This window comes from Antedon bifida, chromosome 2 (genome assembly GCF_963402885.1).
Source record: "Antedon bifida chromosome 2, ecAntBifi1.1, whole genome shotgun sequence".
NCBI lineage: Eukaryota > Metazoa > Echinodermata > Crinoidea > Comatulida > Antedonidae > Antedon > Antedon bifida.
The window spans coordinates 30,272,900-30,394,795 of record NC_136227.1 but is presented as its reverse complement, the minus strand read 5'-3'; the positions used below and the strand labels follow the sequence as shown (position 1 = coordinate 30,394,795).

The window sequence follows — 121,896 nt, the reverse complement described above, 5'->3', positions numbered from 1 at the left end:
TTTTAACAACAACAACGAAAATGAAATTTGATCTTTGCGTATTATTTAAGTATTTGAATTATTTTTATAATTTTTCATTTGGATGATTGAGGGTAATGAGTATGGATGAGAAATTGAGAAATGTGTATTACGACCCTAAACACCCCGGTAGTTTTGGTGGTGTGGATCGACTTTATCAAAATGTAAAAGACGATTTAAATATTACCAAGAAACAAGTTCAGGAATGGCTGAGCAATCAAGATACATATACTTTACACAGATCTATTCAACGTAATTTCCAACGAAACCGAGTACTTGTAACGACAATTGATGAACAATGGGAAATGGATTTGGTTGACTTGACTTCATTAAAACGTTACAATAAGCAAAATACATTTCTTATAACATGCATAGATGTCTTATCTAAATATGCGTGGGTTATACCGATAAAGAACAAGTCTTCAGATACCATATTAAAAGCTATGAAAAAACTGTTATCAGGTAAAAGAAAACCGATTAAAATTCATACAGATAAAGGTACAGAATTTATAAATAAAAAAGTACAAACGTATCTGAAATCTAAAGATATACATTTCTTTACGACAAACAACGAAACGAAGGCAAGCATAGTTGAGCGATTCAATAGAACTTTAAAAACGAGAATGTGGAAATTGTTTACAGCAAACGGTAATAAAAAATATATCGACGCACTTCCTAAATTAGTTTCCAGTTACAATAATTCAAAACATAGATCTATAGGAACTGCACCGATTCTCGTTACAAGCGACAACGAGCACGAAGTGTGGCAGAAATTGTATGGTGAAAGAAAGCATCCTGTAAAACGTTTTAAGTTTAAAGTCGGTGATCAAGTGCGTATCAGTAGATATAAGATGATTTTTGAAAAAGGTTATTTAGCAAACTGGACAGAAGAGATATTCACTGTATTTAAACGTAAAGGAACATCAATGCCAACGTATCAAGTAAAGGACTGGAACAATGATATAATCGAAGGAAATTTCTACGAAAAAGAATTACAAAAAGTTTCAAAATCTGATAAAGATGTATATCGCGTCGAAAAAGTAATTAAAAGGCGAAAGCGTGATGGAAAGACAGAATATTTCGTTAAGTGGTTAGGGTACCCTGCTAAATTCAACAGTTGGGTTCAGAATCTAGTCAGATAAACACGAGCATCATGTCATCTCAGTTTCACGTCTCACTACCGAGCAATAGTTCATTGAATTATTTTCCTGAAAATACACTTACAAGTTACACTACAAAATTAGCCGAGTCGATACGATTAAAAGGCGAGTGGGAAGTTGGTTTAACTGAAATACAGTACCCACATACGTGGTACAATGTAGACGATACAAACAATAAAATTTGGGTACGATTAAACGTTTCTCAAATAGAAACAGCAACGATGGAATACAAAATCGAAATTACAAGCGGATATTATAGTTCAGGTTCGAAACTGATTGATACGATAAACTCTGCTTTAAGAAAAAAGAAGTTGGATGATAACATAAGGTTTAAATTCAATTCTGTATCGGAAAAAGTTAATATTTCAACCGATATTCTGACATCTATAACGTCGTTAGGAGGTATGCAAACGTTATTGGGATTCGACATATCTTCGATTCTATTAAATTCAAATGTTACAGGAAATCATCCGATTAATCTTCATCATCGTGTACCTGGTTTATACGTTTATACAGACGTGGTCGAACATCAACGAGTTGGAGATGTAAGCGTTCCTTTATTGAGAATTGTACAAACCAAGGAGAGTCAAATGAGAAACGTTACTTCTCACGAATACATGATGCCTCACTACAAGCGTTTAATAAAAAAAGAAATTGATACCATTTCGATAGATATAAGGAGTGACACTGGTGAGAAAGTATCATTTCAACGTGGGAAGGTTTTAGTGAAGCTTCATTTTCGACAGAGTAGATCATCGCATCTCATTTAATCATGCCTAACGCGTATGAGGATTACTACGTAGGTCAAGCTGGCGGTTTAAGCCTACCTGTATTTCATGGATCATCTAATCAGAGAGGGTACGGATTAGGTGGAATGTTGTCTGGTTTGTTTAAAAAAGCTGTACCGCTTTTAAAAAAAGGTGCCAAAACTCTAGGAAAACAAGCGTTACGAACAGGAGCCGAAATAATGGAGGATGCTATAAGTGGACAAAATATCAAACAAGCTGTAAAACGTAGAATTACGCAAGCCGGTAAACGAATTGTTTCTCAGAATGGTAACGGAAAAGTGAATAAAAAGAGAAAGCGAAAAAGCAATGAAGTCAGTCGAAGAAGAACTAAGAGAGCGAGAAGATCCTCCGATATATTTGATTAATAATTACTATGGCGTACGTACACAAACAATCTTGCGAATGTTTAAAGTCAGAATTGGATTTGTTTTCTGTTCCACCGACTCAAACAAGTATAACGAAGGGACAATGGGTTCAGTATCATCCTTTCAATAGTATTACCGATACAGGACCGGTTCAATTTAACATTCAAGGTTCCACCGAAGAATACGTAGATTTATCACAGACTATGTTACGAGTTAAGGTTAAAATTACAAGAGGCGATGGAACAGATTTGCATGCTGACGATCCTGTCGGACCAACTAATTTACTACTACAGTCCTTATTCAATGAAGTTGACGTTTCTTTGAATGAGAGATTAATTACTCCATCGAATAACACTTATTCGTACAGAGCGATGATTGAAACCTTGTTAACGTACGGTGCTGACGCGAAGGAAACTCACCTTACAGGTGGATTGTTTTATAAAGATACAGCGGGTAGAATGGATGTAGCAAATCCAACTTTAGACGATGCTGCTGCGAATCAAGGACTTAACAAACGATCTCAGTACATACGAGGAAGTCGATTGGTTGATTTGATAGGACCTATTCATTGCGATATATTCTTTCAAGATCGTATGATGCTTAATGGAGTTGACATTAAATTAAAATTGCATCGAAGTAAAAACGCATTCTGTTTGATGTCATCCGATGCGCAAGCTGGTTATAAGTTACAGTTAGAAGATGCATCTATTTACGTACGAAAAGTGAAACTAAATCCATCTATAGCGCTGGCTCATGCAAAAGCGCTGGAGCGCGGGTCAGCTAAATACCCTCTTCGTCGAGTCGAGGTTAAAACGCTGTCGATACCGCGGGGGAACCTTTCCTTTACCCGAGAGTCGCTGTACAACGGGAATCTACCGAAACGCTTAGTGGTAGGATTAGTAGGAACCGACGCTTTCAACGGTGATTATAGCAAAAATCCATTTAATTTTCAACACTTTAACACCAATTTTATATCCTTATATTTGGACGGTGAGCAAATACCTTGGAAACCATTAAAGCCTAATTTTGAAGCAAACGGTGAAGGAAGTTATATTTTAGCCTATCAAAGTTTATTCTCCGGATTAAATACATTATTCGACGACACGGGAAATCAAATATCCAGAGAAGACTACGCCAGAGGATACACGTTGTTTGCATTCGACCTTACACCCGATTTATCAAGCAGTGGACATTTCAATTTAATTAAACACGGCAATATACGTCTTGAAATTCAATTTGCTACCGCTTTGGTTGAAACAATTAACGTTATAGTTTATTCAGAATTTGATTCATTAATAGAAATCGATAAGTCTCGTAACGTAATTTTAGACTTTTAAAAAAATCATGGATACTGTGCAACTTTTAAAATTAGTTAAATCTGATCCATTAACTCAAAGATACTTTCGAGGTGTATATCCTTCAGATTTGTTACCTAAAAGATTAAAAAGTTACCCTAGTGCTTACATAGCAAATGTTGATGATAGTAGTCAAAACGGTTCGCATTGGGTCGCTTTTTTTCTAAACAATATTAACGAAGGTGAATTTTTTGATTCATTCGGACATTCGCCTCAATATTACAGTAATCATTTTGTAAATTTTCTAAATCGTACGGTAAACACGTGGACTTTTAATGATACGGGTTTACAGGCTCCATTGTCGACCGTCTGTGGTCAATATTGTATTTTTTATATTGTTCATAAATGTAGAGGTATTGACACCTCAAATATAGTTAATATGTTCACTAAAGATAAGAATACTAACGATGCACATGTTAATGATTTTGTAGAACGTAGATACGATGTTAACCTACCGGTGTATGATAAGGAGTATATAAAAATACAATTTGTCAAAATGTTAACTAACATATTTTAATTAAGTATTGTCTTTTTCATATTGGTATTAAAATTTAAATGTTGAAAAAAAAAAAATATGTATATGTATCTTTATTACGCGTTGGTTAGTAAATAATGAAAGAAAGAAAACAACAAACAACGAAATAAATTTGAATAATGAATACATTTAATAACTGAAAAAAAACATTTTATAAAATTGATTAGAATCCAAGCCATTTCGGTTTAGTTTTAGTACGTTTCTTTTTAGTAATAGTATATTTTTTATCTTCATCGTCATCGTCGTCATCAAATCTTTCAAGTCGTTTAGATTTTGTAGATGTGGTTTTTGAAAGAGGGCTTATTTCACCAGATTTTAGACGTTGCAACATGTTGCGTCGTGTAGCATTTCCAATCAAACTTTCTGGCGTGTTCAACTTAGCCAACAACGATATAAATTCTTTCCACCCCACTGGTTCAAATCCTCGCCTTTCTTGTATCATATCTTTGGTTAAATCAAATAAATTACTCCCCTTTAGCAATTCTCCTTCGATGATCATTTCACCGTATTTTGTCCAATCTAAAATACCCATATTTCTGTATCGGTCTATTCGATCTAAAAATGTCTTAGTTTTTGATTTTAACGATATAGGCATGCTTTGCAATACTTCTTTTGTCATCGAATCATCCTTGATTGCTTCTGTCGATTCATCATTCTTGTCTTCGTCATTAAGAGGTCCATGCATATTTATGTTCATAGGTGAAGGGTTGTTAACGGGCTTCTCTTTATTTAAAAAACGCTGAAGTACTTGATTGTACATTGTGATTTTATCGTGATCGCTAATATCCTGTCTATTAAGAATAGTCTGCATAGAGTCATCTAATCCGTTAGTTATTGTTTTGTGCTTTTGTTCATAGTGCTTGCTATGTAGCAATGTATTTGCCAATTCTTGAGGAACTACAATCAATTTTTTTGTGTGCTCCATTTTATTCCAAAAGTAATCCGCCCAGAGTCTGTAATATAGGTTTCAAAATAAGACCAAGAAATCCTCCCTTTTGAAGTAGTATACGCTTACGTCGAAGCGTAGGTATAGCTTTATTGGAAATATCACGCAAGTGTTTCCTATGCTTCGCCAACTTCTTCTTATGAGCACTAGACACCGGTACACTACCTTTTAAGATGTTCTTTGCACACTCACAGATTGCTGTTACTAATTGACTGTCGGCATTCTCAAGCAGGGCCTTTCTTTGTTTAGGCGTACATTTAGCTAAAAACTTTAAAGTTTCTGCGTTCTTTTTGATACGTTTTGACATGTTGCGAGTTTGTATTGGAATGAATAGAATAATTTCAAATCACATGTGTTATACTTTTGGTACGTAAGCGTAATGTTTATCTACTGAAAAGATATTTGTTCGTATTCTCATTTCTTCCGACGTATATGGTTTGAGATCAATGAATAAGTATCCGTACGATTCACGCGTAGCGTCATTAAATGCCTCTTGTAAGAACCGACCTTTGCCAGGATACATTTGTTTCGATAAATTCAATATTTGCGTTTTATCCCGTGGATTTTTAAAAAGTACGATATAATGAGCATTCAAAGTAATGGTACGGATTTCTTTGGAACCGTAGAAGAAATTTTGCATTATAAATATCACTGAAATGTTTCTATGATGAGATCCTTTGGTAAACAAATTAACGACTCTTTTATCGCTACTGCATTCTGTCATCAAATCATCTATAATTACTAAATGATTTTTACTCGAATCAAACGCATCTAATGTTTCGATAGGTATACCTTCCATAAAACTTATATTTGATACAGCTGTACTTAATTCCGAAAATAAATTCTGATATTCACCATAGCACCATGTAATATCGTCAAAGGGTTTATTGAAATAATTATTTTCAATCAATTTCCTTACAAAGACGGATTTACCCGAAGATGTCGGACCGCTAATAACTGCGGTGAAAGGTGTTATCAAAGGACTCGCCATTACAATTATGATGGTAATTTAGTTAATTAATTGCGTTTTATAACATCTTATTTGACACGAATTAAACAATATAACTGAATCAATGTTTAAAACGTAAATCTAAATCTTTATTCATATTAACACTAATGCGTATTTGTTTTTTTACATTATGTACAGTAAATTAATCAAAGAAATTATTATTGTACAATTAATATAAAATAGATATTTAGAAAGTTATTGCACAAACCGATTACATAAAATTTTACAAAATTATTTGAATTTAAATATAAAAAAATATATATATATAAAACAAAGAATAAACTAATTACTTAAAAATGAGTACTAATAGATAAGTTCAACGTTCAAGTGATCATCTTACTTAAAAAAATATAAATAAAAATAATGATAACTTAAACGCAAAAAGAGAAACGGTATCGACATAAGAAAATCAAGCGGAAAAATATTTAAAAATATATTTACTTAACCCCCGCAAAAATTCGACTTTAAAAAACGGGTATAAAAATTATTTATATTAAAACAGGTAAAAAAATATTTACATTAAAACTACAAATATATTTTGTTCAAACTAAAAAAAAAAAGAAAAAAAAAGAGAGAGTACGGTAAAGAATGTATAAAGAGTAACAAATAATTATCTATAACAAAGTATGTTTACAATTTTAAAAAGAAATTTATGGCCGTGATTCACCAAACATACCCGTAAGGAACTGTACGATAATTTTCGATAACAATTCTTTTGTCGTACACGATTCGATAGTCTTTAGTCGATGTTTCGTTGACTATCTTTCGTGTTTTTGGCTTGCGCGTTATGCGATTCTTCTCAGCCGTCTTAATTGTATCGGGGCCAACACCCCTTACCATATTGGAGACGGTGTCAAAATTAATTTTCTGAGCGTTTGTAAAGTTAAGGGTAAAACCCTTAACTTTACAAACGGTCTTCCCCGTATCCAATTTATAGGCGTAGTTCTTAGGCCCCCCAGAAACGAAGGACTCGATGAATTTACCATCTTTAGGATCGACCTCGGTCGTTAACTGACCCAAATAGTCGCCCAGGGGAGGGTCCCAATCCCCGGGTTTTGATACGAAGATTACGCTGTCGGTATCGTAATACAGGACGCGCTCCTGCAATTGTTCCAACAGCTCGTACAATTTTAAACGCGCTAACGCTGTGGTAAATGCGGCAATGACAACGTTAACCTTTCGGTTAACTGCAACAAATTGTTCCTCGTCCTCGTATTTTACCTCCGCCAAATTATCATTAACAAAATTTATGTCATGAACGGTTATCCCAGGGTTCGATAAAATATCGTAAACCTCGCTAGGATCTTGCGTATATTTAATTCTCGTGAGATTTTCACGCTGACCAAATTTACCCCAAAAACTATTTAGCATTAATTTGGCCAGAGATCGAAGCCCAGGATTGTACGCAATGTCGTCATGATTCAAGTCGATACCTTCTACGGTTCGATAGTCCGAAATGTATTTTTGTTTATCTTCGGGCGTTTTACACCATTCAGGCCAACCCGAAGCTTCTTGTTTCAATTTTAAAAAGGTGTTAATGTAAGAGGCAAATAGGCCGGACGAGGGAGAATCTGCAGAGTACGCGCTTTTATTTTTAAAGTGCCATACTACGTGAACTTTACGTATCTCGTACCCAACTTCCACGGCTTTAGCGACTTCGATCGTTGCCCAAGAACCCGTAAATTCTCTATCTGTACCGGAATGATTGCAAGCGGTTTGTTGTTGGGAATCGGCGCATGTTCTACAGAGAGCAAACATTAATTTACCGTTTGATCTATAAGGTAAGACCGGATGGAATAATTTTTTAGGCGCTTCGATTGTACACTTTATCAAGCCAAAATAATCGTTGATATCCGTGGACATGTCGTTGCGATCATTGATTTCAGGATGCCCTACGGGGTAGGTACCGTATTTATTTACATAAGGGTACAATGAAGTATAATCTATGTAATTAATTTCTTCACCCGGTTTTACCTTATAGAACAAACAACTGGCATTAGTCCTTCCACCGAAAAACGCGTCTCTTGGATTCAAAGTTTGCCTAATTAAAGGAACTTTGGAGACGATAGATTTAATGTTTGGGGCCAACGATTGTTTGATCCGTTTCCATTCGTGCTCCCAAATTTCGACGTACTCGAAATCTGGAAATTGTTCCTTCAGAAACCGTGTTTTCTTGCTTGTCTTGACAAAGCATTCCAACATGGTCTCGTTATTGAAGGGATTAATGGAATCGGATCTATAACAATCTTGGCACCCGTGGAAAAAACAACCCATAAATTCGAAAATTATTTTGTTTTCTAAACATGCGCCGTCGACGGAGTAAGGCCCAAACATTTTTTCCCCTCCATTTCTGGCATGATGGATAAAGACCCCCCTTTTATGCGACTCGTAGCACAGCCATTCCATGCTAGAGTGAGAATGGTTAACGGTTGTTAGATACCCTGATGATGGAAATAGAGCGATGGTGGATGGTTTTAAAAAATTTCTAGAAAATACGTGGTTACACGCTGAGGCAATTGTCATTAAATTATTTGAAAAGGGGTCAACACCGCCGAGTAGAGGGTTTTTCGGCGATATAGTTACTTTCAAAAAAAGATGTCTAAAAGTAAGACAACACTTTCTGAGAATATCTACATCGCTGATACAATACTCGACGAGTTCTTTTTTAAGATCAAATACTTGATTACTTTCAATTTTCTGGTTGTACCATTTAAAGAAAGATTCTCGACCTGAAGTAGTCATTTTATCGGGGGAATAATTTGAAGAATCGGGGTAAGGACCTACGTAATTTTGGTTTTCTAAAGAATTAAAATAATGAGGAAAGTAACCCTTTTTAAGTTCGGAGATGCCAAAAGTTTTGGGCAATTTGGATAGAGGCATGGGCAGAAATGAAAGGGAATCGATGAATCGAATGCTCGTTTCTTTAGTCCTAATCGAAATAAGTTTACGACCGCGAGCAATTACATCCGGTACAATGGAGTTTTCGTACAGGTAGTTGAGCACGAAGTAGCTATCATAACCCTGGAAGTTGTGAGCGATACACGTAATATTTTCGTTAAATTTGTAATCTTTGAATACGTAATTGCAGAAATCTTCGCATGCAGACCCCCCGTGAAAAACCACTGTTTTATCCCCACACACGTCACAATCGGCGGAATCATTAGCACCGTCGAGACAATTAAGACAAGTTTTTTGAAGAACGCATAAATTTGGTTTGTGTTCGCCTGTATCTTGCGTGCATTCGAAATCAAAAAAGAAATATTTGGTGACAGCTCTGTTACGGGCCTCCTGATTCATAAACTTTTTTTCAGTATGCTTAGGGGCTACAACCGGTTCCATGTAGCATTGATGATCGTATGAAACGAAAGTCCTACAAATTCTACAAAAGCGGTTTTGACAATTGTGATCTTTTTGAACGATCCTATTACAAGTTGAACAATTTTTAATTTTGTCACATACTGAAACTTTAGAATCAGGAGATATTTTATGATTGGTGAAACATTGCTTATCCTTAAAAAATCTATTACATTCTTTACATTCAATTCTACTCTCTCTATTTTCAAAAGAATTAGAAGAGGAGCAGTCGTTGTGCTTGCACAGCACGCACGTAAATTGACAATTGTGTTGGTACTTGTGAATATACCCCTTATGGCATCTATCGCAAAAATAGTCAATTTTTAGAAAACCTGTCATTGTTGTTATTAGATCGTAATGATTAGAATGATGATAAAGATATATCTGCTTCTTTCTATAATCACCGCTAAAAATGACAGAATTTAAATTGTCTTTTGAAATGACAATAATTTGGTAATTTGGTAATTTTGATTGCATCTTTTTTATTTCCTCGATACCGCATGTCTGCTCCCTAACCCCCGAATCTCTAAGTAAATGAAGGGCGGCTATTTTTTGCTGACCACGACCTTGCCTAATGTTATTCCATCTAGTTACGTTGTTAATTTTGTCTTCGAGCATAGAAATACCCGTAACAATAGCGCGTGCGCAGCAGATAGTTTCGTTATCATCATTCTTAATCTTAATTATACATTTAGCATTTAACAATATGTCGATACCGTTTCTTCTATAACCCCCACCCCTAGGCATTCTCATGTGAAGAACGTTAAATTTAAATTTGTTATTAATAAAAATATCCGTTTTGGACTGAAGGACCTTCATAATGGCTGCAAAAATAACGTCAGCCGTAAGATGGCCCCTCCGTCCAAAAGGGATAGAGATAGGTGAATCTAACCCCTCAGCCTGTATGACTATTCGAAGCATGTCGTCGACATGCACGTTAACGCAGAGATTATCGACGACATGCTCAAAAATTCGGTACAGTGTGGGCAGAAACACCTCTAAACTTATATGATCAATATTAAAAAAATTTACTAAAAAATCGCTAATAGTCGCGTTAAAACGTTGATTATACCTATCAGCTACTTGAACGATTCTACAGAAGTGATTCAACTCTACCTCATCAAGGTTAAGGTCCTCGTCTTCAACAGTATCAATGTCGGCAAAGTCTTCTTCTTCTTCTTCTTCCCCGTCTTCGATTCTGAGCCTCTTTCTATTAACGCCCCTTCCGTACTGTATGGGTACAGGCTGAAAACAAAAAGAGAAAAACGGTAAAGAAAAAGAAATAAAAGACGTTGTACGACAACAGACACAACAACAACAGTAGTAAAGAAAATAAAACAATAGTTACCTCAATAATCGAAGACTCCGTTGAATCATTAATCTCGACATTTCCTCTCAAACTCAAACATTTGGTGTGAGCACCAACACCGTACTATACAGAAATAAAAATAATTAGATAAATTAGAAAGGAAAACGTATATAAACCGAAAACGCGGAAACACTTTGTAAATTATACACGGTAAAATAAATATTACGTAAAAAATAAAATAAAACAAACACTTACTTCTATGTCATCAATACGCAAATTAGCCGAAAGTTCCTGCACTATCTCAATAGCGTTATTACAAATATCCGAAAGTGAGAGGCTATCGGCTTCAGAAACACTCTGGCTAACATCTAAATCAAGATCCTGGTCATTAAATACGAAATCTTCTAGTAGTCCAACATCGGGGATAACATCGTCGGTATCGATATTTTCGATATTGTTTCGCGATAAACTAACGATAGCTTCTACTGCTCTCTGGCATTCGATAAACAAGCTATCGTTAGAATCGGTAGATGATGATGAGGATTCGTAATGAGCCATTGTAAAATAAAATTCTCTTAATCAAGAATGTGGAAGTGAGTTCACTGTAACTTTACCCATATATTTATACACACTAAAATAATTTATACATGATGTCAGTAGCGTCCCTCTTTACCCACCTTTTGTTTTATTTTAAAAGGAAACAAAGAAATCTTTTCGTAAACGTAACCAATTTAAATGAAAATAAAACTAAACATTGGAAAACAAAAATCATCAAAAATAGTGAAGCTAACATCATGACGTCACACATTAAACTTTAGTATGTCAAATACCCTGTGTTTCTTCCCTTTGTTAACAAATCCGGAAGATGGTTAATTACCTGTCGGTATAGTTCAATCAAGACATACTTATTATTTAACTTCATTCATTCTAGTCTTTTTGTTTTAGTCATTGTTATAATATCCGGATCAAATAACTTATGTCTTTGGATTATGTCGGCAATTTTCTAGTGAAATGATATACTCTATTGTCTTATAATATCCCCATTGTTAACCATTGTTATAATCACGACTGACTATACCGTGCTCATGATATTGTATGTGAACCTGCATGTCGGCATACATCAATCAAAACCCTCAATTAACTAGTTTTAATTAACCAGGTGCATCTTTACTGACTCTATGACTAATTCAAATCTTACAAAAACTATATTGTCTCACTTCCATCTATATAACAATTCTAGTGAAATGATATACTCTATTGTCTTATAATATCCCCATTGTTAACCATTGTTATAATCACGACTGACTATACTGTGCTCATGATATTGTATGTGAACCTGCTGGACCAGCGGAAACGACCTTCATTAGAAACACCTGGCGGATATTACGTAATCAGGAAAATTCATTTTGGGCTGAAGTACCTCTTCTTCTACTTACAGCGCGACCATTACGTAAGGGGAATTCCCCACACGAGTAATGGCCCGTGTTTGGATCAATACATTTTGGAAGGGATGAGGTTTTATACAATTATAAATAAATAAAATATATAGATAAATAAATATAGATAATAATTTAACAATTTAATTAATTGTGTATCGAAATTCGATTATAGTAGAATAAAATCATTCCAGAGCGTGTTGCTTTGTATGACACGCGCTTCTACAAAACACAACTTCATTCAATTTCAAAATTAAAAGCACAAACCAACAAATATCTGAATTCAAACATGAGTTTTATTTTATCACAAAGTTTGACAAAAATACGTATAGATTGAGCTACATTAACGTGTCTTGCATATCGAGGGGAGGAGGGGGGTGGGGGGAGAGGTATGGAGCTAATTGAGTCATATCCACTCATCAATTCCCCCATGGGCTTCAAAGTAATCTACACGTAAGGTTTCTGATTTATATAGGTATCTATAGTATTGTCACAGTCAATGATATCTCTCGTACCAGCCATGCTTTCACGTTCGCACAAACGTCATAACAGTGATTTAGGACAATTATTAAACTGTTACGGTAGCATAGTATACTTTCGATAACATATAAATCATGGTATTTTATTTGGACATCAGAGTGTATGTACACTTTAGAAGTCCTTTATAGGCACTCCAAGCTATGAGTAAGCCTTTTATCAGGGGCGGATCCAAGGCGAGGCCCAGCCGCACTCCCCTCCCAACCCCGCCCCTAAATTTCGCAAATTGTAATGCAAAAGGATATAGGACATCAAATTAAGCTCATCCCTAATTCATTTCACCATTTTCATAGCCTTGCCCCCTCCCTCTCCCCCCACCCCCAATTTCAAAATCCTGGATCCGCCACTGAGTTATGATTGATTCATTAGATCATTATCAAGAATTGTCTATAAAGTAAATAAATCAAATTGCGTCACCAAAAGATCGCATAAATTTGCCGTAAACAATTAAAGTCGTCAGGGAATGGGTGTGTGCACTTTTGGTTGAACCAATCCGGGTGTTGAATGAAATGAATATTTTTATTAAGTCACAGAGTGCAGAAGAAAAACAAATTAATCTTTACGTAAGTAATAACATTGACCCTAACATGAACCAGGAACATTAATAATGTCAAAACTTCCGAAGATTAAGTTACAATAATAAAACATACTTTCTTGATGAAAACACACCTGCAATGAGTCAACAGAACGATTAATTATTACATGATATGTCCCACAAGATATCTATTGAATCACTAACTTGGCTTGTTTACTTTGAGAAGTCGAGTAAAGAATGCCTTATTATGACGTAGATGTACCAATCGGAATGTCTGTATGACGTAATGTGACGTCATAGCTAGATTATTTTTGATCGTTTTTTATATCAAAAAACAGAGTTCATGGATAAAAATAGATCGATGGTTTAGTGATTATAAAAAAAATATTTACAACTTTCCACGTTTGCCGCCAAATTACACTAAAACCTTCGTCCACTTTAGATGAGATTTGTTTACATTCTTTCATGATCTAAATATAGAATTAGAAGATAAATCTCGTTTTATTGTATTATTTTATTATTAAGCCTAGTAACATTAAATCATAGTAATGGTCTATCTTTATGGAAGTGTGCCTTTTGCAACCTTCTGAGCATTTGGAGCCGAGTAACACATCCTACCATCAAGCAATGAGCAAGAAATCGTTCAGATCTTCCCCCGTTCTTATATTCGTCCAAGAACTTATCAAGGGTTGAAAATAAGTTGGAAGTTTGGGAAGTCATGTATTTTTAGTCGCGACTCTACAGCTCACTATGTCGGTCGGTCGGTTGGTCGGTCAGTAAACACTAACTCAAATTTGAGCACGCCACTGCACTGCAGCCATATATGGCCTTGTTTATTGGGTAACACGGGCCCTGGGATGGCTCTATTGTTTTCCAGTGGTGGTATTCTACCTGAAGTGTATCCACCCCAAAAATCAGAGCATGCATATTGGTTCAGTTCATTGACGCACCTTTATATGACATACAGATAATAGATTGAGATTGTATTTCTTCAAATTAAGAAAATTGAAATTTGTATGACCTGTTTGACGAGATTTTTCAAACTGATTTTCCAATATCTTGTTTTGTTTAGTCCTTATAACGTCATTGTCCGTCTTATATTTCCAAAGAAAGATTAAGTAAAAAGATGGTCAAAACATGTCAAGAAAAACGGCTGGTTCGTCCATAGTATAACAACACAAGTTGAAAACACATTAAAAATAAACATTTATTATGACATTATGACGCATGGCTTTGTTTTGTTAGTGCAGTCATAAGACACAACCTTATACGGTATGTGTGAAGTTAATTAAACACCGTGATTTCATGTGTTTACTTCATTTAAGTTCTAATACAACTGCGGCTATTTTTATGTTGTTTGCGCTCTGTTTAGTTCAGGTGTTGCTATTGGTAATTTTCTAATTCCGGTTAATTTCGAACGCATTCAATCAATGTGAAAATGTAATGGGAAAATACATAATGTTATTAATAATGTGTTCTATATTCGCAGTTCGGAAATGTTTTTATATTACGGTAAACAGCAACATTTTCCTGTATGTATTCCTGTTTTGTTCTGTAGTTAGGTACGCCAATGTTTGTTTTGTTTGCGGCTTTTTTGACAACCTAATTGTTTTTCAATGAACTAACATCGATGCTTTAAAAAGATCTATTGTCCTCCAAAACATGAACAATACAAATGAATATAATCACATTTTGAATAGCCTGTTTTGTAGTTTTAATCAAGTCAAACACTTTCGGTGAAAACATTTATTTTTAAAGTAATATTTAATAGATTTCCGCTCCCAGTTGACCGAATTTAAATTACGTTTAATAGGTAAATCTTTTTCGATCCAATTTTTGGTAAATACGAATTATTACTATTCAACCAAATTTCCTTTTTACAATATTTTATCAGGACAATACAGTATATCTTTCAATTGCCCATTTACAACGATCGACGATAAATATGAATTTTTCATACAAAAAACAATAGACATCATAGAATTCATACTAAAACTATACGATAACTATCTATGCTTACTTTGATGAAAACGATATTTTCACACGTCCAATCAAATGCAATAATATCGTCACAATACAACGATATTTTTGTTTTTATTTATCATGGCGTCCTTTGATTGAATTATTTTTATCAAAGACAGCATGAATGATTATCCCACAGTTCTAGAACAAAAACCTTTCTAATTTCTTTTGTTTTATGTACGAAAAATGCATGTTTATCTATTTATCGTCGATCATTATCTTCGATCATTATCGTCCTAGTGTAAATGGGCCTTAATTGAATTTCTACCATGTAGGAACAATTTTGAATATTCATGAAATGCGACACAACTGTACTCGCATATACATATTTATAATTTGTCTATGATGCAACTATTTTCATTGTTTAATGAATAGGATCTGTGATGGACATAACAAAATATATGTTAATACGAATTTCTCCCATCATTAGTCCGTATTAGATCTCTATACACTCGAACTGGCAGATATAGAAAGTCATTTATTCCGAACTCCATAACTTTATATAACAGTAAAACATCTAGACAAGATTAGTATTACTATACCGTATTGTAAGCATCATGACAGTTATTGGAATCTCTCTGTATGCTCTTTGTATCTTTTGATGTGTTTTTTCATTATCGTGTTTTTTTATGCTTTTTTATAATTTTAAGAGCCTTGTCTGTGTACAAACTTCACAAATTTTATATATTTGACAATAAATGCTGTGCAAGCAGCGAATTCAAATACGAAAGTACATCATTGTTTACAAAAATAGATTTATTTATAGATTTATTATTCACTAATAGTGAAAACGATCACATAAATATTTACATTTGTTTTCAAAAGGATGAATCCATTATTCATTGCTAGTGTTTAATCATCAATTTACTAAATCAAACTTATTTAAAAATACAGTACGTACATAAACTTAATATTGTAGTAACATTTTGGCTTGAAGAACATTTTTCATTTTGATATATATAACATTTGTCTTAATATTTCAGTTAAAAAATTACATTTTTGGTTTCAGTTAAAATTAAATTTGTGGTGCTTGAAAACAGTTTAGAATGCAGTTAAGACACACGAACACAATCTGAATGGTCCTTTACACGGTACAAGATGATTATTCGCCAAATTCCCGTTTGTAAACATTTTCCACAAATCCTTCAGTCATACTGCCGATTTCGTCCGATACACCGTCCAATAACTCGTCCACAATTTCATCAGCCACCCTTAATAAAAAAAAAGATGAAAATTAAATGTGACAAAAAATGTGATGTGCTCATATATGGACATGATGATGTCATATCACTACAATATTTAGGCACATCACACTTTTTTTGTTAAACAAGTGTGATAGTGTAGACAGTGCTTTACTCGACATCAACGTTCATATATAAAATGTATCTATTTTATGTTTATTAATCAGAAATGAATGTGTACTTACTCTTCCACAAGTTTCCAAGGGTTGAATGCGCCATATGTATGGTGACTTGTTTTCTTCAAATATTGCTCGAAACGATTTTTACACTCTTCAATTTTTTTACGATTCTCGGTTGGAATGGATAAGGTTGTGCAAGGCTTAACAAGAGCTACAAATCCTTCTACCGTGTCCACATCCCTGCTTTGTTTAGAATGATAATGTTTACTAGGTTCAGGTTTATTTTGCTCAGATGAAATTCCTGTCAATGTCCTGAAAACATGTTTATCTTGAGAATGAAAATCTGTTTTTAAATGTCCAGTTCTGTACGAGTACTTTTCTGAATCTGAGGTGCCGTCTTCTTCCGAGGAGTTATTAGGTAATCTGAACTGAATTTTGGGCGTGTGAATTTTGGTGTCTTTTTTGTTCTTTGTGAATTGTAGAGATGTGTGTTCTACGGGTACATCAACAGACATTCTGAAGAAAAAATGTATGATCTGTTAATCTTGAGTTAAGCATTAAAGTCTGGAAATGAAAGTTTACAGAGATACCGCACAAAAATAGGAGAGGTGCTGACGAGACTCATATCATGTACTTCCCTATTGTTTATCTGAACCTTACATTATAAATTACACAATCAATTAACATTAACTACATAATGCCATAGTATAGATTTAAAAATAGTTAAAAGTTTTAGTTTTGTTTAATTATTTGACAAGCATATCAATGCATTAAACATACTGTACACTATTATATAAATGAAGCTGGGAGAGAAAATTGCTATAACACAAATGAAACAGCTATTTTATTTATTTTGTTTATTAAACCTTAATTAAAGAGGGTAACCCTAAATGTATGCTGACAATCAAGGGGCTCTCATAACAACATTAGCTATGCCTATTATTAAATATATATAAACTAAAAGGCAAATTACTATCAGTGGCTGGATCTCAGTGGAGATACAAATAAAATAAGCAAAAAGCTAAAACAAAAAAGTAAAACAGCCAGAAAAAATTGCATATACATAAATACATTTAATAATAAAATTATATTAAACTTACCTTTCAAGCTGACTACCTTCTAATGGTGTTCCTTTGAGATCCAACAAATCACTTTCTTCATATTTTTTCTCTTTATGTTTAACACTATCATCATCAAAACTGCTGTAGGTAATTTTTTGTAATCGGCGCCTGATAACATCTTCCTCGGTCTTCATAATGAAATAGTAAAACAATATTGAAGTTAGATCATATACATTATATATGTAGCACTCTTTATATAAATGACACAGACTGTTTGTTGTTTGTCACAGAGTGATTGTTGTAGCCATCAGTTCAAGATATTTCCAAATTGTCAATGTGTTAATTACAGAATTTACATGACTATTTAAGGAACAGTCCAGAGAGGTGACCCTACTTTTCTCCTCCCAAGAGCTGGTATATCCATTAAGGTCCACCCCAAGTAATTATTAGATACCAATTCCATTAAAGAAGGCAATAAATTATTAGGAGTTGCAAAGCGGGTTACTGTTACTGTTCTTGTAGCCGTCTTCTTCTGAAGACACATGGCCGCCATTTTGGATGCCATATTCAATCCTAGGTGGCAGATTCCAGGACCATTTTCATAAACTTGATACCTTATGTGCATCTATGCATGCAATAGCAAATAGTTGTACGAATTCTCTCTCAAAATATTCTAACCTGTAACTACCTCTCCATATTGCTCTTACCTCCATTTCTTCCAACCGTTGTAGGAGCTTTTCTAGTGTTGGTTCTTCTTGCATATCCAACGCTCTTTCCTCCATTACAATCTCGTCCTCAATTCTCTTCAGCTTCTCTGTTTCGTTTACCAATGCATCATCTGTTTCGCTATCAAAATTGAGTTTTTCTTCACGCTGAGATAAGTAAATATTATAGAAGCTTAGTAAACAAATGCTACAATTGATAAGAAAAAAAAACAGCCACAGATAATGTAATAAAAAAAATCAGGGGAAAAGGAAATGTTATACAAATTTTGAATGTTGCATCTTTTGAAGGTTGGACCATAGCAATTTGTATAAGCGGGTTACTGTTCTCGTAGCCATCTTCTTCTGATGACACATGGCCGTCATTGACAGATACTTAGTATCAGTTGATTTCACTGCTGGTGTACTCGAGATCTACGTTTATATCATGATATACACTTTTATTTTTGATTTATATATAACACTAAGAATAAGAGCTACGTTATTAATTAAAATATTTATATTGAACGATTAGATAATCAACCTGCCCATAACCCAGGGTGAGACCCTTATGGGTACTCTCCTCTCAGGTCAGGGGATCTCAGAACGCATCAGGGGCAGGGACGCTCAAATCCCTGAATGGGCCATCCACAGTCATTTGACAATATTCAACCAATGCATACAGTAACATTTTCAGCTGCAACAGCAAATGAACTTGATTATAATGAACTCATTAGCAGAATGTTAACAATACCTGTTGGGCGGGATGTTCTATGAGTGGTTGTACTTTCTTTCGGACAGCTTCCTCTGCTTCTTTAATTACCTTAGCTGTTAGCATATCAATTTCTTTAGATCTTAATGTGTCAATCTCTGATGTCTATAAAATACAACACAGAATAGTTATTTAATTATTTGACTAACCTCATAAAACATTCGTTCATATTTAAATAATTGAATGCTAACTTTATTTTCTAAATCTAAATCTATTGTTGATGCACACATGCCTTTTGTGCCCAGATGATCAACACCTTAGCATTCCATCAGAAGGATGAGAGTAACGTTTGCCTGAGATGGGGATACATACAAGACAACATTAAGCTCTGTCTACACTATCAAACTTTATGTGACAACAAAATGTGATGTGCCTATATATGGACATGATGTCATAGCACTACCATATTTGGCCATATCACTACCATATTTGGGCACATCACACATCATTTGTCATTGTTTGATAGTGTAGACAGAGCTTTAGATACAATGTAATTCAACAACCTTCTTTTCTGCTACTTTGTCCAACCAGGCTTGTCTAGCCACTTCTTTTTCCACAAAACCAGACATCAAATGATTTAATTCCCCATTAGACTCTTCTTCAAAATGTACTTTTCGTCTCGCATTTCCTCGTCTAGGTGATTGCTTTGGAGACAGCCTGGGCGGGGTCCTTGGTGACACTTTTGGTGAGTTTAGTGGAGAGATATCTGAGACACTGCCTTCAAGGTTAGCATCTATAATCCTTGGGACACCACCTGGTGACCAGGGAGGTAGAGGGTTACTTGGTGGTTTAACAGCTTCTCTTTTCTTCAGGTTAGATGCGATAGTGGAGTTGGTGAAGTGTACATCATCAACTGTCTGCTTCTGCTGTTCAACTACGTTCTTTTTTAATCGTTTTGACTATTAAACAACAGAAAGTCAGTAAGTAGTTAGTGGATAATTGATACTTTACATTTACAAAGTGGCATGTATTTTATATATACTGTACTATGTGTGTTCACCTTCATCATAACACACATTTATGTATTTAAATTTACAATTTCCACAATTTTGAAGATTTATTCTTCTTGCAAATACTGTAGCTATATACCAACATATCATATATTGAGTTATCTCTATCTTAAAAACATATGTCGAAATCTTAAATACCATACCCTCTCTCGCTCTCAGAATTGTGCTTACCTTGTGTGGTAATAGTACACCAGTTTTCCTGGTTGTTTTATTTGATTTGTATGCTCTTGGTCGGTTACTGGTCCTAGCATGTCTTGCTGCAGTTTGTTTCTGTATATCTTTAGCTTTTATAAGTGCATTAAGTCGTGCTCTTAAGGCATAATCTCTCTCAGATACCAAAGAAAAATCTATAATTTAATTAATATTGAATTATTATTACAACTTATAATTTCCATATTCGTCCATATCATAGTAAGTGTTGTTGAATTGTTTAAATTTGGTCAATGACTACTACCAACATGTATAAAAATCTTCATTCAAGATTACTTTAGTTTATTTACCATGGTCTTCTTGTAACCTATTCTCATGAGCATATTCATTGTCACCTCTGATTACTGATGTTTCTTCCGATTTTCTTGTAGATTCTATGTCTCTTACTGGCAATTCCTTATTTATATATGGGCTTGATTTTGTTACTAAATAATAAATGTGTTTTATTATTAAATATATATTCACACAGTATTAAAAGTACTGAGCTAGATACGAGATGGAAAAGGATAACTGGATTTGAACAACCATCTCAGCAACTGTCTGTGGACAGAGGGTTGAGTACCATTTGGTGGAAGGGACACAGATTCTTCAACAGTTTACATAAATAATATTACATTTACATTATAACTACTGTTCCTACCCCTTTTCTTTCTGGTAACAGCATTATTCTGTATTTGACTTGTTTTCTTTTTGTAGTAAGACTTCTGAGAGTTAGAATGTAAAGGTACTTTAGGCTTTATTTCTTCAGCATTATTTTGAAATTCCTGTAAAAAAAGCAAATAATGGCAATAAGGGAAAAGATTATACCAGACACTATTAATGGAAATCATGATACAGAAACCAAGGAGAGTAAATGGGAGAACACTGTACTGTAAGCTCCTTGATTAAGCATTATAAACCTTTACCTACATTGTACAATATATATTTAAAATAGGTTAGTGTGCGTGTGGTGCAGTGTGTTGGACTACTACTACCTTAGGCAAGATACTTTAGTTGACATTTGCCTCTCTCCACCCAGGTGTACAAATGGGTCCCTGGTAAGGTTAAGACACAACTGCGCTAAGGCTGCATTATGGGAGTATGTTTCCATTCGTGTTTGGTCCAAAAATAATCGGGGTAATAATGTGAAGTGCTTAGAGGAATTTTGCATAAAGTGCTATATGAATGACATATCATTATTAATTTTCAAGTCAGTTGACATACCACAGCCTCTTGGAGAATATCAAGTATATCATCAGGGACTCCATTGCCTCCAATTTCCATTTGACTACAACACAATGATAGCTGTTGAATCAACAGGGCTAGCTCTTGGTACATTGGAGGCTGGCTACTAGGGGCAGTTTCTCCTTGGCTTGGTAGTTGTTGAATGAACGTTTGAAGTGCTCGCACAGCCCCACGATGGGCAGCTGCCAATCTGTTAAGTGCTCGACTCTGAAATGATAAATTAAAGTAGGTAGTAAATTGTCTATGTTTCACATCCATACATGCATTTATATCTGTATTTACTATTCATTGCAGAGGACATTAGCAATAGCCAGTAAATAGTATGTATACTAGTATATATAAAAAATGTAAACATACTGAAAAACATTACCTTTTTTGTGTGACGAATTTGACTTGGTCCTATTCGATCCAAATCATCTTTAATTTCCCTAACCTATAATAAGAACAATTAAATAAATAAGGAAAATAAGACAAACACCACTTTATCATTTAAGACAATCATTTGCAAAAGCCTGATATAGAGAGAATAATTATAAAATGTTTTAAGTAATTTATATCAGCTGCTGCTTTTACAGATTTTTTCGAGAGCTTTTCCAATAATGTCAATTTTATAATAAAATCAGTAAAAAAAGCAGCAGCTGATATAAATTATTTTAAAAATTGCACAACGCTCGACAATTTTTTTACGAAATGAATTATAAAATTTATTGAAACCTGTTGTTGTAAGGAATACAAAAGTCTTGCGGATCGACTTGCTTGTTCCGCTGCTCTTGATTGTTTTCGACGTGCTTCTACTTCATCTAGTTCCTGGTGATCTATTCCATGCGAGTCCTTGACAGAAGAAGGACCTGAACACAAGAACCAACAACATATTATATAGAATATTTGTGCATGTTTTTTTAAAGAGTTTTGTGTTATCTGAGAAAAAAGTTGTTGATTTAAGATGGAAATTCATCTTACTTGGAATAATTAAGACAATAACATTACAAAAAAATTGCATTAAATGGTCAATGTTAAAATACTGTTAAAATGATTAAAATTCAAAACAAATAAAAATACAATGTAAAAACATTTTTGTATGCTTAAATTAAAATGTTCCCACCTTTTCTGGATAATGACTCAATCTTGTGTATATAATGACTTAATTCTTTTCGTAGACGTCTTATCTCCTGTGACTGCCTGTTATCTTGGTCTCTTGCTACTGATTCAGGACTAGACCTCTCTATTGTTCTAGGCCGTGGTCCTTCTCTATCCGGCCTCTCTCTTACAATATTTTTAGTATTCCGATTAGTATCAAGAATGTAACCTTTTGTCCCTGCTGCGTGTGACCTACTTGTAAACACAGCAGGATTTTGTTTGAAGCTATTTTTTGATTCTCCTTTTCCATCAGTCCTGTCTGTTGTCATTTTTGTCTTTGTTGTTACTTTCTTCTTTGTTTTCATCACTGACTTTTTAGGGCTTTCCTGCCAGTTTTCTAACTCGTAATCTTTGGAAAATCTTCTTTGCCCAATATCACGCTTGGCAAGCTGAACTGCGATTGATAACTGTTCCTGGGACACTGCGCTCATCTTTATGGGTTGAGGTTGATCATTCTTTGGCCTATCCTGTTTTTCTGGTTGGTTATCTGTTAATTTCTCAACAATAATTGGTCCTGGTTTATTGAATTTTATAGATGCATTTTTAGTGTTGATTGGTTGGTTCAGGTTGAAAAACAGTTGGTTGTACTGTGAGGACATTCCCCTTGTAGAACCCTGCATCTTCTTTATAATACTATTCCTTAAAAGTATAAAACAATTTAGTTTACAATTTACATAAACTACAAAATCAAAGCTATATAATACATATATGAACTTAAAATATCGACAGTAAATCTATATAAATAGTGAAAATATATTTAAATTGCTGGTAAACAGAATGAATGCAGTTATGTGACTTTTGTTTGGTTTTGGTAGCTTTTAGGATCACTAATCATTTTCTTAAATTTCCTAATTTAAAAATAAATACATCTTATTATTAATATTGATTGATCCATAATAGTTGTTTGGTTTTTATTTTCAGTTATCTGCAAAGTGAATTGTTGTCTATAGATAACCATCAGTTTGTATATTACAAAAACATGATGAAACAAAGGCCTATTCTCTAGCCTAGGCCTACCTCTAGGCCCTAGCTAGTGCGCACTCCACTGTACAAAAATTTGCTTTAATTATCGATATCGCAACAAAAAATAAAATAAAACACGACCAACATCATCGTTGTTAAATCAAACCTGTTGTTGTTTGAATTCGCAAGTGGATAAATTATAGAAAAGGTATGTATCATAAGCTTGGGCCTAGGCCTGTAAATTGAACCAATCTCTAAGAAAGGAACGGGCCATAATCGTGGTTTTGGCCGCTACGGAAGCCATTCCTCTACGAACCTTTATTAGGCCTAGCACATAAATGTTAATAAAACCACAAGTACTATTTAAAAAACAAAAGTACAAAATCCTATATTGAAGTATATTTATATTAAAACATTTAAAACGGTAATGTAATTAAATAAACATGCCATACCACAATAAAAGGTGAATATTCATTCGTTGTTTTATATTTATCAATTTAAATTGTCCGCCATCATTTTAACATTGAATAATTGTAGTTTTGCAGAATTCAAAAATGAATTAAAGTAACGTCTAAAATTTCCAGAATTGGTATCTAAATAATATTTTTATGTGAATTTAAATATTATTACACTCAAATATTATTTTTACAAAATAATAAAGACATCTTTTACACAAATTTAGCGAAGAGTTTATGAAAAAGGTAACAGTGTCGTAACCACCATCATAGCAACAACTCATTAACATAAATGATGTCTCTGAATAAACAGCAGGCAACAACGCAGTAAGTAGTGTTTTTGTGACAAAGTATAAGTAAGTATTTTTGATGCAATATATTGGTAGTTTTAAAGTAGTATTTTTTTTTTATTTATGAAGTAATATATGAAGTTGTAGGCGATGTATGTAACCTACAAATATCAGGCTACAGTAGGTCTAGTTAATAGAGTATTTAACTGAGCACACACACTACACAGACAGAGAGACTCATGGATGGTGGTGCTGAGATTGCTCTGCTGAGCAGAGCCTCTCAAAAGTAGGCATGGGAATAGGATAGTAGTAAGAAATAAAAGTGCACAGATATCCTGTCAGACACACTCTGTAGTAGGCCTAGCCTAGCCCTTTTTGTATTGGGATTTCATAGAATTAAACGTGTAAGACTACTGTGAGAGTGTAAGTTACTCTGTATGTAAATGAAAGATTTAATTTATATGTTGGCTAAAATAAAATGTAAATAACTGTGACTGGTGTGCCATTATTATCTCAAAAAGATGTTTGTAATAGCCTATCGCAGTTATCACTGATTTTTTACATATATTTCATACAAGCTAACAATTATCTGATTACAGATTTCTATTTTATTGACCCTTGAAGTTTGATACTGTATGTTTGTTGGCATTCATTATAGATATACACATGTAACGTTCACATTCAAAGCTCGAAATCTGCTGAAATCCAACTTTTTGTAGAAGTTATTTTCAATAATTACAATGAACCTACAAAGTCAAATTGGTAATTCGGAACTACACTACCATCACAAATCATATGCCTGCAGTATTCCAGATACTGTAGGCAGGCAGTATTCCACTGAACATTTTCATAAAACAATTTTACACTAAAGGTGTCACTCCAAGTGGGGAAACAGTACAAGGTTCAAAGGCACCCGACGTTACAGTATTGCCTTTTTTAACTAAACTACTTACTGTAACTAATGATTTTTTTTCAGACTTTTACTTGTGCAGATGAGCAGTTAAATTTATTGAGATGTTGAGGATCAAACTAATGATGACCAATCAAATTTGAGTTTGAATTAAATTATTTAAAACTGAAGGATACAGCAGCTGTTTTGCAACAGAGTTTTAATAATCCAAGAACTATCATGTCAATGTCATCCTCAAGCCTACCAAGGTTACAAAACCTGCCGCAATGGCCTAGGCTTAGCTCTATGGACAAATCACGGTATCCTAAGCCATTTCTACGTGATCAGCTACAAGTGCTGCCTCCGCCTACTAAGGCTAGAGAATTACGGGACAATTTTGATCTAGATAGCTCAGTGTCCGATATGGATCAAACAGCTAGATTGCATCACCTTGAGAAGAGTATTGACTTTTTAAAACATCAACACGAAGAGATACTTAGAAGTTTACATGAAGAAATTGGAAAATTGAAATTGGAAAATAAAGGTAAAGTTTTACAACTACATTAAATTCTCATAGAGAAGTCTATAGTAGTAAAGCTTGGTTCTCACTTGAGCGCAAAGAGATATTTACACCGCAGGTAATTTGACCAATCACAATATGATAGCTCACCTGAATTATCACTTGTGATTGGCCAACTCACTTGCGTTACAGCTACATTGTTGCATTGTGCCCTTACTGTAATTGAGAACCAGCAGCATGTAACTGTAAGTAGGTAAAGAAAGATTATACAGCACTAGGCTAAAATATGATGACCTAGTAAAAATTATGGAAATCACAGAAAAACACTTGTACACATCCCATTATGGCAACCTGAATATTGTTGTCTGATTATACCATAGACTAGTGCTTCATTAAATACTCAATAAATTAATGAATAGCAATTCAGACTAATTAAAAACAGTGATTTGTTAACCATTATGATATTCAACTGAATATTCCATTTTAAAACATGATAAACAATCTTTAACTTGATTTGAACCTACTGTCCTTTTGCAGGACAATCATTTTTATCAACTAATCAACGCCCAGATTACTTTTACGATTGAAAACATTTTAAAACTTTATATAAATTTTCTTGCAGATTTACATTTTAAAGTAATAATGGCAAGAGGAAATAGCCCACCTGGTACAGGTAATTTGACAGAATTCAAAGCCACATTTCAAAAATATTATTGAATGTTATGTAAAATATCTGAAGGCCAGCTATTTGTAGTAATAATTAATTAACCTCTAGAAATAGTGTGTTGTGTTATGCAATGACAATACAGTAGTCTAAATACTGTACATAGACATTCTAACTTTAGCTTTCATGCAACCATAAGCGATTTATGCAGGTGTTGATTTATATAAGTGGCATTGATCATTTTACAAAATTCTTTCTGGTTCTAATATTAGAAGATACAGTATGATCGATCAATTTACATTTGAAATGAATGTTTTCTGTCTTAGATAATAGTAATGAATCAAGTAGAAAATCATTAACAAGTGCAGAAGAAAATGTTCCTGTTATTGCACAAGGTAGATTTCTAAAACTTGGTATATAGTCAAGAACACCATCATCATGACATCATCATCTTTATGACAATGATCAATAATAGGATACAAATCATGGCAATATTTAATATACATCATCCTAATTCATCATCATAATCATCATTCATCCTCTTTTTTATCATACTCATCATAATCATCATCATCAACTTGTGAATCAATAATCTATGTATATCTTTCTTTTTTTTAGCTGTTTCATTGGACGAATTTAAGTCGCGCTTCCTAGAAGGAGAACAGCGCGAGTTACGATACGCCCTACAAGAAGCGCGCAATAGAAACTTATATCTGCAACAAATGTTGGAGCAAGCTATCAACAGAAGGTGTGTGTAACATTCTTACATTGTCAACAGTAAAATGGTGCAGTGTCAAATGGCATTTACATCTATATAATTATACATATTCTCTTTTTTTAAAATGTAACAAAATATCAGCAAATATGTTTATAGATATGCCATATTGAGAACTAGCAAAGATACCCACACCAGTGTTTCAAATGTAGCTAAAAACCATTCAAACATTCTGATATCCTGCTTGCAGTACCAAAAAATGTGGAAATGTACAAATATTCTCTCTCATTGGATGGATAGAAATAAATATATAAGAAACAACTCAATTTTACAACAAATTCAAATTTTACATTGTAGGACACCAAATATTGAAACAGGTCAACAAACGACCCCACCACATCGAGGTATGTCCCACCCAGATCCCCCTATGCCTGTGTCAACTAGGCCGCTCAAAATCCAACGACCCACTGATTCCTCGCCACGCTCTCCAACTCTGGACGAATGTGAAATTATTATACGTCATCTACAAGAGTCTAATGAACGACAAAATTATGAGGTATGTGTAGCCCACACCTGTTTTTTGTGATTCCATCACAATTAAGTGAGATATTTCCTTTCACTTAAGTCATATATTTACAGCCACAGTCTCTTGGTAATTGTGTCTTTTTTTCATTTATTAATAAGGAATAATTACCGTATATCCTCTGGTATACCTGTAATCCCACCCATAAAATTGGGCCGACTTTAGTGGTGGGACTATACCCGAGGAAACCCTAGTTCAGGAAAGAAGATTGGTATTAAGCATTTCTTGTAAAAACTCATCTAAACTGGCTAGAGACCAAAAGTCAATACTGGGACTATTACCCGTGGATATGTTTGTTATGTGTGGGATTAAACCTGAAGTGGGACTATACCGGAGGATATATGGTAATCAATATACAGTGATAGTACTCACAATGTTGTACTTTTTTTGCAGCTTACAAGGTTAAAAGCAGATCTAAAAGATGTTTTATACTCGCATAAGTGGACTCCAGATGCATATTTATTAGCCAAAGCATATATAGCAGAGGAAGATGGTGACACCAATGCAGAGTAAGAACTTATGATATACAGTAGTTAGAACCCTATAAAGCTCTGTAAAAAAGTGTAATGTGCCAAAATGTGGTGGTGATATGCCTATTTATGTTAGTAATATGGCCAAATATGTTACTGATACTGACATCATCATGTCCATATATGGGCACATCACATTTTTTTGCCACATAAAGTTTGATAGTGTAGACGGCTTTAAAGTAATACCTTTAAGACACAACAAAGTGTCCCCTTAATAGATGTGTCATCTGAATAGGGGTTGGCTGTTAAAACATACATTACCCTTTTTTTTGGAGAATCAAACTACAATATTTGTTGTTACTGTTAATGCAGATTTGTGTGAAATATGTTTTCTTTGTCTATTTCTTTTTACTACTAAGTATGACGTTTGACCAGGGAAGAGTGAAATTACAATTTGACCAGGCAACTCCTTCTCTTCTTCCCATCCCCCCCCCCCCCCCCCACACAATGGGATGCTAAGTCACTGTTCAGTCATGTTACAATTGTAATAACATGCTTTATTTTGTTCTTTCAGGGGTGAAGGAAAATCCCCTCGTGTTGCCTTGAAGAATCACTCAAGGAAAATGTAAGGCATTTCTTGATATAAAATTTAATAACTAGTTACTCCCTTAATATTATGTTATTTAGAATTTAATTTTGTTGATCTATTTGATCATTATCTAGATTCTTTTGAGACTATTTGTGAATTTTATAAAACTTATTCTTCTAAAGCTCTGTCTACACTATCAAAATGTGCCCATATATGGACATGATGATGTCATATCACTACCATATTATGGTATATCACTACCATATTTGGGCACCTCAAACTTTTTTTGTCATACTAGTTTGATTGTGTTTACAGAGCTTTATTTAACTTGTTCATGGCTACATAGATTTTGTTTTATTGTGATGTTGATTTTTCTTGTTTTCAGACCCGATTCAGCTTTTCAAAAAGACACGATATCGCTACCTCCGCTCCCTCAGACTCACGGCAACAAAGTAGCAGAGCGACAGAGACGAGTTGAAGCCATTAAAAGACAAAAACACACACAAGTTTCATTCTAAATTAGTACTTTTTAATCAGCTGATTAAAGTAATTAAACTTGGAAAAAAAAATATCATGCTTTCTTTTACTAATCTTTTAATCTAGCCTTTAAATCAATTTTTAATGCATCATGTACTAAATTTGAATGTATATGGTTAGCTATTTCTATAATTTCTACAGCATCATAGGCAAATTCTGTGATACAGTATCACATATATATCACATATCACACCTGTGTTATAGGTAATAACCTTAACATAATACATGCACCACTTGTGATACATAAGTGACACTGTATCATAGATACTGGACATAATATTTCATGAGTGGAGAGATAGTACAGGAAATTTAGTGATGTAATTTTGCTGTGATGTCATCAGTTCATAATGATGTCGTCAGTCATGATGATGTCGTCAGTCATGATGATGTCATCAATCACGGTGATGTCATATTCTGTGTACAATTTAAGATAATCAACTCTGTGAAATGAAGATTTTGAATGAAAATTCTACATTGTTGGCATTGATTTTGTATTATAAATTGTCTCTAACTGCAAGAACCACAGCCCCTTTCCAAAATGAAATGTTGATGAGTGACCATATTTCCTCCCAAACTCAAATTGCAGTGAAATCCAACATGGAATTCCTGTCTTTCTGTATTAACAAAGTTGACTGAAATTATATTACCAGTGTTTGACAACTCTATTAGACACATTTTAAAATAAATTCTGGACATTTTAAATATTTTTGTATATTTCAGTAGAGAAAAAGCAGTTTATGTAAATACTTTATTTGTGAATTTGTAGAAATATTGCAGTGAAATAGGAAGCTTTTAACCTAAAACACAGAATATTAAATGCCTTAATTTCATGCTGGTATCAACCAGTGTTGTAAAGTAAAAAATAAATATACAAAGATTCAGATTTTGTATAAATGTTTTTATTAATTTAAACTTTCTGCCATATATAAAAAGACAGCAGCACATTGGTTATTTTACATTACTTATACTGTACATGCTTTTGCAGGAATACATATTTATTTTTACACTTATTCCTTATAAGGTACACCTAATGCTTGGTTCCCACTAGGATGCAATGCAAGTACGTAAGCACACCGCAAGTAATTTTACCAATCACTAGTAATGGATTATTCGAACTGTTGCTTGTGATTTGTCAACTCATTGCATCAATCAATCGTTCGATTTATATATTCCAACAGTCATTGCTCATGGCGCTGCCAAAAATATCAGAAAATGCGAGTTTTGAGTAGTGACTTAAAGGTGCTCAATAATGATGTTTGTTTAATCCTAGTGGGAACCAAGATTTACCAAAGTTAGCTGTATTACTTTAAGAAACTACTGCTGTAAATTGGAAACACTGTGATTGCAATTCTGCTGCCTCAGTTTTAAGTTGCTTCATTTATCTTATCATAGAAAAATAATTAAATTTACCTCATAATTTATATATGGCAACGAAAATGTTTTATGCAATAATGGCACCATATTAAAAATGAGTATTGTGGTGGCACTGCAATATGGCAGATTTGAAGTACAGTATGTACACTATAGATATACAGTAATAGGCCAACAGTAACAATTTCGCCAATACATCAACACTATCCAAATGAATAATTGTGCACTGAACCCCTACTTTGTTTAATTTACAGCGTTTGCCTTTATTTTACATGAAAAATAATTGCATGTACTGTATTATGAAGGTTGGTGCTTTTGCAACATAATTTAATTTCAACAAATGTGTGGACGATTAAACTATAGCAGAATGCCAAAAAAATGATTTCATTTGTGATATTTGTTGAGCACTGCATCATGTATGTTGTACAGATTCCCTCTGAAATATTTTTATCCAAAAATTAAAGTGTCCAGTTATAGAATCTGGTATCAGTCGGTCATACAGAGTATACAACAACTAGATTTCGAACTATAGTCACAAGAAGCTCATTCCCTGTCCATAAATTATGAAATGGTACTGTGGAAATCTGGGTAGCCAATCAGTGAAGGGGTTATATAAGACTTGAGGCCTACTACAAGTAGCCAATCACCATCCACTGAAGTTTGTCAGACTGTGGGATGATTTAACTTTCTTCTTTCTACTAGAACTGATCGTGGTTGTTTCATCTGATTCTCTCTTGTTGCTGGAAAAGACAACGAAATATTATAATTAAATTACTTCTTGAATAAAGACTGCACCACCAGAAAATACAATGGCCGCTACAACCCCTTCTTTGGGACACCCATATTCATAAATGAGGAAATATTTTAACACTGCCAACTGCTATTCATGGAAGCGTGGTTCCCACAAGCGACGCACCCTACACAAGATAAGAAATTGTGTTTGTCCCACCTGTGTGAAATCACACCTGCTTAGTTCCACGTCAACATTAGTTGCCATAGACTTTTGACTTGGTATTTGGCTACGTACTGTACTATGTTTTCCAGTGTTCTTGCCTTCCGTTGTTGCGTGAAATCAAACTGTTTTGATTTCCCGTAGCTATGTTTGCAGCACTGTTGTGTCATTGGTTCCCACTTGTGTGTACACAATACAGTACTTTGCATCAATATGTCGCTGCGTCACTTATAGAGGAAACTTTGTTGGGGCCCGACGGTGTCTCCTTAATAGGGATTCGAATGTATCTAAAGTTCTGTCTACACTATCAAACTAGTTTGGAAAAAAAAGTGTGATATTCCCAAATATGGTAGTGGTAGTGGTAGTGGCACATCACATTTTGTCACATGAAGTTTGATAGTGTAGACAGATCTTACGACAGCTTCTTATATTTAGATTTTATGGGTGCATGAATATACTTGAATACCTTGATGGACTACTTGAACTTGCTATGTATTTTCCAACACCTGATCGAAATACTACTGGTTTATCTGATGTCTTACTAACAGGTTTGGAAGGTCCTGCCGCCATTTTGGCAGCTTCTTCGTCTTTTACTCTTTGCCTGTCATTTGCCAACTGTGAATATAATGTTTGGCTTCACAATTATTATCAATATCAGCAGACACAAAAACGATTACATTTTTTAAATTAAAATATACAGGGCCTGTTTCTATTGAGCAAGAGAATACGGAATTAAATACCGTACATTCAAAGAACAGTATTTTCTTGCCAACATGTTCACGTAAAAAGATTTTTTAATACGGTTTTATAAACACCAATTCATTCTGGTCTCGATCATCAAATTCCGCTTTTTAAAAAGATGTTTGTGGAGCAATTTTAGCTGCAATGCAACATTTTTTTAATTGAACTGTTCGTTTGGGATTTTAATAGAAACAGGAGAATTGTCTTTTAAACCCCCATAATATAAACAAAATATATGCCAAAAACTAACTCATCCAAGCCTAAAGCTCTGTCTATACTATCAAACTTTATGTGACAAAAAAATGTGATGTGCCCATACATGGACACGATGACATATCACTACCATATTTGGGTACATCACACTTTTTGATAGTGTAAACAGAACTTAACACAATATGTTGTAATGGGCTACTTACTTGTTCATCAGCCTCTTCATAAGGATTCACAAATACAGAAGCTTTCACTATCTTAATTTCTTCTTTAGGCCTGTCGGTTTTATCTGTTTCAATTTTCTCCATAGAAGTTAGCGTATCCAAGCCGCCAACCACTCGACCAAACACAGTGTGTTTTCCATCAAGATGCCGGCATGATCGGTATGTTAAGAAACTATGTTAAGAATTATATACTGTATCAATAAAGGATAGAGTTATCATCTATGTTCTGGTGGTGTGTAAGAAGCCTGAAAACCTTTGAATAGGACATGATATAAACACAAATCTGGTTCTGGTGGTATGAGTCTTCCCGTATAAGGACTATAAACCGTAGGTCCAGTGTGCACATCTAGCTCATGTGCACTTTAAAGAACCCAGTACATCTTTCGAGACGAGTTACCACGGTGTACTAGTACACATACAGCCAATGATCATAACTGGGCCCTCTGGGAGACCAGTCTTGGACTGAAGAGGTTGCCCAGTATAAATAAATATTTCAATCAATGCCGGCATGATCGGTATGTTAAGAATACACTGTATCAATAAAGGATAATCTGATCCAATTAAGATCATCTATTTTCTAGTAAGAAGTGTAACCACAAGTCAATTGGGTCCATTGCATGGCTAAAACTTTGGCAAGTCTCTAGAACACTACCCTAAGTACCAACTGAATTCCGCTGAGAAAAGATATTAAAAAAATAAAGATATTGCAATCAAACTTACAATTGCGATTTGTTAGTATCTACTCCCGAGTTAGCCATGCTTAATACTCCACGGCCTGTGTGAGTTAAGTTTGGTTTAAAATCATCTCCAAATGCTCCTCCCCATATAGACTCTCCACCTTCACAAGAAAAAAAAAATCATACACTTTAGGCAAAAGAAATCGATGAAAACAATTTCATATATTGTGATGTACATAAACAATGATACAACAAAGTTGCCTCAACCAAACACGCTTATAGATTTTGTCATCTTTAGCCTTCCATATTTTTAATTCTTATTTGTGGCTAGTTTTATATGAATGTTTGGACAAATAATTTACCTTTGCCAGTTGCTGTTGGATCACCCCCTTGAATCTGTAATAGAATAAATTGTATTATATTATATGTATTAAGCTCTGTTTACACTATCAAATTAACTAGTTTGACAAAAAAAAGTGTGATGTGCCCAAATATGGTAGTGATATGGTCAAATATGGTAGTGATATGGTCAAATATGGTAGTGATATGACATCATCATGTTCATATATGGGTACATCACATTTTGTTTGTCACATAACGTTTGATAGTGTAGACAAGGATTTAGAAAAAATTGTAGAAAATTTGATGCCGATCAGATATCTATTTAGGCATTTAGATATATCTAATCTAAAGGACTGCTCACACTATTCCACCTCCCTACCCACCTACATGGAAGATAGCCTTCTACCTTTATCCCTATTTACAAACTTACCATAAAGTTTTTTATAGACCTGTGGAACACTGTGTTGTTGTAATACCCATTACTGCAATGCTTCATAAAATTCTCACATGTTTTTGGTACCTAAAAAAACAAAATAGATAGAGAAGTACAGTAGAAGTCCTAATAACAGACATCTTTGGAAACACATCAAAGTGTCCTCTTAATAGAGCTCCATTGATTAATACCTTGTAACTTATTCCGGAAATTAATGTTTAAAAAAAACGTTAGAACTTGCCGATGAATAAAAAAGGGGATGCATACAAAGAGGCTGTTTCCAAAGGGTTTCTAGTTTTTTACAAAATATATAAAAAATGCTTAGGATAAATAAATAAATAAATCAAAGACAACAAAATAGAGGGAAATGGTGAACCGTGATGACGTTTCTAAATATTGGGAGTTTGGTATAGATTGTCAACAAACGGATCTCTCTATGTTGTGGTATGCGGTAATTAAAAAGGTGACCTTTCAATATTGACCTGCAATCAGAAATTTACCATTTCACAGTGCAGTTCAATATTCAATGTGCCTTTGTTTGTTGTTAACCTAACATATCCCTTCTTCTTTACTCTCTCGTATCGGATAATGTCTTCGTCAATCACCGCTGAAATACACAATTTTCAACTTTTTTAAAAATCCAAATACACAAGACAATAAATTGTTATTGTGATTGTTATTCAATAGTTCAATATGCTTTTTTATGTTTTTTTTTTAATGAAAATTAACAAAATATATATATCAGTATTAGTCTGGTTTACTACTAAACAAAAATGTTGACAATTTTTTTCGTTTTGTGAATAATATTAAATTTTTATAAAGTTTTTAATAATTTTTTAGAAAACATGCTTTTTCTTACCAGCTTCATGCTTTGTCTCAATATCTATAGCAGTCGATGTGAAGCCAGCAGCAACCTTGCCAGTACTGTAATGGGCCTGCAAAGTATTAAAATGTCATTAAAAGTATGGATTATCCATCCTGTAATCACACTTTTTTGTTAAACTAGTTTGATAGTGTAGACAGAGCTTAAGACTAAATATAAATAGATACGTACGGCATTGAATGAATCTGCATGTTTGACAACTTCTTCCTTTTTCTCCTACAAGATAAAAACAATCTAATATATAATATAAAAAACATATTATACAAACAGTTATAAATAGCCTGAATTACAGGTTGATTTTTTAACGCAGTCCAGTCAACTACCTCACGTTTATCAAAAGCTGAACGTTTAAAGATGTATTGTCCCCAAAAAACTGAAGAAAAATGAAGATTAATTAAATCAGACTTTGAATAGGTTATTTTTTAGCTTTAATTAAGTTAATCACTTCTGCACAAAAATAATGTTTTCACTTATAAAATGACAAAACAAATGGTTAAATTCAACAACAAAAAAATTTTAATTGGCTGGCAGCCAATTTTACTATTTTTTTTTCTCTTTAAATTACAGTATTTTCAGGTAAATAAATTTGATCCAATTTTGAGTCAAAGTGGTTAACTATTATATGACATTAAAATGGCATATTAAAAAACAAATTTTAAGAATTAAATTTTTCAGAGGTACAATACATCTTTAATAGTGCTGTTCATCATTCATTAGTACAAAATAATGAATGACACATGATGCGTAATTAACCAATCAAATGGCAAGGATGTACTTACAGGTGCTTTGTAGTCCCGATATAATTCTGATAAGATATCATCTGTTTCTGCATTTGTCTTGTTCAAATAATATTTTGATCCTCCTTTAGCTTTTCTTTCCTCTATAAAATTATGAACATTCAAAAATTAATATTAGGGAAATTTCGATTTGCGAGGAGCGAGGAGTGACAACCAACCCAGGTCATGGCCAATCGATGTATGTCGGTCGTCTTCTGGACCTAGAAACCATGAGGTGAGGAGCGAGGATACATACAAGGGTAAATAAAGTAGAACCCCATTTGCAACAAGGGGACACTCTATTCAGGGGACACCCCATCAGAAGGCTCTCTAATCAGGGGACACCCTATTCAGGGGACACCCTATTCAGGAGACACCCCATTCAGAAGGCTCTCTAATCAGGGGACACCCTATTCAGGGGACACCCCATTCAGAAGGCTCTCTAATCAGGGGACACCCTATTCAGGGGACACCCTATTCAGGGGATACCCTATTCAGGGGACACCCTTTTCAGGAGACACCCCATGCAGAAGGCTCTCTAATCAGGGGACACCACCTATTCAGGGGACACCCTATTCAGAAGGCTCTCTAATCAGGGGACACCACCTACTCAGGGGACATTCTATTCAGAAGGCTGTCTAATCAGGGGACACCACCTATTCAGGGGACACCCTATTCAGGAGACACCCCATTCAGAAGGCTCTCTAATCAGGAGACACCCTATTCAGGGGACACCCTATTCAGGGGATACCCTATTCAGGGGACACCCTTTTCAGGAGACACCCCATGCAGAAGGCTCTCTAATCAGGGGACACCACCTATTCAGGGGACACCCTATTCAGAAGGCTCTCTAATCAGGGGACACTTTCCTGTTAAAAGAAAGGCAATAAATGTTTTAACACTACGGTCAAGGATACAACATTTGAGTCCTGTATAACTTACCTTCTGTTTCTGTTTTAATGTTGTTCTTTACATGATGAAATGCACTAATGTTAAATTTCTGTAAATCGTTTGGATCTTGTAACGTTATGATGTCTTTGCGAGTGAATGGTTCATCATTTAAAAGATCTTTCCAATTCTTTGTTTTTATGTTTAATTGATCAACTGCCTACAAAAAATAAAGTTGTTTAAGTCACTTTAATGGTGCCATAGATATAATATTGGCTAGAGAGCCAACTAGGTACAAGCAAAGTGATGCTAATAGGTTACGAGGCATTTTTTAGCCTAAACACATGCTTCTCACAGGCTAGGCAATATATCTTACCATTATGCTATATTGCTCACTTTATTGAGCACAAGTATTTTAATAATTTAGGGGAATTTTTTTTAAAGTAAGTTAGGGGGTATTTTTTAAATAAGTTAGGGGGAATTTTTTTTAATAAGTTAGGGTGCATTTTTTAGCCTTTTTATCAAACTGTATTTTTAAATATTATAATTCAACCAAACTTACTTCTTGTGCGTACACATTGCCAGTGGTTTTGATAGCCACAATAGTAGAGTTGTCTGTGAAAATCTTGAATGTAACTGGACAATGATACTTTCCTATGAATGATTAAGAAAACACTAATATTAACAAATAATTGAGTATAACCACACTTACCACTCATATGTCGTTTAAGCCCTACATGAGATAATTTACTGAATGATTGGAAAAAGCAAAATGGCGCTGAGCTTGGCCAACTATTGTTTCTGAGATAGTCATCCATTAATATGATTTTTGTACTAAGCAAACTTCACTACTCCACACTTAATTCACCTCTCTCACTTCTCTACTCATCCACAATCCAAACACATAATTTCACATGACACCCTATTAAGGGGACAATTTCTGGTTAGATGAGGGGAAATATATGACAACAACAATACCCTTAATTTAGGGAGGGTGCCAAAAATATTCTTCTGTATACAGCTATGCACAATTGTATGACCCACAATTCGATCCACAGGAGAGGTGTGTCATTTGTCCGATGTGTGTCATACCTTAATACCATGACACACCCCTGCATCAAAAAGTGACTTACCTTTAGGTAACCATGAGACACCCATTTTGAAGAACAAATAACCATGGTTTTTTTTTATTATATGATGGGTAGTAAAGTGAAGGACATTGACACACCATTGTTCATTGATGTGTTTCAACATTTACGTTTTATTGACACATCCCTGTACCAATAATTATTTGTAAATGATGCACCAATGACTCACCTCTACCAGGGGTCGTATAGTGGGTCATACAATTGACAAAATACATTAACTAAACTTACCATTAGAATTCTTGTGAATAGCCAACTTTACCAAGGCCTTTGTGTCCATTGGCTGAAATGCAAAAAGTTTCAAAAAGGTTAAAAACGTATTGTTACCAATAACATTCTAGAGACACCAGTGTTAACAATAGGAATAGAGTTTGACACAAAAGAATTTCTAAAACGACATCACATATTACGTGGTGGACAAAGTCTAATACCAGACCTATTTTGGTTATAACAACAATGTAATGGATGCGTCGAGTCGATCATTCATAAATTTTTGTATTTCGAGCGCAACACGTCTTTCGTAGATTTGAAAAAGTGGTGTGATATTACATTTATTGATACGCTCAACAATTTTTCTTGACCAATCATTTTTTTTCTTATCGTCACATGTTAAAGTTCCAAAATTACATAATTTCAAAAGATGTTTACAATAATTATAATTAAATTGCCACACTAGTCACAACCTAAAAAAGTTGTAAAATAAGAATACAATTTATAACAATCAAGGTTACCTCTCCTGTAATAGGATTAATTCCATAACGTTTCAGAAACGGAAGAATATTTGTAAGGTCAAATATCACACCCTCCTTCGTACAATAAGGATGTTCAAATGGCTGGAGAGAAAGGCTAGGAGGGAGAAAAAGAGAAAATGGAAGATTAACTGGTGCTGACAAACAAATTACTTTATCTATTGCTTTTTGTACAACTTACAGAAAATTCTTGACAATTACAGATTCGTACCAAGACAGAAATAAATATAATTTATACTGTAGGCAAAAATAAATAAAAAGTTATTTGTTAAATTTGTTCTTTAATTTTAGTTCATTTACTTACCTACAATGATCAAATGGTAATCGCTTGAAGTCTGACTTTCCACTTTTTCCTATATGTAAATAGAAATTTTTTTTAAATATAATAAAGGTAAAATATTATACTGTACCTATTTTGTGATAACCAAGTTGTAATCATAGGTACGCTTTCATAAGGAATTTTTAAATATCATTTTAAGGGTCAACCTTAAAAGTTTACAATTAAACATTTTATTGATAAACTGTATTATATTAAAAATGATATTCAATACATACTATAGTTTTAAAATGAGTTTATGAATATTTCAAAGCGTGAGTATGCATGTCCTATTTTTTAGGACTTTTCATAGCAGACAAAATTTGATCAAATAAAATGCATAATAAAACCTTTTTAGAAAACAGTTAGATGTACTAACCTGCCTTTTTTCCTCCAAATAAGTTTGTCCATTCTTTGGACGTAATATACCTGAAAATGGATTAACCAAATACTGTAGTAAAGACAAATAACAAACAAACAAAATGCTTTGTGGCTATATTATATAAATAAATAAATAAATAATATAAATATAAATTTACTAAGTAAATATAAACATACATTTTGAAAAATGGAAGGTGGTTGATGGTAGCAGGACGTTTCGGACCTGAGTCTGAGAAGTTTAGGTCACATAAAATTATTAATTAATTTAATAATAATAATTAATATTTATGTGAAGTTTCTAAATTCTGTGACAATTTTTTCTTCATCCAATACTTATGCTCAGTGGCTGTCTACAACATACTACAAACATAAAATGACACACTAACCCTACTTTCTACTACTAGGCCTAGCCTAGGTCATGCTATGGTATGACCAACAGACAGCAGATCGCACCACTTCAACTCAGTCAGCTGCTGGTATGCCATCTGAGAAAAGTAGCCTGTCTGTTGGGCCTAGCCTACGATATTTATATTAATATTATCGACGTCCAGTCCCGGTTAATACGGCAAAAATTAAATAAAACACCTTACATTTTATCTGATTGATGTTGTCGTTTCCCCATATTGCTTGTTTGTTTGTGGAAAACCCAAAAAGTAGGACTAGGCTAAACAAGAAATAATACAATTTGCAATTATTATTTCGTATTCGTTTGTTGGTAGTTTATGTTTATGTACGTTGTGTTGTGATAGAGGGGGCTATGTCCTTTTTTTAAAATGACAATTCCGATTTCCATTACTTTATTACTATTTTTTAAACTAAGTATTTATTATTACCATGTGATTAATATGGTATTTATTATTATAGAGGTCTATTAGCAAGGTAATTACTGTATTGTGAAAACGGGCCATTCCCAAAATAATTGTGACTGACATGATATTGCCTAAAAATTCTGCAGAATAACAAGTTTACAATATCAAATATTTAATACAGTACTGCATGGAAACGCATTACACAACATAATATCATGGTACTTAACTATTATTATACAATACAAAATAAAATACTACTAATTTAACATTTCTAGATACTGGCCGATTTGATAATAGTGATAATATTAGGTATTGAAATTGCCTTATTAGTGGTAACAACTTTTGAGAAGTAAAGCTGTGCTTTGTGGGGCCCGAGCCTTTGTGACAAAATGTTGATGATTCAAAGAACTGCAATAAGTAGATTAATAGAATTAGTAAATCAGTGTAGACGCCCATAATCCTATATCATTCGCCATCATCGAGGGAGTCACACACCCACTCATTAAATCCGCTGACGTGACAGTTTGTCCTTTAGTTTGTTTTAGTGTGACCATTCCTTTTTTTTCTGTAAAATTACGTCGTATTCATTTTGTAATTAAATTAATTATTGATTGATTTATAACTTAACAATGACGACGTGACGTCTCACTCCTTAATAACTACGTATGATACATTTCATTATAGGCCTAATACAAGAAATATGAGCAGAAATGACTGTTATACTCATAGCTGTTTGAGGAGGAGTATATCCCTGAGCAAACGCTGTACACACGTAAATGTTTTTTTTATACTTTTTATTCTTTGGAAATTGAGTACCGAATACGGTACTACTAATAATATGAAGAAGAATGAACAAATAATAACAATAATATTCACAATAAAGTGCAGGGGAATTCCTTTTATATACCCTTTAAGTATTCGTTTAGCCAATATAGGCCTATTGAAGGATTTCTCTTTTCAATTTTGTTTAAGATTGGAGAATTGTTAAAGTTCAAAGGGTCAGAGTCTACCGTATCCTGGTGTGAATAGTGATTACGGCCACTGGACAATTACTTATTGTCAGTTAGTAGGCTAACTTAGTAGTGTAAGTCTTCTTTTGTATTATATTTTAAGTGCCAGTCAAGACATTTGTCATTACTTTTTTTTCTCCAGAACAATAAAACATTCAAGAATAGTTTAACTTTTATATACAGAGCATCAACTTATTTAAATTCAGTTGAACCCTATTAAGAGAACATTCTGGACCAAAAAAAGAGAGTCCCCTTACTCTTATTCAGGAGACAACATCAAAATTGACCCCTTAATAATTATACCAAAAAGAATAATAATGGATCTGGACTCAGGAATTTTAGAAGAATTGAGAATGTAACAGCCAACAATTTAACCAGTAGAAACTCTCAAACCAGAGAAAGTATCATCAGTATTATCATATTTATTATGATATCCATTTTTGTATTAATAACGATATAAATGAATATAATTATTTAGTTCTTTTTTTTTTTGGTTAATTTGAATCAACTATTTGACATTCAAAGGTGTTCCTGTCTTCAAAATAGTGGTGTCCCCTGAGTAAGAGTTGGCTCTAAGTTTTAAAACATTTCGCAGGAAAGTGTCTCCTTAATAGGGGTTTCTCCCAAACCATACTTAAAATGTTCAATTTTTAAAAATTTGAAATAATAAAAGGAATTATTTCTGTGCAATAATTTAATGTTGTATCCATATTGGATCGTTTTTGTTTAGGTAAAGTAAGGTAGGTAAAGTCGAAACCTAAGCTAATGCCAACGGCCGTGGTGCTCATCTCCATTTCCTTAGCGTTTGGGCCAGACTCCACTAAGTGTGTATGTTTGTGGGGGGTACGCCACTCCTCCCGCACAAACGAGTCTGATTTACCTTCCCAGTACTTTTTACATACCGGTACCCATTTCTATCACCTGGGTGGGGAGGGGAGGAACAATGTGGATAAAGAATATTGCTCAAGGACTGAACACTGCAGTGACCGGGCCGGGCTTGAACCGGCAACCTCTTGATTGCAAGTCCAATGCTCTAACCACTGCGTCACAGTGCTGTTTTTGTTTATTAATCCCTTAAGTATTTCTATCATGTTTGTGATTTTTGTGTTTCTATATCTTGTAAGTTGTGAGTTCCCCTGTCAATTACACTGTATGTAATATTCTGTTTTGGGTCACCCTCGTCAAACATAAAAAAAAACCAATAATTGCATTGATAGATTGGTAGACATTTCTACAGTTTCTCTAATAAGTCTGAGCCTAAGTTGGGCCTACTAAATCAAGTTTAGTTTGAATATTCGCATTACCCTCTCTCCCACCAACAGAGACCCAGACTTTTCTAAAATAACTTATAAAGTACTTACTACTACTTATAATACTATATTATACTAGTATACTACTAGGTCTATATAGATTTATAAAGCGCTTTAAAAAAAAAAAAAGATAAAAGCGCTGTACATTAATTAGAGCAGTGGCCTATATAAGGACAAATTGAACATCAACATTATTTACATAGATATATGAGATACCGATAAGTACTGTAATATTAAAGTTTTGTTTTATTTTATATCTGTGAAATATTTGGTTAAGATGTGTGGAAAGACAATAACCACAAACAAAGTCAATCAACAAAGTTGATAACAAGAGCTGCATGATATAAAGCTTGGTCCAACTGAGACGCAGCGCAATGACGTCTATAGACACAGCACAAGCAAGTTGACCAATGACAACCCACAGTTCGAATAATCCAATACCCGTGATTGGTCAAATCACTTGCGTTGCGCTTACGTGCCCTTTTGATGCGTCTTTAGTTGGAATCAAGCATTGCACAGATTATTCAGGTCAATGATTCTTCACAAGAGTTTGTATATAGTGATTTATAACAGATATTAAAACAGAGATAAATGCCCAAATTCCAAAAAATAAACAAACGTTTCTGAATCCAAACATTCCCATTAAAATCGGTGACAAAATTGACGTTGTAAGAGCACAAATGTCTTCAGATAGAGAGATGAGCGCCTGCACCCGGCTAAACACATGACGATACTTTTCTCGACCTCTTTCCGATAAAATCACAAACATCCAATATCGGATCATTGAAAAAAGCAGTTGTGAAATGCCATAACATGCTCCAACCATTGGTAGTGTTTCAGAAAACGGTAATAATATTGTTGATACGCCTATGGTTGCAAAACATATTGACGTCCATAGGAATTGGTTCGTTTTTATATTATACGCAACTGTTATTCCAACTGTTTGTAGAATATATGCAGGGGCATACACAAGAGGGGTCCAGGATGAGTGAAATTTATCGTTTAACCATAAAGCAATCACAGGCATAAGTGCACTTCTTGTTAAACTAGAACACGTGTAAACGGACAACGCGGATGACATAGAGATATCCTTGATTATGGGTAAAAAACTTTTAATGAGTTGGTTATGTTCTGTTTCATGTTTTGTAGTTGGTTCCAATTCCAATCCTTCATCTATCGATTGATATTCACATTTTATTATAGGCTCTGTAACATGAATTTGATCAGTTTCATGTACGCATAGCAAATATAATATTATATTGATAAAAACTAGTGTTGCTATTGGTAAAAATGTCCACGTTTGGCCCAGTTCCTTATACACGAACCCAGCATAACTAGGCCCTAACAATTTAACACTGTATAATATTTGAAGAATTGCAATACACTGCATTCGAACTGTGGAATCTGCAAAAGGGCTCAATATAGAAGAAATGCCTGATACTGTCAAACAACATAGCGATATTCCTAAAAAGATATCACCGATAATATACCATGATAATTCTCTCGAGAAAGCAAAAATTATAGTCTGCATGAAAAGCGACAACATACCAACGAACAGTGGTTTCTCGGCGCCGAAAACATCAGTTATGTACGCAAGTGCCGGAGTTAAAGACATAGATACAATTGTCGGTGTTGCAAAAAGAAGTGCGGTACTTTCAGTTGTTTCAATTGTGAGCTGATGACCCAAAGTGGTATTTTGAACGTAGTAGATTCCATGAACTGAAAAATGTAACATTTCGGGTACGATCGGTACTATAGCCGACATCACAGCAAACTGAGTAGCAATAGCTAGAAATATGAACATTACTTTAAAATAAAGTAACTTAAATTTCATTCGTTTATTACTGATCGCGTCCACCATGATAAACGTGCCGATTGACCGGTGTCTGACAGGCTTACTGTAAGATTATTGTTAGTACTTCACTTTCACTTTACTCAGTCAGTTTAAACGAAATAACAATGAATCGGTTACATTGTATTCACACGTTAAATCTTTAATTCTGTAATCACTAAGTTTCTATAGTTTGACAAAAAGGTGGGGGATTTCGTTAATAATATGCATATGCACAATACGTAACCAACGATCGACGCTCAGAAATAAAAACAACCAAAATCCAGTAAAAGTTATTATGGTCATTCTAGGCAGGGAATAGTGAAATTGTACTCAGTAGTCTATGTTTTTGGCTGAGGTAATAGGAACATATTTGGATGGATGGGCCTGGTTTCTGGGAATCATGTATACTGGGTTCAAAAGTTGCGCATACCCACTGTGGGCAATGGACCTATGACTTTTTTGTTTGTTATCGCAAACAAGTCCAAATGCTACTTACCTGAATTAGGCTTTCACTCTTATTTCATATGATATCAATATTCATTATTTTTACTCCTACTCGCAAAAAAAAAATGCATATGTCCTAGGTAGGTAAGTTCAAAGGAATGTTACGAATTTCTATCATAGGCCTAATGGCTCGCTGGGCGTACGAATCTTCCTAAATGTGGCATCAAATTACCATTTCAAATTATCAAGAATACGGATAACTTCCGAGCCATTTTCAACCAAAATTTATTACATTAATTGAAAATTAATGAAATTAACCTGCGCCGCTTTTTAGCAAAATTTCAAGAAGTTTTCGTAGGCTTCATATTATTTAAATATACGCTGACGTATGAATTTAACACAAAATATAGCGCCACCAACGACTTTGGCGGGAGCTGCAAAAAGAAGGGACTGCATGCAAACAACATGTGTGGTGTATGTATTGTATGTGTAGTATGCGCGCAGTGTTTAAATTTCCACACACGCATTATTATACGTTATACCCTTTAATATATAGTTAAAGTGTAAGTAAGGATCGAGTAAGTAATTTAATAAAAAGAATCCGAAAAGCCTAGCTAACTATATAAAGATTGGATCCAGCTCGGCCCTAGCTAGGCATTTCCTATCTATAATAGGCTAGCTATCATCAAGGTTTGTAGGAGGAGGAGGTGGTTCCTACCTACCAACCTCATTCCTAATCTAGCTAGGCCTAGAGCTAGATATTAGGCCTGCTGGGCTAGCCTCTACTAGTCTAGGGCTAGAATAGAACCCATGTGTTAAAGTTAAGTTAGGCCCAGACTAGATCCCAAGCCTTATTAATGCTGAGTCAACCAGATTTTAATGGTAAGGCCTATTTTTATGATTTTGAAAATGGGTAGAAATAAACATTGTATTGTAAACACCAACAAGTCGTCTCCTTTTTCAAGAAACGGAAACTTCAATCAATCAATGGCAAGCAATGCTGTGCTGCTGAGAAATAACAGTGTTTTCAGGGGATTTCAAATCGTAATTCCTGAACGGAGGGTCGTATGCAAACAAAAGTTTCTGTAGAAAGAAAAATTGGATCTGGATCTTTATACTCCAATAAAGCAGGAAAACTGCATCACACTAGAGTTTATGACCCGACCTTTAGTTGTTGTTATGACTGGGTTGATTGTGGGTTGCGATGTTTTTGTTGTCCGTTATGCCGAAGTGTAATTCCTGGGAATAGTCATTTTTACATAATCTCGCTGCATATCTATTGTGTTGATCAGCTAAAATCCAATGGAAAAAAAGATACAGTGTTAAAGCATAGGCACACTATTCACACTGTTTTATCATGGTGCAGTTGCGGTGCCTAAACTTGTACACTAAATTTAGTTAGTAAATTACAGTTTTTTCAATTGATTTTTTGTTAATTCACTTTTTGAAAAAGTGAATAAATATTATTCTACATTAAAATGGTATATTTCAGGGACAATAATATATCCTTTCAGTTTCTTTTGAAAGGCTATGAGGTTACATAAGACCAATAATTCATTTTATAAGTCTGCAAAATTGACAAAAACACAATGAATGCATATTAAATATGTCTGGCTTTTAGAAACAATACAAAAGAATATACCTTGACCTCTGATTCGTCGTTTTTATGTAGATTTGTGAATATTCAATACAATGTGTGAGGTGTTGAAGTCTAATTTTGATGAAATTTATCCAGAAATTGAAGATGCAATCAAAAAAAGTTCATTTATAGGTACAGTATGATAATCTATTAATTTTTTTAATTAATAAGTATTTATTTTTTTTTACCATTTTAATGAGGGTGATCCATCCAGCAATTGCTGATCATTAGGCACCCTCAGAGGTTCACAAGACAAACATATACACAAGATGCTTTACATAAACAAAGTCTTATTACAAGTCTTTGGGAGTGGAGTTGTAATTTTGTCCTTAGAAAAAATCCAGACATGTGACAGAACCCAGGACCCTTCGAGTGGTAGCCAAGCATCATTACCAAGTCTCACTAATTATTATTTATCCCATAATTCAGAAATGAGATAAATTTAATTAATATGTATAATATAACGCCATTTAACCAGTTTTCACTTTACAAAATAAGCTGCAACAAAAAAATAAAGAGCTATTTGATTAAGTATTCTTATCTTGAGTAAACTAACTGTATCATCTTGAATGTTTAATCACCTTGAACATTGCATTTTTTATAAATCTATCGTGCAAAGTAGAATGACTTTTTGTTTGGCGTGTTTTTACAATTCCTTCAGAGAAAGCTTTCATAGAATCACTAACCAAGACAGTAAGATTATAGGCAATCCAGTCCACACCACTGGATTGTTAAAAAAACGACTTTATTTTAAATAAGATTAGAATTTTCATGAGGGATAAAACTCATCCTCTTTCCAATACTTTCTTTCTGTGTTAGTCCTCAAAGCTGCATGAGAAAAATAAATACTGAGCGCTATAATAAATCATTTATTCCTACTGCAGTTGGATCCTACAATGGTACTCCAAGAAGATAGTACTGTGCAATATTAACCTAATTTTATTTGTGTGCTATTTGTTTCTCTCTGTGTTTTGTTAAAATTTGTTAGATTTTTACTATTGTTGTGCTTGCCTTTTTATGTTTTTTTTAAACGTTTTATGAATCTTTGTATACCACAACCAAATAAATTTGGGGTTTGGGATAATAAAGTTTTATTGAATTATGATTACTGGGTCAACTAAACATTCTTTACACTTGTAAATAGTGACTTAGTTCCGCTCATGCATGCCTCAGAAGATTTTTTAATACAATGGGATTAAAAGAAATCAAGCTAGTCCTAGTCATTATCCCAGATTGACTTAAACTAATCCAATGCACCTACTTCTTCATAATTATGTACAATAGAGGAATATATGGGGAACAGGGATGATGTCACTAAAATCTGGCTATAAAGGTTTTGGTAGAAAGACAGATCTCCCTATCTTTTTTGTGTGTGGTAATAATAATAATAGTCCATTCTTATATAGCACATATAAGCAAGCTCTCAATGCGCTGTACATAAATTAAAATAGGTAGGATTAAAAAAAAAAGTAGAACAAATGTGTAAAAACCATAAATAAATAGCCTCTTACAATCCTAATGTATTGATTATTCTGAAGACATTAAATTAAATGCTTAGTTTTACTGAAAAAGTAAATACTATTAATGGGATCTCTTCACCTTGAGGCTGGTTGGCATGAAATCGCTGACTTTTTATTCTAAAAATGTAATATTAGAATACACAAGTACTCTTTTTGCATGAAAATTTGCAAATTTTTTATACTGAGGAATTTCTGAAAATCACAATTCAGGCATATGATTAGCCAGATATAACAATGTTTATTTTATTTGACTGATTTTGTCATGACAAATACTGTAGAAACAGTGTGTCAATGACAAAAGAGGTCAACAAAAGTTGTCGCTAATTACGCATGTCATTCCAACAAAAAAACAATACAACAGAAGAAAACTACTATTACTAATAAAGTATTTAAACAAATTTTTTTACCTTTTTCACAGACATGATTAACGTTTATAATACTGCCCTTTCGACCCATACCTTCTAACTCCCCAATGTCTCTAATTCCCCATAAGCTCTGTCTACACTATCAAACTTTATGTGTCAAGAAAATGTGATGTGCCCATATATGGCAGTGCTATGCTTAAATATGGTAGTGCTATGCTTAAATATGGTAGTGATATGCTTAAATATGGTAGTGGTATGACATCATCATGTCCAACCATATACTGTATGGGCACATCACATTTTCTGGAGACATAAAGTTTGATAGTGTAGGCAGAGCTTTAGTAAGCAAATACTTTCCTTTGTACTAAACCTGTGTTGTCAGAATTTTGGTTAAATGTAACCATTTAAAAAAAGTAAAGATTCTGCTTATAAAAAAGAAAAAATATATTATATATATTATAAGCAAAATCTTTATTTTTGGTTTTTTTTATGGAAGTGAATAACTTTTATTATAAACTACAAAATATTCAAAGTAATTTTTTATTTGTCATGCTTTGGGGACAATAAAAAAAATATTAATGTTCTATTTTTAGCAATTGATTTAGAATTCACCGGTTTGCACATTCAAGATAGTTGTAATAACATGATGTTTGATGGAGGAGCTGAACGGTACCTGAAACTGAAAAAGAATTGTCAGAGTTTTACAATAAGTCAGATAGGTATGCTATTGGTACATGTATTTACAGTAGAACCTTCATTTTTTCATACAGTATGGTACGGGACCAAAAGGCATACGTAAAACATAGGATTTGTCAAATCCAGGTTGACCTTAAATTGACTCCAAGATACGTAGGTCGTAGCTAAAAAGGCTGTCGTGACTCACGCAGTGGTCACTAGCATATCCTAGACAAATCCTAGCTAGATGTGAGGCCTAGCTGTGAGGCCTAACTAGAAAAGTATATGCAGGCTGTGCGATGTTTAAATAAAGTATTATAAATAAAAAATCAATGTTCTTGTATTTTCTATTAATAAAAGCAGTCGCTGCTGTAGGGGTAATACACGTGTGTGTGTGGCTTGTCTCACAGCTCAGGCACAGCCTTGGCTTTGTGGTTTGTTGTTAAATTGCGCCCTCAATGTAAGAAAATAACACTATTTACTAAAAATGATGACGTCATCGGTCATTTTATGCGTACGGAAAATCCAGGGAACGTAAAATCGGGGTACGTAAAACTACTGTATTAATAGGTAGAAAGTGTGTTTTAGTCCCTCAATAAAAAGTTAAGTTAAGCATACTAATATCACAACTTCTTTTACCTTCGCCACTAATCAGCTTCAGAATTACCTCTTCTTCTTGATCTCCAACTTCTTTCTTCCTAAAGCCACCTGAACACACCCTGTTTGACCTCTACACCATGCCGGCAAATTCACACAAATACATTTCTATTTAATTTCTATTTTCAGGTTTGGCAGCTTTTACTCACAATCCAACCAATAATTGGTGAGGAATATTTTTAAATGCTTTATTTTATTTAATTAAGGCCTAAGGGTTCTTTGTAGAAAAAAGATAAAGAAAGAAATGAATAACATTTTACAAGTTAAGTTAACAATTTACATTATTCTTGAAATCTATATATTTTTAAACCAAATACTGAATGTGTATCTTATTATATAATATTTATTTTTGTTTAGTTACACTGCTCATGTCTTTAATGTGTATGTATTCCCACAAAGCTGTACAGCCATTGATGAAAGATTCTCCTGTCAGGTAAATTTAATGAAATTACTGTAAACCTCCATTAACGGGACACATTTGGGACAAAACAAGTCCCCCTTAAAAGGGGTGTTCACTGAATAGGCATAGTGTCAAAAACCATACATAAAGTTGTTTAATCAGGGTGTCCCTTTAATAAGAATGTTCCTTTAAAATGGGTGTTCCTATAATGTTGGTGTCCCTTTAATAATCTACTGTACTAGAAATAGTAATTTGTTGGTTGGTGTTGAAAGAAGTTCATATAAATATTTTTAATTTTTGCAGGCATCTTCACTGAAATTTCTCTGTCAATATGAATTTGATTTTAATAAGGTATGGATATTTACATTAAAATGCAGTCAATTATATTATATAAAAAGGGTGGGGTGGAAGAGAGGGGTTGTTTTCCAGAAAGGCTGGTGTATTGTATTATTATGAAAGTAAATATAATATTTTGGATCACAAAAATTGGTAACAATTGTACAAATGCATTAGAGTTTAGACTAGAACCCGGGAGACCATCAGCATCCAAGAAAGTGTCCCCTTAATAGGGGTGTCCACTAATAGGTTGGCTGTAGTGTTAAACATTTCCCAGAAAAGAGTCCCCTTAATAGAGGTGTCCTCTAATAGGTTGGCTGTAGTGTTAAACATTTCCCAGAAAAGAGTCCCCTTAATAGAGGTGTCCTCTAATAGGTTGGCTGTAGTGTTAAACATTTCCCAGAAAAGAGTCCCCTTAATAGAGGTGTCCTCTAATAGGTTGGCTGTAGTGTTAAACATTTCCCAGAAAAGAGTCTCCTTAATAGGGGTGTCCACTAATTGGTTGACTGCAGTGTAGTTGTAAGGTAAATGAGCAACAGAGTATTATTGTTGAATAGAGGGAGCTCTTTCAATTTTCTAAACAATATTCTGTGATTGCTAGTAGCTTAGACTGAACCCTGCCTAGACCTTTCATGTTGTAGAGAGGTTGTTGGGGAGGGAAGTATGGAGGTCCTGAATAAAAAAGGCATTGCCAAAAAATGTGGTCGATAGACTAGGTCACCTCTCGGTCCTACCCAAGAATGTTTTAATAGAATAAGGCACACACTTTACAGCATTCAAAACAAAGTTTTTGCTTTATTGAAACTTTTGATTTATGTGTTGTGTTAATATTGAAATTATATTTGTTAGTTCATTTACGAAGGAGTTCCGTTTCTCACTCATGAGCAAGAAGAACGATTGTGGACATTAAGTAATCAAGATGAAGTCATTAGGTATTGACATCTATTAAGTTATTACATTGATAATTTTGTTAATTGATTTAAAATGTTAAACAGAACTTATGCATTATTTGTTTGTAAATGTTTTATAATATAGTATATGAGAATGTTACATTTAAACGTGTGATGATGTTTTTAATGTATTCATTTTTGTAATGCTGTGGATTTAAATTATATTTATACGAGATTTAAAATGTTTTTTTTATAGTGACCTAAATGAATCCTACTTCGCTCCAATATTTACAAAGATATCAGATTGGTTGAGGCAGGCTGACAATGAAGATGAAATGACAATACCAACTAATAGAGGTTAATATAACATTTTAACATTGAAATCTTGATTTTACTAAAATAGTTCAAATTAGCGAGATAGCAACTAGCAAAAAACACCTATTTTAAAAATGTGTGTCGTCAGAACTCTCGTCAAGCAAAAATGATACATGAATTCATATCTGTAACTCGTCAATTTCCTTCCCAAGCTTCAGGAAAATCACAAGGAGTTATCCGTCAAGGTGCGGATAACCAATTAAAGGGTGAATGACATTAGAAACGATTGTTACATACTTCTAAGACTCTTAATAATAAATTTTCGGTTTCACATGATTAATATTAGCATTATTGCTACCTGGGTGGTTTACAGTTTCTCTTGCGATTGAAACTATTTACAAATCATACAGATAATAAAGTATTTTATGGGAACCATTAATGATCCCACATCCTTAAGTATAATGTGAAATGTAAACAAACAAGTTGATTCTCTTTGAGGAAATGAAATGGGAGATTCCTCAAATTATACAATGAACAGGTTTATTCTGCTAGTTTGAGGAAATAAATATAATATAGAAATCAAGAACGGCAAATTAAGCAAGTACTGAGTTATTAATATATTATAAGATGTAACTAATCTACTAAATAAAAAAAATAATATTGTATTTTGTCTTGACAAAATATAGCCTTTGATTTCTTTTGGTCGATGTTTTTAATGGCTAAGGATTACCTACCACTATATATATACTATATACCTACCTATGTATACTAGATAAGTGTTTAATTTATGTATCATTTTTAATACCAGTTGGAGGCAATTTAGTCTGGCATATCTTACTGGAAAAAACCTGCTTCGGGGAACACTTTAAATGATTCTTTTGCTTTGTTTATTTTTACAGTAAATTATTGTAATGTAAACTAAACTGTCTTGTTTTTCATACAACTGTACATGTCTGACTAATATTACTATTATTTTTGTTAAATGATTTTCATTTTGTTTATTTGATCTATTTTGCATGCTACTTTGAATGAATTAATTTTTGTTTTATAGGCGTTAGTGTTTTAATGCTACAGGCTAAAATTTGTTTCATGTTCAAAGAAGTATGGACAAAACTATCAAGCAAAAATGAAGTAAGAAATAACATGCCGTCTCAATTGTTATAAAAACGAACATCAATTAATTGATTGGATATATGGTCATTATAAATGCTTTTATTATTTATTTTATTTATTTATCATGTCAAAATGATTCTAACTGCAGTAACTACATTTTTACTGCAGTAAAAATTTGATTTTAGTTTGTGAAGTTTATGATAAACAGAAACAAAAGCTCGCTCAATATTGTTCATAAACAGGTTTTTAAACAGTAAACAAAAGGTAGTTAACTGCAGTAGAATAATTTTCACATGTTCCCTTAGGTTAACAAATGTTACCGTGTACATGTGTACATTCCTATCTAGTTCCATTTTTAAATATGGTTTGTTAATATTTTGAATTTAATGATCTGATCTCTACTATTAATTTAAATAAAGGTTGTTGTAATCAAAGTCAGCAGAGAAAAAAGAGAGCAATTTGAAGCTGAATCATCATCATGGAACGAAAGGTAAAGAGAAAAATAAATTATATTTTTTTTTAAAGAATGATATTGCATTAGAAATTTTGCTACTTCTTTAATGTGTCTGCACTCCTCATATTTCCTGCTGGTGTCTGTAATTTGATATTTTTATGGGCAACATAAATATGTTATTACATTCACCTTCTATGCTGAAGGTGAATAAGAAAAAGTATATTAAAAAAAGAAGGAATATGGATTAAGTGAAAACTTATTTCATTTAAGCTTAAGTTAAAGACCCCTTCCCTGCAATTTTGGACGTTTTTTGGAAAATAATACATATGTATCACTTTAAAAACATTAAACCATGTCATTTCTTGTCTTAAATGTATGTTTTATGGTAAATTATGATAAAAAGTGAGAAACAATGCACTACCTAAGTAGCTCGCGGCGATCGACCTCTTGTGGACGGTCTTAGGCCTAGCCTAGCTAGGCTTAGTTTTGTAGGCCTAGCTGGTAAACATCGGTAACGTACGAACATCGTACGCTAGCTATATACCTAGCCTGACGTTGTATAGTTGCTGCATTAATTGTCTTTCTATTTTTGCCAGACTCCGTTGATAAAAATTGGGGAAAACCCGGTAGTTTCGCTGAAAAGTTAGGAGTCTTCCATTTGTTTTGGCCTCACGATCGATCGAAAAGTGGGCGAATTACAGGTGAAAAACAAAAATATCAATCCGCGCGCAATGCATTTTGGGATTTATAGCGGGCCGCTATAATTATTAGAATCGACTTATTTTTCACATTTTTAACAGTTTAAAGACGAAAAAAGTTATCGCAATAGGACCATATAGTATTATTTTTACATTAAATATAGTTTGTGATCTTAAATTAGATCTAAAAAACGTAGGGAAGGGGGCTTTAAACTTATTTTACTTAATGTATGATTAATCATTGTAGAAAGACAGAAGAAAATTTCTGATTAAAAGGTTAATAGTGTAACTTTTAATAGATACAGGAGAAGATTAAAAGCTGGTGCACACTAACACGCACACAAGAAGCGACATGTGTCAAATCGTAGCTAGTTGCGAAGCTTGAAAAAAGTTTCCAATGAAGCAACTCAAGCAGATTTGCAGAGACTTTGCAAGTTCCAAATTCACTGTGTTGAAGTTAAAAATCAACTGACACCTACGCTTCAAAATTACGCTTCGATTTGGCAGGTGTTGCTTTGTGTGTGTTGTTGAGTGTCTTAAATAACTTGGTGGAAAATATAAAAGGGAAATGGAATGAGTGTCAGTAACCCTATGTAAGAAAAAAATAATAATTTGAAAGAATAATATTACAGCATATTAATAATGTTAAATCTTATTTTATACTGTTGGATGTGAAGTAAAATAAAATAAACAATTTTGTTGCAGAATTATAGAAAGTCTTGTTGGATTCTCAAAAGTGTTTAGACTTATCACAGACTCTAAAAAGGTAATGAACAATACCTCTATTTTGTTTTACCAATATCCCTTTATAAAATAATGTATGACAATAGGATTTTTATAAATTACAATTTGTTTCACTTTAGCCTGTAATTGGGCATAATATGTTGATGGATCTGCTACTAATGTATGACAAGTTTCACAATAAATTACCAAGTAAGTTGTAAACAATGCTTCGATAATAATAATGATATTTATAAATTTATAAAGTGCCTCGAATGCATGTCAAAATGTAATAAATAACCAAGGAAGTTTACAAACAATTATTGATTTAAGCAGTGTGATGAAAGATGGTTTATTAGTGTTCTACATTTGCTTCTATGATATGAGGTTTTTGTATGTGCACCCTGTTTCATAAAAGAGACCACTGCCTGACTTTATGATATATAGCATAAACTAAATACATCTTACTTACACAATATTAGAGTTTTCAGTGCATTAAATTGGTCTACAAACTGGAAGAAATGTATGCCCACTCCTGAATGCCAAAATGTAAAGCTCAATCTACACTATCAAAATGTTATGTGCCCATATATGGACATGATGTCATATCACTACAATATTTGGGCACATCACACTTTTTTGTCAAACTAGTTTGATAGTGTAGACAGAGCTTTGATGTAAACAACATTAATATGCCACTATTTTTACTAGCAATTATTCTTTGTTTTAATAGAATCTTGGTCGGATTTCAAAACAGAACTGCATCGTATATTACCAAATATTTATGATACTAAGCACTTAGCTAGCAAATGTAAAAAGGTATGTTTATTACAACACATGCGATGAACCTGTATTCGTTACTAATTTCTTCGATATAATAGTATTGAGAGTGGCCAAGTGAGTATAGACTGCCAGTGTACAAACTCTGGGCTTTGCGTCCCAATTTGTGTCACCACTCCATCAAATTTATTACACTACAAACGAGACCTTTCATTTTCCTTGATTCACCACTCATCTATCCACCTGTCTAGTCGAAAAGTCTTTCTGTGCACGCTCATAATGACTTTTGGATTCAATAGGTGACTAATCGAGTGGTAACATTTTTAACATGATTGTACTAAAAAATGTTTAGTAGTTAATTGTTTTTATCACTGATATGACAGCATTATTTTGATTTTATATTGTGTTTATTAAATGAATTATTATTATGATATTTTGTCTCATAAGCTTCTTGAAGATCACAACCTTGTCCATCAGACAAACATACAAGATTTATTTCAAATTCTTCAAAGGTAGGAAGACAAATGTATTTTCGCTTTCAATTCAACTGTGTAAAACACTAATAATGGGCTCAATAAAAAAAATATAAATCGGGCAAAGAACAAAATGTGCAAAAAATGTTCACATGTTCTTGTAATGAAAATTATATTGATAATGATTTTGATGGTGATGAGGGTAATAATGATAATAACAATAATGGTAATAAGTTTGTCCTATTAAATGAGTGAGTGAGTGGTCAAGCGGTTAAGACAGTGGAACCGTAATTACGTAGCCTAACATTGGCAAGGGTTCGAGGCTCACTCGCTCCATAGTTCTGGTGGTAGAATGAGTCTTCTCGGATAAGGACTATAAACCGTAGGTCCAGTGTACACATCTAGCTCATGTGCACTTTAAAGAACCTAGTACATCTTTCAAGACGAGTAGGGGGTTACCCCGGTGTACTAGTATATCACAGCTCTGATCATAACTGGGCCCTCTGGGAGACCAGTCTTTGACTGAAGAGGTCGCCCAGTATAAATAAAATATTTCAATTCAAAGTTTTTTTTATTTTAAGTGAAAAAGCAAGATTTGCAGCCTTTAACTCACCAACAATAGGTCTGGATTCAAGGGCCCATAGATATGGTATGTGCAGTTGTGGGAAAGTATGCCATTCTATTTAAAATACAATAAAACCCCTAATTTGGGAGGCCCTTATTAGGAGTACACAAATAGATATTGATAATAATAAACTTATTTATTTATTATCATCTTTAATGAGGGTAGCCTATCCAGTTCCCTTTATATTTATTAGGATGCTATTTATAACCACAGAGAACTAAACGTAGAATGTTAAATATTGTTTATTTTTATTTGATATATTTCGGCGTTCACAGATGAGAAAGAATACAACCATGAAGCGGGCTATGATGCTTATATATGTGGATATGGTGAGTAGATATTATTACCTTATTGTTTGTTATTACATACCTTTTCATGTATTATATATTTGTATTGTCGAGGCCCTCACAAGACCAGATTCGCTTCTAGTGAGGGCCCTCATGTAACTGTATAAATGTGAGACGTATTATTATTACATTTCAATGCAATTATAGTATATTACTTATTTTTTTATGTGTGTTAGTATGTTTGTATGATACTGTCCACAATTTCTTGAATTTTTTTCTTCAAATGTATATTTATATATACAAACAGACCGAAACATTGTACAGTCATCACAAAAGCATATTCAAATCTTAGGGTTATCTGTATCTTCAATAAGGGCCGAAAAATGGAATAGCATGCCCTCTGCATTTTGCCAAGTAATTGGATGAATGTATTTTTCGTAAAAGTGCCTAGGCAAAATGTACCTCATCAAGTGAAAAATATTACGATTGATTGATATTTAGTTCTTAAGATTAATGTACTAATGGTTAACTTTTACAAATAAACAGAAATGTCTCACACACAGAGAAATGCTTGTCTATTTTTGAAATAAAACATTCCTTTACAAATACAATGTAATAAAACACTAATTTAAAAAACGTATTTTATTAATGACAAAAATTAATCAAAAATAAAGAGGTAGTCTTTTTATTAACAAAATTATGAGTTATATAAACTATAATTACATTGTTGTTATTTATAATAAAACTACAGTATTTTGAAATAATGCTTTTGTATGACAAGTCATAATATTGACAAAAGCATCTAATAATATATATGTTGAATTGCATTTATGATTCAGCAATATTATAGTATTGTCAACAGGATACAAGAAAAAAAAATTATTTGGAACTTTGTTATTTATAATACTGAATTGATTGACTGATACAATGTTTGTATTGTAGTCCCAGGTCAAGAGAGGATCCAGTATTTTTTAAACAGGGAAGTGCTAACGTATAATGTTAATAGTCTCAAGAATAGATATCACAAAGTATTTAATAATGTCATTTTAGATGACAAAATGCGGAGTATGTAACTCAAGCGCTACCCCTGGATCTGTCCCTACCCCTGGATCTGTCCCTACCCCTGGATCTGTCCCTACCCCCAGCTTGAATGAAAGGAGATTTATGACTAAAAATATGTAACTACCATGAATTGTTATGACACGTTACTTGACCTTTAAATGTTAAGTTCACATATTTGAATCTTGGTATTTTTCGTGGAACAGAGTCTGATGAGCTAAGCGCAACATAATTATGACGACATCATAAACTATTTCTGTATTTCTTGTAATAGTTACGTAAATAAGTTTACCAACAACAATGTACAAAATAATTCTTCAGAACTGCTTGTATAACTTCCTGTATTCTTAACAAAATATGCTTATAATCAATTGCCAATCTCTATTTAGTCCCTCTAAAGCATTGTCTACACTATCAAGTTTTTATCATATTGATTCAATTTTCTCTACTACTACATTTGCGAAGTGTAGTTGTTTTGGGCTTCTGAGCCTCCCACACTTTTTTTACTTAATTAGTTTTACTATGTGTGCATCTTATTTACAGTTGATATTTTTTGTATTTAAAAGAAAAGTCTGGTCGAGCAGCAAAATACATTTTCTTTTTTCGGCCTAATGTAAATATCAACTTTCAAACAATATCAAGCATGTATTCGCACCATTTTCACTTTAAGAGCAGGTCATTGTGGTTTCAACTTTAAAACAGCAAAACGAAATATAAACTCAGCACTCCTAAATCGTTGTTCACTTCCCTATAATAAAGGAGTGTTATCATTATTATTATTTAATTATTTATAGATATCCCACCAAAGTCATTACAACATCAGTTCTCAGAAACCTTCTTCAATTCAAAATCCTTCAGGATATTTGCATTTTGTTAAGGAATGAGCAATAATCTTTATAGATTTATAATGGTACAAAAATCCTGAATTGTCAGGAAGTTCTTGGTCTGATCTTGGGGAAAAAATAAACCAATTGTTCTCTTATAATATAACTTGACCTTTGTGAAAGGTCGGTTAATTGGCAGTTTCAATGATTTCAAAATTAGAAAGCTTTCGCTTTCCAACGACCTTTTACTTTGCAGTGACCTAGGAGCTACTTACGTCACGTTAACTCATTCTGCGTATACCGGGACATTGGGACGTCGCTTGATTCCAAAGTTTTTGAGAATTGTAGATCCAGACATGTACCCACGTCACAATAATACGTATATCATAGGTCGTTCAATATCAAAAGCTTCCTAATTGCTAGTTTTGAGGTCCTCAGTAAACGAAGCAGTTTAAGTTTTGGTCGGGCAAAAGCAAAAAGCTGTTAAAGATACATTTAGTTTTCATAATTGTATTTTAAGTACTTACTATAATTATAATCCAAATTAATCATTAATAATTTAGAGTAGTTTAATTAATAGAAAGGTTTTTGATTTATCTCAAAGTAACTGACAATTAAGTTATTCATTTTCTTGCCATTAAAAAGGCATTGCAACATATTGATTTTAAATTGTAAACTGTAAATTTACTCAAATGACTGATTTAGAGCTGCATGCTGATTAAATCAAGTATGTCACTTTTAACTCCATATTTTATTCGTACTTTTAGTATTAAAAGGAAATTCAGGAAACATTTCATCCAGGGGATTGTTGTCCAGGGATGTTGTTATGTTGTTGTGCAGGGAGATAGTTGTCTAAGGATGTTGTTGTACAGGGGGATTGTTGTCCAGGATGTTGTTGTGAAGGGAGGTAGTTGTCAAGGGATTATGTTGTCCAGGGTGGTTGTTGTCCAGGGAGGTTGTTGTAGAGGGAAGTTGTTGTCCAGGGATGTTGTTGTACTGGGGGATTGTTGTACAGGGATGTTGTCGTCCAGGGATGTTGTTGTACAGGGATGTTGTTGTACAGGGAGGTAGTTATACAGGGAGGTAGTTATACAGGGATGTTGTTGTCCAGTGAGATTTAAGAAAATCCACCTACAAGGTGAGATGACCAAGTAAATGCCCGTTTTAAATATGTAATTGTAAAAATAAAATAACAAAATTACGAATACGAATTACAGATTTCAACAGTTTCATTCATTTTATTAACACTTCTAAAACTTTAACAAAAATTATGATTAAAAATTCATGCGTAATATTTAAATGTATAAACAATTTTCATTAACTTTACTATAATATTTGTTGAATTTGAAAGGCATAATTTTCACTGCAATAATGTACGATTTTAGATTGTTCAATGTAGAAATTTATGAGCCAGTCACTGCTATTAACAATGGGTATGATTACCCAGAAAAAGCCTGCTAAATAATTGCATAAATATGTTAAAATGGTGTTAAAATATGTAGTTACGTAGTTATAGAATAAGTAGTTATGTAGAATCATTTTGACATGGTCTCTTAAGGAGTAACAAAATCCATGATTTAAGCCTTGTTTACACTATTTTTTATTTATTTATTTATTTATTTATTAAGGTATAAAAACATCAAATTCCAACCAGCAGCAAGAGCTGAAAAGGTTGGATTACAATCATAAACTGATTATTAAACTGTATGTGACAAAAAATGTGATGTGCACATATATGGACATGATGATCATATCACTACCATATTTGGACACATCACACTTTTTTTGTCACACCAGTTTGACAGCTTTACACTGTTGATGAATCATTGTTCTTAGAGGTTGATGTTGAAGCTTCTTCCTTCGACCTCCCGAAAAAGTGCCGGCAAGTAATGATCCGTTTGTATGCGTTGCGAAAATGACGATTCCTCCAAGCATATATAAATGGATTGACGCTAGAGTTGGCCAATGATAATAAAGCAAATGCGTGAACAAGCACACTAGGAGCCGAGTGGTTTCTATCAAAAACAACTTGCAGAACAGCTGGTGTCCAACAAATCATAAACGTTATGAGAATAATGAAAGATGTTTTTGCTACTTTGATTTCCCGATTTTGTTTTGTTATGTATTTTGATAAGTTTCTTTGTAGTTTATGGAGCGTTCTGACCGAGCTAGCAACACTCACCTGGCTGGTTGTACTGCTTTTACGTCGTCTACTTCGTTTAGAGCTCATCTGGACCTCTTTACAAATTTTATAGTAACAGAAAAAAAAAGTTGTCATAGAAAATGCAAAAATTATTATCATAGTAATAATTTGGTATATCCATGCTTCATTGGTAGATTTAATACCACATGCCACAAGGTTTTCATTGTATCCAAAAACATCAATGGCACTGCCTGCAGGCAATATTAAGATGAAACTTCCAACCCATATCATGACGCAGTAAAATATTGAACGGCGTGTTGTGTAAAGAGTTGCATAACGTTGGTTCTGTACTATACAAAAGTAGCGATTTACCGCAATGGCTAAAAGATTCATCACTGATGATGTTAATGCTACAATTGCTATTGCAGACAATATGGCACAAAATGTGTTTGAGGAGAACGGCCATCTGCCACTAATCAAAGTTAACAAGTAAAACGGCTCGATAATCGCGCAGACAATTATATCAGCTAGAGCTAAATTCACGAGGAAATAATTAGCTGTAATTCGTAGTTTGTTTGTACGAACGATCGCAGCGATTGTCAACAAGTTACCAAAAAGTCCAACGACACAGAGAATGATTAAAAGGATACTTTCTACAATTAATAGCACTTGCGTTTCTTGTGGCTCTTCGGTAGTATTATCCGACCCATTCATCTTGTTATTATCTAGACTACTCATCGTGGTGTTATCATGACTGTTCATTTCGTGATGTGATTATCTGGGCTGCTCGTGTGATTTTTGGACTGCTCGTTTCAACTTTGTGCTGTGAAATTGTATTGTTTTTAAAAATTGTATTTTATTCAGGAACCATCTCACTGAACAATCGCCTTTGTTTTACCTGTACACTATTCAACCAATGAGAATGCTCTATCATCAAACTATTCTTGGCTATTTTCAATTTATACATCAATCACTTTATTCATATGTAAACATTCCAGGAAGATTTCAACCACTATGATTGATACAAACTAAGGTTGTTTTGTCTTTCTATTTCCTTATTATTGTATCTGAGTATGAGATGAATGAATGAGTATGAGTACGAAATCCCATTCCCTATGTTTCAGAACTATATGGATGTGGTGTACCGCAAACTATATGTCAGCATATTGATTTCGCCAAACATTCAAACAATATATTGTATGATATTATTATACAATACAATAAAATATACATATATCTCTTTTGGAACATCCCTATTCATCATATTGCTATCAGAACAGCTCATTTCAACATGTGTCAAAATTGATTTGTATTTTATAGAAACATGGTGAAAATGTATTATGTATGCCTACTTTGATCACTTCATGTTATTGAAAAGTATGATGATGTCTGTATGATTGTTGTGCATTTATGCCACAACTATCGACCAGATACAGTAACCAATGAAAAAGTCATCTTGTGAATTTAAAACACATGTTATAATTAATTACAAGAAGTAGTCTATTTTAAGATTTGACTTTTTAAGATCAATTATTATGATTAGTTTTGATTAAATTACCAATGATACTTAGAATCCTTGAACAACTTTAATATATTAATAATAAATATGCTCTATGTTAACGTAATGAAAGTGGTATTATCAGGATATGGAATATTGAAGGTTTTTTGGAAAGCAGAACATTCATTTCCCTAAGATTTTGCGTGCCCCAATCTAGCATCCATATTTTTCTAAGAGCAATGAACTATAGTGATATTATATAATAATGTGAATGATACTAGCATGTGATAGGCATGGTTTCGAGCCTATGTACCATACTGATTGCATCATTGGGCAAGATGCTTTACTCTCATTGCCTCGTCCTTCAAATGGGATGTAAAGCTGTCCCATGTAGTGCACGTTAAAGAACTTGGTATACTATTCGAGCCCGGTGTGCTGATCTGGTAGACGCTGCACTGCTGGCTGCCATGGGTCCGTGGAGGGCCTAATCCAAATTTCCTCAGTTTCCAGTTAACTTTGAGGACGAATAAATGCATTCAACATTTAACATTTATATTTGCTGTTATATATACTCCATAACCTTTTGTCATATATTGACTGTACTTGTACTTGAACAGCATTGAACCAGGACTTTAGGTTTAAAGACCAGAGTGCCACTCATAGAGATGACATTTGTAATAATATATGCTATTAAAAACATTTGTTTAAGAAATGTATGTAATAAAGCGGTTTTACGAAGATTTTGACTTATTTTCTGGAACTACCGATTTTATTGTTATTATCAAAGATTTTTATTACTATCTTGTGACCTGCTTAAGGATACATAGCTCTTATATATTTAGCATTTACAGTATTATGATTTTTGATATCTGCACATTGCACTTAAAGTACAAGTCATTAGTAGAATACAGATTTCTTGGAAATTATATTAATAGCTTTTTTAAAGCAACATTTCTTTGAGATTGAAAACATTTTATTTTTTGTTTTGTAATATTAAAGATGTATTGTCCCCGAAAAACATGAAAAATGAAGATTAATTAAATCAGACTTTGAATAGGCCATTTGTAGATTTAATAATGGTAATCACTTCCATAGAAAAAAAAACGAAAGCAAATAATGTTTTCACTTATAAAATGACAAAATAAATGGTTAAATTCAACCAAAAACCCATTGGCTGGCAGCCAATTTGACTAGTTTTTGCTTTAAATTTAGGTAAATACATTTTGTTTCAATCAAATTTTTGGTCAAAGTGAATAACTATCTATATATAAATTTACGTAAGGGCAAAATTCGGTAATTCGCGCGTTACTTCTAGAATGTTTACTCGATGGTATATCAAGTTGGTTCGTACTTTCGGTACTGATTTTAACCACCTGATGTAACCCTGTTTAGTAATTAAATTGAGTTAGATAATTAGTTATTAACAATTAAAACGAATTTAGGTTTAACGATTTGCCCCAAATAGGGGTGTTTTCCGATCGTGGTATACACTGTCCAATGCATGTCTATCTTGAAAAATACCCGCGTACAATAATACGAGGATGCTTCGCATTTTCCTATCTCCTCCTACGATAATTGTTTTTAATGGCTGAAAACCGGTTGAACAGCTCGAGTACAGCATCATAATGTTGAAGACAGACCTATTTATTTAAAAACATACTATTTTGATAGATTTAATATACGTTTATACAAATGTATTGATTTCCGATATATAACTCTTTGCTTTAACACAAGTACCACCAGCTGTAGGTAAATTTATTGGCTCTTGGGGAATTAACCTAAAACCTATATAGATATAGTATTGCAATACTTGGACATTACTGTAAATACGTATTCAACATTTTTGGTCGCCATTGAATTTACTGTGAGTGTGGGTACTGTTAGATGTATAACACATGTACAAATAAACGTATTACTGTGAGTGTGAGTAGGCCCTACTGTTATATAAAAGGTACAATATACAAATAAACTGTACTACTGACAGTTGCTTCTCAGCGTTTGTATTAATTAATAATTACAAAGAATATAAACGTTGTAGTGGTACGTATATCGTTACATGCACTATGCTATTTCAATCGACTATGACAGTGACAGTTTTAACAAAGTATTAATAAATTGCAAATGTGTTACTGTATCAAGTGGTATATTATTTATAGGCCTATCAAACATGAAAAACATATTTCGTTACTGAGTAGATAAAGAATATATTTAAAAATTGTTCTTCTTTGTACCCATATCCTCTTCCCCATCCCTCAACCCCAATGTTACACACAAAACACAAATTGGGTTTGTTTAAATGAGTCTAAATTTCGGAAGTAATTCCCAGTGTGCTAATTTTAGTTTAATACATAAATCATCGTGTGTATTTATTCGTTACTGTAAATGACAATAACTATTATAGTCCTGCAGTACGTACATTTAAAAAAAAGCATTTTTTAATGCTGAAATTACTGTGTATTTGAGAACCATCTGTGGGCACGACCTAGATGGTACGCGAGCGAAGCAATATACAAATAAACTGTACTACTGACAGTTGCTTCTCAACGTTTGTATTAATTAATAATAATTACAAAGAATATAAACGTTGTAGTGGTACGTATATCGTTACATGTACTATGCTATTTCAATCGACTATGACAGTGACAGTTTTAACAAAGTATTAAATCGCAAATGTGTTGCTGTATCAAGTGGTATATTATTTTATAGGCCTATCAAACATGAAAAACATTACGTTACGTTACTGAGTAGATAAAGAATATATTTAAAAATTGTTCTTCTTTGTACCCATATCCTCTTCCCCATCCCTCAACCCTAATGTTACACACAAAACACAAATTGGGTTTGTTTAAATGAGTCCAAATAACAAAAAATATTCGTTTCTGTAAACCACAATAACTATTATAGTCCTGCAGTACGTACTGTGTATTCGAGAACCATCTATGGGCACGACGACCATTTAGTTATATTAAAATGGAATATTATTTTTTCATGGGACAATTATACATATAAATACTGTTATTAAAACACAATTTGTTTTTGAAAGGTTAAAAAAAAGATTTTTTTTGCTTTTAAATACAAATTGGTTAGGTTCTACTATTTTGTGCCATTTATTCCTGTCGTGGGCCAGATATGTGGGTCAGTGTAATTTAATATCAAGTCATATTATATTATTATTATTTTTCCTTTATATTTTTAATAATGGCGGCCAGTATATATTCATGTCCTGATTCTTAGTTCATTGTCATATAGTTAGCCAGTAGCCATCTAGTATTATAAACTCTTTTATATACTTTTATCCCCTTTGAAGACAATAAAAGTATTTATTATTTGGATTGTCAAGGTCCCCGGATATACTTTATGCCACTAAAACCAAATAACTTTATGAGGACATAATATTGTTTTTTGCTTTTATTCCTGATCAGTTTTTGTGGATTAAATATGGATCTGAATAAATTTTATTGTACCAATTAAATTATAAATAATTGATTAATAATCCAAAGTCTTATGGAAGGCCATATAGATTTGTTGGTTCGTTGAATTTGATTTGATTCTAGTCATTAAAATACTTCTATGAATTACTGTATGTAGCAATAAATCGTAAAACATTTAAAATGCAGCAAAAGCAATGTCTTCAGTATTATGATAAAAAAGTCACAATTAAAAACATTTATAGTATAAATGACGTACAAAAAAGTGTACTGGTATTTGACAGCATTGAACCAGGACTTTGGGTTTATTGTCTTTTACTCAGAATAAAAAAGCTATTTTACTTGGAATGTTTATTGTACGATACGTAAACTTCCTTGTATCTTTAAGGTCAACCTGACGTAGTGAACGGATTTGTGAGTTTATATTCCAAATGGAGTTTATATTCCAAATGGAGTTTATATTTGCCAGTTTCCTTCTAAACTCATTTACATTGTAGCTGGATTTGTACTAAAGCTAAACAAGTTTTTTTTCCAGTTTTTGTAGAATTATTAATTATTAACCACAACATAGTTCATATCATAGGCAAACGTGCAAATGGGTTGAGGTTATGTTAGTTTTTTAATGTTGCATCATTGAAATTACCTAAACTTGGCTTGAAGTCAGTTAATACTAGAATTGAGGCCAAAATCACCCCAGTTTCAAAACATTTAATTTAGAGGTTTTTTAGAAATTATTAAAGTCTTTTTTTACCTTTATTTATTTTTTTTACTTATTTCTATAAAAATTGAGTCTTAAATAATATGCCTTTCTTTCATGATAATGAAACTAATATATGAACACGAACACGATGTGTTATGGTGCTTAGTTGCTGATGTGACTAAATAAATAAAATGAGAATTATTCACATAAACTATGCATAGGTTATTGTTTGCCAATGTTATTTTTATTAATAAATTTGAATGTTAAACATACATATTAGTGTCCAATTAGCAAAGTAATGTTTTTTAAAAGTAACTTTTACTATTATACAGTATTTCCTTTACACAATCATTTATTGCTAATTCAATATCATGTCGTTGGTGAAAATATTACTTTACTTTATAACATTCAAATTGTATTAGTAATGGAGGATTTAATGAAAAGATTTATATAGGAATTATAGTTACTATCTAGTTTCTGAACAAATATTTAAATTTGTTTATATTAAATTATATAATTATGAAATTCAGTAATCCCTGAAATAAGGATGTCCCAAAGGAGGGTTCTAGTCCGAAATACTACAATACTTTCTTCCAAGATTCTGCAAAGGTTCTTGTATCAGAACAAGTACTTAACGAACCAAGATATCAAAATCTGTTAAAAACAACTGATGCAGATGTTAAAAGTGTATTTACAGTACTCAAAGGTTATGTGTTTAATTTTATTGTTATTAAAACTAAGAAGTTGCCTATTATATATTATGTATTTGATATATTTTCAAAAATAATGCTTACATAGACATTTTTAAAAATTGAAAAAGCAAGCTTTATATTAAATATGATTTACAACTCCATCTTCTAGTCCATATCATGTTACATTGTATGCCATGTTTATAGTAATCATTGGATGTCCTCCTAATAGTTCAAATTGTTTCTACTTTTTACGAAGCAAAATATTGCGCAACCAATAAGAGCTCAGGAAATGAGCCATGACGCTCTCATGAGCACTCATGCGAATCGAAAAGCTCAGCTGCGAGGAACATGAACGTCACAGCTATTCGCTCATTTAGTGGAAAGAGAGTAGCGCGATTGTTTTTCTCTTCGAAACATTGGATTCACGCGAACAAATTCACCTAGTAGAAAATCGGCTTTACCAAACCTCTAAATTCTACGATCTTCATATGTCATATTAAACTCCACCTCAAAACAGCTTTCATCAGATTCATGAGTTACTGTATGTTATTTCCTCTTTCTTATCATCTCAAAGTGCCATATTTTTTCATTAAATTCCACATTTTGTCTGATAGACAATTTGTAGATCCATTAAGCCTAGTGTTATTCTGAACATTCTGCCGTATAGATTTGGTCAACTTATTGTTCAACTTAGTTCTTCCAAATGGACCCACTTCTCTCACTGCTATGCATGAATTAAGAATTAAGACAAAATTCCTACTTTATAACTCGGTTGTCGAATCATCAGTCCTTCGTCTTGATGAAACGTCTTTAACTGACTTCTCAAAAAAGTGCCGGCAGGTAATGATCCGTTTGTACGCGTTGCGAAATTGTTGATTCTTCCAAGCATATATAAATGGATTGATGCTAGAGTTGGCTAATGCCAATAATACAAACATGGAAGCAAGAACACTAGGAGCCACATGTTTTTTATGAAGAACAACTAGCAGGACAAACGGTGTCCAACAAATTATAAATGCAGAGAGCACAATGAAAGATGTTTTTGCTACTTGGATTTCTCGTGTTTGTTGGTTAAGTTTGCTTTTTGATAGATGTTTCTGTAGTTTATTGAGGGTTCCGACAGAGCTAGAAAGACATACCTGACTGGTTGTGCTGCTGCTACGTTGTCTAATTCTTGTAGAGCTCGTGTGGGCTTCTTTCCAAATTTTATAGTAACAGAAGACAAAGGTAATGATTGAAAATGTAAATAGTATAACCGTATTAATAATTTGGAATATCCATGATTCATCACTATCTATATATCCGCATGCTAGATAGTATTCATTGAATCCAAGTATGCCAAATCCTGCAGGAATGATTACAATTGAACTTCCAACCCATATCATGACGCAGTAAAATACTGTACGGCGTGTTGTGTAAAGAGTTGCATAACGTTGGTTCTGTACTATACAAAAGTAGCGATTTACAGCAATGGCTAAAAGGTTCAACACTGATGATGATAGTGTTATTATTGATATTCCAGCCAATATGACACAAAAATTGTTTGAGGAAAACGGCCATCTGCCACTGAACAAAGTTAACAAGTAAAACGGCTCGACAATCACGCAAACAATTATATCAGCTAGAGCTAAATTCACAAGGAAATAATTTGCCGTAATTCGTAGTTTATTTGTACGAACGATCGCAATGATTGTCAACACGTTACCAAAAAGTCCAACAACACAGAGAATGATTAAAATGATACTTTCAACAATTGCTATCACTTGCTCTTCTTGTGGCTCTGTGTTGGTAACATTATCCGACCCATTCATCATGTTATTATTTAGACTACTCATCATGGTGTTATCAGGACTGGTATGGTTTTGTTATTCAGGAACCATTGCTATGTCACTGTTTTGAACAATCACCTTTGTTTTTAACCTTTACAACTGTATATTCAACCAATTAGAATGCTTTATCATCAAACAGTGTTTTACAGGATATTATACAATACAATAAAATATTTTCTCATTATCTTTCGTTTTTTTTTTGTATTTTCTCATCTAATATTTTTATTTATAGTGATGATCTCTGGAAATACAGGTCCGATTTTAAAATCAGAGAGATCTTAAGGAATCTAAATATAGCATTGTATGTGCTTTGGTGTACTCATGAGTTGGATAAATATATATATTTTAACCTTGAAAATTAGAATGTTTTACGCTATTAGCTTCCCAGCTTAAAATAGATTGATTCGTATGCATGATTTTTTATTACAAGAACCTTTCATCATCATCAGGCATCCTTCAGTCAAGATTGACTATGGAGACAACATTGGAGAGAATTTCATCCGTTTTCCAGTGAGTCTGTGTGAGTTCCAGTGGCTGATCTAGATTTTCTTTTCAGATACCTCTCTTCATTTTCCATACGATACAAGAACCTTTAGCACATAAAGAATAAAGCTATTTTTTCTTTTTTCTATATTGCGGGTTAATTCCTTTTATTTAATTCCTTATTATTCATTTTTTAAAACCACAAGCCGATTTCAATCAGTGTTCTACACGATATAAAGTCAGGGTTTTTTTTCGTCTTTGTATTTCCTTATTATCATATGAGAGTATAATCATTTTTGACGCCTCCCCCTTTCCTCATGGGACAATTCTAGCTTATACAATGCAATAAAATATTTTCTCTTTTTTGTTTCGTTTTTTTTTTTTGTCTTTGTATTTCCTTATTATCTAATATATTAATTTATAGCAGTAAAGCCAACATTTAAAATTTTGACTTTAATCGAAACAAATGGTTTTCGAGATATCGCAATTAAAATTTTTCGAGAATTGTGAGAATGCCCAGGGTTATAAATTTATGGTGTTTTACGCTATATAGCTTCCTAAAATAGATTGATTCGTATATGATTAATTAATTGCAAGAAACTTTAACAAATAAATAATATATTTTCTTTTGTCTATTGTTGGGTTAATTCCACTTTTATTTCTTCATTTGTTATAACATAATATACATAATTTTATGTAACATAAATATTGAAATCAATTATAAGCATATACATTGCCACATACACATGGCATGTATATATTTCTTTACTTACAGTATATTTACCATTTATTATAAAATAAATTGGGCGAAAAAATAGTTATTGTGCAATATCGTTCACTATTTAAACAATCATACTGTATATGAGTTTTGTTTAAACTTTAAAATGTTGCAATTTTTCACTAATTACCATACTGACACAGGTGTAAGCCCACCATCTGGTACGGTCCACTCCCTCCATTTTTGTGCAAAACGGGACACTCTGGTATAAGTCCACCATTAATTTTGAGATCTAAGGCATAGAACACTGTTTTATCCTTATAGCTACAGTACAGTAGTTATGGGGAATTTGCTAATATTTCTTCCAAAATCTACTGTATGTTGCCTATTAGTATTTTATATGAACAAAAATATAAAACACCTTGGAGTTTCTTAACCTTTTGATTTAATTAAATTTTTTGTATGATAACTTTATGGCCACCATTGAGATGAACAAGTGTTACTGTGATTAAATCAAGTTTTATTATTATAATGATCTAGCCTAGAACATTAGCTGAAATGTAAGAAAGAACAGTAATTAGCTGTCTTCAGCTATCATTAAACATACTAGAAAGTATCTGCAAATGAGCAATGTTTTTTTTTTCATTTTCTTCCTCTTCAGATTACATGATTATCTACTTTATGTCTTGTGCCTCTATTTCCTCCAATCTGATTTTCAACTATCTTTTGATGTCATCTCTTATCATTACTTACTGTTCTACCAAACTCTAAAATTACAAGCACTTTTCAGTACATCATTTTCATGTCCCATTAATTTCATACTATGCCTCATAACAACTTCTTTCTTTCAGTTCTATTTTTTTTTGTTTTTTTTTTCATCAGTTAATTAGTTATACCACTCCTTTAATCATTTTGGTTCTTCTCAAAATTACCTCTTTTCTGTATGTTCCACATTTTGGCACAATACATCAATTTACACAGACTTACTGCCATACAGATATGACCAACTCATTTACGTTGGGTCGATCCCAATGAACCAACTTCTCATACAGCTAATTTCTTCATGCTATTGTTGAATTATTGTTCCTAGTGTGCGAAACATCTTCAACTGCCCTTCCAAAAAAGTGCCGGCAAGTAATGATCCGTTTGTACGCGTTGCGAAAATGACGATTCCTCCAAGCATAAATAAATGGATTAACGCTAGAATTGGCCAATGACAATAAAGCAAACATCTGAACAAGTACATTAGGAATTTTGTATTTCTTATCGAAGATAACTTGCAGTACAATCGGTGTCCAACATATCATAAACGTTATGAGAACAATGAAAGATGTTTTTGCTACTTGTATTTCTCGTGATTGTGGGTTAAGTTTGTTTATTGATAAATGTTTCTGTAGTTTATTTAGGGTTTTGACAGAACCAGCAAGACTTACCTGACTGGTCGTGCTACTTTTGCGTCGTCTACTTCGTCTAGAGCTCATATGGGCCTCTTTACAAATTTTATAGTAACAGAAGACAAAAGTTATCATAGAAAAAGCAAACATTATTGCCATAGTAACAATTTGACACAGCCATGATTCTTCACTTACTTTATATGCGCAAATTAGAAGGTGTTCGTTGAATCCAAACTCGCCAAAACCAAAACTTGCAGGCATTATTAAGATAAAACTTCCAACCCATATCATGACACAGTAAAATATTGTACGGTTTGTTGTAAAAAGAGTTGCATAACGTTGGTTCTGTACTATACAAAAATAGCGATTGACTGCAATTGCAACAAGATTCAACACTGATGATGATAATGTTATAATTGATATTCCGGAAATTGTAGCACAAAACATATCGGTCAGTGGCCATTCGCGGTAAAACAAGCCCAGCAAATAAAACGGCTCGACAATCACGCAGACAATTATATCCGCCAGAGCTAAATTCACGAGGAAATAATTTGCCGTAATTCGTAGTTTATTTGTACGAACAATCGCAACGATTGTCAACAAGTTACCAAAAAATCCAACGACACAGAGAATGATTAAAATGATACTTTCAACAATTGCTATCACTTGCTCTTCTTGTGACTTTGTGATGTTAGAATTATCCGACCCATTCATCATGTTATTATCTAGACTATTCATTGTGTTTTTATCTGGACTGATGCTCATTTCGAAACGTATTCTGTGAAATTATATTCCCTTTTTGCTGAGCAATGATGAAAAACAATAGCAAATGGAATGATATCTATTCAGGAACTCTTTATGTATCACTGTTTTATTTATTTTTACCTTTGCTTCAGTCGACCAATGAGAATGCGTTGTCATATTAAATTCAATCAGGGTATTTTGTGCTATAACAGCTTCCTGTCCTTACAAATAGATTGATCACCTTACAAAGTGTGATTGCTTTATAGTGTGATTTGCTGAAATTACAAGGAACTTATCGGCTTAACTAACAATAAAGCTCATTTTGTTCAGAAAAGAAAATACTTTTCTTTTCTAAATTGTGTTTGTTTACTTTAAAATTGTTTTTGTGGCAAAATCCCCATTCAGAGTACACTGTCAGGGCCTAATAAAGTGTCCTCTGAATGAATTTGATGTAAAAAAATGTAACATAATAGAATCCACTTTGACCAAAAATTTGATCGAAAAAAAATGTATTTACCTGTAAAAATATAATTCAAAGAAAAAAAAAGATTTTGGGTTGAATTTAACCATTTAATTTGTCATTTTATAAGTGAAAACATTTTTTTTATTTTTTTTTCTATGGAAGTGATTAACTTTATTAAAACTACAAAATAACATATTCAAAGTCTGATTTTATTAATCTTCATTTTTCATGTTTTTGGGGGACAATACATCTTTAATAGGGATGTCCTTTGAATATTGCTTTCCATTGAATAGGACTGTCCTTTGAATAGGGCTGTTCCACATGAGCGTTATAGTGTAGGAAGATAATGTAAAGATATGTAAAGTGGCATATATTGTAATATGTAATTGGAACGTTGAGAGGACACTAGTCACATTTGTTCTTTCCGCCTGGAAAAAGAATATGTCATGTATGTAGCCAGATGTAATACAGATTTGTATCTAAATTTATTCATTCTATAATTACAGTATATTCAATTTCTGAGTATACTCCATTTAGACGTAGAATTATCAACCTAATTATTCCAAGAAATTATTCATGAAGTTCAGGAAAGATTTAATACTTACTAAATGTTAAGACAAACATAATAATTATTAATTATTTATAATATTCTATCATCCCACTTAAATGGTGGGTGTACTCAGTTCCGTTCCTGTCTATGGCCTGTTATTGAATGAACATACTCGGTCTGTTCCATTCATAGCCACTCATTAAATATACTGTGTGTTCAGCCACTTGAGTGTGTTGGTAACTTTACTGAACACACTCACTGTGTGTTCAATAAATTTTGTTTTTCTAAATTTGAATGTACAGTGCTATAGAGGTTTCACAACATTGACCGCTTTATAAATCCAGGATATTATTATAGCCAACCAGTAGCGACTTATTGAATATACCCAATGTGTTTAATAACCTGTTCCCAACCAGTAGAGACTTATTGAATATACCCAATGTGTTTAATAACTTGTTCCCAACCAGTAAGACTTATTGAATGTACCTAATGTGTTTAATAACCTGTTCCCAACCAGTAGAGACTTATTGAATATACCCAATGTGTTTAATAACTTGTTCCCAACCAGTAAGACTTATTGAATATACCCAATGTGTTTAATAACCTGTTCCCATCCAGTAGAGACTTATTGAATATACCCAATGTGTTTAATAACTTGTTCCCAACCAGTAAGACCTATTGAATGTACCTAATGTGTTTAATAACCTGTTCCCAACCAGTAGAGACTTATTGAATGTACCCAATCTGTTTAATAACCTGTTCCCATCCAGTAGTGATTTATTGAATATACCCAATGTGTTTAATAACCTGTTCCCATCCAGTAAGGCTTATTGAATGTATCCAATGTGTTTAATAACCTGTTCCCAACCAGCAGCGACTTATTGAATGTACCCAATGTGTTTAATAACCTGTTCCCAACCAGTAAGACTTATTGAATGTACCCAATGTGTTTAATAACCTGTTTCCAACCAGTAAGACTTATTGAATGTACCCAATGTGTTTAATAACCTGTTCCCAACCAGTAAGACTTATTGAATGTACCCAATGTGTTTAATAACCCGATCCCAACCAGTAGTGACATATTCAATATACCCAATGTGTTAATAACCCATTTCCATCCATAGCCAATACTTAACTTAATAACCTAACTAATTAAAGGGTGGGTTTCTGGGGTACCAAATATTTGTTTAACCATAACCATTTTTTGTTTGGCTGTCATAATGAAAGTATTTAAGTCGCATTTAAAGCTGGTGTATGCGTAATTGTAAGTATTGTTATCACATTTTAACGTCATTATACTGGCTTTGCTGATGGAGTACATTAAGTTGTATTGTTTACTAATTTATACCTGTATAATTATTACAAGTATGACATTTGATATGTGCCCACGTATTTATTATGCTTTATAAACTATTTATAACACATACGTCAGTAAATGCAGTACTTTATGCGTCTGTTATTTATGCAACAAGGATATTTTGTGAGTTCAAATTATTGTACTATTTTTGGTGACCGATATAAAGAAATCCTTTTCAGTTTCAATGAATTTCTTTATTGTGCCTATGTCATCTAGAGCTGCTACTACAATAAGACGAAAATAAAGCATATACACAGTATTAAATGAAATTAGTATTCAAATGGTTGAGAATAATCTCATCCCTAAAGGGTCTTTCACGCAAATCCAATCGAACGTAAATGGTTTGTTTTTACGCGGTTACGCGCATATCGATTGGCGCATAGCCTCGTGGAGCATCGCGAAAACGAAACATTGGCGTTCAATTCGTCGGACCGGAACTGTGTCGGAACAGGTGTGAAAGACCCTTTATTTTGGATAAATCTAGGCACAATTATTTGGTAAATTCAGATTATGATTTCAACCAATGTTGGCCCACTGCAGCGTGAAGGCCTCCCTAACCTCAGCCCATCCTTTTCTGTCCTCTTCAGCTCTAATTCAAGACATTCCAGCAAATTCTGCAGTCTGATCATCCCTCCATCTGGTTTTTGGTCTTCCTCAGCATCATATGTCTGTCCTTGGCGTCCATTCTGTTGTCGTTCTGGTGAGGTGTCTAGCACATCTCCATTTTTACTGGTTGCGGGATGTGTCATGAACTTCTAATCCACTTTTAGTTTTTTCTGTCCAATTACATCATTGTAGTACATTTCATTTCAATATCTTTGAAACAGCTTTTTTGTTTCTTTCCTTTTTTGTTTTTTGGTTCAGAGTGATTCTGCTTCGTAAAAAATATTAAGTATATTTTTTTTCTGAATTTATTACAAAATTAACATTTTCCAAATTTTCTTGATACAAAGTTTCTAATGAATTTATTATTGTTTGGTGCCCTCTATAGGTGAGCATAGATTTCGATTTCATGGAAAATTACGTTAATATTTAAATTGTGTTTTCTTTTTGTCTGGTCTCAATTATATATTATTAGTAATACGTCTTGGTGGTTTTAGTGTTCTTAAATTATTGCATACTATGAGAATAATTATTATAATAACTTTATTAATAAATTTAATAGCAACACCTTTGACTTGTCTGCGAAGATTAAAACCTCAACCAAAAACCCAAAGCAATTATAGAGGGCAGGAGACAGCAATTTGAATAGAACATTACATTTTACTAAAACTCATGAAAAAGTATTATTACAGTATTTCACTCATTTATTTCAATTCAAATAATTTATTTACAGAAACCATAATAAATTTATACAGATTTTAAAAAAAATGATAATAATTTACATTTATATATCTTAAGATTAATATTATTACAAAATTAATTGTACATGATATGCAGGTATAAACAAATTTAAATTATAATTTTACATTTTAAGTTATTTTTAGTTAGTAAAACTACATTTGCTGTAAATATTAACAGAATTGCATTATATAACATAGTTCAATGTGGTGTTATATGTTTTTTTAATGGTTTATAGTTCTAATGTCAACTTAATTAATGGTGTTTAAATTGGTGTTTCTAGAGGCCTATAGCATACAAAAACTGAAGAGCTACCAACACGAATTCTACTGCATCTTCAAGCCGGACTATTTACGCATGGCAAACATTTGTACTAAAAATGTTATTTTGCTAAATGAAACTGTTTATCAGAAGTCTGATTTTAAAATTCTAGAGGATTTGATTATTTGGTTTATAAATTATTAATTTAGTGCCGGAATAAATGATATTATTTCTAAATTATTCAAAAATAATTTGCGATTTTATAAGAAAAGTATAGCACCATAACTTCCCTAGAATATTGTCACTGTCGAGTACAATATGCATAGCATTTCCATCAAATAAATCAAACACCTTTATTTTAAATATCCCACAAGAATGGGAAGGAAGTTCGCTTATTTTTGGGTTATATATTTCACATTTTGTTGGTTGTACTGTCCATTTTCGACACGTCGTGGTCATCCTCTCCAGGTCTCAACCAGTGGCGGCATTTGATAATTCTAATGTAAGCCAATCGGAAGCCACGATTTCGCCAAGCATAGATGAAAGGGTTAACGCTGGAATTGGTTAATGCGAGTATTGCGGTTATTTGTCGAAGTAGATCCGGTGCTTTGTAGTATTTGTCAAATACGGTTAGCAAGACAGATGGAGTCCAACATATAACAAATGTTAGAAGCACAATAAGCAACGTCTTCGCTACTCGCAAATCTCGTTTTTTCGGAAGCATCGTCATATTTGATGATTTATGACTTTTCATTCGAGAAAATGTTGATTTTTTTTCCTCAACGCAATTAATATTACTGTTTGATTCGCTGGTGGTGCTTGTAATACGCTGTGTTCGACGAGAACTATCTTGCATGCGCTTGTAAATGTTGTAGTAACAGTAAACAATAACGCACGTTGAAGCTACGAACATGATGACCATTGAGACAATTTGGTAAACGTATGATGCATGCGTGGCTGGATAACCGCATATCATAAGGTGTTCGTTAAAACCGAAATCACCAATACCAGCAGATGGTAACACTATCGACAGAAAGGATATTGCCCAAATTACCAAGCAATATATAATGGTACGATTGCTGCTGAACACCATGGCGTACAGTTTATTCTTCACGATACAATAATAACGGTTCACCGAAATTGCCAATAGATTTATAACCGAAGCTGCTAAACTCAAACAAGTTAACGCACCAATTGTTTTGCAGAATCCTGTGGACATTGGCCAACCACGATATATCAGAGATACGATGTAAAATGGTTCGATGATCACACACGCAAGAATATCCGCAATCGCTAAGTTGATTAGGAAATAGTTTGTTGTGATGCGTAAGCTCTTCGTGCGGAAAATGGCGATAATTGTAAGAGTGTTACCGAATAATCCAACCATACTAATAATAATTAAGAATATAACTTGTAAACAGATGGCAACTTGATATCCAGTGGACAATAAATCAAACGACATTCTGCTTGGCGCGACATCATCAGTGCTAAAAGTGACATCATCATTAGGGACTGTAGTTGTAGTAACTTCATCCATATTGCCGCGATGCTACTCTTCAATAGGATGATCAAACTTTCTTGTTATCTGTAAGAGAAAATGTAAATATTATATCACTATAAATAAACTTACTTGAATAAAGAAACACCACAGGCAGCAATATACGATAAAGTATAACCTTGTCTGTGGTCTAATTGCATATAGATATAGTTCGTTTCCCTCATGTATGGAAAACACTTCTTTTTAAATTATTGTACTGTATACATAATGACGCAAAGTAATACTATGGATTGCATTAAGTAAAAATTAATCTGATTCAAAATGCACTACACTAAGTGAATAACACAGCCCGTCTATAGGTGACACTACTTGTAATTGAATTGCTGTTCTGGTTACCGCATTACTGACACTGCCGTTAATGTCTTGCCCATCAACACTACTGTCAGTACTTTACTTACTGTAGTTAACTATCACAATTCACGAGGTATCATGTCAAACATGATTTCACACCACTTAAGCAGGCCTGTTTATGACGCGCCGGACAAATTTACTTTGGCACTATAGGCGGATTCAATTTTAAGCTGTTTGTTTTTGTGAGATAAAAGGATAGAGGTTTGAGGTAGTAGAACATATTTAAAAATGATGGTGCGATTGCTTTTCAATAATAAACATAAACAATTGGTTGTTTTCATTCATGGGATGATGTCATAGAAAAGCAGAGTTTATTTTGATATTCACAACACGGTGATCAAGACATTTTTTGTGTCCTATAATGAAATATGTGAGTTTACTGTCTAAATATCTTAGAATCTAAAATGTCACGTATGTCTGCAGAAATTTCAGTTTTCTCGGAATCTTTCTTGCTTCTAGACATGGAATTTACTATAAACAGTTTCATCATGATGTAATGAAATAAAGAAAATCAAACAATACAGTAGAATACTTTATTTGCACTTCAAAATAGAGGTTAGGTGGTGTGAGACAGGTTGTGAAATGTCTAAAATGATGTGCTTAACTTTAACCTAATGTATTTCTGTACATTCTAAATTTAGAGGGCTTGGGCCAACTGGGCTTACCCCTTAGGATCTGCTAATGATTATTAAGATGTACATGCTTGGTATTTAAATGATATTATCTAAAAAACAAACAAATTATATTATTTTTACAACTTAGTATGTGAGCATAGTTTAAAAGGTTAACTGAAGGTTTCACTCAATGCCTTTGTAAGTAAGAGCAATTTTGAATCAAGAAAAACAAACACATTAGTATGGGAATCCAATCATTAACTAAAATTAAGATATTAACAGCAGGGTTTTATGTCTCAAACTCTGTGAATTAACTTTGAACCAGAAAAACAAACATTTTGGTATGAGAATCCAATCATTAACTGTAAAATTAAGATTAACAGCAGGGTTTTATGTCTCAAGTAACTCTGTGAATGTTGTACATTAACTTTGACCCAGAAACAACAAACACATTGGTATGAGAATCCAATCATTATTACTGAATTTAAGATATTAACAGCGATGTTTTATGTCTCAAACTCTGTGAATGTTGTACATTAATGGGCCAAAACATTCCTATAAAAGTGCATTAACTAATATTGCCTCAAAATTCCTTTTGAGTAAAGAACATTCAGGCACTTTTAGGATTAAAGAAAAACATGAATTAAGCTCTGTCTACACTATCAAACTTTATGTGAAAACAATATGTGATGTGCCCATATATGGACATGATGATGTCATATCACTACCATACTTGGGTATATCACTACCATATTTGGGCACATCACATTTTTTGTCAAACTTGTTTGATAGTGTAGACAGAGCTTTATAGCATAACATTTGTGCATAATAATAATGTGGGTATTAGCGTCAAATTTGGCATTTATGGGCTATATCCAAGGACAAAATTATGGAGCATTCATAAATAATACTAATATTAATAATAATATTTATTATAATATTACTTATTTAATTTTACTGTACTATAAGAATTTATTTATTATTCAGAATTGAATAGATCCAGTGTACAGTTTATAAGAATTTGTTAAATTGTTCATTACATAGAGGAGGGGCGTATAAAGGACCTAGATCTTTGTATGACCTAGTTTTGGTTGGGGGAGCGGGGAAAGGACATGAGGTGTGGAGGATGTTTAATTTTGTGCCCTTGTTTTTGGTTGGAGAAGAGGAGGGGCACATGATAATCTTAGATCTGTGTATGTTTTGGTTGGGTAGTGGGGAAGGGGTATTGAGGCACACACGATGTTTAACCGTTTGTGCCCTTGTTTTTGGTTGGTGGGCGTATGATGATCTTAGATCTGTGTATGTTTTGGTTGTGAGTGGGGAAAGGAATACAAAGGATGTAAGATGTATGTGCCCTTGGTTTGGGAGGGGTGTGCATAAGATGCACTCTGCATATATAATGTTGCATGAATACAATTGATAAGGAATGGGATTATGCCCAAGGGTGGAATTAAGAGGCAAATTGGAATAAGGAACTCATTACGGTATTTATTTAATTAAGTTGCTCAGTTCCGGGATCTAAATTACCTTCATAATTTTGCTTCAACACGTTTAATCAAAGTACAAAATATAACACTTTGATTCCATTACAGTTAGTGGAAAAAATCAGCACTCTGGCCGTGTTACAAGAGTTGTCAAAACAATATAGGTTATTTTTTAAGTAGTTTATATCATCTTCTGCTTTTACAGATTTTTTTTAGATCACTTTTCCAACTTAAGTCCTTGATTGACACCGAAATGATGTCGTGAAAAAAACTGATAAAACTCCTAGAAAGTAGGGGTTGGTTTCTTTAAAAATTGTATTATATTAATCATTGAATTCTTAAATTACCTTAAAAATTGTATTTTATGTATTTAATTTATATTAGTATTTGTGTAGTTTTTCAACAGTCTGTTAAAGATGACAAATTCCAAAAAAAATAAAAAATAACAGATTTCGAAAAAAGGTGGGTCATTTTGAAGTATCATAATAGTTATTAACTATCACCAAAAATTTGTTGAAAAAAAAATCATTTAAGACATTTTTTGTTAAAAAAATAACTCTGACTTCCAGTCAAAGTTTTCGATCAAAACATACCCCATAATGAAACGCGCTTGTTTGGCTACTCTGTATGCATAATCATAAAACTTCATCACGATCTCTGTGAAAATACCTTCTCAATCGTGATGAGTTGTAAACAATCCTAATTAGCATATGCATAATGCGTACTCATGGTTTGAAATCTTTGTTTACTTTTGCTTGCGACGATTTTCCAGACGAAATGTAATCAAACTAATTTACCTGTTAATTACGTAAACTTGTTGCTTTCGGCTCGAATTTTCGACTTAAAGTGAATAACTTTAATATTACTTTGATATGGCCAATTTAGATTTAGAAAATTTTGACCTTCATTTTTTTGTGTTTCAAGGGACAATACATCTTTAATAAATAGCTAGATGGGAGGCGATGCCTTTATTCCTGTGCCAGAGTTCTATGTTTATCCACATCAAATTCACATGTATTATGTATTCAGGAATGCTATCTTAGTATATTAAGTATTCCATTGCTATCTCTTTCAAATGACATTGCCAGTAGACTTTATGTTTTTATGTTAACAACACAACATATACATGTTTAAGAGCTCTTTTCACATTGATTTTTCTTTAAATCACGTTTTTCACAAAAATACACATACGTGTTAAATTACCTTATGTTAGAAGGTGCACACTAAATGCTATGTAGCGGATATACCCGCTAGCGTGTGCGTAATACAGCTGTGTTTTCAGTTAAATTTTGTGATCTTTCAGGAAGCATAACATTGTATATGTCCTTGAGTCAAACAATTTATCTTTATTTCTTTTACACCCACCTGAAAAGGATGTATTTTACATTTATTGTAGACAACAGAAATTGTTTGAAATGGAATGTAATTAGGTCATGTTTTGCTTTCACTGTTCAGTTTCTCTTTTGGGTTTAAAATAAGAAAGAAGAGACAATATTATTTTAAATGTTATGTTAGAAAATATGAAAAATAGAAGTTATGTTTGTATTAAAAATATCATAAAAGGTGTTGATGCATTAAAAACATTAAATAAAGCATGTACAGTAATACAGTGAATAGGGTACTTAAATATACAACACATAACAATGAAGCATCATACTAAACAGTGTCACAATGTGATTTAGTATAATGGTATAGGATTGGGAATCAAACTCTCAAAATGGCTCACTCGCATTGCCTTGCTGTTGGTCCCATGTACAAAGAGATTTAAACATTTATCAAAGAGGTACCTAAAAAAGTACAATTTTTGCAACTAAGTGGCTCTAATAAAAATACACAGTAACATGTTATAATAAAAAAACTAAAAATGTATAAAATTACTAAACTAAAAAAACAGTATGTTGAATTAAATGTACTTTATAAGCTAAATTAAAATATTAATGATACTAGCAACCAAAGACACAGTAACATGTTAGAATAAACAAACTAAAAATGTATAAAATTACTAAACTTAAAAAACAGTATGTTAAATTAAATGTACTTTATTTATGCTAAATTAAAATATTAATGATACTAGCAACCAAAAGGTAACATTTAAAAAGTAACTCACAACACAACACTTCTACCAGACAACAACAAGTTGGAGAAAAGAGTTTGCAAGAATGCAAATATGTTGTTTAGGAGGGCGATATAAACTTGCGAATGATAACGATAACACTGCAAAATAAATTTACATCAATCTTTTAACTAAGAGGTCACGAGTTTAAACCCTACGCTGTCCAGTTGTCCTTGGTAAATACAATTTATCTACCTACCTGTCTACCTAGCAGGACATTATTCATACCGTTTCCTTGTAGATTTCCGCCTGTATGTTTATTATTTGTTGCGGGAGCTAGTTACATATACATATTCCGACTCCAGATGTATAACCAATTTATAGTGTGTACATGTACATAAACACTTCCCACAAGTAGGAAGTTCTATCTAGCCATTCCACTGCAATCAAACACATGTTTTACCAAACATGATCAAACTTATTGGACAATAAAATACATGACAAAGTCTACAGCCGTGAATCCGCAATTCAGCAGCTCTATAAAAAAAACCTTATATGCCAGCAATTACAGAACAGCCTTAAGTTATATAACATGTCTTTTTTTGACAGTTTGATAGGATTGATTTAAAGATATATTTGAAAAAATTGTTTAATATGCCATTTAATTGGATTGGATACAAATTATTAAAGTTTGATGGAATTAATTTAGGATATATTGCTGAAAAAAATAATTCGAAAAAAATTGTTTAATATTACATTTAATTGGATTGGATAAAAATGATTAAAGTTTGATGTAATTAATTAAAGACATATTGCTGAAAAAATATTTAGAAAAAAAAATGTTAAATATGACATTTACTTGGATAAAAATTATTAAAGTTTGATGTAATTAATTTAAGATATATTGCTGAAAAAATATTTAGAAAAAAAAATGTTTAATATGACATTTACTTGGATAAAAATTATGAAAGTTTGATGGAATTAATTTAAAGATATATTGTTGAAAAAATAATTAGAGAAAAAAAATTGTTTAATATGACATTTACTTGGATTGGATAAAAATGATTTGCCTGAAAACCGTAATTGAAAAGAGAAAAAAAAGTCAATCAGAAGCCCAATCAATGTGTTTTTGGTTTAATTTAAATATTTTATCTTTTTTATAAGTAAAATTATTATTTATTTTTTTTTAATAACTTTTTTACTACAAATTTATTTTCTGTAGAAACCATCTATAAGCACTACGCTTCTATCTCTCCTTGTGACACCTCTGTTCATTAGACACAATCCAGTGAAACAAATTCAATCTCGCACGATTTTTATTATTCATACTGTCTGACTCTTAATTGAAAGATAGACAAATATCTGTTGTTTCTTGGCATGGGCACTGCAGGCATGTATATCAGCTTAATTAGTTCAAAGTAACAAGCAAGTTAAAATAAAGAAAGTTTTTACAGATTCTATAATATAGGTACTTTTATGTAATAATAATAATAATAATTGTCTTTTATATAGCGCTTAACCAAAATAAATTTTCTCTAAAGCGCTACGACCACAAGGCTCGACTCGAAACAAGGTGGAAATTACGTCATTTCATATGTAAAGGATTATTTAAGGTATAAAAACTGAAATGAGAGGAAGTTTTGAAAGAAAAAGAAAAAATGTAATATACTTTTTACCCCAAATTTTGGAATTGTATACAGTAGAACTTTGAGACACCCCTATTTGACGGACACCCCATTTGGCGGACATCCCTATTTGGCGGAAATCCCTATTTGATGTACATTCATATTAAGGGTACACCCCTACAGTATTTGACAGACACCCATATTAAGGGGACACCTCTTTATAGAGACATTTTCCTGTAAAACAAACAAGGAACAATACCTGTGTGTTTTAACACTATTACCAAACCATGTTCAGGAGACACCTCTACTAAAGGGACACTTTGTTGGGCCATGAAAGTTTCTTCTTAATAGGGATTCTAATGTTTTATTATACTCAGAACAAGAATAGGAGATTTACTTTAGAGGTCAAAGAGCGACGTCATAATTTAAAGATTTGTTTGATATCCATTTGCGTCTTAATGAACATCATTATTCTATAATTTGCTTTGAATTTGATTCAATATTTTATCAGTTGTCGCCGTGGTAATTTACAATTACTGTTCATAAAAGTTATTGTATTAGGAATACTTGGCTATGTTAGAATGAATCAATTATCCACCAAATAATGTTCTATGCTATGAATAATGTATTGATGGTAAATATCAATACGTTAATAAATTCAGTCTCTTCCCAGGAGAACTAGTTGATGGATTCAATGGTAAGGGTGGAATATACTATAACGAAGCCCTTAGGAAAGGAACATTAAAATGAAATCAGTTTAAGCTTCTGTGGCGTAGATCCTCATTAGCGATTTACCTAATGACCTAATTTGTTTTAACGGTATTGTCCCCTGAAAATAGGAAAATATTCATAATGATTTTATCCTAATTTAAATTGCTAATGTTAACTAGTTAGCTAGTTATACAACTTGAGAATTGGCATAATAGTATTAGTGCTTATTGTTTAAATCGTAACACGCATGAGAAATAAGTAAATGTCATAAATCAAGCGTAAAGTGACCGTCAACTCATGAATAACTGTTCACATGTCTTGCTTAACTCCCTGACGCAAAGCTACTTTGCAGTGGTTACATCATCATCATGTTGCAGTACCTGCTGCTTTCTGGTGTTCGAATCTAACCCTAGCTCAAGCTTGGTGGTTTAGTGGTATGAATGCCCGTCTTGTGATCTGGGGGTACAGTAGGTTCGAGTCGCACTTGAGTATGAATTGTGATTTTTTTTTTTTCGCAAGGTGTTCTCAATGTACTGAACATTCAGTACAACGAGATCACAGAGCATTCAGTACAACTACTGTATGTGAGTATAGGACAAAACTAGTTTATTTTTCACATGTTGTTATCACTCAGATGGTGATTCATTTGTAATGAGAGTGAGAAAAACAAAATATATTTGATGTTTGCTCCCAAAGAATTATTGTATTGTTTATTATTTAGTATTTTATGCATACAGATTGCCCCATATTAGGACAGCGATTAAATCTATGGTATTAGGTCAAAAATAGATAATAAAATTTGTAAATATAAATGAATGCGCTATTAATTGACCAAATTGATCCTTATAGTGTGGTTTTGATCTAATTGCAGAAACTAATTTCCTAGGTCTCTCCAAAGCCTAACAAATCAGCGGTATAATTTGCATGAAATAGTACTTAAATCTTTGGTTGCACTACAGTATTAGTATTACATTTATTTATAGTGCAAAATAATATTACATTTATAACGAAAAACAAGAAAGCTTGATAATAATTTAAAAGCAGTAAATTCCCTATTAAAGATGTTCCCAAAAAACATGAAAAATGAAGATTAATTAAATCAGACTTTGAATAGGTTATTTTGTAGTTTTAATAAAGTTAATCACTTCCGTAGAAAAAAATGGGAAAAAAAATGTTTTCACTTAAAATAACATAATAAATGGTTAAATTCAACCAAAAATCCATTGGCTGGCAGGCAGCCAATTTGACCATTTTTTTGCTTTAAATTACAGTTTTTTTAGGTAAATAAATTTTGTTTAGATCCAATTTTTGGTCAAAGTGGATAACTATTATGTGACATTAAAATGGCATATTCAACAAAAAAAAATGTAAAAATTATTTTTCAGGGGGACAATACATCTTTAAGGGAACAATTTAGGACACAACAATGTATGTCCCCTGAATAGGGGTTGGTTTTAGTGTTCATTTCATGGGGCGTTAATAGAGGCGTTCCCTAATATGGATGACCTTTTCCTCAAAGGAAGGATTCTAAGGTAATTTTTAAATGATAGAAATGAACACAAGTTCAATCAATCTCGCCTTGAACTTGTCAGATATAATATTTAACATTTAAGTCTTTAAATTTAGTCTCAGTTTATCTGTTTTTTAACACTAATCCTTCTACCATCAATTAGAACCAGGTCAAAGAAAATTGTGTGCAAGTGAAATATTTAAAGAGAGAGTTTTCCGACAATAAGTAATGCTGAAAATTAATCAAATAAACGGTACAGATGAGAAAATATTTGACAGTGAAAGGTTGGCCTATAACTAATAGTCTGATTCTAAATTTCCAGTTACACACTTTTAAATATCAAACACCCTATATTAAAATGCTAATTGTATGAATTTGTTGATATAAAAATTTGATATAAAGTTTACCGTACCTAAAGAGCCAACAACATCGCCAAGGGTTCGAGGCCGACTCGCTCCTAGTTCAGGTGGTGGAACAAGTTTTCTCGGGATAAGGACTATAAACCGTAGGTCCAGTGTACCCCGGTGAACTGGTTCACAAAATAGCCCCTGTATCAGGGGGATTACCACCTATCTGATAGGACAGTGATTAATTTACTATTGGTAGTCCTTGGCCACATTGCCTAAAGACATAAAATAAAATAAATAATTATTATAATAGTTAAATAATTCAATTTATTTAGTCAAACACATATGGTTTGAAATTTGCATAACAAATTGTAAAAACATCACATGATTAATAATAATATCATACAATGTGTATAATATTGACATACTGTATACAGTATTGCATCACAAAAAAAAAAGATAACAAGAATATTAATAATAATATCATACAATGTGTATAATATTGACATACTGTATACAGTATTGCATCACAAAAAAAAAAGATAACAAGAATACAAATGTAACATTCAACATAATCATTTAATAAAAAAAATGTCCTATTTCCCACATACAGACAAATTTTGCTTAAGCTATCTAACAGTTTTCATTTTATGTTATATTGAGTCTATGAGAAAAATCAAGAGACACAAAACCACATGGATAAAAATTATAGAGAATGACAAAAGAAAAAAAAGTCTATGTATGCACACATTGGACAATAATCACTCTGATTGGAGTCTTGTCAAGTGTGTTATGTCGCAAGATGTTCAGCGTTCGTGATGATGATATGTTGTATTGATATTTATGCTGGTCAAATAAAAACAACATTTTATTAACCATTTTATAACCCTATGCAGTTGTTCAGTACAAAACAACTGATAATTAACGTGTCCATTAGGTATATAGATTGGGTTGACATTGCCAATAATTAGAAAACAAATTAATACTTTATTCCTTTTTGTGGTATTAAATTAAACTTATTATTCCACATACATGTTTCAATCATTACTGTAAATTAATAGTGAAGTTTAATATGTATCAAGTTAAATCGTTTTACCCATCAATAGTGATTTAATTCTTTTGTAATTGCATTGTGATTGTCACGTTTTATGACTCTTTACACTAATATCAATTTATGAGTCCCAGAAGAGTGTCCTCAATTTAATCAAGTTACATCAATGGATTTAAAATGAAATATGTTAATATCTTATAACATAATGGTAACAAGAATGTTGAGAGTGAAAAGAGTTGTTGAACAATTGGACATTAACATACAATGAACTAACAAGGGCAATGATATTGATAGCGGTCTAAGATCAACATACGATGATACTCACTCTAGAGCAGTTACCTAGTAAAATAATTATTGTATAATATAAATCATATTGTAATTGTAAATAAGTTATTAGTTTCATATTTAAAATTTGACAACAAATAATTTTTGGTCATTAAAATCACATTTTTAAACAAATATAAAATTCATTCATTAGGTTATATGCATGATATGCATATAACCTCTTGATTCTGTCAGGATCTTTATTTATTTATTCTTTCCTTAGCACTATTTTGTCCGTGAATTATCTTGATATCAGTTTCATCTAGCTAAGTCAATTTTTCAGAGTATATTCCTTATGGCCAGGAATCGATGTGGTTATGTTTTCACGGTGCGCAATCATAAATTACGCGGTCTACGCGCGATTTAACGAAATCACGTTTGTAATCATATCTTCACAAGCATGAATCACTTTTAAACAAAATTTGGTACTCATACATTTCAGGTCATATTTCATCAATGGCAATATAATTACGTGCGTAGCACATATAACGCATGCGTACGCGCGCTTAAAAGTTTTAAAATTGTCAAAATTTATTTTCGATGAAATTAGAGTACGTTTCAGGCAATTTTAAGCGTTTAAAAAATTGCCACGAGTGTGCAGAATTGTGCACGCGCACTGCGCGTTAAACGTTAATGCGCACTCTTTTTGCCCGATTTCTGTTTTACAACCTTTCTTTAATAATATCATCATATTTGATTCACTTTTCAACTCGAAATTGCATTATACAAGCACGTCAAAAGTGACAGGCTACGCACGTATAAGTTAACAAAATAGTGAAAATATGCTAATTTTTAAAATTAATATATATCGTCAGAATGCTGGGGAACACCTATTTTTTATTTCATTTTCTTGAAGTGTATGTATCATATGTATGATTTATTATCAAATTAAGAGAACAAAAGTTGATTAAGTCATCATTAATTGCATATTGAATTAAAAAAAATTAATTTCGACAATCAAACAAATTTTGACATTTTCTTAGGCCGAAATAACAAACTTAACATTAACTTTCTTTCTTAAGAAGTTCATATATTAAAGTTAAAAGTATATAGTTTGACAGTGCATCATTTTTAAAAATTTTTAAAGATGTCATCATAGTAAAAAATTATAATTCATTGCGGTATGTAATAATCTATCTGCACCAAAGTGGTTACTGCATAGTAAATACACGGGGGAATCTTTCTACATCTTTTAGTCAGTTGTGTATAGCTCGGTGGTCTGTGCTCGTGTCTATAGCTGTCAAGGTACCGAGTTCGAGTCTCACCTTGGGAAACGAAACGATATAAGATTTTTTTTATTATCCGTATTGTTTGTTCAATTTTATTTCTTAGTGTATAGATTATACACATGATTTATAATGAAATCAAGATAGAAAGTAACTTATGTCTTTATTATGTAACAAATGTGATTTATGACATTATACGCAGAGGGATCTTTGATCTTATTGTGATACCGGCTATTGTATTTACATTAGCTAGATCCTATCATATATTATAAATAATTAAAGATTCTGAGAAAATCAATCAGTCAATATATCTTTTAAAAATCAATTATCTTTATTTAAATCAATGCATATAACCTATAATTCGTCATAGTGACGAATTAAATCTAGTTTTATAATGTTTTTTTACATCCAGTTTATGCTGTAAATTACTGTTTTTGATATCAGCTTTTTTTTTCAGGAACCCAATTATTGTGTTCTAGATTCAAACTTCATATCTTTATTATAATTACAATTTATAAAATAAAAAATAGCATCTGTTTTCTTTGGAAAGTTGCACAAACAATAAATATTAAATTTCAAATATTTTAGGTTATTACCTACTTTCTTTAAACCTATATAAAATATTTTTTTATATCAAATATGAGTTATTATGTCTTTCACATTCAAAATGTTATAAGGAAGTAAATGTATCGTTGGTTTTGTTTTTAATAACTAGTATTTCGTACTTAACTTTATGAAGAAAAAAAATTCATGAAGTGTGGCAGATCTTTTTTTTTTCTGTTTCCGATGAAGAATAGCATTTAAATTCAAATTCCAAATTAATATTTATTTACTTCCTTTTAAGATTTAAACAATAATGGAATAAATAAGAAATAACATGGACAAATAATAATAAATCTGGAGAATAGGAAGAAGGCAGGATCCCAGAAAGATACAGGATTTTGAGTCGGGTCTGCCTCGGATACAAAACGAAGGGGCAAATACAAGCAGGACAGCATGGGCATGTCCTTGTATAGCATTTGCTTAATTCTTGATCAATTTATCTTTTTTAATTTACTGTACAGAATGTACCTTGTAGTATGCAGTCATGTGTCTGTGTCAATCTGTGTCAATCTGATAATTCCACACAAAAAAAAGTTTTTCTTTTTCTGTAGTTTGACCCAAAATATTGAATAATCTCTCCAATGACATTTTAAAATTAACTACACCAGTCAGTTTTAAATGACAATTGAAAACTTTTATTTCAAGTCAGTGTTATTGAAGAGCTACTGTACTGATTATCATTGTATGATAAAAATGTAATGTTATTTGTAATGTTAATAAGTACAATTTTGTATCTATGTAGATACTGCATAGATAGAATCTACTATATATCTCAATTTATATGTAAATATGATTAATTAGGCTCCATGTATGATCTTCCCACAGGACATCACGTCGGTAATTACAAGGCATTATTCTGGTCAATTATCACAGCCGCTATATAAAAAATCTGTTGACATTTTTTTAATGTGCTAGGCAAATTGACTAAATGTGTCTAAGTACCCACTTAAAATCCCCAATAGGGTAAAGGTGCAAATCCCCTTCAACCACTGTCATAGTGCATCCTACATTTAATGATACAGAATCCTATGTTCTACTTTCTTATACATGTGCTAGGACTGACCCCAGCTCTTTCTGTACTAACCAGGCTAGTTTGTAAACTTAACCAACTTCCAATTAAAAGGGACTACATACAATATTCTTTATGCAATATCCATTGGCGTAACGTACAGGGCAAAGGCCCCTGATTTTGCACTCCTAATGGGCCCTACAAAGCTGGGTAGTTGCATTGGACTGCTCATGCTCTAGGGCCCTTTGAGTTCTGGGGCCCCTGGGTTTAACCAGTGAGCGCTCATAACCGTTACGCCACTGGCAATATCCAATCTTTAGTATCAATTTTGTTAAAAATTACACTATGTTATTACAATTGTGTTTTACCCGTAGTACTGAAAGTTGATCAGAAATAAATTAAATTTGGTTGCGTCCATGAAAGAGCAAGTTTGTGTTTTCACTACAATAGTCAATATACTGCCGACGCAGCTTTTTACAAAATTGTTTAGATGATGCGTATGGATAGCTATAGTTTCTATGCCAAGGTTAAACACTATAATGTGGATTGAGGAATGAGTTTGTTTTTGTTAAAATTAAGATAATTATTCTCTGAACTAAACTAGATTTTTACTGTTGGTTGGAAAGTTGATATTCATAATGTCAACTGTATAAATATCATCACAACCTTTTTGTAAAAAAAAAACAAAACATACTAACAACACAATGTATTAGATAGTAGGCCTAAAAATAATGGTGTAAACAATATATTTTATGACTTTAATAATATAATATTTAATTTCTTGTAAAATTATTAATATTTTGTTTCCAGTAATTAATGAGTTATTACAGTGACTACAAAACATTTAAATTGATTTTTAGTATTTGTTCCTTACAGTTAGAATGAATAGAAAAAAAATCTGCAATTGTTTTGCATTAATCAATGCTTTTTTTTTTTTTCTATACTACAAGATTGTCTCTTCCCGCCTCACTTTTTCTTTCTCTCTTGTTTTTCTTCCTCGTCTTCTCTCCTTGCTTCATTCTTTTCTCTCCTTACTTCATTCTCTTTCACTCCTGTCTCATTCACTTTTATTTCCTTCCTCTTTTTCTTCTTCTCTTCATTCTCCTTGTCTTCATTCTCCTTGTCTTCATTCTCCTTGTCTTCATTCTCCTTCTCTTCATTCTCATTCTCCTTCTCTCATCTCTCCCACCCAACCCCCACTTACCTTTCAGTGAGTGTACCATGTACTTAACTTGTGATTTCTGTCAACATGTCAGCATAACCATTACCACTGCTAATGTGCCTCGGTTAAGCTAATGCCAAGTCTATGATGCTGCTTACTGAACTGTGAAAGGTTTCGTTTGTGCCCTGAATATATTTTTATGGCTTATCTGTTATTTCTATTCACAGTCTGGATAATTCTTAATTTAGGATGGACATTGGGGAGTGGGTACAGTCATGTGTAAACTTGATTCATCTTACACTTGCATATGAGCAACATTACTTATGTTCACCTGTGTGTGTGTGTGTAAAATATGACTTATGTTCGTGTGTGTGTGAAACATGACTTATTTTCACCTGTGTGTGCAACATGACTTGTGTTCACCTGTGTGTGCAACATGACTTATGTTCACCTGTGTGTGAAACATGACTTACGTTCACCTGTGTGTGAAACATGACTTATGTTCACCTGTGTGCAGCATGACTTATGTTCACCTGTGTGCAACATGACTTACGTTCACCTGTGTGTGAAACATGACTTACGTTCACCTGTGTGTGCAGCATGACTTTGCACCTGTGTGCAACATTACTAATGTGCACCACTTGTGTGCAACATGACTTGTGTGCACCTGTGTGCAACATGACTTATTTTCACATGTGTGCAACATGACTTATGTGCACCTGTGTGCAACATGACTTGATTGAGCCCCATTTAACCCAAAGAAAAGTCACTTCAGTATTTTACATGTACTGACTAATTAATTTTACTGTGATATTACAATACTGTGTTTGCAAGTTATATGACCTGGAAAATCTCACCACCATACACACTTCAAAAATTAAACTTATTTCAAGGTAGATTCTGCCATCAATTGATCATTATATCCTACCTTGGGATTGTAAAATCATCTCGTTGATCTACTAATAATTTGAAATTTTACAATGGCCGTTTTCGATATCAATTTCATTGTTGACAAATAAATCGCATTGGTGGAGGTAATTTAAACTATGAATAGGTCATCAAGTAGCTGAATTGGAATCAGAGAATTTCTGAATTTCAATTAAACTTTAATAGTATTTTAATATGACTGCTAGAAATGAAATGCTTAAATAAATATAATAATAAATAACAATTGTCTAAGGTTACTGATGTCGAACAAAAATCGCTGTGAAGAAACTCAAACGGCAATCTAGATGCCTTAAGCCTGTTTTCCTGTCGACATTATTCGATGCTATCATCATTGATCGTTAACAATTCAACGACGATCGTTTGAAAACGATCAAGTTGAAATGATAACGATAGCGAGTACCTTTTCCTGTAAATCTTAAACATTTCAATGTTACGTAGAAGATTGCTGATTATCGTTAACGATAGCGTCGACTAACGCCGACAGGAAAACAGGCTTTATCTAGATAGCCATTCAGCTACATTAGAACACCATTTTTTTGGGCTAAAAATGTGTTTTTTAGACCAATTTCCTTGAGACAGCCAAATAATAATAATATCCTGGATTATAAAGCGCCTAATGTTGTGAAACCTGTTTTAGATTTTTTACCCTGGTTATTTTTGGATCAAGTACATAAGGAAACATACTTCCATAATGCCGCTAGTAATCAATGTCTTGGACCTTACCAGGTACCCATTTGTACACCTGGGTAGAGAGAGGCAAATGTAAAATAATGTGTGTTTCCCAAGGATACAAGCAATGCGATGAGCGTTGGATTCAAACTCATGATATCACAATAAATGGTCCAAGACATGTTGCATTCGGTAATTATCAGCTATTTTTTAACTAGATGGTAACTGCTAGTTCCTTATTTGTAACTTTTTGCATCTTGTAGAATATCATAAAAACCGTGCCTAAATATAGGCCAGTGTAATTCTTTACGTAAATGCCTACTTCACATTTAGTAGAATTCATGTTCAAGATGATGTTTGATATGTTTGTCTTGATAATTAAATTATGTTTTAATCTAATCCATTTTAAATTGATTAATAACATAACTTTGCTTCCGGGGAATTAAGTAATAATCCTACAAAATTTGAATAATTCATATTAAATAAAAACATGTCCTGGCCTATTTTGTTTTGAGATGGAATTATACCGACAATCATAAAAACTACCGGCCAATTCAGAGAATGCAAATTTAAATTTATAACGCAAACGTTTTGTGCATGTGAATGATGAAAGGTTACATCAACTCGGCGTTGCCTCGTTGATATAACCTTTCATCATTCACCTCATGCCATTATTTGTACCATTACACTCATAAACATTCATTATTTGTATATTAAACAATAGTGACATCACTATTTCACCTTCAGTGAAATTTTCCTATTCTTGATAAAATAATTGTAATATTAACCAATTCCAGTCACTAAAGGTTGACCTTCAGTCAATTACCAATTGAGGTCATAAACAAGGAATTATTAAAAATTACACTTTAAAATTATAAGTATAAAAAATAATAATCAGCGCTTTACATGAACATTACATGAAAAAATGAAAAAAATATATGTTTAAAAGAAAAAAATAAATAAAATAAACTGAAATATGAATGTTTATTTTCTTAATTCTAAAATATAGATAAAAGAATAAGGGCTAATTTACACATGCGAGTGGTAGCGGTTAGCGGAAAACCGCGTAGCTTTTGTAGAGTAGAGTTTGTATCTATCCTAAGCGGGACCCGCCCGTCCACATTGTGTATAAATGGTCATAAGGAATAACATAGATTCTATATTTTTACCACTCGTCTGTGTAAATTGGCCCTAAAACTGTCACGTTAAGCGTTGATATAAGAATTTCAAAATAGTTTTTTAGTAATAAGAATAAACTCCAAATAATGTAATATACAGTAGAACCCTCCTTTGGGACATCTCTATTCAGGTGACACTTTCTTGAGAATCGACTGAAGAACTGTTTATATTTTATCCACTTTTCAGCAGAAACCCTATTAAGGGGACACTGTGTGTTGGTGCCTAATGGTGTCCCTAATATTAAGAGTTCTAATGAGGAGTGAATGGTGAATTAATTACCAAGTACATATTGAAAATTCTGCTTTAGTTTTAGATATCTATTTGGTATTGATTGAATTTTTGTCCACATCTTGTTTGGACTTTTTTAATGTTAAAAATGTCACCCCTAAAACTAGTTTTGGGCGATATGGATACTAACCAACTACCTAACAGTACAATTCTATTATACCACATTGTGGTATCCGGTATTAGTTCACGTCTAGAACATCCTGTATATTGCCATTACGTTCTGTTGAGTAGTGTTGACTTAAATCCTAATAGGAAGTATTAGAACAACTTAGTGCATTCTTTAAGTTTCTTGTTGGAAGGAGAGTAGGAGTTATATAATCCCACAGAGGCTTAAAGCCATTATTTCTTGAAATCATCAATTGTTTTATTATACAGTATTTTACATATTAAGTTTCACCCTCAGGAACAGTTTTGTAAAATTATTTTGTAGTTTATATATTTATTTTTTTCAAATTTATTTATATGTAACTATATTTTGACTCTACTTTAATTATGGAAGAAGGTTTGTTATACCATGGAGGAAAAATAAATTTAAATAAATGTATTTTTCCTCCATAGTAATATGTTACCTTCCCATGTGTAATATTTGTATCAGACTTGTCTACACTATCAAACTTTGTGATAAAGAATGTGATTTGCCCATATATGGACATGATGATGTCATACCACTACCACATTTGGGTATATCACTACCATGTTTGGGCACATCACACTTTTTTTGTTAAACTTGTTGAAAGTTGACAGTGTAAACATTATATAGCTTATATAGTAGGAGTAAATGGTCCGTTTTGCTTGTTTGTATAAAACTTGTTTTGTAATTTGTTGATTACTGACATGAAAAGCGAAAGGCATTGATTTCTTAATGTTTTCACCTTTTCCTACTCAATACCAAATTGTACTTAGGGCCTATTTCTATTTTAAAATATGATTCAAAATCAACTGGTCATGTTGAAACGTTTTTTTGTGCTTAGATTGGCAAGAAAATATCGTAACAAAACGGATTTGAATGCGTGCTTCCCTTCTCAATAGTCCCTGACCTGTGATAACACCTGTATTAGCGTTCCTCCTTCTATTTTCCTATATCGCTTTACATGGATTAACTTTATTAATACTATTTAGTTCACCACTAATCAAAATTACCTCAATACAGTTTAAATGAATATTGCGTGGTTTTGGTGATTATTTGAAAACATTTTACATATTTTCATTCATATACAATCATTCTTTTATTCATTCATTCATTTATTCCTTCATTCATTCATTTATTCCATCATTTATTCATTCATTCCATCATTCATTCGTTTTTTCATTCATTCCATCATTCATTCTATCATTCATTCATTCATTCATTCATTCATTCATTCATTTATTCATTTGTTTGTTCATTTATTCTTTCATTTATTCATTCATTCATTTATTCATTCGTTTGTTCATTTATTTATTCATTTATTCATTCATTCTTTATTTATTTACTAATGCAAAGGTTAAATATAAATGAAAAAAAAAACAATAGCAACATTTTGTAAGATTGCTAGATAACTTTTGGCATCATAACAGTCAGATTTACCAACAATTAATTAAATGCTGTGGACTTTACTCAACAAACACTATTTATTACAGGTACCAATTGATATCAGAATGTTACATTTTTCATATGTTGATTTCACAACAGACAGTGATTTTGTTTCTGTCATGCAAATATTTGGAAGAAATAATAAATTTAATCCTATTCAATTCATTCAAATAAAATTGGCCTAGATTAATATGTAAAAGTATGAAAACCGAGATTCATGTAGCCATGGGAACCTCTAAAGTAGGATGTTACATCATAATAAATCAAAGCAATTGTACTTTAAGTACCTACTGTATTTTTTTCTAAAATAGTTGAAGAAATTACATTTTTAAAGGAAATTGACTTGAAATGATCACTACTGTGCAGAAATGTAGATAAAATAAATGTTAGGATGACTCCAAAAAAAAGGGGTTGTGTAGGACGGGGACGGATGTGGAGGAGGAGCCTTGGTTGGCGATCAAACTAAACTTTATTTAGTACGACAGTGTATTATTTTACCACATCAAAGTGGCAAACAAGTGTAATTAAACAAGATAATGTTTTAGAATCTTTTGATCTCAGAAAAAAAAAGTGTATATTTATTATACGTCGAATCATATTTCCATTAAATTGTTAAAATTATGAATCAATATTCATTTCTAAACTTAAATAATTTTTGTTGTTGTTTACTCACCTGTTTATTATCTCCAAGACTATTTACACCACTTAATTCAAACGAAGATATCCACAGTTAAATGTAGTTAGTATCCACAGAATTACCCAACCTGATCAACAGTTGGTTGTAGATTAATAAATGATTTGACAGAAAGAATGTGGTGAGAGTAAAGTGCATTGATGCGTATCAACAAGCTTCTAATATTGTGTTTGAGGAAGGAAATAAAGTTTTAGAAACCACACCTGATTTAAGTATAGGTAATTTAGTAATGCTACTTACAATCAGATACCAGGATATTTATGATAACAAACATTCTATAGTATAATTATAGACACTAATATAATATTGTATTACTATTTGGTTTTAATGATAGGCCAAGACACAAAAGTAATTTTTGTTAATAGTTCTCCGAGATTACTGAGATAGGAGGGATGATTTTAGTTCTTGTCATGAATTCACTCAATACATGCCAACATTTTATATTTCTTTATAGTTTTTCATGTTATGAAACTTAAGAAATTCATAATTACTGATGTGTCTTATTTTGTACACAACTTTAGTAACACATTCCTGACAAATGACAAATTACTACTACAATTTAAGAGACAAAGATGTCGTTGAAGGCGAAGAACTTGTCACTAATAGATATTGTGACTTGTCACTAATAGATATTGCGACTTGATAATCTATTAATTGGAATCCATTAAGAAATTTACATTTGTATTTTCAGAATTGGATACTATAAATAATTATTTTATTTTCAGATTTTTTCATTATAGTCTTGTTGTAGGCTTCACACTATAAGTTATCGTATATTAATATCAGTGCCCACATCATTAACTACATTTGATCTGCCCCAGATTAGGGGTGGTTCAAATGTAGTTTAAAACCTTCTGGGTACAATTTCAGTCATTTTGATATCTGTTTATGGATGCTTGCAAAATGTTTATAGTGCACCAACATAGGAAAATGAAAATGTATAAAGCGGTAATATCCTACGCCCTTATTTTATCCAAACTGCACGTCCACGGAGCAATAACAATTTCATTTTGAACTAGATTTGAACACTTTTTAATAACATGCTGCTCCTTTAAGTATTCTTTTATATCGTAGTAGCCATGCCCAGGCACCTGTTCAACAGGGACTATGTGGACTACACTGGGAAATTCCCTACACTTCTGCTCAACATTTCTTAGCAATTTCCGTTGCTGTACCTCCAAGCAAGATGCAAATTATAATAATGATTTATATTGTGATAATATCATACTAGCGATCTTTTTATGCCTTAGTATGTGGTTAGATACTTTGCATGGGCAAGTATAATAAAAGCTCACTCTGATAAAAGTACTTTTTAATTATTAAAATAAAAAACAAATTGTATCAAGAATAAAATTCGGAACTACTGTATTTACGGCCATTCATTTTGTTATACACTATCCCTTCACTTTGAAATATATATAAGCTAAAAAATGAAAGCAATATTGGATATATAGATTGTTCAAAAATGTTTTTAAAAATCTACAGAGAATCCCAGGGCACATTTAGCTTACACTGGCAACATAAAAACATGATGGTGCACAAAAAAAATATATACTAGATTTGAACTCGTCACTTTGACGAGTTAGTTATCAGCACGACAAACAGTACATTTAGGAGGTGCACAACTTCACGTAAATGTCAGTTACAAGGGGTTATCCACCCTAGTAGAAACACTGACTTTGATGTGTACATTTTGAGTAAGCACAAGAGTGTTTGGTTTGGAAAAAATGTCATTATTCATTCAATCTATTTTTTACTTTTATAGTGTTTCTGCGTTTGTGCCATCTGCTTGCTGCAGACAAGATGATCGTGGGAATGAAACCTCAACGCTTCATTGATTACATACACATTGTACAGCCATACAAAAACAGCGTGAACCTGATGCGAGGAAATGTTATGTTTGTGGTGAGATCTATAAGAGCTTTTGATAATCTTAATCTTTGACACACGGAAAAAACTTTGTTCAATTCATGTAATGAATTTAAATGCTGTTATTTTTTTTCCAGTCTTTACAATCTTGTTTTACGTCCTGTTATATTATTTATTGAATTTCAGGATATTCAAATTCCAAGATATTCCTAGTTTTTCCTGGATTTAAACTTGATCACAAACTTGCTAAGAGACAGGAGTGTAGGCCTACTACGATGATAATAATGTGTATACTTTACTGGTGGCCTGGAAATAAGAAATTCCACGAAAATTAAGGGTGTGATTATAGTGCCGGATTACATTAACAATATATAACATTTATATTTGTCATGTACGGTATACAGTAGAAGCCTATTAAGTGAAGACCCCTATTAAAATGACACTTTTCTGTGAAAGTGGAAATATATGTTTAGGGCCAACCCCTATACAGGGGACACCCCCATAAATTTGGCATTTATTTTTAGCTTGATTTCTAAAGGCCAATTTACACAGACGAGCGGTAACAGTAATAAAAAATATAGAATCTATATTATTCTTTATGACCACTTACACACAACTCGGAGTGGACAGCGGTTTCCGCTCAGGATAGAAATACAGATTCTATGTGGGACAAGCTACGCGGTTTTCCGCTTACCGTTACTGCTAATTTCTGTAGGCCTTAACTATATGGGTTTACTGTATTTGTATATGCACAAAGACGACTATGTTCCAAGTACAATTTCATTTTCTCACAGATCTGATCACTTGGCAAGCACCAACCTCAGTCATAAAAAACCTATTAACAGAGACTGAACATAAACAGTGAATCCATAGCTAGATAGCCTAATTGAATTCCAAGCCTATTAACTCAAATACAGATTTATATTCTTAATTAATTAAATTATTATCCTACCAGTTTGTTACGCTTTTCTCTCAATAATTATTAACAATAAAACGCTAGTTTATATTCTCAATTTATCGTTAATCAATTTCACTCCGGTGGTTTATTATACTTTGTAGAAAATCGATGGGAAAGATCCTAAATCACACCGTCCTGATTGGTTGTATGTAGTAGCAAGGGGCAGTAACAATTTACCCCCAGCGGATACGGTAAGATACTAGTAATTAGATTGTATGATACATTTATATGATGATGTCATACACGTTGAATGGAATGCGACTAAATTAGTTAAATTAGTAATTTATCCATCCATTAAGGTGTGACTGTGTCAAGTTAAAGCACTGCTTATTTGTGTGTAAACATAAACTATAAAATACAATAGACTCACAGCAGCAGCCATTTAATAAAAATGTTTTTAAATGTCTTTAGGCAATGTGGTTTAGCAATGTGATTACCAATATTAAATTAATCACTGTCCTATCAGATAGGTAGTAATCCCCCAGATACAGCGGCTATTTTGGGAACCAGTTTACCGAGGTAACCTCCTACTCTTCTCGAATAATGAACTGGGTTCTTTAAAGTGCACACAGGTTATAACTGTATACACTGGACCTACGGTTTATAGTCCTTATCCGAGAAGACTTGTTCAACTACAAGAACTAGGAGCGAGTCGGCCTCGAACCCTTGCCGATGCTTCTGGCTTTTTAGGTACGGTAAACGGCCTTAACCGCTCTACCATTTGACTCACATCACAATTTAGTTCATTTTTTTTCATTTATTTATTTGGAAGTAGTCAAGGCGTTATGTCAGCAACAAGGTGTTATAACACCATTACGTCCACAACCCCTATAACCTACAACAAAAACTAGTAAATTATATTAATAAAGTAAAAAAAAATGTAATATTTAATCTGTGTAGTTAATATTAAATGAATATGTGCATGAGAAAGATATTCATATTTAAATAGGACTCCATTTACAATCACAATTTAGGCCGACCCAGTCACTGTTGACATTTGACATATTTTGGACAGATTTAGACAGCCTCAGGAGTCAACCAAAACTAATTTATGCCAGCTTAAGCTCTGTCTATACTATCAAACTTTATGTTACAAAAAAATGTTATGTGCCCATGGACATGATGATGGCATCAATACCCCCTCTGGTAACGTCACACTTTTTTAGTCAAACTAGTATGATATTGTAGAAAGAGCTTTACACTTTCAAGTATAATTAATATGTACCTGTTTTCTGTTTCAGGATTACATTGCGAAATTATAAATATATAATTGTTGTTATCAATTCAATTCAATTCAATAGACATTTATTTACAAAATCTGAATACATACAGTAGGAAAACAAGAAACAGGATTGTACAGAATTATAAAAGTGTATCAGAAAATGAAGGCAAAAGCCCAGAAAGATGTTTGTAACATCTTGTGTTGGGCGAGCCTTAACACAAATAAAAAAGAAAAGAAATGCATTGAAGAAAATCATAATAAATTTCATAATCTAAAATATGAATAACAGAAAAAAAAAAAATCTGTTGGTACTGCAGATCGAGACATGACCGATTAATAAATATTTAATAAGTAGAAAAGGTGTATTTTTTTAATTTTGAGAGAAGTATCTTAGGGGAAGCAGATTTTAAAATGGAGGGTGGTAGGTTGTTCCATAGGGTGGGTCCAGAGTATCGAATGTTATGTTGGAAAAAATTTGTTCTATGGGAGGGTATAGATAATTTATTTTTAGTACGTGTGTGATGGGAATGATAGAAGGAATTGGAAGTAAATATATAACAAAGATGGTGAGGAAGGATGTTGTTTAAGGCAGAGTAGACAAAAATGGTTTGTTGAATTAAGTTGATATCATTAAGTTTGATGAGATTAAGATTTGAAAATAAATGAGAGGAATGGGAAAGCGGAGGCGCGCCAGATATAATTCTGATAGCCTTCTTTTGGAGGGTATGCAATTTATTAAGGTTTGTAGGGTATGTGTTGCACCAAACAATATTACAATAACTCAAATAGGGAAGAATCATAGAGCAATACAGGATGCGTAGGATATTAGGGGGTAAATATGAAGACAAACGAAAAATAATACCAAGGCTTTTGGAAATTTTGTTTTCAGTTACACTAATGTGTGTTTTCCACGTCAGGCCAGAGTCAAGATGGACACCTAAGAATTTTGCTGATTGAACAGAGGGGATGTTTATATTTTCAATGGTAATATTGTATAGTGATGGGTCAACATTTTTTAACTTCTGGGGGGTCCCAAACAGGATGAAGTTACATTTTTTATGGTTTATAGAAAGTTTATTAGCAGCAAAGTATTGGGACAACATCTCTAGGTGGGAGTTGGTAGTATTAAACAGAGTTTGGATTTCAGGGTGAGAATAAGTGACAGTTGTGTCGTCAGCGTATAGGTAAAAATCAAGTAATGGGGAAGAAAGATAGATATCGTTAATGTACAGAATAAATAAAAGGGGACCGAGTAAGGAGCCTTGGGGAACACCACAAGTTACATGATTGAAATTAGAGATTGAATTGGAGAATTTTGTGCATTGGACACGATTAGAGAGGTAACTTTTGAAGAGATTTAAAGCAGGGCCACGGATTCCATAGTGAGATAATTTGAATAAGAGTATATTGTGATCAATTGTATCGAAAGCCTTGGAGAGGTCTATAAAAATTCCTAATGTGAGGTGACGGTCTTCGAAACCATCAACAATTTTATTAGTTAGGTCGATTAGAGCGGATGCAGTATTGTGGCTTTTTCTAAATCCAAATTGTTTTTTGTAGAGAATGTTGTATTTATTTATGAATGAGGACGTACGTTCATAAATCACTCTCTCCAAGGCTTTCGAGAAAATTGAAAGAATTGAGATAGGACGATAGTTGGAGAGATCAGATTTGTTTCCGGACTTATAAATAGGAGTAACGCGCGCTATCTTCATCCTGTCTGGGAACACACCATTAGTTAAAACAAGATTAAAAATATGGGATAAAGGGAAAGAGATCAAATTGGCGACATATTTAATGGGTTTAGTTTTAAAATCGTCAATGCCAGGGGATTTGTTTGTTTCAAAGGATGTGATAATTTTTATAACTTCCGTCTCATCAACTGGATTAAGAAATAAAGAATTATGAGTTGGATTTGGCAGAAAGTCTTTAAATGAGTTGTTGACATTGGGAATTTTGTTAGCAAGGGAGGGACCGATTTCTACAAAGTATTTGTTAAAAGCATTACATATTGTATTGGGATCTTTAGTCAGTTCACCGTTACAGTTGATAGAGATATCAGAGTTTCGATTATTGGGGTTTTTGAGTAGTGAATTGATGGTTTTCCAGGTTGCCTTGATATTATTTTTATGTTTAATGAAAGTGTCCTTGTAATGTGATTTTTTAGCCAGTTTGACCAAAGTATTTAGTTTATTGCGAAATTTTTTGTATGTTTTTTCATTGGCGACAGAAGGACAGTGGAGGAATTTAGAATAAAGTTTCTGTTTATATTTAACTGAATTTAGCAATCCATTAGTCATCCAGGATTTTATTTTATTTATTTTTTTTTTTGATTTTTGGAGGGGAAAGTGTTTATTATAAAGTGATTTTAATTTATTGTCAAAATTGTTATATGCAGTGTTGGGATCGTCAGTATTTATAACTTCAAGCCATTGTTGTGAAGCCACATCAATGCGAAAGTTTTCCAGGGATGTATAGTTTATTTTTCTGAACTCATGAATTTCTTCCCCATCTGAGCCAGTTGGAATATTATTAATAAAAGAAATATTGAAAACAGGAAGATGATCAGAGATATCACAATACAGTAAACCACTTATGTTGTGATGATCGAACTGATTTGTAAAAATGTTGTCAAGCAGAGTAGCAGTGGTTTTAGATATACGGGATGGCTTGTGAATACATGGAAGGTAATGGTTACTAAACAGTGAATTTATAAAATGGCGGGCTTCATTATCAAATTCATATTTGAGAATGTCAATATTGAAATCGCCAAGGATATACACAATCTTGTTTTCTTTGGATAATGTGGAAAGAACAGAATCTAATTCATCTGAGAATGTGTTTGGGTCAAAAGAGGGGGGCCTATAAACTGTTCCAATAACGATGTTTTTTAAATTTGGTCTGGTAATTTCGATAAAAATTGATTCGCATGTAGAGGGGTGTAGAGTCAAGTCATTTCTTGTGGAATACTGAAGGCTATCACGAATATACATGGCAACGCCACCACCGACTTTATGGTCTCTGTGATTTGCAGTAAAATGGTAATTAGGGAGCTGTACAAGAGGGTTATCATATTTAAGCCAGGTTTCACTTACACCAATGACATCAAATTGATGCTTTGTTGATTCTAAGAGTTGTTTAATTTGATCAATGTTTTTAAGGATACTTCTAGAGTTAAAATGAATTGTGCGCTATTACCTAATTAACTATCATATCAAAATAGAATTTGGAGGAAAATAATTTCACAAGCATTCATGTACAATAAGTGAGGCTAAAATTAGACCTCACTCTCATTGTAAAACGTGATTGTTAGCATTGTAATTGTTCTCTAAAGGTAGAATTGTAGAACAATGAGGATATTACAGGATACTTAACAAGTGCTTTTTCCTTCCTGAATCAACTGGCTTTTCTTCTTCTACGGTGATATTGCAGATTTTGGTATTTTAAGCTGCCACTCAAGCTGTCAACAGACCACTTTCTTTTGCAGTATCTACTTGCATTTGGCACCGTGGCTGAATACAGTAAAACTCTTATTAAAGGCTTACATTTGGGACAAGTGTCCCCTTAATAGAGGTGTTTCCTGAATAAGTGTTGGCTGTATAGTTTTAAAATATATATTTTCTATTATTCATGGGAAACTGTCTCCTGAATAGGGGTGTGCCAAAAGATGATGGTTTCTACTTAAGCGAAAAAAGTTATCTCAATACATACAGTATTTATTTTACATTAAATGTAGTTTGTGACCTGAAATTAAATATAAAAATGTAGAGAATGGGACTTTAAATGTTGGGTATAAAATACCAACAATATTTTGAGTATATTATTATCATTATACCTTACTTACTAGTATAAGAATGTTTCTCAGTCTTTTCTCTGGAAATACTGGTTGCCATATATAAAATGTATGGTCATTAGGACTTCAAGTCAACACTTTATCTCTTATTTTGCTTTGCAGCTATAAACTGCACCATGAATGCCATTAGTGGCATTCCAACACTCAATTGATTTTAAATTAAAATAATACCGTGTTAACTTGTAAAGTAAAACAATGGTAACTCCAAATTTTATTTTATCTGAAATTATTCCAGTGGATGTTATGTTGTTCTGTGCAATATAGAGCAATTTAACTTCAATATAATAATTGCATTTTTATATTTATAGGGATGTGTGTGTTTATCATAAATCCAGAAAAATGTTCAGTTGCTCTGTTGTTTGATTCAATATTTTAAAATCTGGTTTACTATTTATTACATTTTTTCATTTTATTCTGCTTTTTTTCTTCCAGCTGGCAAGCATGTTTGAAGGATATGCATCTGTTGACATCCAGGTTATAGATGCAAAAACTGCAGTCTTGGCTGTATCTACATTCAACGGGTATCTTCATTTTATATTGAATAATTTAGTTGATAGCAGTTTTCAGTAGTCTTAAGAATAAGAATGAATTTGAGATTTTAGCTAGAAGTAGTGTAAAGTCAGTTTTAAGGTTAAAACTAGCTTATAAGTCAAAGTTCAGAAACACTTTCCAATCTTTTTAGTGTTATTGAAACGTTGGAATTTTTAATTAGAAGTTACAAATTGCAACTGAAGTGATGCGAACAGATTGTTGTTTGGCCATACAAATGTCGGCTGTAATAATTAATTTTTGTTTGGTAGAGTGAAAGACATAAGCTTGGTGTAGGCATGTCTTTAGGCCCATGTTTTGTGAAAAACAATGACCTTTTCATGATATCCTAACTAATAGGTATTTGTGTTTTGGTTCGCAAGAATACAACTAGTGCTGTTCAACCATTACATTTTGAAATGGTATAAAATCGATCTTGAAGATAAAAATTAGATCTACATTTGTTTAATGGTTACATTGTTGCATAACACAAGCAAATGCTTTCTTAGAATTCTCTATTCATTTAAATTCATTATAATGTTTATTACACTGTATTATCATCTGCCTCTACAATTACAAATGGTTTTTTTTTTCTCTTTCCAGAAGCAAGCATATCCTGAAAGCTTTCCGTCAGAATAAGATAGTGTCTGTGTCTCGGTATAGCCTAGTGAAGCATTGTAAACCTGTTAGATATGGTCTGTGGTATGTAGACACACTTGAATATTAATTTAATTTGTTTCAAGAAGTTAGTATCAAACGATTCATTGCCAATATGTATGCATGCACTTCCTACTACCAGACAGTATCTAATAGACTAAATTACAGAATTTTAGTGTAAGGAATGCTATAAAAGATGCAGATAATTCAGTTACAAATTGACCTGAAATAGCTGTGGGACTATAGAATTTCTGTTACTAGTTTTTTTTCTAGAATTTGTAATTTACTTAAATGCATTTTATTTCAATTATTATTTGACTTAATATAGCTTGTAATTTGTAGGACAGTACAGTATACAGATACTTCCCTTTTAAAAGTGAGAGGGCAGTGTTTAGATTTTTAAAATTGACTTGGTTGTCATCTAACACAGAAAGTAACATTACGGTATACTTCCCTTCTTGGGTGAGAGGGCAGTGTTTATATTGTTTGGTTGTCAGTGTTTCATTACTCATGTGACTGCCATACCCGGCTGTATTCTTATTTTTATTCTTTTTTGTTTCTTAACATTTTTCGTCATGACATTAGGATATCAATACTTGCGATGGGTGCTTTTTGTGTCTGGACGTTTGTTGGTGATAAATGAATATTGGCAGGATTTAATTGGATTCCACAGAAGGATGACCCTCACGATGATGATCCTCTGCGTTAGCAGTTGATGCTGATAACACAATGAATCAAACTTCCTAGATTTGCTGTCTTTTGATAAAAGTTTTAAGGTTACCTAGGATAAATATACCTGTTTTAATAAATTGTGTTACAACTTTTGTATTTTATCTACAACAACTATTAGGAATGCATTAAAAGTAAACTTTTTTACTTTTTATAGACAAATTTAAATACTTTTTTTTTTTCACATCATGCAACTACAAAGTAGGTCTGAACATATCTCAAACCCCATTATTGGATAACTGGATTCAACTCTTGCGACTTCTAGCATTGATACCGTCGATTGTTACAACTTTTCCTGTAAGTCACCAAAGTTTTGTGTCGTCGTCGTTAATTAAATAAGTACCTTTTCCTTTAAACTGTAAAAATGTCAATGTTTACATATAAGATCACTGATTATTGTTAACGATAGTGTCGAATAACATTGACTGAAAAGCAGGCTTTAGATTATTATTAGTTTGTATTAGTTTTCTATGTAACACTCTGTTAGATTGTTAAGCCATAGAATGTTGTTCAACATTTAAAGATGTATTGTCCCCCTGAAAAAATATATTTTTATTTTCTTGTTGAGTATGCAATTTTAATGTTAATAGTTATTCACTTTTACCAATGATTTGATTGAAAAAAAACATTAAAAAACAACAGTAAAATTTGCTGCAAACCAGTTGGTTTTTTGATTGAATTTAACCATTTATTTTTTTTTATAAGTGAAAACATTATTTTTTCTGTTTTTTTTTTCTTTTAAAGTGATTACTGTATCTTCATTAATGACCCATACAATTTCTGACGTTTTGTAAAAATAATGCATATATATTACTTTAAAAACATTAAACCAGGTCATTCCTTGTCTTAAATGTACGTTTTATGGTAAATTATGATAACAAGTTTTGTAAGCCTAGCTGGTAAACATCGGTAACGTATGAACTTCGTATGCTAGCCTGACGTTGTATAGTTGCTGCATTAATTGTCTTTCTGTTTTTGCCAGAATCCGTTGATACAAATTGGGGGAAACCTGGTATTTTCATCTTCCATTTGTTTTGGCTGATCGATAGAAAAGTGGATGAATCACAGAAGAAAAACAAAAATATCAATACGCGCACAATGCATGTTGAGATTTATAGCAGGCCCCTTAATTTATTAGAATCAACTTATTTTTCAAATTTTTAACTCAATAGGACCATATAGTATTTATTTTTACATTAAATGTAAATTAGTTCTAAAAAACGTAAGGAATGGGACTTTAAAGATGCAAAATGGACTATCAAAGAATTATTAATCTTTTTTGCATGTTTTTGTAGGACAATACATCTTTAATACTTATCAAACCCTGTTTAAAGAGTGCAGTATTTATTTCTTACAACAACAGAATCAAGCTTTATACAGATGAAGACGTACTGTCATGGCATATTCTTTGTCATCATTGTAACTGTTGTCTCCCTCCTTCACCACCATCATCATCCTCTTCATCATAAAATGTAGTCAATTAGAAAAATGCATTATAAAAGTTTTTACTATTTCATTACTTTATTATTCTAAAACAATATAGTAAAATAGGGTCATGCTAATCTACGCCTGGTATCACCCAGTAGAGTTTTATGATATAACATAGTACATGCTAACATTATAGTCAATGTTATTGTAATATTTAAATTATACATTATAAAAAAAAATGTCACAATACTGAAACTGAAGACCGCACTCTGTGGTAAATCATGTTTTGTTGTTGTTGCGTTGTGACAAATGAAAACTTAAAATTATTAAACTTAAAACATTACTAGAATGTTTAATATATTTATTACTATAAAGGCTACACAAATTACCAAAAAGCTATACTTTATATAAAGTATTTAATTATTATAGATAATTAAAAACATTCATACTAAAACAAAATGATGGAAAATAGGATTAAGTTAATCTTGAATTTACAGTGTATTAAAACCACAGCTAATTATCACTCACTTTACCCTTAAATCACGCTAACAAAGAATTTAAAACAGTATCAATTTCATATACCATACATCTGATTGGTTGAAACTAAAAGCAGAATTTTAACATTTAGCTGTATTTTAGTTAGCACTATTAGGGTGACATTATCAATAAAGAATGCTAATGCTAACATTTAACATAGATAAATATAAAATTATTGTTACTTAATTATACCTGCTTATATCGTCACCTACATTACTAATACTTCTATCTATGTACAGTATTGTAATTTATAAGTGCTAATTCTATTTAAACGGTACGTAAATTTTGTGAAATAATTTATGGTCATCCAAAGAATGTTACTAACAATCAATTATATCTTCTGTTTGTAATATTATTATTATTATTAGTTTTTTATTATTATTATTTTTAAATAATTTTATGAATTGGTGATACTAAATCTCCATTCTCTCTCCTGAGGACGATCAAGTATATTGATCGAAACATTGAGAAATTCAACAGTTCTTTTAAGAACTAAATATACGTGGTGTATCTTTAGAAAACAAATTTACCATCCAGGGGTTTTTTTCATTGCAGTGACAACTCTCAACTTTTTTCTTTTAAAATTCATGTTTCTTTAAATTTCATCTTATCTTTAGTTGCCTCTCGTTGACTGACTAGTTTTTTTAGAAGCATGTTCTTAAGTCTTACATCTTTCAGTTCTTATTTTGTTGACAAGTTAATTTTACCCATCTTCTTAGTTAGGGTTCTATCATTGTTGCTTTCATCATCGTTACTTTCATCATTGTCGCCTTCATCATCGTTACTTTTATCATTGTCACCTTCATCATCGTTACTTTCATCATTGTCGCCTTCATCATCGTTACTTTCATCATTGTCACCTTCATCTCCATTATTAAGATTTTTTAACTTCTCTGTGATATCAATTGAATTTATTGATGATATTTCAAGATCAGATGAATGTACAAAAAAGTCTATGCTTTTTTTGCCTTTGCGATATCCTTTTAAATTTTCTTTTTCTAGAGCTTCAATTTTAAATTCATCTTTCGTCTTCAACCAATCACGTACTGTTTTCTCAACAACATTAAAATCGCCACCAATTATTGCAGGAGCTGAGTAATCCCGTCTTATTTTCTGTGCAAACTTGATAAGTTCATTAAAAGCCTCTTTTTTCTCAGTACCTAGAACATTTCTTGGTCCATGCCATGATATTGCTACTATTTTTTTTTTGGGCTCAGCGCGACGTCTTAAAATGATTGCGTGCCATCGATGCCCGTATTTATAGTTGTTCTCTGGATCTATTTCAAATACTGAATCCTTTACCAGCATACCATTGTGTATTGGACCTTGGGGTTTGAATGTGTAAACATAATCTCCTTGTATTTTGTCCTCCTTTTTTGATTCTTGCAAGAAGATGATATCTTTCTTGATTTCATCTACCTTTAAAGCTGAACTTATTTTGTTGTTGTTTATATTAAATGTATTTATTGTAAAGTTTGCTTTTTTATAAGCACACCTTCCTGTCACAGGATTGTGAGGAAATTTGACACTTTTTTTTGTTTCAGTTTTACCACCATCTGCCATAGTGTATGGAATATAAGCAATGAAATTATATTTTATTCACTGAGAAGAATATCTATAAAATAAATACTATAACCAAATATGTTTAAGAATAGTATGAGACAATAATTATATATGAATATTGATACTTAATGTTGTGTATTAAAGGTTTTGGAGAACTCAAAATTTCATCATTGATAATTTATGATTTTGTAATGCTAATTATTACATTTGTCAAATATGAAAACAATATTTGTTTTACAAAACTCAGTATTTTGCTCCACTCTCTATTTCTCTCTTTGGTTTGATTTATCAGCTGAAAAATTATAGTGCAATAAATTCTTCATATACAAATGTTGGTCTAAACAAAGTCACCGTTAAATGTTTCTTTCGTTACACTTGTAAGAAAAATCTATCCTATAATAAACAGACAAAAGGACAAGATGGTTAGAAAAAGCACAGCAACTATTTCAATACAGATAGTGTAGTGTTATATATAGGAATGTATGAACACAATGATATTTACTTGTAATTAGATGCTACAATAAGTTAGGAATATATCCAAGTACTGCCTTGTTTACCAATTATGACTGAAAAATATAATAACAAATACATAATATGAATCCAAAGGAAATTTACTGACAAAATGACTGGGTATGTGGCTGGATCTCAATGGAGATACAAAATAAAATAAGCAGAAAGCTAAAACAAAACGATAAAGTAAAACAGCCAGAAAAACTAGCAAAGCTTTCAGGCAACACTAGCCCATCATCAGTGCAAGTGACACTGATGAACAAATAATATAAGAAATATAGCATATGTAAATGTTTCCCTTTTGCAATCATTTTAAATTGACTATGAGCAATCCTGAAATCATTTCTGTGGAAATGAGTATCCCAGTCTCTTAGAATTGTTTCTTATGTTCTAGTCTTTAAGTTGCAGTGCAAAAAAGGGTGGGACACATCATTTAGGAGGAATTATAATAACTAGCAGTAACCCGTGCTCCGCATGGTCTTTTTCCGCCTTTACGGTGTGTGCGTATATACTAATTCGCATGGGATGAGAAAAAGGAAAGCAATACTGGATATGGGACGAAAATACACTACAGAAAAATTGTGCTGTGTGAATCTAGGGTGCGCATCAGAAAGTGACAATGTACATGACAGGGACATGCATGTTGAAGTCTGTCAGCAGTTTAAACACTTCAATGATAAAAAAGTAAGTGGTAATTTATAGAATTGAGATGTGAAATATTGAAAAAATAAAACTACATCTACTTACGGACTTGAAATCAAAAAAGTGCACGTGGTGATGGTAGTCGAAAGTTAGATGATGCACACAAACATTAACCACATTATAAAATGCCAAACTATATATTTTGAGTGTTTTTCGTGGTGTATTGTTGTTTTTTGTGAGAGTTTTGTTTTTAATTATGCTCAGAAATAGTGATGTGTATGCAATAAATCGAATGAAAAATACATTGCTGCGGAAACACGACCTACACACATTGTTATTATTAGGTTATATGCATTATCATGCACATAACCTCTTGATTCTGTCACAATCTTTATATATTTATTTATTCTTTCCTTAGCACTATTTTGTCCGTGAATTATTTTGGCATCAGTTTCATCTAGCTAAGTCAATTTATCAGAGTATATTCATTATGGCCAGGAATCGATGTGGTTATGTTTTCACTGTGCGCAATCATAAATTACGCGGTCTACGCGAGATTTAATGAAATCACGTTTGTAATCATATCTTCACAAGCATGAATCACTTTTAAACAAAATTTGGTACTCATAAATTTCAGGTCATATTTCATCATATGGCAATATAATTACGTGCGTAGCGCATATAACGCATGCGTACGCGCGCTTAAAAGTTTAAAATTGTCAAAATTTATTTTCGATGAAATTAGAGTACGTTTCAGGCAATCCATGAGTGCGCAGAATTTCTGTGTAGTCAGTTATGCATGGCTCGGTGGTCTATGCTCGTGTCTATGGCATTCAAGGTACCGAGATCGAGCCTCACCTTGGGTAACGAAACGAAATAAGATTTTTTTTATTATTCATATTTTTTGTTCAATTGTATTTCTTTGTGTATAGATTATACACATGATTTATAATGAAATCTAGATAAAAAGTAACTTATGTCTTTATTATTATGTAACAAATGTGGTTTATGACATTATACGCAGAGGGATCTTTGATCGGATTGTGGTACCGGCTATTGTATTTGCGTTAGCAAGATCCTAACATATATTATAAATAATTAAAGATTCTGAGAAAATCAATCAATCAATATATCTTTTACAAATCAATTATCTTTATTTAAATCAATGCATATAACCTATAATTCGTCATAGTGACGAATTAAATCTAGTTGTTAATTGTTTTCCGTAATTGTGAGGGTGGTGTTTTCATGTTTAACAGTATATCATCAAACCATTTGGATTCATTTTGTTTGTGTGTGTTTATTTTGTATTCATTGGTTATCCGCACTTAGCGGATAACCCCTTGTTATTGGTTTTTTTTCTATCTTATTCTTTCCACAAATTTTGTTGGCAGCGTATCTCTACTTCCTGTTAACATAAAATTGTATAACTTTTTCAGAATATTGGACTCTATCTGTAGATGTGCAAGAAATTTTGTTATATGACTTTGGAGTCGCACAGCGTAAGTTATGAATTTTGCGTAGTTAACATAGATCGAAAACCATTTAACAATTTAAATTGAAACTTAGCAAAAGTGTAATTTATATCATGCGCTAACTTTCTGTGAAAAAAAAGGCATATTTCACAGAAAGTTACACGCGCGTTTAAAATTTAAAATGCGAAAGATCAATTTCTAATCAACTTTCTACACGTTTCATGTCATTTTAAGCATGTAAAAATTTCCACGCGCGTGCAAATATTTACACGCGTGGTGCGCACGTAGCGATTACTTCATCTTTTTTTTTTTCGTGAATTTTTTTCCAGCCTTTCTAGTACTTTTACCAACTTTGAATTAGTCAAATTGCGCACGTTTTTGATGAAAAAGTTCAAAAATTCGTCAAAATTATGCCTTTTTTAAAAAGAGTCATAGTCTCTAAACTAAATGGTGATTTCATATTTTGGAAGTTGGTGAGTTAACCGGACATTGCGATGTCATTGTATGGCCACTCGAATATAAAATATAGGATTTTTGTCTCTTTCGTCATAGCTCATTACATTTAATAGAGCGCATCTCCACTTATCCGAATTTCATTTTTCTCCAGATTTTGATATCTAGGTCAATAACTATCTTTCGCATGATTACCATTTTTTAAAATTTTTATGATGTCATCATGTTCAAAAGCGTGAATAACTTGGGTCACTTATTTTCATTATTCCAGTAAATTTCAATATGTTATAGCACCTCAGAATGAAAAGTGATACTCATGATTAAAACGTTTTTTGGAAGCTGTACAAATTTTGCGCATCGGATGTTGTGACGTCATCATATGGCCAGTTGAATTATAAAAGTCGTATTTTCATATTTTGCGTCATAGTTCATGACCTTCAAAAGAGTGCGCATCCATATTCTACGTATCCAAATTTCTTCAACACGTTAATATGTTGTTGCTCATATAATTCCCTTCCAAAATTGATATCTACGTGTTTCATTTTGATGACGTCATCAGGTTAAAAATTTGAATAAAAGGCGGGTCCCGTTATTCTCACCTATAATTCTGCACTTTATGTAGTATGTATACAGTATATACTTAGACACAAAATAGAGGGCACACTAACATTTCATTTATCTGATACTTTACTTGTTTACTTACTTGTTTCCCGTACACTTTCGTCTACGGGATCGAGGCGAAGCACTCAGTGCTTAAAAGCCCCTCTTAGCAATAAAATCATATTCAATATAGGGTGAAAACTTCAGCGGGTGGTTAGACCATGCGACGTTAAGTTTTGCTTTGAACGAGTTCACCGTAGCACATGAAACTACATCCGTAGGCAGAGCATTCCATAAGAGAATAACTCTCCTGGAGAAGGTGTCCCTCCTAATATTAAGACGAGAGCTTTTAAACTTGAGTTTATATGTGTGTCCACGGGTCCGAGATTCTAGATCAAATTCAAAAAATGTGCTGATCGAGATACGATCGTAACCCTTAACAATCCTAAAAACTTGGATAATATCCACTCTCTGCCTTCGATATCTCATAGTAGGAAGACCAAGAATTCTCAAACGTTGTTCATAAGGGATATTTCGGTACCTAGGAATCAATCTTGTTGCTCTTTGCTGGACCTTCTCTATTTCATCCTGATCTCGTTTTCTAATAGGATTATAAACAGTGTTACAATATTCAAGCGTTGGCCTGACAATAGACTTATACAGCTTCAAAAATCCATCTTTATTCAAGAATTTAAAAGATCTATAAATCATTCCTAGTTTCTTATTAGCCCTTTTACAGATATCCGCTACATGCAAATTAAAGATTAAACTAGGATCAAAGGTAACACCCAGATCTTTCTCCTGCTTTACCTCATGTAGTAAATTACCAGCCATTGAATACAAGAACTTAAGATTATCACGACCATAATGAAATACCTTACACTTAGTGTCATTAAATGGCAATTGCCAAACATTAGACTAATGGGAAGCACTGTCAATGTCTCTCTGAAATAAATCAGCATCATCAATGTTATTGACCACTCTATACAACTTAGTGTCGTCTGCAAATAAACGTATACTAGATTCGACAACATCAGGTAAATCGTTAATGAAGATTGAAAATAAGATTGGGCCCACAACGCTACCCTGTGGAATTCCACTTAATACTGGAGCCTGTGATGATAATTGACCATTGACACTAACTCGTTGCGTTCTATTTGACAAATAATTAGAGAACCAACCTAGTAGATTTCCCGTAATACCAAAACCTTTCAATTTGACTAGAAGCCTTTGGTGTGGCACACTATCAAAAGCCTTTTTATAGTCTAAATAGACACAAACAAAGCTATCATGGTTATCCAGGTTAGTAGTCAACTCTCCAGGACATCAAGTAGTTGTAATGCACATGATCTACCTTGTCTGAATCCAAATTGTTCGTTGCACAAAAGACCATTACTCTCAAGATACATTACAAGTTTATCCCTAATAATCCTTTCCATCATTTTCCCTATGACCGACGTTAAACTAACCGGTCTATAGTTAGCCGGGTCCTCCTTTTTGCCTTTTTTGAATATAGGTATTACAATTGCCTCCTTCCACGATAGAGGGACCTTCTGATCATTGAATAATCTAGTGAATATTAGACTGAGAGGGTAAGCAATTTGATCCTTTAATTCAATCAAAACCCGTGGGTGAAATCACAATTTGTATAAAACACATTAAAAAAATCATTAACATCTTCTGACTGCGTGGAACTTACATTGTTCAAACCCAGGCCTAGCAAGACAATCTCAAAAAATCTCTCCAATCGAAAGATAAATCGAATAAAACAAGGGCTTAAGCTACATTTGTAGCAATAAGAAGAGTGATGGAGACTTTATGTAAGTAAAAATCGTGAAAAAACTATACAAAACCAGCAAACAAGATTCAAAACTTTTACAACTTCAGAAACACGTCCAACCACCATGAAGCGCCCTCTAGCCTGATAGTTGCTATATTCAATTTGTTTGCAATTGGCAAAATAATCATTTGTACAGTATCTATATAAATTTTGCTTAATTCTGACGAAAACAATGGAAAAACTTTGGGAAAGATCTCCGCCTTGGATACCTACCTCATCTATCTCAGATGTACTGCGAAACGTAGATTTCATAACATTAGTTCTCACTATTATGATATTTTCCATATTTCTATCTTAGGAAGATATTATAAAGGATTTTAAAACAAAATTTCTGATTTCATCTGTAGATTTTCAACTGCTATCTGTGTCCCCTTAAGACCTGGATGATTCGGCCGATCTTGAAAGCTGTTTAAATATCATGGATTTATAAAGCGCTGTATGAAACCTCTCTAAGCAATGATCATACAGTAGAAACTGGGGGAAAAAAACTAAACCCAAACCGAAGCATGTGGATACGACGTTGTCTGTAGCCAGGTTTCGGTCTAAATCGAACCCTAGTGTGCACCAGTTGTTGCTTGGCCCGTGATCCCGGAGCAGGCGCGGATTTAGGCAGAGGCTAAACAGGCTTTAGCCACCCATAAAATTTAACTTTTTAAAATAAAATAATAACTAATTTATGAAATATTTATCACCCTCTAATCTATAATGCTGGATCTGCCCCTGTTAAGCACGTCTTACCCTAAAAAAGAAACTGAAACTCATAAAGTGAATAGGTTTACTGTATTCTTAAGTTAGGAAAGACAGTTCCCTGTTCACACATATAAATATTGTACTTAGATTGACGTATTATATTTTCTTATGTATTTTTTAATAAATAATGGGGGCATGAGATTACTATACCTCCATCCGGATTTATGTTCAAAATAATTCAGTACAGTATGGTTGCCAATTGCATGCGTGGCACCGTCTTTAATTGCATGCTCGATTGCATTTGCTAGTGGGGAAACGGCCAAGGATTGCCGAACGCAACGTTCTGCAATTTTAAAGAAATTGGTCTAAAAAACACAATTTTCGTACAAATTTTCCGTTCTAATATAGACTAATGAATAAAAGGGAATTAAAAGGTGCCCCAAAACAGCGCTGTTGTCAGACGTGCGGATTAGGAGGAGATAGAAGAAACAATTTCGGCTTAGTGCTATTATATTATAGATTTTTCTGTGCTGCAAATTGTATGCCATGCCATATGTTGATTCTTTCAATTTATTTAATTTTTCAATTGTTTCAGTTTTATATGCAAAAATTTGACAATCTTTAGGAAAGTATAATAACCATTAACTGTACCCAAATCCAGCTGCAATGTATTTCTGCATAGTTTAGATTTTAGGTAAATTTTAAAATTTTCAAGACAATCTAAATTTGACATAAATTCTCAAATAATAGCCTACTATTTGTTTAAAACCAAAAAAAGGTATCAGTGAAATGGTCGGATCTAAAATCAAATTCCTGATCACCAAAACAAAACAGCAAGTTTTACATGTTAAATCAATCAATGCAGCCTCAAATAATTTTGATGCAATTAAGGCAATAGGAAAGATAGTTTATATTAACACAGTTTTTAAAAATAAGATGGCATATAATTTAGTAAAACTAACTAATAAAACCAACAATTTTATATTAAGTAACTTAGACAACATTCCAGTATGATTATGATAAATTTACAAATTTTAAAAGTAGCAGTGAAAAATAAGTTTTGTTAAAAAATTGTTTACAAAATAAATTATTGTAGACACTAATTGTAATAATCAGCAATAGAATAAACAATATTTGTTGTTACTAATGCCTGCTTGAATGGCACCCATGTTTTATTTATTTATTCTTTCTTTAAACTGAAATACACTTTCAGTACTGATTTCCAAAGTGGTTCAGTAAACATATTTACAACAAAAATAAAATATAAAAGAAAAACAAAAAGAAAGAAAACAGATATAAAACTATTTACAATTGTGAAGGCAAAAAGGTTAATACATATATGTTTTCTATAGTGAAGATTTAAAAGTTGCCAAAGACATATTATGGAGTTCTGGTTTTATGTTATTTGGTAGAGATTTCCATAATTTGATCTATAAACAAAAGTTCTTTTACCCTGAGAGTTATTCCATAACGGAATAGATAAATCATTATTACTTTGGGAGCGAGTGCATTTATTATGGTTATCTACAGTAAGTTATAATAATTAGTAATCTTGGAGCTATTTCTTTTAAACATTTAAATAGCATTATAATGTGATTACAAGGACTGTAGTCAGGGGCAGATCCTGTGGAGAATCCACACCAACTCAGCCCCAACCATGGTGAGTTGAGATGATTTTGAAAATATGACACTCCTAGATGGTCTGAAATGGTACTCTCGCACGTAAAATTCATGATAAATGGCACCTATAGTTAACCGGTAATGACACTCCCATAGCGTGTTAATAATCAGCAAAATAATCGTAGTCTACTTTTTCCGCTTGAAACACACGCAACTAGGGATAGGGATAACATTGTTTGCATTTAACTTCAGTCGCTGATGAAGGAACTTCCAGTACAGTCTACTTTTAACATTTCAAAAAGTGACTTCAAAGTTATCATGTTGGCCTAGTTATGTTAAATAATATACATAGTGAAAGAGCGTGTTTTAAGGCTTTATGCCTAAATGTCTACAGCAACAGCAATGGCGACCTCTGTTAAAGACTATAGCACAGCGCTGAAACAATGTGTTTTAAGCAAAATTGTAAATACTTTACTCTTACTATTTATTGTAGGGTAATTTTTTGGTTTTGGTCAAGATTTATATAGGGGGGGGGGAGGGGGGAGGGTACATGATCTTCGACAAAACTTTATTTATCAGCACTCCTGTCAGATTGGCGACTAGTTAAAATAAAATTCTATCTATACTATACATCAAACAATAAAAGTAAAAAGAACTTAAAAAGAAATGTTACATTTTGACAACCAAAGAAAGGAAACAGCAGCAATTATAGCCAAAACCTGTTTACATATCAAATATAAAGTATTGCAACAATATAATATATAAGTTACTCACTTGAAAGCCTCTCAAACTAACCGATGGATAATTTCTTGAAATGAAGTTCTAGTCTATGTAGATTAACAACCGCACAATCTGATACTCGTATAGAGTCTGGTCACCTCACCTTAAGTGTGTGTGTGTTGCAAGTTATCAAATGTTCCCAAAAATGGAAATGCTGCTGTATTTATCATCTATGGAACTCCTCCCCTTGCTTTGTGTTCAGAATCATCGTTCAATACTTACCAATCACTATTCAGTACACACCAATTGCATTATTACCAATCACTATGTACTATGTATCAATCGTGCAGTACGCACCAATCACTGCAGTACACATCAGCCGTGCAGTACGCATGTGCAATCACTAGGAATTAAAGTAGTATTAGGCAATTTATACCGCTACCTATCGCACGATTCTTGCAATATGAAAAAAACGTAATTGATGGTTGTATTGTTTAATTTGCTCGTTCAATTTGGCCACAAAACAATTATTTTATTATTTGAATAAAACAAGCATCTCAATTCAACAAAGTTTTTTTTTTTTAATTTGAATAGTCCGACTGTTAGTTTTGTGGGGCTAGTTTGTTTTGAATACACTATTACAGCTTTCTATATATCTACCTTGTAATAAATGGCAATATAAACAACACGGAGCCTTACTGTATTGAATATGTAAGATTTGTACAGTAGTGTAGGCATATATCTACAAAACTATTGGGAGAGAGTATGATGTAAACTATATTGATTGTCGACTTTTATGTAATGTTATAAAAAACTTTGTATAATATAATAACTAATACTTTTTTCCAAAGAAATGCAGATGAAACAGCTATTGAGGGAATTTATTCTACTAAGAGACTACTACTACACATTAAAATGTGCTGACACATTGTAATAATTTTGTAATGCATAAAAGGTATTCTATTATGTTTATGCAGCCTAGCTAGCTTAGAACCATCGTTACATTGAACTTCTAATAATACGTAGTTTCAAATATCAATTTTAGAAATTCATCTAGAACAACTATTGACAGAAATGATTCTACTGAGATATCAATGTTGTGACACATTGATTTCATTTTATAACACCTTATTAATTATTCTATTGTGTATACACAGCCTGGAACCATTAGTATATTACTATCATTTGTTTCATTCATTTGTTGTGTGAAAATATTGATATCAAATGGTGAGAAAATACTGAGTTTTCTCATAACCTGAAGTAACTTGTATGGTGTTAATGTATTTTCTTCACTCCCCTTACCTTATTTTTTATACCCCTCTCTGTTTCACCTTTTAATTTAATATATTTTAATTATATGTTCTTTAGATTGTGTTTATATTTATATTTATTTTGATTGCTTGATTTGTTAACCAATCCTTTCAATTTGGTACTCCTTTTCCTAAAAGCCCCTTTTTTAAAGTAGTTTGTTGAGACTGATATGGTCCAATAGTCCGAAATTATCTTTTATTACAACTTCTAGTCTGGAATAAAACGTTCACCTATGGAAAAGGGGTTGCTTATTTCATTTGTTTTTGGTTAGCCACTTGTGGGAAGTAAATTAATGTTGTACAAATTGAAAATTGTAATTGAAAACGTGTTCATAACTGCTAACAGGAGGTGGATAGACATATGTTGATATAGAGTTTGCGGTACACCACGTGTATTAGTTCTGAAAAGAACTGTTGAGTTCTCGACGTTTCGATCAATATACGTTGATTGTCCTCAGGAGTGAGGATAGACATAATAAACAGGCTTTTCAAGGAATGTCCATTTTATGAGGTGTTTTTGTTAAAAGGTGTCCGCACATGAAAGTTCCGCTGTATTCCAAATGAAATAGGAAAATCCAACCTTTCCAGAAAAACAGGTTTTAGGCCAAACAATTTTATAATATGATTACATTGGTAATCAATAATGAAAACTACAGGTTATTATCACTTACAAAATAATACTAATATTGTACACTGGTAAAATAATCCATTGTAGATTTAAGCATGAGTTATAATAAACTGTATAAATACCAAAGATACTCTTACATACCATAGATATAACCTATAGACATCCAATTGGTTAAATTACTCGCATAATTCAATTTTCTGCTTCACCTAACTACTTTAATCAGATCAATTTCAAGTTTTACTACCCTCAACTTCTCTCATCATAAATTACACTATTTGTTATGCATTCTGTATGCTTGTGTCTTCCATGATTTTGTTTTTTGCTCTGATGGTCAGTCTTTTTTCTTTATTTCTGTATTTTATCTTTATATCCTGTACTTCAGAAAGGGATTCACCAATGCAAAATGCCACAAATTTAAATACTTTAAAAAAATTATTGGTGTAATTTATTATTTATTTTGTACTCTTAGCATAAATGTAATTAAGGTTTCTGTTCATATATTTTTGTTCTCTAATTTGTTATTTTCAAAATTTGTTATTTTTAAATTTGTATTTTATTACTGTTAGTTGATCACGGCCTTGTAGAAGAACACCTTTATGGTGACACAAGCTTTTCCGTGTTAAAATAAAGTATTTATTAT

General features: G+C 32.7%; 10 protein-coding genes across 12 annotated transcripts; 3 read left to right on the top strand and 7 right to left on the bottom strand.

Annotated features, from left to right (window-relative positions):
- Positions 1-2,339: 2,339 nt before the first annotated feature.
- LOC144835605 (uncharacterized protein F54H12.2-like) lies at positions 2,340-3,668 on the top strand. The gene has a single exon (XM_078690686.1). It carries the CDS (start codon positions 2,340-2,342, stop codon positions 3,666-3,668), a length of 1,329 nt encoding a protein of 442 aa, XP_078546812.1.
- Positions 3,669-6,839: 3,171 nt separating this feature from the next.
- On the bottom strand, positions 6,840-11,397 carry LOC144835604 (uncharacterized). The gene is made up of 3 exons (XM_078690685.1): positions 11,095-11,397; positions 10,879-10,962; positions 6,840-10,775 (listed from the first exon to the last, which is right to left on the bottom strand). The coding sequence occupies exons 1-3, from the start codon at positions 11,395-11,397 to the stop codon at positions 6,840-6,842; spliced, it is 4,323 nt and encodes a 1,440-aa protein (XP_078546811.1).
- Positions 11,398-16,212: 4,815 nt separating this feature from the next.
- Positions 16,213-24,313, bottom strand: LOC144836192 (protein moonraker-like). 2 transcript variants are annotated; one of them, XM_078691432.1, is made up of 14 exons: positions 24,260-24,313; positions 22,810-23,483; positions 22,422-22,555; positions 22,078-22,140; positions 21,687-21,914; positions 21,124-21,247; positions 20,774-20,908; positions 20,445-20,620; positions 19,767-20,162; positions 19,246-19,368; positions 18,498-18,662; positions 17,830-17,978; positions 16,796-17,245; positions 16,213-16,580 (listed from the first exon to the last, which is right to left on the bottom strand). In XM_078691432.1, the coding sequence occupies exons 1-14, from the start codon at positions 24,280-24,282 to the stop codon at positions 16,472-16,474; spliced, it is 2,949 nt and encodes a 982-aa protein (XP_078547558.1). In that variant the 5' UTR covers positions 24,283-24,313; the 3' UTR covers positions 16,213-16,471. The 2 variants fall into 2 exon arrangements, with proteins under 2 accessions (XP_078547558.1, XP_078547559.1); XM_078691433.1 differs by having other exon boundaries at positions 22,810-23,477; positions 24,260-24,309.
- Positions 24,314-24,535: 222 nt separating this feature from the next.
- LOC144834504 (uncharacterized) lies at positions 24,536-30,400 on the top strand. The gene is made up of 9 exons (XM_078689330.1): positions 24,536-24,618; positions 25,529-25,985; positions 26,584-26,634; positions 26,952-27,020; positions 27,244-27,373; positions 27,698-27,896; positions 28,317-28,432; positions 28,968-29,018; positions 29,368-30,400. The coding sequence occupies exons 2-9, from the start codon at positions 25,682-25,684 to the stop codon at positions 29,498-29,500; spliced, it is 1,053 nt and encodes a 350-aa protein (XP_078545456.1). The 5' UTR covers positions 24,536-24,618; positions 25,529-25,681; the 3' UTR covers positions 29,501-30,400.
- On the bottom strand, positions 30,385-40,331 carry LOC144834492 (RING-type E3 ubiquitin-protein ligase PPIL2-like). The gene is made up of 17 exons (XM_078689313.1): positions 40,198-40,331; positions 39,606-39,655; positions 39,215-39,263; positions 38,893-39,007; positions 38,393-38,444; positions 37,579-37,670; positions 37,071-37,236; positions 36,132-36,232; positions 35,524-35,568; positions 35,329-35,404; positions 34,970-35,076; positions 34,467-34,556; positions 34,057-34,090; positions 33,738-33,855; positions 33,000-33,189; positions 32,309-32,457; positions 30,385-31,630 (listed from the first exon to the last, which is right to left on the bottom strand). Exons 1-17 carry the CDS (start codon positions 40,227-40,229, stop codon positions 31,534-31,536), a joined length of 1,563 nt encoding a protein of 520 aa, XP_078545439.1. The 5' UTR covers positions 40,230-40,331; the 3' UTR covers positions 30,385-31,533.
- Positions 40,332-45,459: 5,128 nt separating this feature from the next.
- LOC144834491 (poly(A)-specific ribonuclease PNLDC1-like) lies at positions 45,460-107,832 on the top strand. Of its 2 annotated transcripts, none has more exons than XM_078689311.1 (21): positions 45,460-45,577; positions 46,687-46,785; positions 49,132-49,257; positions 50,000-50,036; positions 50,228-50,303; positions 50,574-50,621; positions 51,456-51,538; positions 51,753-51,853; positions 52,863-52,942; positions 53,344-53,414; positions 54,782-54,842; positions 54,940-55,009; positions 55,530-55,615; positions 56,024-56,088; positions 56,631-56,698; positions 56,950-57,003; positions 99,190-99,329; positions 100,353-100,442; positions 105,759-105,847; positions 106,458-106,556; positions 107,097-107,832. In XM_078689311.1, the coding sequence occupies exons 2-21, from the start codon at positions 46,707-46,709 to the stop codon at positions 107,152-107,154; spliced, it is 1,581 nt and encodes a 526-aa protein (XP_078545437.1). In that variant the 5' UTR covers positions 45,460-45,577; positions 46,687-46,706; the 3' UTR covers positions 107,155-107,832. The 2 variants fall into 2 exon arrangements, with proteins under 2 accessions (XP_078545437.1, XP_078545438.1); XM_078689312.1 differs by having other exon boundaries at positions 45,486-45,592.
- On the bottom strand, positions 60,611-61,787 carry LOC144834563 (octopamine receptor beta-2R-like). Its single transcript, XM_078689416.1, has one exon. It carries the CDS (start codon positions 61,747-61,749, stop codon positions 60,652-60,654), a length of 1,098 nt encoding a protein of 365 aa, XP_078545542.1. The 5' UTR covers positions 61,750-61,787; the 3' UTR covers positions 60,611-60,651.
- Positions 66,983-69,116, bottom strand: LOC144834562 (octopamine receptor beta-2R-like). Its single transcript, XM_078689415.1, has one exon. The coding sequence runs from the start codon at positions 69,114-69,116 to the stop codon at positions 68,067-68,069; it is 1,050 nt and encodes a 349-aa protein (XP_078545541.1). The 3' UTR covers positions 66,983-68,066.
- Positions 70,553-97,573, bottom strand: LOC144834560 (uncharacterized). Its single transcript, XM_078689414.1, has 4 exons — positions 97,404-97,573; positions 76,862-78,030; positions 75,402-75,572; positions 70,553-72,507 (listed from the first exon to the last, which is right to left on the bottom strand). Exons 2-4 carry the CDS (start codon positions 77,980-77,982, stop codon positions 71,397-71,399), a joined length of 2,403 nt encoding a protein of 800 aa, XP_078545540.1. The 5' UTR covers positions 77,983-78,030; positions 97,404-97,573; the 3' UTR covers positions 70,553-71,396.
- Positions 107,833-108,755: 923 nt separating the features above from the next.
- On the bottom strand, positions 108,756-119,574 carry LOC144834512 (uncharacterized). The gene is made up of 3 exons (XM_078689342.1): positions 119,373-119,574; positions 111,271-111,334; positions 108,756-111,161 (listed from the first exon to the last, which is right to left on the bottom strand). Exon 3 carries the CDS (start codon positions 110,766-110,768, stop codon positions 109,887-109,889), a length of 882 nt encoding a protein of 293 aa, XP_078545468.1. The 5' UTR covers positions 110,769-111,161; positions 111,271-111,334; positions 119,373-119,574; the 3' UTR covers positions 108,756-109,886.
- Between the last annotated feature and the right edge of the window lie 2,322 nt (positions 119,575-121,896).

Excerpts from the sequence above, each read along its gene's own strand:
- LOC144835605 (XM_078690686.1), top strand. The coding sequence starts at position 2,340 with ATGGCGTACGTACACAAACAATCTTGCGAATGTTTAAAGTCAGAATTG.
- LOC144834504 (XM_078689330.1), top strand. The coding sequence starts at position 25,682 with ATGTCAATGTCATCCTCAAGCCTACCAAGGTTACAAAACCTGCCGCAA. Across the intron at positions 27,374-27,697 it reads GAGCAAGCTATCAACAGAAG|GACACCAAATATTGAAACAG; the intron begins GTGTGTGTAACA and ends TTTACATTGTAG. Across the intron at positions 28,433-28,967 it reads GATGGTGACACCAATGCAGA|GGGTGAAGGAAAATCCCCTC; the intron begins GTAAGAACTTAT and ends TTGTTCTTTCAG.
- LOC144835604 (XM_078690685.1), bottom strand. The coding sequence starts at position 11,397 with ATGGCTCATTACGAATCCTCATCATCATCTACCGATTCTAACGATAGC. Across the intron at positions 10,963-11,094 it reads TGCGTATTGATGACATAGAA|TACGGTGTTGGTGCTCACAC; the intron begins GTAAGTGTTTGT and ends ATTTCTGTATAG. Across the intron at positions 10,776-10,878 it reads CGGAGTCTTCGATTATTGAG|CCTGTACCCATACAGTACGG; the intron begins GTAACTATTGTT and ends TTTTGTTTTCAG.
- LOC144834562 (XM_078689415.1), bottom strand. The coding sequence starts at position 69,116 with ATGAATGGGTCGGATAATGTTACCAACACAGAGCCACAAGAAGAGCAA.
- LOC144836192 (XM_078691432.1), bottom strand. The coding sequence starts at position 24,282 with ATGAATATTCACCTTTTATTGTG. Across the intron at positions 21,915-22,077 it reads AAATTCGTCACACAAAAAAG|AGTCGAGCACTTAACAGATT; the intron begins GTAATGTTTTTC and ends TTATCATTTCAG. Across the intron at positions 18,663-19,245 it reads TAGAACATCCCGCCCAACAG|CGTGAAGAAAAACTCAATTT; the intron begins GTATTGTTAACA and ends TACTTATCTCAG.
- LOC144834512 (XM_078689342.1), bottom strand. The coding sequence starts at position 110,768 with ATGGCAGATGGTGGTAAAACTGAAACAAAAAAAAGTGTCAAATTTCCT.
- LOC144834563 (XM_078689416.1), bottom strand. The coding sequence starts at position 61,749 with ATGAACAGTCATGATAACACCACGATGAGTAGTCTAGATAATAACAAG.
- LOC144834491 (XM_078689311.1), top strand. The coding sequence starts at position 46,707 with ATGTGTGAGGTGTTGAAGTCTAATTTTGATGAAATTTATCCAGAAATT. Across the intron at positions 54,843-54,939 it reads TTATCACAGACTCTAAAAAG|CCTGTAATTGGGCATAATAT; the intron begins GTAATGAACAAT and ends GTTTCACTTTAG. Across the intron at positions 55,010-55,529 it reads GTTTCACAATAAATTACCAA|AATCTTGGTCGGATTTCAAA; the intron begins GTAAGTTGTAAA and ends TTGTTTTAATAG.
- LOC144834560 (XM_078689414.1), bottom strand. The coding sequence starts at position 77,982 with ATGGATGAAGTTACTACAACTACAGTCCCTAATGATGATGTCACTTTT. Across the intron at positions 75,573-76,861 it reads GACAGTACAACCAACAAAAT|TAAAAATGGAGATGTGCTAG; the intron begins GTGAAATATATA and ends TCCCGCAACCAG. Across the intron at positions 72,508-75,401 it reads ACAGAAAAGGATGGGCTGAG|AATACGTTTCGAAATGAGCA; the intron begins GTTAGGGAGGCC and ends ATAATTTCACAG.
- LOC144834492 (XM_078689313.1), bottom strand. The coding sequence starts at position 40,229 with ATGGGGAAACGACAACATCAATCAGATAAAAT. Across the intron at positions 35,569-36,131 it reads ATCGGGACTACAAAGCACCT|GAGAAAAAGGAAGAAGTTGT; the intron begins GTAAGTACATCC and ends TTTATCTTGTAG. Across the intron at positions 32,458-32,999 it reads ATGAAGAGGCTGATGAACAA|TTGGCAAATGACAGGCAAAG; the intron begins GTAAGTAGCCCA and ends TTATATTCACAG.